The 144,179-nt window shown below is 39.9% G+C and overlaps 3 protein-coding genes, 1 long non-coding RNA gene and 1 pseudogene across 4 annotated transcripts; all 5 read left to right on the forward strand.

Annotated features, from left to right (window-relative positions):
• Positions 1-40,904: 40,904 nt before the first annotated feature.
• LOC115606377 lies at positions 40,905-78,834 on the forward strand. The gene is made up of 10 exons (XM_030482216.1): positions 40,905-41,039; positions 49,865-49,932; positions 52,018-52,663; positions 55,960-56,230; positions 58,955-59,102; positions 60,276-60,461; positions 75,144-75,801; positions 76,675-76,945; positions 77,583-77,730; positions 78,513-78,834. Exons 3-10 carry the CDS (start codon positions 52,030-52,032, stop codon positions 78,705-78,707), a joined length of 2,511 nt encoding a protein of 836 aa, XP_030338076.1. The 5' UTR covers positions 40,905-41,039; positions 49,865-49,932; positions 52,018-52,029; the 3' UTR covers positions 78,708-78,834.
• A 1,080-nt stretch (positions 78,835-79,914) lies between these two features.
• Positions 79,915-82,286, forward strand: LOC115606123. Its single transcript, XR_003990820.1, has 2 exons — positions 79,915-80,163; positions 80,206-82,286. It is a non-coding gene; the product is annotated as an uncharacterized LOC115606123 (long non-coding RNA).
• A 10,825-nt stretch (positions 82,287-93,111) lies between these two features.
• LOC115606124 (alpha-1-antitrypsin-like) lies at positions 93,112-99,603 on the forward strand. The gene is made up of 5 exons (XM_030481504.1): positions 93,112-93,931; positions 94,667-95,356; positions 95,861-96,131; positions 96,847-96,994; positions 97,729-99,603. The coding sequence occupies exons 2-5, from the start codon at positions 94,684-94,686 to the stop codon at positions 97,933-97,935; spliced, it is 1,299 nt and encodes a 432-aa protein (XP_030337364.1). The 5' UTR covers positions 93,112-93,931; positions 94,667-94,683; the 3' UTR covers positions 97,936-99,603.
• An 11,807-nt stretch (positions 99,604-111,410) lies between these two features.
• LOC115606125 lies at positions 111,411-118,039 on the forward strand (annotated as a pseudogene).
• An 8,171-nt stretch (positions 118,040-126,210) lies between these two features.
• On the forward strand, positions 126,211-131,560 carry LOC115606127 (alpha-1-antitrypsin-like). The gene is made up of 4 exons (XM_030481505.1): positions 126,211-126,862; positions 127,542-127,812; positions 128,386-128,537; positions 130,344-131,560. The coding sequence occupies exons 1-4, from the start codon at positions 126,211-126,213 to the stop codon at positions 130,544-130,546; spliced, it is 1,278 nt and encodes a 425-aa protein (XP_030337365.1). The 3' UTR covers positions 130,547-131,560.
• Positions 131,561-144,179: the final 12,619 nt, after the last annotated feature.

Below are 144,179 nucleotides of genomic sequence, written 5' to 3' on the forward strand. Positions count from 1 at the left end.
ATACCGTTAATCCTTAAAGCATGGAACCAGGAAACCCTTATTCGTACTGGTATTTGAAACCTGTAAGCAATCTCATGTTTCTAATGCTGATTTTCTTTTTATTCCACAAAGAAAACAGTATCAAGGCCTTTCTCCTGGAATATTACTTGAGGCTATTCAGAAAAAAAACCACAACAGGAAATTTAGCTCTTTAGCCCTAATAATGGTCTCTTTATTGAATGGAGACTTGCTTTTTTTGTTAAACAGATTTTCTTATGAAAGGGTTAGAAGTGAACAAACGACAAGTTCAAGCTCATCTGATTTCTTTTGATTTATGTTGACCTTGAAAGAGAGAGAGGTCATGCTGTTGGCAGGCAATAAGAACTAATCTGTTACTAAGTGAGTAATTAAAAGTGAGGCCTTATATATTTTTGTAATGAGTTGACAGCAATTCCACCCCCATGTCATACAGTTGCTCTAATCAACATGGTCATTGCATTTAGTGCCAAATGAGAAGTTTACAAGAAGTCAGATGACAAACTCCAAAATGTGCAGTTCTTTCAGATGTGCAGATGAATAGACTGACTATGTTGTAGATGAGGAAAAACACCAATAAAAATCAATGTCAAGCTGATGTGTGCAATTAGGAATTTTACATTTTTCTAATGAATTGGAGTGGATGCCTATTAGTATGTTCAGCTGAAAGATGTAAAATTATGCTCAACAAAAAAAATAATCTGAGTTTTGGCAGCTTAGGCGTTGTAGGCTTCTACTGTTTAACTGGCATGACTTAAGACTGTTCTGACATCAGACATGGCAGTATTGACTTCCATATCACCAAATAACCTAAAGAACATTCAGTTTTTCAGGACACATTAAGAAGTCTGGTTTTTTGTGTTCAGAGTAATTTCCTAAATTAATTCAGGTCCTGGATATTCCTGCAAAGTACTGAATGTCTTGGTGCCAGTCCAACAAAATGCAGCAGCTACATCTTCGCTGTGTTTGAAGAGTGGCCTGAAGGCTGGGCTTGAGGCCTAATTCACTGATTGCCCATACGTTTCACTGAAGTCAGGCTTGGAGACGACTGGGAGAAGAACCTCAAATTTGTTCTTTGTGTTTCCCATCTGGTCCTGCGAAGACATTACAGAAGTCATGTTGGACAGGCAGGGTGTCCTAGGGAGTGGATAGGGCAAAGTCATGGATGAGATGTCCCATGGAAAGATTCTACCATTGCCTGCTGTTGGGACAGGTAGGATTTACAGGCAGTTGAGATTGCTGTAAGAACAAAATACACTGATAGAGCATCTTGAGTCTCTGGACTTTGTCAGAATCAGTTATCTGAGTGTAGTTGCTACCTTGAACACCTGCTTAACTATTTTCTTTTTCTTTTTTAGACAGTAGGACTTCCGCACATAATGTGCTCTGATTTTTCAGACATATGCCAAAATACTTTTCCAAATTTGGACAACTGTGGTGAGAACGAGCTTCCAGAATCGCAGGTGTCTGTAAAAGAGAGCTAGTGTAACCTCAGTTGGTGACTATCAGCCTGTGCTACAGGCAGATAATGAAAGTACTCAGCAGTCGTGCTGAAAGCATATCTACTTTTTCCAGCTATACCACTTGGTTTCCTTAAGGTATTACTTTACAATAGCTTTGCCTTACCAAAACTAGGGAAGAATGATGTATCCTAGAGAAATGATAAAAAAATCTTTCACTTTTTTTCCTGTGGAAGAGTCTATTTTATGTTTATCAGACACCTGTCCTCTCTTGCTTAAGAAACCACTTTAACGGAAAACTTCATAGTGAAGACATAAATGTTAACTATGAGGAGGTTTTTAACATTGCTGTCAAATTTGGAGTTAGATGTGCCTGTCTTTCAAAGTAATGGAAACACTAGTCCTGTTCACAGATTTGTCATTGAGTTTGATTAAAACATAATTGTGGGTCTCGCTTGGGTCATTTAGTTTTGATTTGTGTTTCCTACACCTGTATTAACAAGGTTCCATCCTGTGTTTGTATGCAAATCCTATTTTAAGGTCTTATATACGCAATCACACAGCTGACAGCTTTTTCTCATGTTGCTTCTAGCCATGTGAGACCAAAATACTTGAATTTAAAATCTAATGTTGCTCAAGGTGGGATTAGCTGAGTATCATTGTCCATCCATCAGCAAAAGTCAGGACCAGTTCTTTGCCTAATTTCCTTAGATTACTAAGCAACTTCTACTACAAAACACCAGATCTGCAAGTGACTATAAAGCACTTTTCCCATTATCCACTCATTGCTCATTTTGGCTGTAAGTTCTGTTATGTGTGATAAAATCTACAGAAATATGTGAGATCAGTGCAATTGGCATTACAGTCAGGCAAAAGATATTTCCTGCGAGTGGCAACAGCGCAATCGCATATCTCAGCCAGCATTAGCTTGGGTTCGAAACTATTGTGCAACAGGCTGGAACTGTTTGTGAATGGGTGATTCTGCTTAACAGATGGTTATATGTAAAGGCAGCCAAGAGGCCATGTTTGAGCATTGTGTGTTTGTGGGGGCATGAGTTGTTGCCAGAAATGTCTATAAAGAATCTGCCCTAAGCTTTCTAGTCTAAGATTAAGCAGATATGTCATTTCTAATCCAGTTTTGGGGTAAACTTCTGAAGTATTAAAAAAAAAAAACAATTCTGCAGCTGTTTCTGCACCCAAAAAAAAAAAAAAAAAAAAAAAAATGTCCAAAAGAAGAACCCAGCAATGTGGATCAGGGAGCTTGCAAAGGTTGATTTCTTAGAACTAAATTTTTGTATTTCCTAGTTAAGCCTTTGGACAACAGCCAGCTTTCTGCTGAATAGGTTGGCAGGGCACAGGAGTCAGATAAACAACAGTCTGCTGCCTTCTATGCCCCCCCTCCATGTGTAGTGTTCCTGCTGCATAAAGCCATTAGTGACTAGATTACAGAAAACATAGGGTTTTGTTTCATAGCTTTTATTTGTTGTTCCATTTCCTGTTCCATTCCTGTTTAACCTCTACTCTTTCTAGTTCAGACATAGTATCAAAGTGAATTTGGAAATGAACTTCATATGGATGTGAATGAATTGTAAACTATACATGCTATATTCAATATCACTTTTTTAAAATAAACCTTATAATTATTTTTTAATAAACAGAACGTTTTTTATTAATCTACTAAGTTTTAATAACAGTACGTTTCCCTCTCCCTCTTCCAATATTTTTATCCCATCAAAACCATCCTGAAAATTAATCAAGAGCTGCATGTTTTGTTGCAAAGCCTTTTGGGGACAAGTTGCCTTTGAATCACATAGGTAGAGCCTGTAGTGGATTGGGGAACTCAATGTTTTGATCTTCACTTACAGTGTTTTCCCAGCATAAATATATATATAAATAATATATCTCAGTGTTTGGATGAGTGTTTACAGTATCAGAAATTCACCATTGAGTTGCAATATGAAGAGAAATACATAGGAGGATACTCTCTGAACAGGATCAGAAGGACATGCAGCTACATTTCACAACTAAAATCTTCTTGAGGTGTTCTTTTTTTGCAAAGCTGAATTAAATGTGTTTGTAACTTGGTGTTTTCTGAATATCTGTTCATGATTTTAGGAGCTGTCATACTGGCTCAGACTTTAAGTCCAGGAGGATGGATCTGAGAGCACTGAGTTCCAGATGTTTCAGAGAACAAGGGGAACACTCTGCAGTGGGCAGAAATGGCACCGTCTACAGTGTCACTAGGCTTTACCTTATCTGACCTTACCACCTCAGAGATTGCTTAAGGCCCAATACACATTGTCTGATATGCTCTCCACACAATTTTTTATTGCTATGTTTGGGAACTGTTGCTACCTACATAAATACCTAGCTGCTTTTTCATCTAACTCCTCAGTCTCATTGCCCTTCTGTAGGAAAGAATTCCCGAATTAGTCATTGTATGCACATGCATTTCATTTAACTGTGTTTAAATGTCCCAACTGTCAAGTTTGTTGTTTGTTGTTTGTTTTTTGTTTATTTTATTGAAATACTTTTTCTTGTGTTGCAAAACATGACACAAAGACCCCAGACATCTGATACTTTATTATGTTTTCATTTGTTCATCTCTTTTTGAAGATAAAGAAATCCCAGTCTTTTCTAGCTCTCTTCATAGGTTTTCCAGGACCAAGATTATTGCTCATTAGTACTCTTTGCCCTCTACTTTTAAATTTTCAGGCCTGAATCTCTGTCCTTTTCCTTTTCACCTACTTATTCTGCAGGACCCTATGAGCTGAATGTTCAACGTATTTAGGATGCAACCTTGCTGTACTTTCCTATAAAGACTGTCTACTTTGTCCCATTCCTTTTGCAAAATAGCATCTTTGTTACTTCTTGTTTGCAATTTAGTTGAATTACGTACAGTGAGTCAAAGTCCCTTTCTCAGAGTCACTTTGAATTTATAAACCTGTAAATACAAAAAATTCAAATACGAAGAATCTATGTTTCTATTTCAGAGCATATTATATGTGCATATTGAAACTGAAATAACTTTTCTTTCATGTTGTTAGAAAGTTTAGTATTTTCAAGGTAAAAGATGAAGACTGAACTTTGGTGCGGTGAACTAATGTAGCCAGTGAAGGGATGGGAGGATGGGTGTGATGTTGTTATGGCAGATTGCTCTGTTCATAGGATGTCCTGCAGCATGTTGTGCAGTTGGGGCTTCTAAATAAACCTATAGTCTCATACCAAATATTGAGTACTGGAAAGACAGTCAGCTTATGCGACCTTGGAAGAGATGGCTCTATATGGTGAATTCACTGCTTACTGATATCTACCATTAGCTCTCTGCAGACTGAAGAAGTCCATTCACTCTAAGAGGACTACCTCGACTGCTAGTCTTTCTCAGGTATTTGAGTAGTATTTTAAGTTGAGCTATATATCCTGAATCCTGTGGAACTTTCATAGGAAGAGATAAAACCTCATTGCCACTAAACCATCATTTACAGTTCCTGGCCTTGCATCCAGATTGTGCTCTATGTGAGATCTAATATCACTTAAGTGATTCTGAATACGGTCCAGGCCTAACTTTCCTAAAAGCTTGCTTAGAAATGAAAGGTTTGGACTATCACATGAAGGAATGTTTCCTTCTGCTCTTCTTTGTCTGTTGTACAATTGAAGGATGAAGGACATCAGTATTTTCTGACAGACTTGTTGGCTGTTTCAAGACCTGACTATAACTAGACTCCTTACTCCGTATTTTTAGGTGAGGAAGGGGACGGGTTGGATTCACAGTGCTTGCATCAGGACTTTGTCATACTGCTGCATGCAACTGCATAAACAATTGAGATCTGTTAGGTGCTATCTTCTTGTGAGTGTTGTGGGAAGAGTGCTTAACAGCTTCATTGGAGGCTGATGGGATGTTTTCTTCAGCTTGTGCTGCAAACTGAATTACACATTCTGAGGAATTAATTGTATTTTTTTGTGTCTGTCTCAGCTCTTGTTCTCTCCCATTAGCACTTGAATATAATCCTTTGTCTTCAGCTGGCAAATACTTTTGTGGCTGATGCGGAGAAAGGGAGCATTTGGAAGCCAGTTCGTGTAGCTGATACAGAATAATGATGATTCACCAAATAATCAACTTTTTGGTACATGGATTCTGTATTTCTGAACTTTAAGTTGACTTCAGAGTGAGTGTCCTGAACTCTTTGTCATGTCTGTAACATGTTACCTTCCTTTAAATGATTTTTTAAAAGTGACAGAGTCCATAAATCTTTATTTGAATTAGGTTCTTGAATGTTTCTTGCTGAACAAGAGATGATATCTTAGCGACATCTATTAATGCAGCCTCTTCCTAAAATTGCAAGAAAAATTGGAGTTTATGGGTTTGGATTTCACCAGGATGAGACTGATGACAGAAAAAATCTAGGAGAAAGCAATATTCTAATGCCAAATAATTCTCATCATTTAAGGAAACAGCTTGAAAGTGAGATGGTAAAACTGAGAACAGTGCAGAATCTTACATTTAGGACAGAAAATCCAACACAGAGATATAATAGGAAGCCTAACAGAATAGGCCACAGTAGAACAGGAGGGAGTTTGGGATTCTTGGTTCACAGCTTAAGTTTAAGTCAAGTGTGTGATGTCTTTGCAAAACCACCGAAAGCAATCCTGGAATAAATTTAGCAGAAAAATTAGCATATATAAGAATAGGAAATAGTTGTTTTTCCTAATTTGGCATTGGTGACACCTCATCTGAAGTACTGTCCAGTCTGAAGCATTATTCTTCGACAATGACTAGAAAAAATTTAGGGTGTTCAGAGGTACAATTACAAGAATTTAAAGATCTAACCTTAAATCTTACCCTACGCAAGTCTGAGAAAGAGAACAAATATGAAAATTACAGTTATGTAATTCTTAAATATTATGACAAAAAAGCCAACAGTAAAATGTTACCAGTGTTGGCTGAGATAAGACCAGGGGTAATCAGTTGAAATGGACAAAGGATATCCAGATTAAATATCAGAAAAGTCTTTTTGTGGGATATTTTAACAGTGGGACTGGTGCGATTTTGTGGGTTGTGGAATCCCCATCATAATTTTTAAGAACAGATGAATGTCAAGGATATTCTAAGTTTACTCATTCCCTTTTCATAACTAGGATTTAAAATAGATCTCCTGTGGTCCCTTCTCATCTGACATCTCATCCCATCTCATCTGTGGTTTGGTCTCTCTCTCTTCAATGTTTTAAAGGCCTGTGAAAGACTGTGCTTGAGATGCAGCACTGGCAAAAGACACAGATGTGAAAGTCTTCATGAGCTGGATTAGAGGTGGCTTTTGAAGGTAAGAGGGAGAGAAGTGAACTCTGGAGTTTAGACATCTGTCTTTGATAATGTGTGTGTTGAACATGCCCAGAATGTCAGATCTTTCTTGAGTATCCTCATTAAAGTACCACTGATCTCACTTTTAGATTATTTATTTTATGTGATTTTATATTGGATTTGTTTCTGTTGTGAAATAAATGAATTCAGAGGCATTAGTCTTTCATAAGAGACCTATCTTTTCAAATATGATGCTTGTGGAGAAGACAGATAGTGTGTTGGGAGATGGCTTGACCTGCCTGTGTGGGGTGGAGCATAAGTTGGTTAGCACAGGACTTGAAATGTCATCTAGCTGGATTTCAGTGATGCAAGCTAATGACTCAGATGTTGTTTGTTGTTGGCAGATCTTCCCCTGATCATCATCTACTTTTTTTTTTCTTTTTCATATCTAGTTCTCTTCTGGATTTGTTTCCCTTTTTGTTCAGAATTGTACAGGAATTTGATCTGCATTTTCTGGGCTTTTTGTCTAACTGTTTACCAAACCCTTCCCTTTGGAATAGTGCTAATCCTTTTTTATGTTATCTCTTTAGTGTTGATGTACATAAAATTATGATTTCTTCTACTTAGGGGCTCAGGTCTTACATGAACTGTAAGTAATATGTATTAAATAACTTAGGAAAACCCAACCTTAAAACCAGCTGTTCCAAACTACAATAGCTTTGTCTCTGAGGTGAGAGCCTTTCTCAGCAGAAGGTGAGATTTGTTGTGAATGTCTCCTTAGAAACTAATTCCTGCTTGACCTTACATAAGTAGTACTTTACTAATGATTTTGCAAGGCTGTGTGAAGAAATGAAAATCAGGGCAGGTAGAGCAGGGAGGTGTCTTATATAAGGACATCAGCGGGACTTCAAGGACCCTGCTCTTGTGTAAAGCAATCAAATGCTTGAACACTTTGACTCAGTTCCAAAACTACTATGATATAGTAATAGGCAAACACTTATCAATATTTCAGTGGCATAAAATATATTTACTCGGAAACTATTAAGATCAATTAAGACTAATTTTGAATTGATCTTCCTGATTTCACATCTGTCTGTCCTTTCATTGTAGATGCATTGATTTCATATCCTCACAGGGTTTCATAAATAGCTTTGGCTGATGCAAGGCCATGCTGCCTGCAATGTCCATGCCCACCTTTGCCCTGGCCACATGCTCCTGCCACTTCCTTTCCATCAGTTCTAACACTCACAAGGCCATGGAAGAAGCCACTCACCCAGCTGAAATTTACCTGAAAATTACGAAGTGTTTTAAATCAGTTCAGTGATATGATCTGATGTGCAACAAAACTGGGTAATTGTTAGGGCTGAAAAAAAGTATGGGCCAGGACTGCAATAGGACCTGAAGGGTGGGACTGACCCTTTTGCAGTTGCCTGCAAGTAGATCAATTTAAGGCAGATGTGAATTTATTATGCGTATAGTGTGCTTAGCAGTTTGCATAATATAAATGGTAAATAGCAAAAATTATGTTTGGATTTCCTTTTCAGGTGGGTGATTTAATTGTAGAATTCCTCTGAAGGGTTTAGCATATTTTTATAATATTAATCTTGCAATTTGTAAATAATCTTGTCAGTTTGTTTTTTATCATCAGATAGGTACTTCTCTTACCATACTCACTCTGCTACATGGATTTGCTTAATTCTATTTTGTTTTGAATATCACTCTCCTCTTTTTTCCTCCACTACTTCTGTTTAATAAAGCATATTGTTTGGGTTAACATTGTTATTTACAGTTACAATGATACTTAAGAGTTTTCATTGAAAAATTGCCCCAAATCATCACAAAATAAGTGGGAGCCCAGTCCACCACTGTTTCTTCTCTTTTCCATTGTGCCAAGTAGGATTCATTGCTTGGCATAGAAAGAAAATGTATCATAGCTTGTTTATTATATTTTCCTACTGTTCTAACTACCTGTAGTGCAAACAAGCACCAAAACAAAGGGTACTAAATAACAAGTGCTGGGTAGGGTCTTGTAAGCTCCTGAATTCTACTCATAGTTTGCCAAAGTAACTTAGTGACTCAAATTACTTTCAGCTCTTTCTTTCTACATTAAGTATTGAACATCAGTGATATTGTTTACTTGTCTGCTGTAGCTGATGTTTCAGCAGCTAAAAATGTTGGCACTATGATATGCTTTAAATATGAAAAATGCAGTTATTACCACTCTTATTTTTTGCTTTTTAAAGATTCAATGATCTATAATCATTGATGCAAAGATTTCTTTTTCGAAGTTCCATTCTCGTGCTTCAAAATCTTTTTTCTAGCTTAGACCAAGGGCAAAGTATTATCAGAAAGCCAAGTCCTACTAGTATTGGTAATACTAGAGCAGGTCTGTGACTGCTTGACTCAGAAGGGTCTTTGCTTGATTTCTGCAATTTAGCCATAGAAGTGCTTATAGGGTGGAAAGTCCCTTTGCATGGGTCTGGGAAATATCACACTAAATTCCACAGCCAGGCAATTAAGTCAGCCTAGAATGCTCCAGATGAGAATAGTGTGTTTAACAGAATGCAAAGTTGCATTTCATAGATCTGGTTATTTTAAATTAAGAGTGAGGTCATCAGTGTGAGTGTTTCCTTCAGCATGGAGATAACTAGAAGCCATTGCCTATTGTACTGTGACTGGCCTTTACCTTTTGTGGGTTTAACCAGATTCCACTGTTTCTGGTATATGTGTTCTCCTTTATAATAAATATTACAGCTGAAATAGTTTAGTGTTAATATCTGCTCAGTTAGAAGAAAGGCCCTGGAAACTTTGAAGAGAAATGGACTCATTTTTATATCTGCTTTCCAACCTTCAGCAAGCTGAGTAAAGCGTGCGGATTATTAGGTATGTAATTGTACTACAGCATCTCCTGGTATCCATTTGGCACCTCATTTCATGGTAATCATTTAAAATAACTGGTAATAGAAATCATCTGAAATGAGACTAGTTATTAAAGACATCCAAGCTTAAGGCCAGGCACCCCCTGAATCTTGATTGTTACGCTGGTCTTTAAGTGAGAGCATGAGTAAAGACGAATAGCAATAACTTCATTATTTGGAAGTACTATAATGTACTTGGATTTGTGCTCATACGGTTCCTGGAACAGTTGCTTATGGCCTTCTTTGAGAGTGTTCTTTAGCAATTTCTGAGTGAAGACTTGGCACTCGTTGTGAGTACAGTCTAAAGAACCAGGAAACATTCAGGACTCTCTTGAGACGATTTCCAGAACCTACTAATCTATTCTGAAGCAATTTCTTTCCAAAAGGTAGAAGAGACTTCAGCTTTTCCCAGCAGGAAGAGGGTAGCTGGGACCTGGAAGTCATGTCTGGAATGTTCTGCAAGAAAAATGGGTACTGCTGATTGAATGGCATTCATGAATAATTTGTTTTGGAGAAAGGTTTTGGAGATTGATGTTCTTGAGATGAGAACCTGAAATGACTGTTTCCTCTTAGAAATAGTGGAAGTTGTTCTGTCTAGGCAGAGAAATTACTGTATTCTAGTCTTTCAGTGTGCAAAGTATCATGACAAATGTAAGAAATAGAATATCCTGTTACAGTTTCAATTTGCTTTGCTTGTGAGACAGCCAAAAAGATTTTTCCTATTAAGTTCATTTGAAAATGTTGTATATACACCTCATATAGGTGGTCTTTGCTTTGTCTTGGTTTTTTCGGGTTTTTTTCCCAGTGATCTAATCTACAGTCTTCTGTTCCATTTAAATGACCTATGATTCACTACGTGTATGTCAAGGATTTTAAGTCTAGAGCAATATCCATATCATGTGATTCCCATTAAACCTCTGTACCTAGGGAACAGGTTACAAGTCTTCATTATAGCTGAAGCTGTTGTGTTGCTTACTTGAAAAGTATTTTGGATATGCTTATTTCCATCCATGTTAGGGAATGTTCACAGTGTAACTGCTACAGGAATATCACCTGTCAGCTGTGGAGACAGTTCTTTCATGTAGTACCAAAGGAATAAAACTGAGTGATGTAGAATGTTCTCGGTATTTCAGACATTTAAAAACGGGTTGTTTCAAACTATTGCATAGTTCAGGGGATTCAACTGCCTAGAAGTAACTCTTCATTCCAATTTCATATGATGAAAAAAACCCATTTTTCTGCCCATGGCTGGAACCTTTGATGACATCTATACTCTGTGTGACCCTTAACTAAGAACAAGGCTTAGGTTGGCCCTTGGATGATGGCCAACATGTGCCCACTTCTGAAAACATGCCTGCGTCTGTGGGAGCCCATGATGGCCAGAGGCCTCAAGTCTGAGTTGTCAGTCAATGTCCTTTCTGGATACCTGCAGAGAAAATGTTCTGTTTTCACACAGCAAGGTCCTTATCACTATTTGCCAGTTCCCAGCTGAAACACAAGACCACATGTTTCTCAAAAGAAGGAGGCTGGGAATCTGGCACTGTCGTGCCACCTAACTTGTTGGTGTGAGTTCTAGTTTGCTGTGTATATCTCAGTTCATTTCCTTGGGTGTTACCTGACAGTGCTTGAACTACAGACAGAGGTGTGTACAGACGAAGTGCAGAGCTGCTGGTAGCTTGCATTCACATTCCTAATTTTAAGTGCATTCATACTAATTGTGGTCAATGAAAAGTGTGCAGTTTCGCTAGTCTCTCTTGCTCCCTGGCAGTCCCAGACATACGTGCCAAGCTCAGTTGTGAAAGATTTTTTCCAGCAACATGTGGCTTTCTGGCAAACTCCCACCAACCATTTTGTTGGCAGCTACTAAGCAGCCTCTGGATCTCTAATGCAGGAAGGCTGCTGATGGGCTTCTGATCTATGTATTTCCCTGACAGCAATTTCTTTTGACCTACCTTTCAGTTCTGCAAAATTTGCTTTATATTTACCTATTTGGTTCCAAACCTCACAAGTCTCAATGCATATAGATCCATTTACAGTTAAAAGAAAAATTTTATGTGCCAGAAATCCATACTGTCCTTTGCCCCTCCATTTTTCACTTGTACAGCATCTTTTCATTGTGCATCTGTAAAAGCTCTGTTATCCAGAATTCAGGTCCTGTGCCTCTTTCTTGCTTGGTTAGTGTATATGAAAATGATGGGCTAGATGCTGGCTGCCTTCAGATACTGGCTTGAGACCTCAGTACGGTCCATCAGCTTTTCTTGTACTTCTATGGCGGCAAGCCAGAAGCATAGCTAGCAATGACTAGAGGAGGTGTACCAGGCATGCAAAGAGATAGTCTTCCTGTCTGGCCAGTGCTGACAGAATTGAGCCTGATGGCACTGCACCTGTGTAGCAAGATGTGAGTAGTTGCATTTCCCACCCTTTCTTAGGAGACACTTTTCTCTCATCTTGGCACAAGGAATGCAAATGCAAAACTAACTGCCCGCTTCTTTTAAGTGCTGCCATTTGTAGAAGCCTGTCAACTTGCATTTCCTGCTGGCAGTCACTGCTCCACTCTGTGCTGTTATTTGTCATTACACAAAACAGTCTCTCCACGGCTCTCTGCTCCGTAGAAACACATGTGAATTAAACCTCAAAACATTTACGTGACTTAATGGAAATAACCCTGAGTTACACATAAGGGAAGGTGGAAATGCTATAGAGGCACAAAATCTATGTTAGGCAGGAGTTCCTGATTGCTGCAATAAACGTCTCTCTGGGCAGGGCAGTGTTCTTTCTCTTTTCTGGCACGAGATTTTTAAAAATGAAGAAAATGAGGGTGACAGGTAACAAATTTTGCATGGTCTTTGTTGACCATAGCATACTGAAAAATGCACCAAAAACTTGCTATACTGTGTCTTCCACCATGGCAGGTACTTTCTGTGACATTTGTCTAACAACTGTACAATGCAAGTTCTTCCAGAAACCATAAGGAGGTCTTGAATGCTGAGGAAAGGACTCCCCTAAATGGAGTCTCACTGCTAACCGGTGGCTGAAGTTTGCTCTGAGTTATGCCTCCATAATTTCTCTGAAGGTAAAAGTAGCTTCTTGAGTTAAACTGTGCGTGAAATTTTGCCCCAAAGCCCTGTTGTCAGATTTTACATATCTATAGCAATAGGTGGAAGTGTTTCTACCTTCTTTCCATTTTGTCCATATGCTGAAAAAAGGCACTATGCGTGATCTCAAAATGCATGTATGTATGGGAGAAAATGGGAAATCAATGGAAAAAACCGCCTTTCCTTAAAATCAGGTCTTTGGATGGACATTAATGCATCTTTCGAACATAGGTTTCAAGGTGAGTGAAAGCAAATAATACCATGCCAGCATTTCATATATTCATGTTGTTGACTTTTCACATGCACTTAGTAGAAACAAAGACAGTTCTCCACTGGCTTTTTGTGAGTTTTAGACTTGTTGATAGGCAGAAAGCAGATCTGTCATATTTTCCATCCATCAGTGTATAGATTCAAGAAAGTCATTGTGTAATGTGATGTTTAACATGATGCTGTCAATTAAATTCCTCCATTTGGAACAGTTAGTCTCCTAGGTAAGCTTTGGACTCCCATTCTGTTTTCCTCACCACTGATTTTTTTTGCTGGCCTGAATGAAGATACCTGTATTATCACTGAAGTATTTTTACTCAAATAGGGTATGCTTTAGTGAAGTGCTAAGTTTCACTCCTTACCGTGCAGAACTGTGCAGCCGCAGGATTTCTCCAGTGGTGAAACCCACTGAAGAGAACCCAGCCATCAAGCTCCCAGCTGTATCTGTTTTTGCAGCCTGTCTAGCTGAGAGTGCTGTGTGCCCTATGTGCTTTGAACTGGTGATTGCAAACACTGTGCAGATACTGCGGCTGCAGGGGGAGGTGGCTGCAGCTCAGCACACCCGTCTAAGTAGCGCACTACAGTATGAGTGCTTTCTACTTTAGTGCTGACTGAACATTATGTAAATCTGCAATTCTGGAACAAAAGCACTTTCTCTGCCTAATTAGGAATCTTCACCTCTCCCCCTCAACCCCTGAAGAATTGCTGCTGCTCATGTATTTGGCTGGAGATCAGCTGTGCCTGCCAAACAGAATTACCGGAAATTAATTATCTGGAGCCTGATCCGGAAGTTTTGACTCACCTCTTCAGTAGGTCCATTCAAATCAAGATGATTATTACAATATGTAATATGGACTTGGAAGTGGGACCCTTGCTTTGTCAAGTTTTGCTGCTCCATGTGGCGAACAGCCTCACCACATCTTTGCATTCCAGCTGGATTTCTGCCCATTTAAATCATGGCCTTACATGTTCCCATGTAAGGCCACAGCATGTAGTTAACTTTCAGGTCCATATTAAATGGATGGAAGGTACCATCAAGCAAACCTCTCACTGACAGGAATCCACTGACTTCCATGCATTCACAGTCACTGTTGCTTCACGTACATAAAACAGCTGCTTCATATACTTCCAAGTACAGACTGTCCCTGATAGACAGAATACGTTCAAGGAAATTTTTAACCTGTATCTATGGAGCTGTTATTTAGAGGGTTTTTCTGCTCTGCATGCATACTGTCTAAACTAAGAAAATGCTAAAAGAGGGGATTGCCCGTGAAACTATCTCCAATATAACCTGCTCCCATCAGAAGCACTGATATTATGCAGCCAATATTTCATAACGTTCATAAGTACCTTAGCATCTTCACTGTGCTTGGTCTTGGAGCACCATCTTTCTGAAACAAGATTGTGGATGCACTCAACAACTATGGTGGCAAAGGGGCAGAATACGTATCATGTGGAATGGATGCTTCCTTTGTGTTAGGAAGTTTGTGTCTCCTGGAAGGAAGTGGGTACTCTCTGTAGGCATACCCCTACTGTATTGGCTGCTACTGAGCAGTTTGCCTGTTTTATAATTGCATCATTCTCTTTATATTTTCTCCTCCCATTTTGTGATTTTCCAGAATCTGTGTTTTGTTTTTAAGATGAAGAGCTGCAAAAGCAAGTTTCCAGAATTGCTGTTGATAAGATTTAAGGTACCATATTTTTCCTAACATATGCAAAGGGTTAGGAGAACAAGATCAGGTAGCGTAGCTAAGTGGTAAGTTGTTAAACTGGGATAACCCAATAGCTTTTGATCCTTCATCTGTGCCCCAAAATTACAGGATCTTAATATCTGAAGTGCAAAGAAATGTTATTGAATTAGTGGTAAAATCTGAGTTAGTAGTGGAATAAAGAAATGTGAAGTTAACATCTGACACATCAGAAAACTATCTATGAAATGCAACTTCTTGAGTTTCACAACCAAAAAGAAAAAAACCAACATGCACTTTGGCCAGTTTTTGCAATTCCATGGAAGAAAAAAAAACGAGCAAGCTATAAAATGGGAAGTTGCTGTTACTGTGATCGTAGCATGGGAGTGAAACTAATGGTTTAAATATGTATTAACTAGCAATTACCCTAGCTTAAGTTAAAATTACTGCATTCAAAATATAGGGAGATCACAGCTGTATGTTTCTTCTACTGATTTTGCAAATCATGAGATCTACAGATGTGCAAGCATTTCTGTCACAACCCATTTTGCAAATGGCACAATCTAGGTTACTGTAGTACTAAATACCAAGAAAACCACCCAGTATCAGCAACATCTAAGCTGTGGAAGAAAAATCAAATGAAGCTGAGAATGACATCATAAAATGTTTGGATATTAGGGTCACAAAATCCAATATGTAAATCCAAAATGAAATAGGTGAAGTATTTTCCAGAATCTCATCACTGAAGGTATTTTCAATTAAAAAAATATGCTACAGAATGTTTAGTAGAGAAGGAAACAATTCCTGAAGGGGGAAAAAAGAGGAGAATCAGTGGTCCGGCAAAGAAGAAAAGGTGCAGAGTATAGCACTGAGAAGACATCTTATATTTGAAATTATGAAGATGATCAAGGAATTGGCATAGCTCCTGCTGCCATCAGAAAGACCAGAATCCTAACCACATGGCTCATTCAGCTCAGTCTTGAAATAGTTTCATACATGTTAGTATTTAAATTTGAACATGCTGCAGTGTGGTCTTGTTTCCCCACTTGGTTGTTGTTTGTTAATTTTTTAAGGGTGAGAAGTAGGGAGCAATCTGGAGAGAAGATTTTGTTAATTCCTAAGTAATGACTTAAAAAACCCCAAGCAGTAGTTGAGATTGTTGCCATCTAAAATATGAGTTAACAATACAAACTAGTAACAGTAAGATCTGATTTTTCTGGGGAGGCCATCTGAAGAAGCAGTACATCAGTAGAAATTGTTATGTGTGATTTAAATAATGATATAGCCCAATGTGAAAAGTTTAGAGCCTGCTTCAGGACATACTGTATGTAATCAATGGCTATACAGTAATGGCATACTGTATGCCTTCATTGATGGAGGGAAACAGGCAAAGTTACAGAACCTTTTTGAAAACCCATTTGGGAGCACTCTTACAGCCTGGTTGTTGCCTACATTGTATTTCCCAGCGGCACCTCCTTTGTTGAGTCTGAAGGGCTGGAAGTAGAAACCCAGAAGGAAGGAATGTTGAGATTTTTAAGCTTGTTGCAGTTTGAGTACTGGAGGGAAGAACTAACTAATCAAAAAGCGAAAGATGTATCTGTATTGTTTCTCATGAGTGTTCCCCAGAGGCTAAGAACCGCTTAGCATTAATGTGTTCATTCCTTTTATTGCCTGGGGATGGCTTCACCTTTGGGCAAAGAGGAAACGTTAGGGTCCAAATTCTGCTTGCAGTAATTTTTCCACTAAGCTCAGTGGGCCTTTCTTGGCCCCACTCACTTTACTCAGGTAAACAGTAAATTTACATACCTGTGTGATAGTTACTGGCAGACGACCTCCTCTAGAGCCAGTTTTCTTCTTTCCCAAATAATTCCATTCTGTATGGAAAATACAGCTGGACACACCAGAGGAATGTTTTTGTGAAACGTCTGATAGATTGTCCTTTCTATGTTTTCTGGCTGTCGAATAGAGTCCAGCCAGGCTAAATGTTTCCAAACAGCAAATCCTTCCAAAAAGGGGAAGATCAGCTAAATATAATTTGAAAGTGTATTAGGCTGGCTTTCTTGTATTTCCACTTTTTCAGATTTAAATATGATTCACTTGGACATCTGAACAAACTAGTTCAAGAACTTCGACATTTTCCTACTTCAGGAAAACAAAATGAAATGGTTCTCAGAGGATCCTTGTAAAAACCTTTTGCTGTGCGCTTAATCGCAGGCAGCAGGAGGTGCAGAATTCCAGCAAGGTGCCTGGGGAGCTGCACGTGTCACATTTCCTCTGCCCTTTGTACACGGACTCACAGGCACGCACACTTCCATATCACTTCCTGAGCACTGTACTGCTACTTTATTATACTCAAATTGTCTCTGCAGCAGCTGGGGAGGGTGTAATGGTAACCAGAAAGAGAAAGGCAGAGGGTTGTTCTTAATGGTATCAGCTGATAGACTTAATTGTATGTTTACTTCAGAACTGAGTTTTCAAAAAGGATTTACAATTTTAAGTGCTCAGTTTGAGAGACTTTGGGCTTTTTTCTTTTATTCATAGGTCAGCAAGCGCTTGCTGCTTCTGTGAATTACAGCTAGAAGTTTGAGGGCTCAGAAAAGTCCCTCCCCTCCCCCCAACAGCATGTCTTTGGCAGTTAACAGCAGCTCTCTAATGGCTGCAGACACTGGGTTATGCCTCCAACCCATTAGCCTTTTTAGTGTCTCATTTATATTGAAGCATACCCCAAATTAAAAGCACCATGAGGTCATTTAGAAATAAATCATCTTCTTTTACTAAGTTACTTACATTGCAAATTGTACTTACAGTGACTTCCCCACTCCCTTTTTTTCTGTTGCGGTGATTTTGTTAAATATGACAGATAATTACATCTTAGTTGATCCCTTGGCTATTGTACTTAAAAATGGCTGTTTTTGCTTAGTTCACTTTTAATTCACCAGTCGCCTGCAGCCTACAATAAAAATGAATGCAAACTATGTTTAAAAGCTTTAGAAGGCAGATCTGACAAATGCAACATAGGATTTAGAGACAAAATACAACTGGCCACTCCTACCAAATCACATCCCAACTAATGAGAGGGTTTGGGATTGACAGAACTATTTGGCAATTTGGAGCCTCCTGACAGGCAGCTAAATCTACTGCTGTCAGAAGTTGGGCACCATGTTGAAGTCAAAGGAACATTCTGGGAAACGTGAGAACACAGGACTAGAAGGTATTGCCTGGGTCATCAAGTCCAGCTTTCTACTGCTGTAGGCATCCATGTTTCATAATCCCTTTCATTAAGTTACCAAGATCTATCTTAAAACTAGTTAGATCGTTTGCCCCCACCATTCCCCTTGGCTGGCTGTCACAGAACCTCTTTCTTCTGATGGTTAGAAGCCTTCTAATTTCCAACCTAAATATGTTCATGGCCAGCTGACGCCCATTTGTTCTTTTGCCAACACTGTCCTGAAGCTGAAAAAAAAAAATGTTCTTTCTCCTTAACTTCAGTCCCTTAATGCAGGAGACAGACTGTCCATTTATTCATTCTGCTACATGATTAAAGCTAGGTCCTTTGGGTTTTTCTCCTATGAAGATGTCTCCATTCTCCAGGGATTCCCTTCTCTGAGCAAGCTGGTCACGGTTTGACTTCAGCCTTCTTGACTATGTATAGCAAGGTTTGACTGCAGTATGCCAGTGTGAAATCATACTAGTGCCTTAACTCTACTGTGAACACCTTGGTTCAGAATAGTGGTTCCAAGTTTAACTGGTAACTCAGATGTGAAAAAGTGTATCTGCAATTGTCACAATATGAACACTGCAGTTCATAAGCAGAAAGATAGCGTAAACTAAAAAATAGCTCTTAACCCACTATGCAAAATTACTAAATGAAAGTTTTAGTTTAAAACTATGCCTTTGAGATTTTTTAATAAAATCATAATAATGCCATTCTCACTAAAGCTGCTCATGAATTAATTTGTCCTATGTGATGCTGTTGATCATCCTCAGAAAATGTGAACGTTCTTCTTTATCAGACAGGGCATAGATGAGATTGCTTGCAATGAACTAATACATTTGCATAGGGTGAATAATAAACTGAAACAGATTTAAAATAAACTGAAACAGATTTAAAATAAACTAGCTCTGTAGTAGATTTAAAGTACTTAGGATTTGGAAAGCCTTGGTCTACCAGTAGATGGCACAAATTAGCTTGATTTGGTTTCAGAACATGTATAAAGAATACATTAAAGAAATAATGTATTGAAGTTTTAATGAAGTTCTATTTATGGTAACTAGATGACAGCAGAAATTGTGAACAGGAGAGTAACATTCATATTTTGCATTATATTGCCCGGGTGGGCTTTTTGGTTAAAATAATTTGTCTGCCAATGCACTAAACTCTGTATCTTAAGGGATTTTGACCTGATTTTGGCCAATTCAGATCTAAGTAGAAATGCCAATGCAGTCAGAGGGTTTGGATCTGGTCCTGATTTCATGAGTACAATTCCTCTTGTTCTCTCTAGACATTTTGCCTTGCATAGTGTGCAGATTTGAGTTTATTTATTTCATTGGTAGGGTAATTTGTTTTTAACTCCAAGAGAGAATACACTCTCACACTAAATCTTTCATTCCAGCTGTTTAAATACCAGTTGGCAAAGAGTTTCATCCATTAAATTGCCAACTCTTTTTAATTGGGCTGATTCTAGCTCAGGGCATTTGGTACTTTGGAGAACGGCTCTGTATCTTGGAAGACTCATCCCACACTGAGATGTGGAGGAGTGATTCTGACAAAACTCTTGCCTCATCCTCCACCCCTCCCTTGCCAACCATGTGGCCACATTTTTCATGGGGAATCCCAGCCCTGGTGACTGGACGGATTGGCTCCTTACTGTACAAAACAGGGCCATATTACAGAGCAACAAGGCAGTCCCAGATCAGCCAGCTACCTCCCTGTCCTCTCATGTGTTGCCTCCACCCTGCTGGCAACCCGGGAATCATGGCCCATTTTCTCTCCATCTCTCTCTGTCCCCCACTTTTTCTCTGTCAGATTTCTTCACTGCAGGTTCCTTTCAGGTATCATCACAGCACGTTTGCTTCAGAGTTTGTAAGGATGGTAGATTTTTCCTTACAAGACCACAGCCTTTCTATGACGTAGTTGAAGACATTTTTTGCAACAGGCAATAATGCAATGAAGAAAGAAAAAAAAAAGAAAGATATGTTATCTGGCCTTGTTTGAAAGATGATTTTGTCAGCCTGATAGGATTAATGTGATTCTGCTCTCCAGCATAAAAGGAATTCCAGTTCAGCTTAGCTATTCTGTAAAAGGTCATCAGTAATTGGATGAAAAAAGCTGGTTTGGTAGAGGGACTTGGAACAACAACACAGGATCTTGAAACAATTTTATATTTTGTTAACTGAAGGGCTGATCAATAGCTAATCCTTGTTGGGATAAAAAGACCCCTCTTAGCTACTTTCTTCCCTCATAAATATAATAAAAAAAAAATCTCCTTTGTACTGTAGTGAGTCAATGTAACGTGGACAGACATTTACTCAGTTGTGAGCTGAGGTTTCCTTACCAGGGAAAACGGCACATCATGTTGTATAATAGAAAAAAACCCTTCAAAATAATTGCCTTTTTCCCATTTCATTTAACTTCTCTGCATGTAATGAACATATTACAACTTGGCCAAGGAAAGTGGGGAAAGCAGGATTTAGCCAACGGCATGTGAAAGTCAGGTTTGAGTTATACACTAGCTTGAAAGCTCTTTTAAGTACTGGAGAAAGCTATGTTAGGAACTCTGCCAGTTGTGTGTCACTGCCAAACACTGTCCTAGAGGAGCTTAGATGCCAAAGGAGAGATGCTCAGGAGCTGTGTTCGTCCCTGAGTGACTCAAAAATCCCCAAAAGAGGCAACACAGAGGTGAGGATGCTACTAATGACAACAGCCTGCAGCTGATGACTTGATACTTCACAGCTCTTGGAAGATGACCCCTACATGTCTTGGGTGCGGAGGATTGGACCTTGGATTGAAAAAGAGATTTGAAATAAAAGAAGGAGGAAGATAAGATATGTTTTAGGAGCTGCAAAAGCAAGGAGGCAAAAAAAACCTGTCTTTGCTGGTGTGGCTCTCTTGAGTGGCTGCTAGATGGCACTAGCGTACGCTCATGCTGCAGAGAGAATTTGCATTAGGGCAGGCAGATTTCTTCTGGGACTCCTGCCTGGATCGTTCTGAAAGCACAATGAGATGGTTGCTGCATATATCCCGAGACAGCCCCCCGCCCTCGTCGCTACTTTTATGACTGGATTTTAAGGATGGGGTAATGATTTTTCATTCATGTAAACAGGAGCCTGTATTTCAGTTCTTTTAAACTTTAAAGGCACTTTGTGACTCTTCGAGGATGAAGGGTTTTATGCAAATTTAATTACTGTTGTGACACTGCATAAAGTCTGAATGGCATAAAATTCTGCATAGGCAAGACTGGGCTTAAATATGAGAGCAGCCCTTCTTTGGATATTTTTATTGATGAGATATTTTAAATGCTTGTAGCAAGCAGAGAAAATTAAATTCAGTCTTATGAGACTTACTGTGTAAATGGAGAGAGAAAACACATAAAAACCATCCTGGATGATCATCAAAGCTTGATAATTATTTTTACTGGTTGTGTAGCACCATTTCTGATTGCATTGGCAAGCTCAGTAAAAGGCGGTGTGTGTTTTATGAGGGATCAGGATGAAAAGAGGGTGTCTGCCTTTCCCTGTTCATGAGCTGGAAGGAGTTTCGTGCACATGGAGCAGGCAGGAAGTGGAGGCACAGGGAGTTACTGAGGAAGCAATGGTGCCAGAGGCACTGGCATAATAATGGAAATGAAGAATAGGAGGAATTAAGAGCGGGGGTGTAGGCAGGGATGGACTTGTGCAGGGTCTGGAAGATTCCCTCTTGCCTCTGGTGTTTTCCAGGCAAATGCATACTCATCTAATCTTTGCTATGGAGTGTGAATATCCCTCTTAAAATTTCTGACTGTATCTAAACGTACCGCCTTCATTCTCCTTCTGCATGACTGAAACCTCAGACTGGGTGATCCAGACTACATATTGACTTCCTTTTAAATGTACTGCTGAGCCCTCACATCATTTTTACACAGTACTCATGCGTATGCACACATGAAAGGCGAACTCATGATATGCATGGCACCGTTGGCTCTAATGTTGTGCTCACAGCACCCCTTTGTGCAGAGTTATGTTCATGAGGTTAATCCAGATATTAGCAGTCAAGTTATTACAAGGATATATATTTACAAGAAGTGCCTGGAGTTACAGTGATGATGAACTTAACCTTGTCTTCCCAGATACTGATATGGCAACCATTTCTGGAGGGTGTTATGAGATTGGTACTAAGACACCCTTTGGGGAGTTTTCACCTTTGACACTTCAGTCAAAAGAAAAAATTAAAAATGGAACCTCCTGGGAGTCCAAATACCGTTTAGAAAACTCTTAGGAGTAACTAAAGAGTTTGCCTTTCAAGGTAAAGCTGTCTCAGGTGTACTTTAATGCCTCTGAATACTTGCTGTCTAGGCTTCTGCCACAGGGTAAATCTGGAGAAGCAGGTTATCTTATAGCACTGCTAGACTTGTAGCTCAAGGCTGTCTGCGAGTTTTTGGGTCAGGTTTATGGTAGTTGTAAATAGCAACCTTGGTAAAGATGCTTTAGGGATCAAGGTGAGGGTTATCTGATCATGATAGGATGGATTTCTATCCTGTTACAGACCAGATACTTTTAACAGAACTGGTCTGGCACTTTTCAGTGAAGTTATTTTGTTGCTGTTATAGTTTGAATATACATCAAAGAGTAAATACCTATTTCTCCAGCCAAGATGGAATAGCTGGTCTGAAATTCCCCACACCTGAGTAGCCACCCAGCTAATACCAGCTCCACCAGAACCCTTCTTAGAAACAGAGGGAGAGATATGTAACTTGTTAAATGACATTCCAGGACCTCCTGGTAGCAATCATTCTACACTTGTTTGTTCGTGGTCATTTGTTTCAAATTCAGGTTGTATCAGGGCCTGTTACATTCGACTACTGTTTTCTACACATTTTCTCTCTATAAGAATGAGAGTTTTACATGAACCCTGCACTTGGTAAAGAGTTATCTCCATTTATCTTGTAAGAGATGGGGAACAAAGGACACAGAGTTTTGAGACACTGGCAGGAGGTATTTATTTATAAATGTGATCAAAACATTGGAGGGGAAAACAAATATAAATTTAGAAGTTGTTTCTCTTCTAAAATGATAGATAATGGACAGTTTGTAAGTTTGTTTCACAAAATATTTTTCAAATATTTTGAATTTTCTACATTTAGATATCTTGTTTCCTTTATATTTTGCTTTGTGTCACTTAGTGTAATAAGGCGAATATTGTCAAAAGTATGTGAGCTTGTTTTCCTTCCTTTCCCTTCATCCCTTCTCCTTTTTTTTCCTGTGTTACTCTCTTCACTCTAGTTTTCTTCTTCTGAAACTTTCTAGAATGTTCAAGATTTTTTTAAAAGCTTTTCTGATTTAAGAAAGGCTACAAGGTCGTAAGAGTGAGTAGTAATTTTATAATGTTTATTCTGCAACTTCTTGCAGTTTTAAAATTAGTCTCTACTCTCCCTTAGTTTAGTTGGGGTTTTTTTTAATGCTTTCAAACTGAGAAAATATGCAGAATCTGTTGGCCTAAAAACACTAAAAGAAAGGATGAATTCCAAAAATACATTTGTTGCATCAGTGAGCAAAAAGCAAACAAGGGGGATGGATAGACAAAAAATTAAGGCGACGGCCTTTCTGAAAGAAATCTGAAGACTCTGGTGAAAGTGAAGTGGTTTCACAGGTGCAATATGTTTTTGAATTTTTTGTTTTAGACAGTTAGGTTATTTGTATGATCTCTACTTCTCTAATGTTTAATCTGTATAGAGTATTTTTAGGGCTATGCTAGTTATAGGTATATTTTAAGATAAATAAGTAATGGTAAAATTTGTAATGGCAGATTCCAAGTCAAAAGTTGCTTACAGCAGAACAAAAAATATACTTCATCTGTACAGCCTCTTACACAATTGTGCCTCATTTAGGTGCATTGAAAGACTCTACTGATACATTCAAAACTACACAACTTTATGTTGTGAAACAAATCTTGTGTTAGACATGCGCTCAATGTTCCCATATTGTGAGCTCACAAAATGCTTCTATGTAGCTTAGATGTTAGATACACAATTGGTCTGCTATTGATGTCTAATCTATATAGTTTTGTCTAATTATGATCTAATCTTAATCTATCTAATCATAAATGATATTTGATATATTTAACCCATTTTTCTATTTATTATTTATTTATTATTTTAAAACTCTGTTTCTTTTATCATAGTCTTTCTTTAGAAGACCTGTGAATTAATCAGAGTGGAGAACTGCCAGCATACGGTAGTGACTCTAGCTTTAAATGCTATGGATTTATGCTTAAATATCACTATACTTAACCAACTGAGATTAATAATACAATTCTTTCAATGTTCAATACTTTTTAATTAATGAAGGTACTTTACACATTGCTACAGCTGTTTTACACAGAACGAAATTAGTATATGATACTTTTTAAGGTAGTTTGCTAGTCCAAAAATATGTGCTAAGACTAAGCAATTGATACACTCTGCCTGGTACTAACAGCAGCACTACTGACATGTTGTCTTACTGCTTATTATTTGTCTTCTCTACCTGTCATCTCTCACAGTCTTGTTTCTAAGGTTTTTTGGTATGGACTTCTGTTTTTTCATTGCCTGTATTTGGCATAAGGACCCTTCTGGGTGCTACTGCAGTGATAGTACAGTAATAACTAGAGTGTATAATTATTTGGAAATAGTATGCATATCACCTCCCAATATTCATTAGAAATCAGTCAAATGCATCTAATTTTAGTTATCACCTGTAGAAGTGGACGTCTGTAATGCATAACTTGGTGTTCTGGATATACTGGTAAAGACATAGCTGTTGTTATATGTATGCATCTTTGAGACAAAAAAAAGTGTTTGTTAAAGTGCTTAGATTGCATCATCATTGTTACCTATTTGTTTGTTTGGTAAAGCCAAGGAAGAAGAACTTAGGAAAAGGAGAAGTTGTTAATGATGTTAAAAAGTCTGTTGGGATTATGATTTTGTTCCTGGTTGGTTTTACTGACAATTGTGATGAAGGGTCAGAAAAAGTGTTGCATATGAAATTCTTGTGTCTGATAGGTGACAAGGTTTGTGAAGAATTTACAAAGTTTAAAAAGCATGGCAGTTGTTCTACAGCATACTAGTTCTACAAATGTCTTTAAGGATTTAAATAGACACAAAGATAATGAGAGAAAGATGGACCATAGAGGAGGGACTGTGCGGGACAGGGAAGGAGAGAGAGACAAAAAGCAGGTCAAGGGAGGTGATCATTCCCTTCTATTGAGCACTGGTGAGGCCACACCTGGAGAAGGACACCACAGTGTCCATTTCTGGGCTCCCCAGTACAAGAGAAATGTGGACTTACTGAACAGTGCCCAGTAAAGGGCCACAAAGATGTTTAAGGGACTAAAACATCTCTCACGTGAGGAAAGGCTGAGAGAGACGGGACTGTTCAGCCTGGAGAAGAGATGGCTCTGAGGGGAATCTCATCAATGCACATAAATACCTGAAGGGTAGCTGTAAAGAAGATATTTGTGATAACTTGTTGATACTCAAAAGCCACCCGGGCATAGTCCTGGGCAACCTGCTCTAGGTGACTGTGCTTGAGCAGGGGGGATGGACATGATGATCTGCAGAGGTCCCTTCTAACCTCAATCATTCTGCAATTCAGAGTAGAAGAAAAGCGCATGAAGGTGGGAGGAGGGCTTGCTGAAGAAGCCTGAGAAATGGAGAACACCAGGCACAGAGCAAGCTAACAGACAGTCCTGGAGAGAAAGATCATGCAAAATCAGAAGTGCAAAAAGCTTCATTGAGATTTTCTGATCACCTCAGCCCCTCAAGCACCAGCAACAGGCATGCCTGTGGCTGTGCCTATCAGATAGTTTCTGTATCCCAGAAGCTGTCCTCTCCCCAGCGTTCTTCTTTCCCCCAGCCTGTATATCTAGGGAGTGGGGGAGCAATACACTGATTCTTAGTGTCCCTAAAGTGGTGAAGTAAGGTCAAACTGTGCCTGACTTTCTGGTTAGAAGGGTTGTGCAGCAGGACACCAAGGAGCCAGCAGTGGCATGTATGTAAGTCATCTGCAGATGAGCAATGCCAGAGTTTAGGAATAGCAGTGATAAAGACTTGTAGATAATCAGAGATGGGACTACGCCTAAAGGAGGAGAGAAAACAGAAGGCACTGCTGCCAACAGTGTTGCTCCACCCAAAGGTTCCAGTTGAACAGGATATCTGCAAGTCCTTCTGTGCTGTGTGCAACGAAAGGGTTTGCAGAAGGGACTAATAAGGGGAATGACACAAAAAGAATCAGCAAAACTCATAGAAAGTGTAGTAGGAAGTGTGTGTGTGTATACATGTATACAGGTTCATATGCATGCCTACATACTGTATGGCAGATACTAAGAGATCTTAAGCAAAACTGAGCAATATGGGTGTGCCTGTGCACAAGCATTTGTTGCAAGATGCAGGAGAGCAGAGCATCCAGAACATAATTTTCATTGTGAGCACCATAAGGCAAGATACTGTAGTGATAACAGGTGCATAGATGTTCTACAGTGGCCTGCATATCGCTTCCCTGGACTTCAGAAACAGTAAATGTGCAGCTATCTGACAATGGTACCACATATTAATTTTTTCCAGTAGGCTGGTAGGACACCTGTTGGTGACAAGCAAGATTCCTCATGTACAGCCCAGCTCTGGTTAGTTCATTCATACTATGATAGTGTGGTTATCAAAATGGCAATCAAACCACACGTGTGTGATCAGCATCTTCATTATTGTCTCTGTAATTGTGTTGTGGTCTAAACTGTCATGCCAGACCAGATAGAGGTTTCGCAAAAAACTGTGTCTCACACATGGAATGAGTGGTGAGAGAGGAGTGTACATCTTGACCTTCAGCATTTCTTTAAAAGTCTACTTTTTGGTGGAATTACTTGTGACGCTTCTGTTTGTTAAGGTCAGTTTATTCACCAGGCCACTGCTGTACTTCTTTATCACCTATAGTTTGATGTTCATAACTCAAATTATTATAAGAAACCTCTTTTTAACTAAAGACGACTGATGTAGCTCTGTTCTTCTTATCATAGTAGTATTTAGCTGCCAGTGCTGGAGCCTAGTACCATCCTTTTACCTGAGAATGGCTGAGTATCAGGTATCAGGTGGCTGAGTTGCATCTCCTTTCACCTTCTAGGAAGCAAAAGGGACCTTCAGAACATGGTAAAATGTTGGAAAGTGGCCAGATACCTTCCCCTACTGAAGGAAAGAACTGAGAGCAAGGAAAAAGGCAAGTGTTCCCACTGAAACTGCCTTGAAGATCATATTTAGATTAGATCATATTTAGATTAGATATAAGCAAGAAGTTCTTTACAGTGAGGGTGGTGAAGCACTGGAATGGGTTGCCCAGGGGGGTTGTGGATGCTCCATCCCTGGCAGTGTTCAAGGCCAGGTTGGACAGAGCCTTGGGCAACATGGTTTAGTGCGAGGTGTCCCTGCCCATGGCAGGGGGGTTGGAACTAGATGATCTTAAGGTCCTTTCTAACCCATACTATGTTATGATTCTATGATTTCCTCCTCCTGTCTTCCAATATAGTGCTCTCACACAGACTGCCACCAAGATACGTTGAATTTCTATTATCCCTACAGCTAGAGGAGTGGTGAAGCAGTATGATAGAGTGAACGAGCAGAGAAGGACGAGAATAAATTATGAACTGCAAAAAGATTAATCTTCAGCTGTTTTCATGCACAAATGAACCACTGCTGCATAGTGTTTATATTCAGTTAGTTAATTTTCTTTGGTAGACAAGGGATATTTAGTATATTTTTATTTTTCTCCAGTAGGTGGGTACAAAATACATAACTTAATTTTGTTCATGGTGGTTAGCTCAGAAGGTCTGGTTGCTTAGGTAGCTTTGGTGTGCCCAGGATAAACATCAGTTGGTGATGGCAGTGATTTGGTGTTTTGATAACTGTATGATGCTTCACTGGTGACAGGCATAGCATTTATCACCAGACTTAACTTGTTTCATGGCTTTTGATGATAATATCAGCAATGGGGATGCTGAGAATTGCAAGCTTTTCCAAGTGGTATTGCCTGATGCACTTAATACAAGATTCCAACCTACATAAAAACAGACTCCAATTTCCTAACTGGCTTTTTTCCCATATCATGTCATTCTGCAGCGAGTTGGTAAAGCGCTATACAAATAGGTTCAATTTTTCAAACCTATTTATTTTGAATAGGTCAGTGACAGCAAGGCTTTGACTCTGAATGTTTTTGGTATTTGAAACACCAGAATGAAAGACCAAACTACTGAACTACAGGCCACATGTCAGGCACCTGAAAAATTGCACCCCTGGGGATATTTCTTAGTATTAGTAGCAGCCTGGAGAAGGCACACGTTGCTTTCTTGCAGCTTCCAGCTCGCTGTTCTCTGGGAGGAGAGAAAAGCAAATATTAAAAAAAAAACCAAACCAAAACCAAAATCAGAGGCAGGTGGATTGTGAGATATTAGGTTGATAACTTATCTGATGCTATATGATAAATGAGAAAACCCTCAGGACTCTTAATTATCCTAGAGGATCACTGCCTGCAAGAGATACTCAGCTGTTATAATGGCTTTAGGTCATTTTTTCCTTAAACTCCAACAGTCTAAGGCATAGCACAGAATTTAGCCCTCTGCTCATAGCCATAATATCTCTTGGGATTCAACAGGTTAGCATGTGTATTCCTGTGATGGATGAATTCGGAAATGGGGCATGTCAGCCATTGGTGCACACAATTACATTCACCAGGCAGATAAACAGCTTCTATGCCCACCACATCAAAGTTTTTGAGCAAAGTTAGTGTGACTGGGAGGTTTGCACACAGCTGACAGTGCATGAGCAGTCCTGTGTTAGTTTGTCTGTGACACTGAAAACAAATCTCAGGAGAGGAAACCTTTTTTGCAATAGCATAGTAGCATGACCTTCCTTGGCACCTGTGTAATCATGCACATACTGAACACGAGGATCAGCACAACTGATAGTGTTATTCCATAGCGCAGACTGTGTCATTTGTATTGATGAGAAAGCAGGAACTGAATCACTCCTGCTCTCTCTGATCTTTGCAGTATTCCTGATTTGCAGTTGTTGTGTCCCACATAAGACTGGCACAGACTCACTTCAAGAGGTAGCATAGTGTCAGTAGACACACATTCTTGACATGGAGTGTATTGCTTCTAGAGACCATGGTGCTCTAAGTAGCTGATTAATTTAATTTCTATTTGATACAGCCCAATCAGCTATATGCAGCTGATTGGATGCAATCAGCTTTGTCGCTAAAGAGCCTGGTTTCTTAAAAGTTATTAGACTCATCAGCTTGTTGGTTGTTTAGCCTTTAACTGCCTAAGAGAATAGGTACATGAAAAAGAAAGGACTTCCCTGGAATAGATAGTCATGGTAGTCTGTGGTTAATAATATGGGAAAAACTTGTCTATTTTCTGTAAATTTCCAAGGGTTAGTGTATATCCTGAATGATGTATGGTTCCTTAATGACTATAACTCTCTATCCCTATGATGTGTGCTACATACAATAGTCGGTCCCTGTGTGTTGTCCCTTATGAAAGCCTAAACCAACTGAACCTTCCTGTGTTGTTCAGACACTGTTTCTATAGATCACATGTAGTGGTTGCCAGCTGCTTAGTGAAGAAGCAAGCTCTTTCTGTTCATTTCCTGTGTTCCTTACAATGCATGGACTTGGTGCCATCATAAGACCAATCGTTCTGTGTATAAGCAATCTTTTAATTCTATCCAGGGAAATGGCAATGGGTACTTCCTTGGAATCATGAATGCCTTCATTACAGAGGTAGCCCCATTGCTGTTAAGAGCAGCCTAGGCTTGGCTAATTATGGCATTGTCATTCAGCCTTAATTAATTAGCTAATGTATTTACAGCCCTGGGGGCAGGGGAGGGGGGTAAGTCCTACATAAATACTGTCTGTTACTATTCTGAGGGAATAGGTCCTGGAGCAGCATTTCATTTGCATTTATTAGTATTATGGTGATGATTGATGTTTACTGTTTCCCTAGAATTTGCACAGAGCACTTGGCAGAAAAGGCAAAAAATACCTGCCACAGTGATTTAGAAAAACAAGAACTGAAAGGAATACAAAGATGAAGCTCAATGTAATAAGATCATGTATTAAACAAGATTTGACATGTGTACTTCTTATTCCTTCTCTCAGTTTACTTTCTTTAATAGCATGGAAAATGTGGGGCTGTAGGAAAGATCTAAATGAGCAGATAGTGCTGTGTTGAACAGGCTTATGATGACATCTTATCTACATGCACAATGTGAAAAACAGTAAAAATGCAATGTAGGAAGCAACAAAGTATGTGGCAAACCACGGAGAAGGAGAAAGTACACCGAAGTCAGGGTCCTTTTGGTGGTCCTCTGCAGCAGTGTAACAACTTGTTATTTTCATGTTTCCTTTGACTGTCCTTCTCTTGCTGTCAAGGTGAGGATGGAATTCTTACTTACTGACATTTGGCAAAGAAGGTGATAATCACAATAGCTGCCTGTAATATTCTTTATCAACAGGCAGGTAGGAATGAATCACAAAGATGCTTGCTCATCTGGATGTTGTTACTGCTTTCGAGTGTTTAAGGATGCCATTTTGTAATATTGATATCAGTAATTTCCCTTTCTATCTTCAGTGAAATCAGGCATGTTTTTTGTGTCATATGTATTTAACATACTTGCTCAAATTAGCTGTTCCTCAGGCCTTGCATTTTTTACTGTTAGTGGTATTTCATCATTATCGTGGTTTTGACTTTGCTAATCACAAATACATACACACGAAAGACTGTGCCTAGGAATTTCCATTTTAATTAGACAAGAGAGGAAAGATGAAAAGCAGCAGTGGCAGCAATGACTACTGGCGAGTGTGATTTACAGTGTTCAAACTGAGTGAACATGACAACTTTAAGAATAGCATAGTTGCTCTTCTCTACCGTAGAAGCACCATAACAAAGGAAAGTAAGAGGAAGATTTTAAAAAGAACAACTAAACAATAGAATCATCTAGGTTGGAAAAGACCTGTAAGATCATCAAGTCCAACCTTTAACTCGGCACTGCCAAGTCCACCACTAAACCATGTCCTTAAGCACCACATCTACACATCTTTTAAATACCTTCAGGATGGCGATTCAACCTCTCCCCTGGGCAGCCAGTTCCAACAGGCTGGACAACCCTTTCAGTGGAGAAATTTTTCCTAATACCCAGTCTAAGCCTTCCCTGGTGCTACTTGAGACTCTTTCCTCTTGTCCTATTACTTGTTGGAAAAAGAAACCAATCCACCTCACTACAACCTCCTTTCAGATAGTTGTAAAGAGCAATAAGGTCCCACCTCAGCATCCTTTGCTCCAGGCTAAACAACCAAGGTCCTTCAGCCACTCCTCATAAGACTTGTACAGGGGGACAGATGGTCACTTCCCTAGTCCTGCTGGCCACACTATTTCTGATACAGCCAGGATGCTGTTGGCCTTCTTGGCCACCTGGGCACAAGCTGGCTCATCTTCATCCAGCTCTTGACCAACACCCCCAGGTCTTTTTCCACCAAGCAGCTTTCCAGCCACTCTTCCCCAAGCCTGTAGCATTGCATGGGGTTGTTGTCACCGAAGTGCAGAACCTGGCACATCGCCTTGTTGAACCTCATACAGTTGGCCTTGGCCCATCGATCCAGCCTGTTCCGATCCCTCTGCAAAGCCTTTCTACCCTCCAGCAGATCAACACTCCCACCCAGCTTGGTGTCGTCTGCAAACTGACTGAGGGTGCACTCGATCCCCTTGTCCAGACCATTGATAAAGATATTAAAGAAAGCTGTCCCCAGTAGTGAGCCCAGGGGAACAACACTTGTGACCGGCCACCAACTGGATTTAACTCCATTCACCACCATGCTTTGTGCCTGGCCATCCAGCCAGTTGTTTACCCAGTGAAGAGGATGCCTGTCCAAGCCATGAGCAGCCAGTTTCTCCAGGAGAATGCTGTGGGAAACGGTGTCAAAGGCTTTACTGAAGTCCAGGTAGACAACTTCCACAGCCTTTCCCTCATCCACTAAGCGGGTCACCTTGTCATAGAAGGAGATCAGGTTAGTCAAGCAGGACCTGCCTTTCATAAACCCATGCTGACTGAGCCTGATCACCTGCTTGTCCTGTACGTGCCGTGTGATGGCACTCAAGGTGATCTGCTCCATAACCTTTACAGCGCTAAGGTCAGACTGACAGGTCTGTAGTACCGATGTCTTTCTTTTGGCCCTTCTTGTAGATGGGCATCACATTTGGTAACCTCCAGTCAACTGGGACCTCCTTGGTTAGCCGGAACTGTTGATAAATGATTGAAAGTGGCTGGTGAGCACTCCTGCCAGCTCCCTTAGACCTTTGGGTGGATCCAATTGGGCCCCACAGGCTTGCGTGTGTCTAAGCGGTGTAGCAAGCACTGACCATTTCCCTTGGATTATGAGGACTTCATTCCAATCTCTGTCATTGAGCTTACTGGTTTGGGTACCACGAGTACCACTGGTCTTACTGTTCAAGGCTGAGACAAAGAAAGCATTAAGTTCCTCATCCTTTTCCTCATCCTTTGTCACTATGTATCCACCTGCATCGAATAAAGGAGGAAGATTCTCCTTAGCCGTCTTTTTGTTACTAATGTCTGTATAGAAAACTTTTTGTTGTCTTTATTGCTAAATGGCTGTGTCAGTATTTATAGAGAACTCCCACAAAATATCAGTGTCAAGATGGGAGAATATATGAAAATGTTTTCTTGAAAATGTACTATGGGAATGATGAGGAGAGTCATAAGCTGTAAGAGTCGTCGTTTGGCACTCAGTGAGAGATTTAGGGCATAGAAAGACTAGAAAAGGTTCTGTAAAGAAGATAAGGAGTTCATATTTGATATAACTAAAAGACAATGAAGAGATGCATGGGGAAGGACAGTGTCACATTTTTCAAAAATCCTTGCTGAAGTACATTTGTCAGGAATAGGAAAGGACTTAGTGCTACGCCTGGGTAAAATTTTTGCTGTGCACATGCACAGCAGTGGCAATATATAGACATGCTACAGTAAAAGAAAAAGTGCAGGACTTCAACCAGACTGCTTGTGGAAACCTTAAGGAGATCTGAGGAAAAGATGCAGGTTATGAGTCTTTCAAGCAAATAAGATTGTAGTGGTGTCCAGGCACATAACTCCTCAGAGGAAAGACTCAGGCAGTTTTAATCTCTGCATTAGTGGTGTGTGTGCTCTGCTGGTGTGTGTGCTTCCATGTCTTCCAGGAGTGTCATATCTTTGTGGCTGTGCAGACATTTCAGACTTCAACTGCCCCTGCTTTACATGCATAGTAGTCACTAGTGAAAATTCATTTTAAGAAATATTGAAGCGTTTCTTTTTTGCTGCACTGAGCTCAATGTGGAGTCTAGGCAACAAAGTGATGACAGAGACAGGCTAAGATACCAGCTTTGTTAAAAGAGGCAGACCTGAGACTCAGTAATAGTGTAGCTGCTTTTGTTTGTGAATGAAATATCCAACAAAGAGGCACAGAGGAGAAGGAAAACCAAAGCCAGTATTCTATAGAACTTGGAAGTTCTATAGAATCAGAACTTGGAAGGGTGGTCATATAAGGTCACACACAAGCTCCTCAAGATAAAGTATTTTCTTTACATCATGAACTCTCTATATTTATATCTGAGATTACAAGCTTTATTTTTAGCTTAGAGGTGATCATGACCTTCCTGTAGTTTCCCTGGATTCCTATGGGGCTGAGGTTTCTAAGGGTGGTGGCACAAACGCAGTAACAGAGGATGGTTAGACAGAGTTAATATTGACATATGTCCCGTACAGTGAAACAGATCCTCTGAAGGAGAGTAGGAGAATTGATTTCTCAAGAGAGCAATCTTCCTGAAAAGAAATATTTTAGATGGCTGAGTTATCTGGAAGATGTAGCAAAAATGGGAAAAATAAACAGGAACATCACCACACCTTCATCCAAAGTGATCCTAGATTTCTTTAAAGGGTTTTGGATATGGGAGGATCCAGGGAACTGTGCACCATGAAGTACAAATTTTATACCAAGCAAGTTATTAGGAACTATAATAAAGGATAAAATTAGTGGACATAGAAATAATTATGATGTATGGTGGAAGAACTGGCATGGTTTATTTATTAGTGAATCATGTTTCCCAGATTAATAAATCTGGTTGACATACTCTGTTTGAACTTCTAAAAATTATATGACAGAATCTCTCAAGAAAGACATTCAATTTCTTTAACCTGTTGTGAGGGAAGAGGTATGGACAATGTCTTGCATGGGTCAAGTCTTTCACGGGGAAGATCTGAGTGGGTAAGAGGGCAGGCAGGAGTGTGAAAGCCACCCCAGTCCCTCCACTCAACCCATGTTTCTCAGAATCACTTTCCCTTTGTATTTTCTCTAGTGCAAGAACTGAGTGGAAAGAGCCCAAGTAAATTACTAGGTGCCAGGTTTACAATAAGCAAAAGGAAGTAGTTCCTCATACATCATGGAATTAAGCAGTGAAACATAAATGTGACAGGATGCCAGAAGAACACATGGGTTCAGAAACCAAAAAAATCATATGCTTTTCTTCTGTTAAGAGCTGGCCAACTCTGGAGGCAACCTCTGGCTCAGGAACCCTCTAAAATACTGATTGCCTCAAGGTGGGAGGGAAGTTTCAGCCTTTAGCTGACGCATTCTTATATTGTATCCCTAAAGAACCAGTGCTAATCATAGTTAAAGACAGAACAGTGTGTTGCCTTTGACCTTGCAAAGTGTCAGTCACACATTCTTAAGAGAAAGCAAATTCAAGGTTAATACGAAGAAAAGAAGAATTTAAGGAAAAAAAAAAATGGAGCCATTTGCTTTCTTTGGCCATTTCCCCCCCCCCCCCCCCCCAAAAAAAAAATTCTGACTAGGGGAGGAACTGCTCAGGTGCTCAATGCAGAAGGATGAAACAGCTTTACTGAGCACAGATGGACTCCCTGGGTTTCCCAAAGAAAGCAAGAATTAGCAGAAGAGGCATTATATTTTTGAAGTTTATATTAGGATTTGTGATCTCTGGGTTTTTCCTGTTAAGCAAAACACAAGCTCAGTAAACCACTTCTGTCTTGTTTATCTTGTGCCTTTGGAATGCGACTAAATACAAATGCATGTACAAACCCTTAGGGTCTGGAAAATGGTATCCTTCAGTCATAGAAGAATTTTAAAGGTGTGTGTGTTTGGGACAGGTTAGTGAACTGTGGGGACGACCTGCATTGCACAAGTTTGACTGAAAACCCAAAACTGAGATTGGTGCATTGATTAGATTCCTCAAAGATTTGTTTAGCCAAAGACCAAGTGTTTGTGACTTCAGCTATCAGCTCAGTGAGTAGCCCAAAAGCTGATGTTCACCTTGACTTTTTGCAGGATGTCATCTTTGAGGGACATATTGAAGGAATACTTACGGAGGTCAGAAGAGAACTAGATGAAATTGTAGAAGTCCAAAGAGAACAAGACTGTCTTTTGCCCTCAGGCTTTTGGATGCCCTGTCCCTCACATTTTGCTTAGTTTGCATTCATTTAGGGCTAAGTTACTTCAGCTACGCAGAACCCATCACTCCTGCCCAGGTTTCCTGTTCATTACTAATGCCACTCTATCCAGCCTCTGAATCTGATTTCCTTCCTTGAAGGCCTGGTTTCCTTTGTTTTGCTCCGCACTTCATGCAGAGTAGTTATTCAGCTAGTTTCTTTAGAACTACTGCTTCATCAAACTCTTTGTGCCAGAGCTCTTTGAATAGGTTATCATTAAAGTTATACCAAACCCATTATTGTGCTTTGTCTGGGAGGAATGTGTTGCAGCCTTTATAAAAAAATGGTGGATTCCCAGCATAATGAGACCTTCCATGATTCAAGAGTTTTATAACAACTGCATAAAATCAACTAGAATGTATAAATTGTACACAGGTTCCCCTTCTCCCTTCCCATAAATCACAGGTTACTGATGTACCTTTTGGCTACAGAAGAATTATTAAATATTTTGGTAAAAACAGCTTCAGTTGCAGAAGAAAGGAACCACACAAGGAGAGGAGCCCCAAGCAGAAATTGTAAGGGTTGTGTTCAAAGAGCCTCAGAATGAAAAGAAGATGAAGTGATAAATGGAGTGATACTGGTGAAACAAGTTGGCTCAGGGTGGGATGTTTTTATAATGGGAGTGGTCAAAGCAAACTCATGTGAGGGAATAATCTCAGGGAGAGTGAGAAGTTGCGTGTGGTAAAAGGGAAGTGATGACGAAGTATATGATAGAGAACAGGAAAGACCATACTATAAAGCAGGTGGAGATTGGAGCATCTGGGAAGAGGGAGCACTTCTTCCTCAGCTGTTCATTTGTTATGAACTGACCTGATCAGTCTTGCTTTCTGTGCTTTCGGAGTAGCACCCCTGTCTCTCCAGCTGTACATTGGTCTCCACCAGTGTCCCATTGGTCTGGAGTTTATCACTTGTGAGAACCTTGTAGTCCTGTGTTCCTGTGTTAGGAAGCATGTAGCATGCTTTTGCTGTTACCATAATGCCAACAGGCAGGTTATGGGAATTTGTTACATCAGATGATATCTTTGGGCCTGATGTTGTTTGTGCCTTACGTTGTTTTTTCTCCTTTGAAGTTGCTATTGGCATGTATTTCTACCATTTGTTTCTGTTGCGGGCTTTAGCTTGTGACTTGACCTCTTTTTATGCTCCTTGGGCTGTGCCTTCCCCCATGACAAGGGTGTAGGCCGGCCTGTTAACTTGTGCCATAAACACATTCCTTCCTTCAGGGTGGTACTGAGGATGAGGCAAGAGGTTAATAGGAACTTCTTCAAATAGCTATGGAGTTTTGTCTGGCGGGATGCATGCTGTGCTGTTGTATCCTATCCTGCTGTACTGGCCCTGCATGCCTCACTTAAGTAAATCTGTCTCCAGTCATTGATATGGGTGTGTCTGCCAGTCCTGTATCAGGAGGGAGTTAGAGCGGAGTCCTTCATCTATATGTAGGGATTGCCTGTCTAACTGTTGAGCTTGAACTTGTCTCTGTGCTTGTTGCTTTATGTCCTTGTATTGATACAAAGCAGATGATTGTAGCTTTGTTGAGGTCATGGCAGATTTTGTTCTCTTTGGCCTTCTATACTACAGATCTCCATGTAGTTCAAAGTGATTATTGTGTTCAACATTGGTGCATCATGAAATTTCCTGAATGACCAGATATTTTCCTGCTTTTCCAGCTCAAAAGGAGAGAGTTCTTGGGAACATACAAAACTAATCTGCATGGAAAAAAAGTTAAGTTACCAAGTGAATGCAGTGATGCAGTTAGTCAGCCAGTTCAAGACCGTGTGGGCTGGAAGATTCAGGCATTCAAATAAACAATCTTTTACTTTTCTGCTAATCCCTCTCTGCTCCCTCTTACTTTTTTTTTTTCTCCCCTGACTTCTTCCCCCTGTTAACTACTAGTTGGTACAATACTATACAGGGTATGTCTTTGATCTGAGATATATATTGAGTAAGAAGAGTATGTAAAAAATAGTAACACATCATAGAATCATAGAACGATTTCGGTTGGAAGGGAGCTTAAAGATCATCTAGGTCCACCCCCCTGCCATGGTCAGGGACATATTCCTCTAGACTAGATTGCTCAAAGCCCTGTGCAACCTGGCCTTGAACACTTCCAGAGATGGGCCAGCCACAACTTTTCTGTGCAACCTGTTTCTTTCTGTGTTTCTATTCTCTTTTGTAGCTGAAAATATCCTTTAAAATTTAGGATGATTCCTGAACTCTTATTTAGCTGAGTTAGTTTCTGTCTCAAGGGTAAAAACCATCTAAATAGGAACTACACACTGTAAAAAGGTTGCCACAGGATTTTGATCTTTAATTTTGATCTGCTTTTAGAACTAAACATCAACTGAACAAAACTCAAGCTGTGGTTATTAACCAAAATATGGCTGCATATAATTTCAACTGCAAAGTGAGTGTATTACACAGGTAAATGAACATCTATGCTGATAAACATGCTCATTTTGTGCATGACTTAATTTGGTAATGCTGCACTTGAAAATACAAGAATATTTGAAAAATAGAGCCTTTTTTAGAATCATGAACTTTAGTAAAAAAACCCAAAACCAAAACTCCAAATCCTTAGCAAATAAAAATGCCCTCTCAGTATTTTGTCTTTGGCTCGTTTATGTGATAAAATAAATATACGAATCATAAGAAAAATGAAACATTATATCATTTGCCTAGTTAGCAGAGTTCCAGAATTATAAACTGGGTTTACTACAGACGGTAGTGCTAGATTATCCAGGGTATAACTTTGTTTCATTTTTTGGGGAGTCAGCACCATGGACCTTGAACGTCTCAGATCTTTTTCATGCTAGGGACTTCTGAGTTCACAGAAGTTTCAAAATCAAACATTTACTTTTGAAAATCAGACAACAGATTTCTATTAGAAGAATTTACATCAGTTTTTAATTTTACCGGAACAGAAGATAATACCTTGTTTCAAATAACTCTGTTTAGAGCTATATTTTCACATACGGCTTGTAACTTTTCAGTTATTTGCAACAGTTAAATATTTCACACTTTATATAAACATTTCATTTTGTCTTTCATCAGGTACAGTTTCCTTGTTTTCTTTGAAGAGTGAAAGAATATCCATCTCCAGGCAACCCGAGGGATACCTTCATGGACAAAATACCATGAAGCAAGTTGGGGTGTGGATTTGCAGCATGTTACCTACTCCACCCAATGGCTTCTCTTTACCATACATGTAAGGTCTTTGCCACCCATCCACTGAGGTGCAAAGTACATTGCACTCAATGGGGATAAGATTACATGAGCATCAGAGCAGTTGATGCTAATGTACTGTAATTTCACAATGTGTTATCTCTTAGCAACTTATTTGTGTGATATACATTTACCATAGCAAAAGGTTGTACACAAACAGAAAGGGAGTTTAGAAGAGTATTACTTGCAGCCCCGAACTCGGTATCGTCTTAGTAAGAGGCAAAGTGTATTGTATTTGTGTGTAGTATAGTGCATTTGTTATTGTGAAACTAATTTGTGGGCTGAAATGTCTATCAGGATTATTTTGGGAAGACATTTTAGCCAAATGGTATTTTATGTTTACTTTTCACTGAAATGTTTTCCTATGCATTAGTTAGAGTCATTTATTCAGTTATTGCAAGAAGACAAAGAAAGTATTTAATATTATACTTCATTCATTAACAAGAGATTTGGAGGGACTTCTGCCTCTAAAACAGAGACAGATTTTTTATCTCCCATTACAAAGTTCTGCATTAGAATTTTAAAAAGAAAATAACAGGGCTGACTATGAACAGTTTTGTTTTATTTTGTATAGATATAAAGCTGAGTCTATGAAATGTGGCTAACATATTTAACCTCATTTCAAAAGGCCCTTGCCTTCTTTTTGCCTCCCCTCTTTCTAATTTTTTCCTGGTCTCTGTGTTATTCACTGTAACTTGCTGTGACTCATGTTTTCAGTGGTTCCATTTAGTTTTCACTTAAAATGTGTTCATACCACTTGCCCCTTGTTGTTTGCTTCATTAAGCAGGGGAGCAGAAATTATATAACATAGTAAAAGAAATCCAATTAAATCCATACCTATAGCTGTTAGTGCTGAAATAGCTGTATCTATGGCTTAATTATTAAACCCTAATATCTGTGAATATGTAATTGCTAGAACTGTATTTGTAATTGCAGATTTCCTTTCTCTTTTTATGTATTTGTTCTCATTTACTTCTGAAAAATACAAAAAAAATCTCACTAAAAATATTCTAATATTTGAGAATCCAATTCTTTAAAGCAGTGGAATTACAGTTTTCAAGGAATGGATTTTTGAAAATGTTTTTGCGCTTAAAAATAACTGCCCTTTTCTTCTAGAGGGCTCAAATTGGTCACAAGCCTGTATATAAGCTGATGAAAACTCAAATTTCTTTGTATACTAAATACCTTTGAAAATCTGACTTCTTAGAACTTCATTCACATTTGAAAATGGGACATAGGCTCTCAAAACGTTATGGCATTTCTGAAAATATTACCTTATGCTTCCCATCAATGTTTATCATGTTGAGCCAAACTGCAGAGACTGCTGGCAATGGTTACTCTATTTGGAGAATGTGTACTTTGGCAAGCACAGGTTTTCTTTTAGAAAAGTGCAAAACCTCGAATGATATTTTTAGAGGAGCTATGAAGGGAATCCCATGAAGCCTCCAAACCCATTGGATAAGTACCTTAAAACTGGCAGGAGTGAAGAACAAAATGTGTCTTTTAGTGCTCAGAGTTATTTAGAAATAGAAATTAATCATGACTCGATGAGAAAAAAAATAACACAGCTATACTTTTTTATGTGTAATATACAGCCTATTTTTCTCCAGGAGTCAGTAAAAACTAAGCCAGTAATCCTGGAACTGATCTCACAAAAGCAGGAGATGCTGCCTACTTTTTTTTGTGTTGTATTGTTTGCACTGGAGTACAAGGAGCCGCCTCGTTGGACACTGTCCTACATATATTTGCTTGAGTGACCACTGTTACTTTCCAGTAAATGAAAGGTAGCTTGATCCTACATGAAAGAAAAGTAAATTTCTTGCTTTATCTTGCAGTAACCTGGTTTAATTCCTACAGGTTTATGAAACTATTGCAGTGGGCAAAATGATAAATAAAGCTTGTGATATATATGAATGAAACTCTAAGAGATTGAAACTTGATTCCCTTGAAAAGCCTTGAAAAAACATCAGCAGTTGGCATTTTCCCTGCTGACTTCAGTTGGGTTCGGATTAGGCAAAAGCAGGCTGCTGCAATCTTGCAGGAGTTCAGAGATAATGTCTTGAGATTGCACCAGGCTGTGAACTGCTGAGACAAAACATAAAGTCTTGACATCATGTTGCCACCGCATGAGCTGTTTGTGAGCCTGCAGTTTGCCCTGCAGTCAGTCGGGAAGCCAGGTGGAGCACAGCAGGTGCTGCAGCACCGACCTGATCCAGACCCTGCTGGTCTGGGGAGGAGGGCTTCTGTTGTCATTAGCTTGCTTGGTGAGGCCCTCTCCAGGAAGCAGTAGCCAACACCAGATGAGCCCAAAATGTGAGTTCCTTTATATTTTTTCTGTCCTACACTTGCCAATGCACCTCCTGCTTTAGTAGCTGTCACAGCGTCTCTTCACTTAACAGCTCTTGAGCAACTGTTGCTTTTTTCTTTCCTTTCATGCCACAATCCATTATTAAGCAACTTTTAAAACACATACATACATAGATCTATAATATACACATTCTTGTACATTGATTGAAGAGGCAGAAGGGACACATGTCTGGGGGAGGTTTCGGTCTTGTAATGGCCTGAGGAAAACAAAGTTACTTGATTTTCTTTTTGTTTTCTTTCTCTAGAAGGTATGTCTTTCCTGTTGTGATACTTTGGAATTTTCCTAACAAATTCACATTACTGGTATCCACATGTGGTATTCTTTTCTATGGAGAGAGAGAAAGTTTGTCCCAAATGCCACTCCATCAGAGAGATTCTTGCTGGGCTACCCAGGCACATGCTTGGTAGATAGATGAGATGACAGAGAAAGAAGTCCAGCATGCTGAGGTGGTGCCTGTGCATGCAGGATCTAAAAAGGGGCGTGCTGTTTGAGGAGCAATGGATATGCCCAGAGTTAGGGATACTGATCTGCCATCATGTGTCTACAGAACATCCTAAGTCAACCAGCTTTCACATGCCCACTCTCAATGCAGTTATAATCTGTCTGCTTCCAAACAGGTTTAAGGGCATATTTAGCTTTTGAAGATTTTCATAGATTGCTGCCAAAAAAAAGCATTTGTGGAACAATTGAGCTGAATCATTTGGGGCATACATCATCTGGTGCATGTTACATGGCAATTACGTCGAAGGCAATTCCCTCTTCATTTAGTGCCACAGATGTAACTCACACTGCTTCTTCAGTCATACATCCCACATTTTCTGTGTCCATTGAATTAAACCATTATAGGTACGATTTTCATCACTAGAACTTTTCTCCCCACCTCAGACATATTAACCATACGATGACGTTGCAAACAGTTCAAGCCACCCAGAAACAGTTTATTGGTTACCTTGACTGACCAAGTTCAGTATATCCCTGAAGTCCTCTGCCTTCTGGACAAGTAGCTCACTCTTCCAATATCATTCCTGTTTGTTCCCTTTGCTTATTGTACTAGAGCTCATTTTCTCTGGGCTATTGTCAACAGTGCCTAACAGAAGCCTTTTCAGGAAGAGCAGCAAATCCTATGACCTTTGTCTGCCTTTGAAAATTTGGACGTATTGTTTAATCTTCAGCATATATGTCTGCCCTTGGATGATGACCTCCATAGACCACCGAACATGTGCTCATTATGATGATTAATTTCTTTTGTAAGTGTGATTTTCATCATGATCATGAAGTGATGGCACATCTAGCATCCGAAATATACAATTTAATTCTTTTGGAGTTGTGCAGACCTGCAGTTCCCTTGGCTGTAGTTTAAAGACATTAAAGGCATTCAGAATATTTGTTTTCTGCTAAATTAAATATCTGCCACTTGACAAAGCCCATTTTACTCATTTGTCTTCTTGTTGTTAAACCGTGCAAAGTCCAGATCAGAATTTAACTTTTCAGCCTGTCAGAGTTGAGATAATGGAGTTTAGCTCCTGAATACAACTGCAAGTGATTGCAATAACATATCTGGAAACAACGTTATCTCTTGAACAATGGGTTGGTGCAATGGATTAGTAGAACAACCACATGTGCAGCTGTAATATTTCACCCTAAGGCTATTTCTCAGGAGCAAAAATAATAATTTGAAAAAAATACATATTATTTTTCCAACCAGTGTGAATAAATCTTCACCTCCAGCTTCCCAGAAGGGAAGAAGCTGCTTCTTGCTGAAGTATGAAGTGTGCCCTTTTAAGAAGTATGTTCAGTTAAGTCTGAAATATGCCCCACTGAGAAGTCACCTCTCAGATATAAGCTGCATTCCAGGGAGCGCTTTGCTCAAGGACATGTGCTCCAGTTTTTTCTGAGTTGCTTTGTTTCATTTCACTTTCATTGACTTGACACCAGAACGCGAAGATGTAGTACAGTTTTACAGACCCTGCTTTCAGGAAGGAGTACACTCTTCTTCCCTCCATTTATATATTCATACTTGTAATTCACACATTTCCTCAGTGTGCATCAGCTCGTTGCTGCAAACTTTGAATTTCACTTGTGTGATTTCCGCTACTTTAAGATTTTTTTGTAATTCCAGAATTTTAATCACCACATGGGTCTGTGTACCAGCATCCAATTCACAACGAGCAATGACCTCTCTGTTTTCTAATTATCAGTAATTCATCTCTTGGTGTGATGTTTTCTAGTGTTTCTATGAAAAAGTCCTTCGGCTCAGCAGTCAGAAAGGGCAAGGACTTTATTATGCAACGCAACTGCTGTGGCTTGTAAATCCTCTCAAAGTAGTATAGTAAATTAGATTTTTGTTCCATTTTTTCTTATTGTACCATCTGTATTACCTTGGGCTGGTTGTCACAGGAGGTATCGTGAGCTAGTCTTGCCAGGTTTGCATACTTCCCAAAGTACGTCTACTCTGCACAAAGCATCTGCAGAGATGTCTAAGGGAGCCCTAAGTGAGGTAGGTCAGGTATCAGAAGCAGTGAAGTCATTGAGTCATCAGTGTGGCACCCTGATACAGGGTGCGTCTTTCTGACTGGAATTCCTATTCTGTTAGTACTCTGGATTCTCATGTGTATCTGAGAGCATGCAAGATACTGTCTACAAGATTAATTCTGGACCATACAACTTCCCTTAGGGCAATGTTGGAACTGCTACCTAGGGCTAATTCTTAGTTCAGTCAGCAGTCTGTCTCTGAGCTTTTCTGTGTTGAACTCCATTTGGAAATATTTTTTGAATGAGAGAGTCGGTATTTGTGTTCAATTTGTGCAATGTGATGTCATGCTAGACACCTAGGTTTGTTCTAATTTAGCTGGTATGTGTATATGGCAAGCTACATGCTGTGCAGAATTCAATTTTCACATCTGAATATTAGCACAGCCGCATCAGCATAACCAGCATGACGTCTAGAGGCATGTACAGTTTCAGCGTCATGTCACTGCCTCAGTTTTCTTGCTTTCAGTTCTGGGGCCACCAAGTGAGTTGCAAAGCATAGCAATCTCTAGGGCTAGCTCCAAAAATGGAAAAGTTTGCTTTTCAGCCCTACTTTCTCACAGCTCTTTTCCTGGTTTTATTTCCCCTTTGATCCCGCAGTGAAAAGTCTCCTCTCCATGTTTCAGTTCTACATGGAGAACAGTACTTCTCACTTTCTGAGACACAGCTTCTTACTTGCCCTCCTCAGTTCATAATCTCTGGTGTACCACTGCACGTCTAGCAGAATTAGTTTGACAAAGTATTATGCTGCAGTTTAGGTTAGACTGTCCTGTTTCCCCCCTCACCCATGAGAAGTTATAATGAATAAAACAACTTCAAATACACCAAATGAGCAATAGTTGGTAACTAAATTCTTACATCTGTTTCCAGAGTATTTAGATAATTGGTACTCCACTGTATACAGATAAGTCAGCATTTAACCAAATGCATAAGAACTTGATCTTGTCCAAAAAAAAAAAAAGTATCTCATGATGGCTGTCATCCTCTTCCCTAGTTTCTGTTGTTTGTGCTGACAGAGTAAGCTGCTGTCTGCATGTTTTCTACAAAATGGCTGTTGATATTTCTTTGATGGTATGAAGCACCTTGAGACTTATTGATGAAAAATGTGCTAGTGTCTCGCGTGTTTCTACTGTGATGGAAGAGTACTCTAGTTTGGGATTGCTGCTAGCCTGACTATTTGTGCAGGACACAAAATTCTTTAGTTTTGCTTGTTTTGAGAAAGCCATTCAGAAGGGAAGTCAAACCTCGAGGAAAGAAGTAAGAAAAAGGCATCAAAATATTCTTGGGATGGTTGTCTCTGTGTGGTTTAGTAATTTAATACTGAGAATTTTCTTTTTGTGGCCAGCTATGAATCTCAATTTGAACATAGGGGGGATTTTCTTTTCTGCAGTGTTTTTGCCTTTTGTTGAAACTAAGAGGAAAAGAGTATTATATGGATTTTCTCAGCAGACGGAGTCCTAAAGCTGTAAAATTTCACCGAAAGCAGATCAAAGAAAATTTGCAAAGGCAAGCTGTTAAAATTGCAAAACATAGGAAGTGTGGGATAGTGATTCACGGACTGCTTGGGAAGAGAAAAAGGAGTTTTCTTTTGTAGCAGGAAAGACATGTTTAACTGAAGGACGTGTTGAGGAGGAAGGGAGATAATTTAATGGGAAAAACAATTCCCTGGCTTTGAGAAGAAGCCATGAGGAGTAAACCAATACCAGTTCTTCAGTGTGGTGGTTCTTCAGCTTTCTTGAGGCAAACTGCTACCTACTTCTTGTCCTCACTTCTCCCTCTCCCCTTTGTGTAATACTGAAGGAGATGCTGGAGGTGAGGGCAAAAGATGTCAGTGGAGCTGACAAGTGTCAAGGGACTTGGTGATGGGTTATTTGAGAAGGTGGTGACTGGAATGGTATTGGTGCTTGGAGGGCTTGTGGTACTGTGTGGGGGAACTAAAGGGGCACAAGAAGAAAGGGGTGGAAGAACTCTGAATTTCAGGGGACGGCTGCAGGTGAGGGAGTGACATTTTGTCTCGGACTCAATAGGAGGGGTATTTTACAGAGGAGGCCTGTCCTAGGTAACATTTCTTCCTTACTCTTCCTGCCTCCTTTTCTGGCACCCTTATTCTGGCTAGGAAAGTAAGAATGGCCAAAGAGGAGAGAGGACTTGGGGATACTCTATGGCTCTGTTAAAACCTCTGCAGAAGGGATGTCAGGAGATGGCTGGGATACTTCCCTACCTCCTCTCCAGGGAAAAAAAGGTGGGAAGCTGGGCAGGAGAGTGAAGAGCTGCCAAACCATAGCCACTTCTGCCCTTTTCCTGAAAGGTGCTCTCATTCTGACAAAACACTGCTGGATTTGAGAATAGTGACCTAATTCAAGAAAAGCTTGTAGTGATGTTACAAGACAGTTGCTTGTCTTTACCTACTGCGATGCGTTTCCGGTGATAGGTAAAGTATCACTAAGAGTATCTAGGAAATGAGAAAAAGGTGTGTTTATTTGCTTGTGACTAGCACAGGTCCTTGAAGTGGACTTTGAATCTGGGGGGTCTGGAGAAGAAGGAGATTGAAAGTTAAGGGAATCATCGAAAGAGATGCTAGGGACATAAATGTGTGGGCTGCTGTCTTTTCCATTGAGTGATGAGAAAAGATTGAGAGATTGAGAAAGATCTTTGGAAATAAAAATGAAACATTGAAGGAAGAGAACAGTTCAGCCTTTGGGGGGTGGTGGTGTTCGTTTGTCAATCGTTTGTTTTTTTTGTTTCCCTATAATTTTTTTAAGGGAGCTTAATATAGGCAAATCTATTCTATTTGACTCAAACACTGCATGCCAGTGAGATTCTACCTCAAATGAGGCTGCCAGGGTGATGTTCCCAGGTAGAGAAATGCTTCAGATAGATAGTTTTAGGACCATAAAGAGTATAGCTGTATGTTTTCTGGATGTGCCAGTCCACTCCAAGCTATCCCAATCATTAATAGTTTGCTGAATTCTTCAACCTGTTTTTTGTGTGGTGAAAAGGATTTACTGGTAGGAAATCCTGGGACTAAAGGGATTGTGAAAAGTCCCATAACTAAACAGAGATGCCTTGGGGTGCTTTCTGTCTTTGTAGGTCATCTCTAATAGTGCCCTACCTACTGAGCAATAATTTTTGAGAAATCCTTCAAGATTTGAACCATTTATAAAAGGCTGCATTTTTGTTATTGCAGGGAAATAGATGTCCTAAGTCAGATGGATCACACCTCACAGGCTACACAGGCTGAACACTCTCCCCTATAATATTTTCAGGAGAAAGTACTGCCAGCTACGGAAAAGTACAACTTAATATAAATTTGTTTTCCAGTCCCCGTTGCCTCCCTTTTTAATTATAGTTATGAGGAAGTGCTTTAGTTTCAATGGGACAACAAATTAAGAGATTCTTCCATCTCTTTGAAGGTATACACACACCTGGTACCTGTGGTTTAGCACAGGCTAAGGAGAGGCTCTGGGCCCTTGTTTATGCAGTAGAATTCTCTGCTCGTGCCACCAGTGGTTACTGGATATAGCAAAAAGGGGAACCTTGCATAAACAAACCTTTTTAAACCGCTTTGCTCAAAGCAGATGTATTTACACTAAATTTTGCCAGCTGGGGATTAAGCACATACAAACAATTCAGTGCTAGCTCTGTTACAAGCTTTCTCTGTTTTAGAAAAGTCCTCAGTGTATGTGGGGGAATTTCCTGTTCACTATCCATGTCATATATTCAACACATGCAATATTACTCTGGAATATCCCAATCTTCAAAACCAAACAAAATGGCTGAAATCTTTGTAAATCAGTATTCTGCTTATAGTTATAGATTGTTTATAACTACTGAAACTTTTTCATCACATACAGAAATTATGCAGTTGGGTCAGGAAATCTTACCTTTTCCTATACATTCCTTCCTTCCTCTCATAGCTCGACACTGGAAACACATGAAAAACAAATTTGGACTTGCTTTGATACTAATGTCCAGAGATTCACATTATTCAGATAAATTGATCCTGTATTGATTTTCTCTGCTTTCTTTCCAATCGCAGGGCAGGCTTTTCCATGTTCAGTAGGAGGCTTTCTCCTGCAAGTGTCCTGAGGTGTGGTCTAGGTGTGTTCAAATCTAGCTTAGTCATTCATCCATCACCTTGTCATTAGTATGGCGTCTGTATTTAATTGGGCTTTCTTCCTTCCTTCATCAGAAATCAGTTTTTATGTACTATGAAAACTGCAGCCCATTATTAAAAGTTAGCTCTAAGTGAGATTCTTGGCTCTTATAGAAGAAACAGTGAAAATAGTGTCTCAAATACTCTTTCAGGTGAGGCTATGTGTGAAGAACTTATGGTGTGCGAGTCCAGCATACTGCCTCAAAGCCCTCTATTCCTCAAGATTTAGTTCATAAGCAACTTGTTTAAGAGGGTTTTCTTGCAATCTATTGAGTCGCTTGATAGGTCGTAATCATCAACAACTTTCACTGGTTACAACTTTGCCTCCCAGAAAATGTTGCTGAGTTATTGTTGTGGTTAGTATTTCAACTGGGGTTATAAACAGCATTGAGATCAACATTCCATCTAGTTTGTGTATAGGAAGGGTTGGTCCCTTCCCAAGAATCCTTGCAATTTGAAGAGAAAATGAGAGAAATTATCCTAGTTTTAGAAATGGAGACATGAAACGCTGCACTTGGGAGTCTGGGGCTCCTGCTCAACAGGAAGTTACCCATGACCCAGCAGTAAGCTTTTGCAGGAAACGCAGCGAACATCTTGAGCTGCATTAAGAAGAGTATCACCAGCAGGTCAAGGCAAGTGATCCTTCCTCTCTACTCATCCCTGGTGTATGCGTCTGAAGTGCTGCATCTAGTGCTGGGCTTCTAAGAGCAAGAAGGGCTGGGGCATAGTGGATTGACTCCAGTAAAGTGCCACAAAGGTGATTGAGGGTTTGCAGCAGCTAGCATATTGAGAAGAGGCTGAGAAAGCTGGAACTGGTTAGGCCAGAGAAGAAAAGGCCTGTGGGTATCTTACCGATGTGTATAAATACCTGATTTCTGATGGAAGGAGGAAAGAAAGAGATTGCTTCTTCTCAATGGCATTCATTAACAGTACAAGAGGCAATGAGTACAAATTAAAATACAAGAAATTCCATTTAAATGTAGAGAAAAAAACTATTTTAGTGAAGTGTCATCAAACACTGAATCAGGTTGCCCAGACAGATTGCGGAGTCTCCATCTACTGTGGAGGAAGTCAAACCCCAGCTGGACGCTATTGTGAGCAACTTGCTGTAACTGGCTCTGCTTTGAACAAGGAGTTGGTCTATATGGTCTCCAGAGTTACCTTCTTCAATGTTTCTGTCATGCTGTGCCCATCAGCTTGTCCCTGGAGTTGCAGGATTTTACTGTAGTGGGTAGAGTGGAGCACAGGATACCAGGCTGTCGGATCTGACCCAGCTGAACTTGGCACATGATCAGAGGGGCCTGCTCCCTATGTCCCAGGTCACAAGATAGTAAGCTGATCTAAAGACTTGCTCTATTTTACACTCATGTTCTTAGGCTTCCGCCCCCTGTCCTCAGGCCATGCTTGTAACTGGGATCACTTGTGTGCAATGGCATCCCAGCCACATTCCTTCTTCCCAGGCACAGGGTCATGGAAATGGCCCAGGAGCTGCTATCACAGCTCTTGTTGCCAGCAGCTTCCCTGTGTGGGAGGGGATAGTCAGGCACATTTACAGCAGCATTTTTTGGAGTAGCAAAACGTTGTTTTAAGCCCTGCACCTATTAGAATCATCATTGGCTTCATCTGGAGGCAATCAAGCCCAGGCATGGATATGCAGAAGCCAAGAAGACTATATCACAAAAATTCAGATTGTCCCAGTGCATCAAGCCTTGTCCTCCTGCCTCAGTGACAGCAATGCTATAGTTACTGGAAATTATGTTCAAGATATTTCTTTGTAGTTACTAACTCTGATGACTCTTTTGTTCATAAAATAGTAGATTTGGGCAACTAAGATGTGTATGAATGTTTGCTATTAAGAAACAGTAGGTTCATTTTGAGGAAAAATGGTTTGAATCTAACCAGGGCAATCAGATAGTCATGAATAATAAGAAGTCACGTGTGAAACATATATTCAGCAAAGTTAGGTGTCCAGTAAAACTAGTTTCAACATTGTTTGCACTACCTAATCTCTAAAATTATAATGTGTGAGTCACAGCCCTTAGATGATCTTAACCTTTACTAGAGGATACCCTGCTTTGTGTTCAGCAGCATAAACAACTGAGCAAGGACCTGTGCAGACCTGGTGAATACAACAGGACCCCTTTGACTTCATCGTAAGTAATGCATTTTTTTTCTGTGGAAAAATTATCAAACATTATATGCAGGAAAACAGTTTTGAGTAATCAGTCAAGAAATTACCACGTTCATATTCAAGCTGCAATTTAAAGGTTTTTTATGGTTTTGTTATGCTTTTGGGTTTTTTTAAATAAAAAGGTAAGTCCTCTGTGAGATAGGCATGTTTATATAGTATAACTCTCTTTAGGAAAACTGCATCTCTGAATGATTTAGAGAGTTAAATGAAGTAAATGGATGATAATAACAAATAGACGGCATGAAATTAAATGGAAATAGGGACTTAAGGATTGCTCTCTAAAGCTTCTAGAGAGTTTGGAAAAAAAGAAACTGTGAATAGAGGTAAAGGCTAAAAGAAATAAAGTATGAGTGTTGGTGGAGCAAATCACAAATCAAAGAGGCCAAATTTAAATGTGTTCTAGATATGAAAGTGAACTGTCTGAAAGTGGTTTGTCATGGGGCTTAGGCCCCCCCAAGAGATAGTAGTATTGCTATAACTATACTATTAATGAGGTGTGAATTAAAGAATATTTATAGCATATATATAAAAAGCATAAATTGTGAAATCAGAGATCAGCATTCTGAGTTCAATGGATTTTGGAGAACCAAAACACTGGAAAGTGAACACAAACATGGGGTCATGGTGGGAGCTGGTAAGGATTCAATGATTTTACAGGGCAGAGTCTGAATACCATTTCCCATTGCAAGTCAGAAACACAAAGTATTTTTCCCCTTTGAAAATCCTTGCATTTTCCTCTAGAGAGTACTTTATTTTATAAAAGATTCTGTAGATAAAGTGATTATGTACCACAGGAGGATGTTCTGGATTTCCAGATATTCCGTATCTTTTCTTCTGTCTGTTGACAAAAGTTGTTGAACCAAGTGTGGTACAATGTTAATTTATAGAGTTAAAAGTATTGCCACAGATGTGAAATGAATGGTTTCCATGCTGCCCTAGAAAAGGCTTTCCTGTTCTATCCACGTCTTTTAGTATCTTTGTTCCTCCAGAATTCACTCATCCGTCTTCATATTTTAACATGGCAGCTTTTTCTGCCAAAACCACCCTTTGCTATCTTTCTGATGATAAACACCATGATTGTTCCAAAGTCTCCTCTATTTTTTTTTTTTATTATTATTTTTATGTTATTTGGTTCAGCCACTGAGCTGGACATGCCTTTGCATGCAACAGGCACGCTTGTTTCCATTTGCTGTTCTACATACATGCTGATTTTCCCTTACTTAATGACTAACACTGTACTTCCAGGGTCTTGATACCTTCCTAATTGCTCAAAGCATATTTCTCTCTTCTATTAGGTATGTGGAAGTTTGTTTGATTTTCTTTGGTTGGTTTTTAGTTTTGTTTTGTTTTGTTTTGTTCTGCTTCGGAGTTTTTTGTTGTTTTTTGGGTTTTTTTTTTTGTTGTTGTTCATTTGTTTTGTGGTGGGTTTTTTTTGTTTCTTTGCTTTTTTCTTTTAATGGTGCTCAATTGTTCAAACTTTATGGAATCACCGTAAAAGTTCATCACTTCCTCATTAACAAATGTATTTACTTTCTCTCTGGTCCCTGCCTATACATTTACACACAGCTCATTCAAAAACGTGTAATATTTTACTTCTCACAAAAGAGGAATATTATGCCTTTCTTCTGTTTTGATTTTTCATCTTCCTAAATATAACTGACTAGTCTTGACTAGCTCTCTTACTTTCTGCTCTATAGACCTGTACTTTTTACTTACAGCTTTTTATCACTTAAAGCCACACTGAGAACAGAACACTGGATACAGAACATTTTCAAAGGAATTGTAGCCTAACCTTAATGAGGGCGTCTTTGGTATTACTTCATCACTCTTTGACTTTAATTTTTATTCTTTCATAACTTCTTCGGTAGGTTGAGTAATTTTCCAGAGTCTGCTTCCTTGAAATAGAAAGCTGATATTCCTGAATTCAAATGGCTTGAAATCATTGGTACCAAGCTAGCTCTGTACAGTGAACAGATTGACTTACTGCTAAGAACAAGGTGAAAAGATCTTTTTAGCCAAATGTCATTTTTCTTTTCTTCTTTTACAGAGTCGTAGAAACATGAAGATGTTATTTTTCCTATGTCTTTTAATTGTTTGGATTCATTCCAACAGTTATTGCTATGAGACAAATCACCAAGGTGTAAGAAACCAAAATCAAAGAGGCCAAGAAAACCGAAACATGCCACAGCTCATTGTAGGGAACAGTGTTTGTCAGTTTGCATGTTGTTTCTACAAAGAGATTTCTTCTCGACAAAACAGTGGGAATGTTTTCTTCTCTCCTTTGAGCATCTCTACCGCCTTTGCAATGATGACTCTGGGTGCCAGATCAGACACTCTGTCACAGATTCTTAGGGTCCTTAGCTTTAACCCACGTGAAATTTCTGAAAATGAAATACATGAAGGTTATCGTCAACTCATGCAAATGGTAAACAGAAAGAATGAGGGGTTACAGCTGAATATGGGAAATGTCCTGTTTGTGCTTGACCGACTGAAGCCACAAGATAAATTTTTAAGTAATCTCAGAAACTTCTACGAAGGAGAAGCTTATCCTATGAACTTCAAGAGGGCTGATCAAGCCCAGATAAAGATCAATGAATATGTAGCAGGAAGAACCAATGGAAAAATCAGGGATCTCATAAATAACCTCGATCCACTTACTGAAATTCTCCTTATTAGCTATATTTATTTTAACGGTAAGATATACATATCATATTCTCCTGCTTAATATACTATTTCCTGAGGTCAGTCTTGGACTTCATCACCTTTTTTTGCAACACGGTTTTGCAGAGGATTCATATCTTGTTTTCCTTTTGGTCCTCTCTTACACTTAATTATAAACAAAGCTATGGGAAATTATGTTCTGCTTGATGGTGATGATAATTCCTAGCAAAATTTAGGGCAAATTTTCCTATATATTCCAATACACGTATTTCTTTCATGATGAGGATTAAGTGAAATTTACTTTGAAGAAGGCATTTTTAAGTAAAACATCTAGTCCTAGTTCGGAATTAAATTAAATTAGAACAACAGTGTTAAAGTAAAACTTAGCATCCTACCTGAAAGAAAATATGTTTACTCAATAGTTTTGCTGTTACTGAGTATGTTCGTGTATCCAAAGCTAAACATGCAACAGTAGCTTTATTTTCACACTCGTGTTATCCTTGTTTTCTTTTTTGCTAACTATGCCCTTACTGATAGTATGGTCCTGGTTTTCAACCTTTCAACCTTTTTTTTCTTTTTATTCACATATTTTAATATTTTCCAGTGAAGAGATGGACTCACCAGTATCAGTTACAAGCCTAGTGACAATAAGGTTGTTTTTCTAAACTAACTTGTGCAGTCAGCTTAGATACAGTCAACAGATCCTCTCTGAGCTTTTCAGATCGCTGATCTAATAAGAAGAGGAGAAACAAGGCTGCAAGGCTCAATCAGATGTGATCAGATATTATGTCTTCTTTCAAACCTTCTCTCTTTCATTTTATTGTATTATAAAAGCAAAAAATTGTAGTCAGAAAAATAATATTCTGTAATTTATCTGATAAAAATATCATTAAGCTTTTTAACTGAAACAGAGGTGACGTAGTAGAAATGCTACTCTTTTAAAAGAAATACTATTTTTTTAAAACTGTTAACCTGGATGCTTCCACTGTCTTCCCCAGTATGAGGCTTTCCCCAAACGTAATTCACAAAGGTATTTTTGTTTTGTTTTGCTTTTTATATGTGTCTATGCACCTTGCATTAAGTTCTCAAGATTTGGCCACAGCTAAATTAAACTGTTTCAAATACAGATTGATTGATGTTTCTTAATTCTTTGGAATACATATCTGTTTGTCTCAAATAGTGTTTGCAAGTAGGTTTTTATTTAGCATCAGGCACATCTTTCAAAACAGGCAAAAAAGCTATTGATTTTTCTTTGATTGAAACATGTTTGAAGAAGCAGCAATACGTTCAGTAGCACAATGGGGTCAGAAGCCTGAGAAACCTTGTATTAAAGATAACTTTGCATTACAATTAACTTTTACACATTCTAAAGATAAGGGGGTTTTATTACTGAAATTATTTCCCAGCTGCTCCAAAAGATGGTGGAGATTCAGTTTTAGCTCTTCAATTTAAAAAAAAATAGAATAAAGAATAACATTAATAGAAGTAATATAATAAGAATTTTTATCTTGATATTGAGCGTAAGTTAACATTACTTGATCTAGAGGCTGGGATTAATCTGGAGAGGATTCTTAAAGTTCAAATACCTCTATAACCAGCCTATACTTCTAGGTTCTTGTCCACTCTCTGTGCATTACAACCTTCCTTGCACAGTACTGGTGACTCTCCTCCCCCTTTTTTGTGGTGTATCTTAGTGTAGAAGTACTTCCCTAAGGGCAAAATTTTGGCAATATTTTCCCGTCCAACAGCTAGTGCGCATGCTATTCCACTGTGGTACACGCCAGTTCCTTATCATGCCCTAGCCAACCTGGTCACCGGAAAGTATCATACTTTGAGGGTCATTTTTTCCACTTAAACACTGTGAAGCATTTGAGAAAGGTGCCATCCCTAGAAGGCAGTCTGCTAAGAGATAGGAGAGCAAAGAAATAAGATTTCTTTTGAAACGGGAGGAAAGTATTAAGGAATATCATCTCTGTCTAATCTGTGTGCTAAATCCTAACATCCTATTCAGTTTTCAATCATGCAAAGTTCTTTCTGAACTGAGTTGAGCACTAGATCAAGGTTGTTTGAGTGTTTCAGGTCTTGTGTCCTTCATGTTTCTGTGATTCATTGTGCCTTTTTTTTTTTTCCCTTAAGCATATCAAGTCAGAAGTCTTGCCTATTATATATCTGATGATTGAAGACATCACTATTAATGAAGAAACATAAAACTAGCATTTTTTCCCATCTCCAAGTTATTGGCAGTTGTTAATTTACATTTTCAGAGCCCTAGACATGCACTATCTAAGTCTCATTTCACTCTTTCCAAATACCAAATAAGTGCTGCTTATGTCTATTTCACAAATGGTGGAAACAGCAGATGATATTTATTCCATCTGTACCAAGCTGCCTAGTAATCATTGTTCAAATAGAAATCCAAAGTCAAAAGATGTTGCATCTTGTTTCATGGTTTTCTTGGTAGCACTTATTTTACTTAGCATTATGGCTCTACTTTTACCTACTACATTTGATGACAAATTAGGTTTGTTCTAGAAGGCAAAATTTATTACAGAGCAACACCGCTTTCTTAAAAACAAAAAAACCCCACCCCATCCCCAAAGTTTTCCTCCTTTTTTAATCTTCTCGGCCTTCGAAACCAATGAGGTTGATGGCTAGAATTTGGCTTAGAAATCACTCTCTGCTGAGGTTAAGAATCTTTCAGATTTTCAGTGTAGACAGTTTGTTTCACTATGACTATCAAGGAGCCTTTGGAAATTTAATATTGTAAACACGACAGTTCAAAAGGTTTCTGTTGTTGTTTTGGTTTGGTTTCTAAACCAGCAATCTGGTAGAATTATTTACCATGAATTAAAGAGAGATATAAACCCCTTCGGTCTGCAAGTAACATGAATTCCTTCATTTCTCTGGATAATTTATCCCTCATGTCACCCTTCGCAAGTCTATTTTGGTGTGGGAATAAAGAAAGGAGATAATCTTCTTCTGAGCTCTCATTTAAAGGCTGCATCATATGAGGGCCTTATAGGCTCCTTAAAATGGTTGTCATGAAGGAACAGAGCATGCTAGAACACTTGGTTTCTCATCTAAATGAAAACTGCTGCAGCCTGCTGTAAGTTCTGAGAGATCGTTTTACATCACAGTCTACCTACTGTGTGTTGTTATTGAATTATTCTGAGTATTCAGTAAGTCAAGTGTTCATTGCAAACTGGTTTGTCTTTGAAGATGGTCCAGCTTTACCAGTTTCTGTCATCTATGAATGTGTCCTATGGTGATAAGTCATATGGTTTCGTGTCCTCAAAATATCCTGTAACTCTGTTTCTTATATTTCAAGCTCAATGGGAAAAACCTTTTGATACAAAATACACTAAGAAGAACAAATTCTATGTGGATGGGAACAAGGCTGTTGAAGTCCCAATGATGTTTGGAATGGGCCAGTTCAAGCATGGCTATGATGAACAGCTGTCTTCCACTGTGGTGCAAATGGATTACAAAGGTGGTGCTTCGGCATTTTTTGTTCTGCCTGATCAAGGAAAAATGAAGAAGCTGGAGAAAAGGTTGTCTTGTGAACGTATGTCAAGGTGGAGGACGTTAGTCTCAAAAAGGTAAAATTCTGCAGTTCTTGTTTCAGATGGTAGGCAAGGAGACACATCAGTTCCAGTGTGCTGGGCTATGACACAGATTCAGGATACTATTTTTAATTCCTTTTTAATCTACAGAATTCCCACCAACCAAAGTTGAAAGCTGGCTCTCTAGTGTCCCTCTGTTTTCACATTCAGTGCTACAAGTGAAAACGTTCATAGCTTTAGGACTTCTGCTGTTTCCACGTTTTGTTTTCCATCTTCAACCCTCCATAGCTTTCAGGTTTCTGTCTTAAGACTTCTTACATTTTTGGGAAGACATCTTCTGCCTTTTCCTGTTTGTAAGTAAATTCCTACCACTTTCCTTTAGCCTTTTTTGTTGTTTCTTGCTTCCTTTCTGCCTATGGGAGTTACCAATAATTGCACATTTAATGCTGAAATAACAACTTTTCGCAATTGTGAGGACAAAGCTCAACGATATGGGTATAAAGGTGTGTATATATATATAAGGCTGACACATAACAGAGCCACTGTATTCAGCTCTCTGAAGACTTAGGCAAAATTGGAATAAGCTACACTTGCTTCAAGGTAACTTTGAGATTAGAAGGTGAAAGGTTATATGCTTTATAAAAGCAACTTTAGACTCTTTCTATTCAGTGTCATGTGTAGTGGTAGCATTTGATGGGACAAAATATGTGTAAAAGCATAGGCAAAACATGTTTACAAAATCAACTCCTTGTGTTCATTCATGAATTTTATGTGTCATGTTAAAGACCTTCCTACATACATATTCGAAAATCATATTTTAGATGATGAATTCTCAAGACAAAAATTACATCCTTATACAGATAGTTTGTGTCATGCTCTTAACTCTGATTCACTGCTAAATCTTATAAAAATGATCTATTTTTTTCTCATTAAATAAGACAGAAAAAAGTATGTAATTCTCTATGCACCTTCCTAGTTTTGAAACTTCTGGGAGCAGCTACATGGTTTGTAACTAAAATCACTGTAGGACAAATAAGATGGTGATTGGAGGGATTTCTATTTATTTCCTCTCTCCATACTCTCCCCCTTTCCCAAACTGGAATAATCTACCTGAAAGCCATGAATGGGAGATGTAAATCTTATATTATATACAGGTATCACTGTCAAAGACAGGCTTGTTTCATGCAGCTCCCTATTTTTCATCATGGCAGTTCTCTCCTGCAAACTAATGACACAAACTCCTCCTTTTCCCTGTAGTTTTCAGGGCAAGTGGTTGCCTTTGCCATTATTTGGAGTCTCTGGGAGGTCTTAATGCATGGGTTTGATGTAGGATATGGAATTATTTAAGGACTGTGAGCAAGCTGTGCTGTCCCTGTTTCTCTGCAAACTGAAATTGACACAGTCGCAGAGGCATTGAGACGAACATTTTTATGACTGCTGGTTGCTGAACATGGGATACTGTAGAAGTATTGCCAGTACAGGCAGCTGAGATCTATTTAATAGCTGAACTCTGGAGAAAGCATTACTTTCTTTTCTGAAAAGCGTATCCCAGTGCTTCCTGCACTGTTGCGTTCTCATTGTTGCTATGTGCCCATAGCTTTCCCTTTCCTGCATGTTGAAAGCAAGTGGGGGCTTGTGAATGAGTGTCTTTGTGTAATACCAAGACAGATGATTCAATGCATCCTCCTTGAGGCAGCAATCAGCACAGTCAGAAATTAAACAGAAGTGAGAGATCAGCAACCTGTTATCAATCCACTAGTGCTTTCATTTTTTGGTACCAGCCAGATTTGGCATTTGATGCTGTGCTACACTGAAAGTATGGGGCCTTGCCTTCCCTCTTGTCCACTAGATGACTTGCTCTTTGGACTGCTTAATTAAGTTGTCCTGTTTTCTTACCAGAAAACAGTACCTTCTGTCAGCATTATCACTAACCTTTGTCTTATTATACTGCTTCTACTTGTAGATGTTAATTTTAACCTTCAAAAAGGAATTGTTAGATCCTTATTGAAAGAGCAAGCGAGAAATGAGTCAGAAATATAGAACTTTGATTAATTTTATGGAAAGCAACAAACTAGTCACTTTCTCCCACCCTCCAAAAAAATTAATAAATCAGACATTGGACTTGACATAGAAAAGGAATTATCTATTGACTAACTATATTCTGTGTTCTGTCAATGTGATTTTGTTTTCTACTTTGTCACCATACATCTCTGTCCAGATTTATATGATAAATACACAAGGCCAACTTCTTTTCTTTTTTTTTTTTTTCTTTCAAAAGTAGCCAGTGAACTTGGATGTGTTGGAGTTTTTGTGCCCAGCCTGAGACACCTAAGAGAATCCCTTTTTCAAAAGACGATTCCTCTGCATCCTCAATAATGGGGCATGATGAAGGTGCTTCCTGCAGAATGCACAAAATATCACTAACTTCTGAAAATGTCAGATGAAGATCCTTAGGGAGGTACAGCTGTTCTGTTGTGCTGAATGATCACTAGGTCAATCTCACTCTTCATGCATTGGCTTACTGCGGACTGTGAGCCAGCAACCTATAGCCCATCCTCTCAACCAGCTTGCCAACATATAAGCCTTCTTGTCTTCTCCACAAATTAATGTCACTATGTATCTCCCACGTAGGCTAGAGACAACCTGCAAGCAAAATGTCTTTGGGGAGAAAGCAAAATGAGTTTGAATCTTCGGTGTCTGTGTTATACCATGGTAACTGATCAGAAGTTTCACCATATTCTTCTGCTTCTTTTCTGGCAGCTCAGCAAACGTGTATCTTCCGAAATTCACTCTTTATGGGACATATAACCTAAAAGATATCTTATATAAAATGGGTATCATGGATGTATTCACTGATAAGGCTGACCTGTCTGGGATCACTGGGCAGCCCCAGCACAGAATTTCCCAGGTAAGTCATACTGCTTTTTGTTTTATGAACCCATTGTTATTGATACTTATACCACTTTCTTTACAACTATTCATGATGCAAAACTCATGTAAAGAGGCTTTGAGTCATGTGAAAAAGCAGCTGTTGGCATACAGACTATTTTGCCCATGTTACTTGCTCTGTCGGTGCAATTGAGCTGGAGCAGGTTTCAAGTCTGTAATTTTATAATCTAGGAGGCCTTTTTGATCTGCATGGGGCAACCTTATAAAAAAGACATGACCAAATCATAGCATATCCACACCTTGGTACCCTCCTGCAGAGCGGTGCTACAATCATTATACTGCTGCTTCTGTTTGTGTCTACGTTCTTTAGCCTGCCTGTGGGCAAGTAGGGAACTGTAGGATGTATGACTACTTGTGTTTTATGGAGGGGAGGGGAGAGGAAAAATACTGCTTTTAAACTCTTCGGGGGGAAAAGAAAATGTGGTTATTAAAAACATTTGGCTTCTAGCCTATGAGCAAAGTCTCATTAGTGCCAGGCCCAGACAAAAGCTACAGATAAGTCACACTTCAATAAACCTAGAGTTTAAAGCTGACAGTCAGTGCAAATTTCATTATCTAATATGAGCAAAACAACTACCCTTACGACCTTAGGTGGAAGTTAATTAATTAGGGTCTATGAATGTCTTGATTTTGCCAGGTAAAACGTATGTTTCTCTGCTCTAGCCTTCCATTTCTCACCCTTCTCCTTTGCTTCCACGTTTTCAAGACATTAAAGAACACAGAAAACATAATTTCAGGATGCTATTCATTGTGCTAATCTGCATGTTAATTCTTCAACTATATGAACTTTTAATAGACAATTAAATACTATCATGCTCTCTTAACCTTTAGTTTAGCTCCCCAAGTCTGCACCAGAGCGGGAGCAGAGAATAAGAAAAGAAACAAAGCAAAAGTTTTTACTAGCAGGGACATGCCCCTCCACCAAGCGTGAACTTTTCATCTCTGATGCTAGGAAAGCTATGCTGCAGGTAGCTTGCTGATTTTTTTTTCCCATTTTGCTGTCTTTCTGCAGTGGACTCTCATCTGGTTCTTGCCTCTTACCAGTAACTTCTTCAGGTACTTTTAGCACAGGTCATATTTAGCTGACTAGTTTCGTACCCCCTTGACCTGTAACATGTCTGTTTCTTCACAGGCTATTCATAAGGCTGTGGTAAAGGTGGATGAGACTGGCACTGAAGCGGCAGCGGCCACAGGCATGGAAATAGTGCCTATGTCTGTTCCGGCTACCATTACATTCAACAGGCCCTTCCTAATGGTCATAACTTTGGAAAGCAACATACTCTTCATGGGAAAAATTGTGAACCCTCTGAAAAAAGATTAAGTTGATGTATATATTAGGTATGCGGTGATCACCACTGTTAAATCAAATGTTTGACCTGATGAGTATGGCATGGCTACAGAGGGCTCTCCATCTCTTAACTGATGTTATTCACTGTTTTTTGTAGATGAGACTCTTCATCAGTTTAAGTTGTCGTTAGTTGCATGTTTGTTTGGGCCCTGTTTTTTTTTTTTAATTTTTTTTTTTTTTTAAAGAAGGTTGCATTCAGGCAGAACTGTCATTAGATCTGGGACAAAATAGGCCTGTGTGATACTGACAGCATAGATACATCTTCTATCTGGGAAGATGAGGAGCATGTGGGCGGAGAGGGTTGTGTAAGCCTGCTTCTTCCCTCGTGGCTGCCTTCTCACCTTTTTTTTGAGTTGACTGACAAATGAGTACAAGTTACGGCACTCTACTGCTTGTGCCTATTTTCCTACCAACATGAAGTTTATATCTATCATAGATCTTAACATGCATTATGCTTACTACCTTGCATAGTACCATTGTTGTCCAGTGAGTCTATACCATCCTTGCCTTTCAGTTGTCGTCCCAGTTAGGCTGCTGCAAAGGGGTCACAAAGAAGGTGTGTTTTTCCCCTGCAGATGTATACTGGCCTGCCCACTGTTTCTATGAGGGTTTATAGACCAGACTCATTCCAGGAGAGATGTTAGCCCGTCAAAGAATTGGGTCTAAGAAAAGAAGAGGTAGATGATATCTCTGCAATTCAATGAAGTGCCCTGGAGCCAACCTTTGTGAATCACATAGAGAGTACAGAGCAGCCAGAAGACTACTTCTAGCCTATGCCTGCACCGAAACCAGCTTCTAGAAGCCCCCAAGCAGCAGGAAATATAAACCATATCCCCCCTGGTGCCAGTGCCTGTACCATCACCATCTGGCCCTGGGAGATTACCCATGGTAGTCAGCACCATTCCGGTATTGTCTGTAGGATCAAGCACCCTACCAGTAAGACCTATACTGCATCAGTGGCACCCGTGTCTCTTGATGTAACCCCTTCTGTTCCCAGACTGTCCAGTAATACAACATTGGTACTCTGTTTCTCATCCGCTTCATGGTTAGTATAGCCACAATATTATAAAGATCTGTTTTTACTATTAAGATACACAATACTAAGTCACATCCATAATGCACATGCTTATTTATTTTTTCTTGTTTACTTTCCTATCGTTTTTTCTTCTATTTTCACAACTTCTATCATTATTTTATTTCTTTGCTCATGTTCATGGTATATATCTGATCTCTGGTTGCAGGAGGGGTAAATTATTGACTAAAATGGGTTAGTCTGTTAATAGGTATTAAGCATTAACACCAGTCTTTGTACAGCCTTGAAACATGCAGATAAATGTACTACGGTAGAAGAACAACAATGAATAAACATGACATTAAAAAGTTTCTAATATTGCTATTTATTTCTGTAATTCAGAGTTAAAACTTGAGTATGGTTCAAGCAGGTATTTTTCACAGCCGTGAACAAACAGTTATTAGTATACTGCTCACATACATAACATCAGTGCAGTAATGCCTGTAAGCTTCAGAAAGCCCTCTGCCTTTGGCCTGAGTAAATCCTTGTTAAGCATATAGTAGGTTATTCCTGTTAGGAGGAGAACTTTCTGGGAAAGTTGGGCATTTCTTTAATGCAGAAAGGTTTATTTCGAAGGCTATAGACAACGTGCTACTCCTACTGTATTAAGTGTGTAGCTTCATGTGTGTGTCTCATCTCTCTTTTAAAAAACTCTCTCTTGACTCTCTGTAATAGCTATGTTACCAGTCCCAGCATGTGTGGCTGCTGTCATTCCAGAAACAAAATATGGACCATCTAGATCATACTTTTAAAATAGATTATGAGAGGAAAACAAGAAAAGTGCTTAGAAGGTGTCAGCTTTTTGTACAGGAACACACTTCCAAGTTAAAATTGCTGAAGACTCATCTGTGTGGCATTCAAATTGGGCAATAAGGAAGAAACTTAGTATTTCCCAAACTGAAAACTAGATATGGTCAATTTGTTTTCATTTGACTTTGATTACATCACTGGATCCACAGTAAACCTTGACAGAGGGTACTTTTTTACTAGTTCTTACAAATCTTCCTAATTTATGTTGATCTAGAGGCAGTTGGATGTAAATCTAAAAAAACTAACTTAAGAAGAAAAAAGAAATTGGCGTATTTATGCAGAACAACCCCACAATATTAAATCTAAAACTGTAATAAGAAAGGACAAGGACAACTTTGAGGAAAAAGCCCTTTACCGCGTAATAGCGTATAATAATATATTCTTCTTCAGATAGATACCTCAGAGAGGTATTTGCCAGACAGCCTGAGGGAATAGTAGATGTTCAAAGTGTAAAAGAAGTGCTCAAGGAGGATATTGGCAAAACAGAAAAGCTCAATCCATGTGTACTTCTGCAGTGGTTGATCCTGAGCAGCTATTTCAAGTTGAGGTAACAGTAGAAGACTTTCTTAAAAAAACCCCAAAAACCAAAACCAATAAAACAAAGAAAAAGTAACAACAAATTTCCAGGACTGTTTAGATTTATGCAAGAGCTCTTAGCTGTCTCAAGAAGAAAAATGTTAAGCTTTCAACTGTGATGCATCAGTTACACAGGTCTCTGTACCAGAGAAATAAGAAGTGACAAACGTGACATAAGATTTTAAAAAAAGACACAGATGAGCATGCAGTGAATTGCAGAACAGTTAGTCCAGCTTTGGTATTTTGGAAACTGATGGTATTTTGAAAACTGTAGAATTTGTAGTTATATGGGTAAGTATGAAAAATACCAAAAGACCAACATGACTTTCATAGAATCATAGAATCGTTGACATTGTAAAAGACCTTAAAGATCATCAAGTCCCACCACTAAACTGTATCTCAAAGTGCCACATCTACAAGTCTTCTAAATACTTCTAGGATGGTGACTCAGCCACTTCCCTGGGAAGCCTGTTCCAATGCTCGATATCCCTTTTGGTGAAGAAATTTTTCCACTAATCCCACCTAAACCTCCCCTAGTGCTGCTTAAGGCCCTTTCCTCTTGTCCTATTGCTTGTTAGCTGGGAGAAGAGACCAACACCTCCCTTGCTGCAATCTCCTCTCAAGTAGTTGTAGAGAGCAATAAGGTCCCCCCTTAGCCTCCTCTTCTCCAGACTAAACAACCCCAGTTCCCTCAGCCACTCCTCATAGTACTTGTGCTCTAGACCCTTCAGTAGCTTTGCTGACCTTGTTTGGACACTCTGCAGCACCTCAATGTCTCTCTTGCAGTGAGCGGCCCAGAAGTGAACACAGGATTCGAGGTGCGGCCTCACCAGTGCCAAGTACAGGGAGACAATCATTGTCCTGGCCCTGCTGGCCACACTATTTCTGATACAGCCAGGATGCTGTTGGCCTTCTTGGCCACCTGGGCACAAGCTGGCTCATCTTCATCCAGCTCTTGACCAACACCCCCAGGTCTTTTTCCACCAAGCAGCTTTCCAGCCACTCTTCCCCAAGCCTGTAGCATTGCATGGGGTTGTTGTCACCGAAGTGCAGAACCTGGCACATCGCCTTGTTGAACCTCATACAGTTGGCCTTGGCCCACCGATCCAGCCTGTTCCGATCCCTCTGCAAAGCCTTTCTACCCTCCAGCAGATCAACACTCCCACCCAGCTTGATGTCGTCTGCAAACTGACTGAGGGTGCACTCGATCCCCTTGTCCAGACCATTGATAAAGATATTAAAGAAAGCTGTCCCCAGTAGTGAGCCCAGGGGAACAGCACTTGTGACCGGCCACCAACTGGATTTAACTCCATTCACCACCATGCTTTGTGCCTGGCCATCCAGCCAGTTGTTTACCCAGTGAAGAGGATGCCTGTCCAAGCCATGGGCAGCCAGTTTCTCCAGGAGAATGCTGTGGGAAACGGTGTCAAAGGCTTTACTGAAGTCCAGGTAGACAACTTCCACAGCCTTTCCCTCATCCACTAAGCGGGTCACCTTGTCATAGAAGGAGATCAGGTTAGTCAAGCAGGACCTGCCTTTCATAAACCCATGCTGACTGAGCCTGATCACCTGCTTGTCCTGTACGTGCCGTGTGATGGCACTCAAGGTGATCTGCTCCATAACCTTTACAGCGCTAAGGTCAGACTGACAGGTCTGTAGTACCGATGTCTTTCTTTTGGCCCTTCTTGTAGATGGGCATCACATTTGGTAACCTCCAGTCAACTGGGACCTCCTTGGTTAGCCGGGACTGTTGATAAATGATTGAAAGTGGCTGGTGAGCACTCCTGCCAGCTCCCTTAGACCTTTGGGTGGATCCAATTGGGCCCCACAGGCTTGCGTGTGTCTAAGCGGTGTAGCAAGCACTGACCATTTCCCTTGGATTATGAGGACTTCATTCCAATCTCCGTCATTGAGCTTACTGGTTTGGGTACCACGAGTACCACTGGTCTTACTGCTAAAGGCTGAGGCAAAGAAAGCATTAAATTCCTCATCCTTTTCCTAATCCTTTGGCAGTATGTTTCCTTAGCCCTCCTTTTGTTGTTAAAATATAGAGGCAGGCATTTTTTATTTTTTTTTTGCAGCTGTAGCCAGCATCCTTTACCAAATGATTCTTTTAAAGAGTTAGTATGTGTGAAGATTCCCATGGTTTGATTGATATATGTCATATAGTTCATAAAAAAGATAAGATTCCTCAAAGAAGGATCTCAAAAACCCCTAAATGAGTATGGAGAGAAGACCTTTTATAAGCAATAAGTTCATGCATGTGTTATTCAGAGAAAGAGATTAGGTGGGACTTTAATGAACCGTGACATGACACATTTTTCTGGTGGTTCCATTTTGTTCATGGGTAAGGATCTCATGGTACTCAGTGACTGTCTGATAAAATGGCAAAAGAAAATCGCTGCCAATAACCATAAAGGAAAGCATAGGACAAATGAAGCCCTAGCTTTATATATGTTATTGTGGTGTCTTAAGTTTGGCATTGCTACTCAGGATATAGATTTTGCAATGATGCTGGATAGGCCACTGAATATGTCATCTCCATGCTCAGTACTGGTGAAAAAAGAAACTAAGCAGTGGAAGATACAAAGAGAAGAAGAGAAAGAAAGGAAACGTCAGTGTACCCCCGTACCATGGTATGCCCACACTGTATACACTATGTGCAGCTCTGGATACTGAACTAGATGAATCTTTACTTTAAGCTAAGTGTGTCCATCTTATATGGCTTATAGGATAATGTTATCTCTACATTTACTGTGAATCTATGGGCCCAACTCAGAGGCAAAGCCGAAGTGTTTATTTCCTTTTGCTATGCCTGAGGGTGTCTAAAACAACAGTATGGGACTGGCAGTTAAGAGCATTTTTATTTCCTCAATTAACAGCAACACTTCTATCAGCTCAGTGGTTCAGTGGGAAGTATCTAAAAAATCAGAGTCAACCTACATGACTCAGTAGTTTAGAAGCATTCGTTATAAAAAAAGAATTATGTTCTTTTGGTTGGTTTACAAGGGTCTTTAATCATGCTTTGAATGATTAAAGTAGGTGAATTTACATTTGTATGTTTATTTGCAGTTTTGGTCTTTTTACAATCATTGATCATGTTTTTTACAATCACATGAGTGCCTAGCTATTTAACAGTGAACCTTCATGAAGACTCTAACCATGTCTATCGTAGCTCTTATTTAATGTTTGTAGCATGTTTTTTTTTATTTCTCTATTGAATATATTTTTCTTTTTTAATGGAGATATCTCATTACTAGCCAGTTTTTCCCATGAGATTCATACCAAACTTTCCTGTTTAATTTTTTTTTTTTTTTTAATGTGAATTAGCTCTCAGTGTACCAATTCTAAGCTATTCTTCCTCTACATTTGTGACCTCACGGTATATGACAAATCTGGGTTTAGTCCATGAAAAAAGGCAACTTAAAATAAAATTTTGAGTAGCAAAATAATGACTTCCTCATTGTTCAGGTCCCCTACAACTGATGTAGAAGTTTTTTCCATCATGAATTGAAGAAACAGGTGCTTGATCTAAACATTACTGTAAACAATTACTTTCTTTCCAGTTAGTCTTTTTCTACAATAGCTTTTAGATAATGTCCATAGTACCATATTGGTATTATCTTCCCATCCATTAAATGATATTCCCCTCCCAAGAGAAATTTCAAGACACTGAATTTTCTGAAGTTGTGACAAAAATTTAAAATCTGGACAATTTTCTGGAAAGTGGTTTTGAAATTTTCTTCCATTTTATGGATAAATGGTGGGAAAGTTTATCACTTGATAGCATCTTTTAAAATAAAAGTTTATGCGGAATATTTTCATTATTTCTATTTGAAAATGAAGCAAACCTTTGTAAAGTAGTTAGTAAGTAATGCAACGCTGAAGTTGTCATTCAGCTGTAAGCCTGCTAACATCAAAGATGAAGCAGGGACCCCCAGGCCAAAGGATTCATGGACTTTGTAGCTTTGGCTCTACACTGAGTGCTCATGGAACAGTAGCAGAAAGAACTGGGTTTACAGTAAAATATGAAGGGAAATGTGTGTAGAATGTGCTGGTAAAAAAATGCCTCCTTTGGAGACTGATTCGTCTCAGATTCAGTCCTGGCTTGAAGGATTTTCTTTCTGGTGAGAGTCATTGTGCTTCACAGTTTACCTCGGGAAGGATCTCAATAGTTCAGAGTTCCAAAGAGCATGGGATGCTAAATGTCATCTGTGCTGTAATATTTGGGTGTTGGGTTTGGAGTTATAGTAATTATGAGTGTGGAGGCGAATTAGAAAAACAAACGCGTTTGTTAAGAGATTAATTCAATCATTATTAGGATGAGAGTTGGAGCATTCACAAAGGCTGGAGACCAGTTCAAACCGGTTTTCTTAATCTCCACCCACCTGAGTTCTACCAAAGGCATTAATTTAAAAACATTGCATCATCAAAGAAAAAAAACCCCAACTCTCACTGGCAGATCAATGAACCTGAGATCAGGACATTGCCACCTAGAAGGTCCTGTGACCTGATTAACCTTTTTGCTCTCTACGGCTGACCCCAGCCCTAGAGTACCATAATGTTTTGCTGCCCTGTGGAAGAAGACACCTGGGTATTCTGTGAAAATCAGCCTGGGCTTTCCCCAGTCCCGAGAGGTTGACTTTTGATGAAGGATCTTGCTGTGACTCCTTAAAGAATGCCTTTCTCCATGATCCTTCAACAGGCTGTACCTGCCATTGCTCTCCAAACTGATGGAGGGAGTAGGGGGTAGAGGCATGGTGTGCCAAGGAGATGAGAGTGGTCTGCATGTGACTGTGGATGGTGTGAAGAAAGGCAGGAAAAGAATGTCAGAGCAGTTATCACTATGTAGGAGGTACTAGACAGAGTATTGCCCAGTTTGGGATAGGGAAGTTTAGATGTGTACTGAAATAGTCAGAAATCCAACAGTTTTCTTTTAAAACTAACAAATTTGAGATGCTTGTGTAATGGCTGATTACAGAGGAAAATGGCTTTTTTACTTGTCTGCATGTTGATCTAGGATAGGACTTTTAAAAGTCATGCAATGTTGGCCTAAATCTTCTCCCAGCATAGTTAAAAGTAGTGGCCAGAACAAAGCTTAATCTACACTATGTCCATTCAAAATAAAATTGGGACCTGCTTCCCTTCTGTATTTGTTCCCTGGTGGACTCCTGTGTTTGTACCCTCATTTTCAACAGAGCTGTTCTCTGTAAAGGAGAGAGTCTGACAAGGACTAATAATGTAAATTGCCTTCGTGGCTTGCAAGACCACTTTCTGGGTCCTTCCTTTGAGCATTAGCCAAAATCTATATCGTGTGCTTGGGCAGCTGAGCTTCTGAGTCACAGAATAATGTCACTACTGTTTACTTCAATCCACTTTGATCAGCCTTACTGGATCAGATGTGTGATTAAAGGTAGGCACTCGATTCGGTATCGCTCAGTACAGAGGAGGTAAAGGAAGCAATACACGGGATGGTCCCAGATAGTAGGGTCAGTGGACCAAATGGGAAGGTGAAGAAGAACTTTTTAATGAAGGCTTTCAAAATAATGTTAGTTGCTTAAGTCTTGAATTACTCATTGGGATGATTCTTGTTAACTATATTTTCATGTTGTATAGACACACATTTATTACAATTTTAAGTACTATATTGCTGCAGGAAACCCATAATTAATTGATTAATTTATTTCTTTCTTTCTTTAATGCAAGAACATTATTAAGAAAGAAGGATGGGCCAGTAGTTACACAGCATTGGGCTGGGACTTGGGAGTTTCTGCTTCCCTTCCCAGCTCAGTCACAGGTTCACTTTGTATAAAGTTAGCTTCCTGTCTGCTTATAGCTATCCACTGAGGATGATCATCCTTCCTTTCTTTATTTAAACAGTCAGAGCAGGATTCAGATGCCTTCCTTTTGGTAAACAGTATGATTTCAAAAGCACAAGACAAGGACTGGCAGTAGATGAAGAGGGTCAGGTGAAATGACAACTGCTGGCATGGTGCTTGGGTGAAACTGGAGGGTGAAGAAGAACTTTCTAGTGAGCACAATGATCTTATCCTTCTCTGTTTTCCTGTTCAAGATTCTTGTGTTGAATTACTGGCAACAGATGTTTGCATTTGCTAGTCATGAAAGCAAAAAATTCTGGTAAAACTGTTGGCTTGGGCAGTGTCATGTGGAGCATGCCGATTATTAATACTTGCAATATATGTGTGCTTACTCACCTCTCCCCATGCCGTAATGTACCTATGTAGCTAGCACCTCTTGGATACAGGAGCTAAGCACACCAGGAAAGAAGACACTTTCTGCAAAGTCCAGAGGACTTTTTGTGGAGGCTTGCAACTGAGGAACATTTCCAATTTCACTTTGAAGTGGTGTAAAGCTGCATCCTGCAGACCACAGATTTTCAAATTGTGTGTCAGTATTACTGAGGGAGTTGCTATGGTATCAAATTGATAAAAAATAATCCTGTCTTCATTAAACTCAATAAAGAACTAAAATGATGCTCGAGGCCATTGAAAGTAACTTTTCATTTTCACATCATCTTATCTCAATGAGGAAGTTAGACGTGTCCTACAGATGAAAAAACTGAAGCCCATCAGACAGTGTTAGTGATGTTCCCAAAGTCAAAGCTGAGGTACTCAACAGAGCTATCCTGAATTTTCAACCCAGTGGTTCTCTCATCAGGCAGTCCACCCCATCCTGAAGTCATTCCAGTATCCTGCTCAGGATTTGGGCAATGGAAAATATTCTTGGAGGTCTTTGTAGTCAATAAGATTGCAACATAGTTATTTTGTCAACTATCTAGAGGGTTAGAAGGAAAAGGAGATGGAACGCGTACTGTTCTTTCACAAGATCTCTACTGGAAATCATTGATATAAAAATCTCCAAAAGCTATTTTGTTACTAATATTAGTATTGCAGAAATACTCAAGTCTGAAAAGAAACTCAGTGGTGAAGCTGTTACATGAAGACATGATGAAAAATATGCCTTTTGAAATATTCTGGGTGGTAAATAAAGGTTTATTTTATTTACCACCTGCCTACCTGCCTAAAAGACAACCTGCCTACTGTCCTGCCCCTTTTTCAGGAGGGCTCAAGTCTGCTGTAGGTCCTGTGTCTTACCTGCCAACCTGCACTCTTCTGAAGCGGCAGTAGAAGTTTTAGTTGTTATTGGTGCACCTTACATGTAAACCATCTGCTATATTTTAGTAGGTAATTTGTAACTGGCACTGGTTTTCCAACCAAAAAATGGCGATGAGTGTTTACTATTGGTCATTGCCATTAGTGTAGCATATTTTTTTTTTTTTTTACTTTAGTCCTTGCTCCCTGCTTAGTTCATACTAGTGATGCTATTTCAAATGAAAAACAGTTCTGTGAACAGAACTTTCCTCTCTTTGTGAATGTTCTCGTCGCTAGATAAGTATCGGGGAGGAAGGGAGAGGAAGACAATATCCATTTGCTTCCTAATTCCACACTCCATTTCCTTCATATTCCTGCTATGTCAATGTATTTGTGGTCTATGTCTTTTATACTTACAAATGTTTGTGTTACTTATAATATAATAGGTCTATAGGGATAAAGATTTTTTTATATTTGAAGTAACCTGTGTGCCTGTGAGCCATAATCCCAGAACAGCTATTGTTGTTGCTAAATTGACATGAAAACAACAATTCCTTACCTGAGGTGTGGAAGCACAATAAAAACACTGAAAAAGTTGAATGGTTCTGTTGTCATTGAATATACCAGCCACTGGTTAATCAAGATCTTTTTAAACATGCTTCAGAATAATTTGTTTAAAACAAAACAAACTAGCAGGAAGCTGTTTGCAAGATGTTGGTAAAGGTGTGAAATATTATACAGGTCTATTCTAAATAAGTAAAAATGTGAATTGGGGTGTGGCATAGATACCGACCCACATGAAGCACACAGCAATAACATAGACTTGGGTAATGTAGACCCGTTTCATTATTTCAATATTCTGGACTTTTATTAAAAATAAGTAGTAGAGAAGCAAGATCTCGTTCAGTAGATGAATGATCAGTACGAATTTAGTTAATGTGGTTTCATAACATAGTTTTAGAGTTTAAATTGTAGTCAGTAGAGAGGTGGGACTGTAAGTGGCTTGTGGCAATGTGTGGTACGCATGGCACGCATGCATCTGTTCACTGTTTTAGTTTAAAAGCTGGCGTAGCACCTTATTGCTGCTGCTATAATGAAATGCTAGGGAAATGCCTTGTTAAAGTGTAGCTTAACATTATTAAAAACAAAACAGTAATTAAAAGGCCTCACAAATGGGAAAGAAAACAAGAGGCTTATAACCATTTTGTAACACAGTTCGTCCTTGACCATCATGACCTGTCATTTGCCTAGGCTTTAGTTAGTAAAATAATCTCTGTGTTTGTGACCTTTTATAGCCAGAATTAGAAGGAACAAGTAAAAAGGAAAGGAAAAAAAAACCCAGAGGAAAACAAAGAAGGGGAGTGTCAAGACAAGGTTTATCTATGCTCTGTCTCCATGTTTATCTGTTTGTAATGACAAAATTACACATGTGAGTAAACAAGTACGAAGGAAGAAGAATCGTCACATATGAGGAAATGTATTTCAAGTCATCACTCAATCATGGTCTTTGCTGTTACCTGGAAAAATTCAGTCAGCTTGATCCACCAGCATTCTATTTCTAATGCAAAAGTTAATAGAAACAGGTAGTAATCTTCTCATTCCAACAGTTTAATTACGTGTCAGACAGACAAGAAGAAGTGTGTGTACACATGTGGTATGTGCATGTGTGGAGGCAGAGAAAACACCTTGCTACTGGTATTCCTACCACCTGCCCAAGGCAGTAACTCAGATGTACACAGAACTGAGATATATGAAGGGACCACATCAGAGTAGGAAACCTGTCAGGGAAGCATGTCTATTACATATCCTTTCAATGGCATGCAATTACAGTCAGATAGAGAAGGTACAGACAAATTAGTTCAGAGTCCCTATTCAAGCTGAGGATCAGGCTCTGGTCAGACTTTGACAGAGTGCTTAGCCGCTCTCATGTGTGGTTGTCAGCTCCATGTGTGTTTCAGCACAGCACAGAAAGTCTGACTTCTGGCACCAAGAGTTAACATCTGTTTCCACTGGTTCCAAGCACAACCTCCTGGTTTAGAGTAGGGTCCTAATTACACAACGGTTTGCATTGAGCTCCTCCACATGGTCGTTGGCAATAGACAGAAAGTCACAGCTACTGTTCAAAAGGCTGAAAATTGTCAGCTACATTGGCTGAATTGCAGAGATGATCCTCAGAAACCCTATTTCATCAATATTTGCTCTGTTTCCTCCTTTTTTTTTTTTAATTTTTATCAGGCCTGTTTAATGTTTAACAATGTAAATTAAGCAGAAGATGATGTAGCAGTATAAGTAACAGTTTGGAGAAGAGCATGGTCAGCTGAAGGTCAGCAGCAGGGCTTCTGATTTTGTAAGTAAGTACTACACATGCATTTTTCTTTGAGACTAGTAAATGATGCTTTCTGCTGCCAGTAGAATTTTCATGTTAGGTTAATTTCATTTGTCTGCTCATGACTGGTTGTGTGCAGATGTTGCAATGAAATATTAATCAAGCAAGCATGCAAGGGACCAGCGGGACCTGCTGTTCAAGGGGAGTATGCTTAGCCTGAAATTAGAATAAAATAACCTTTGAAGTCACGGGAACTTATTAAGTAGTTGTTAAAGCAGAATACTGATGAAATCACCTTTTAGGTTGGAAACAGCCTTCACAGTGACTCAAAATTAGCATAATCCCACTAGTGACTGAACAACTAGAGCCAATTTATAAACTCTTCTGATGACTTAATGTATAAAACTATTGAATTGCTAAGGCCAGGCTCTCTAATTAGGGCTGGGCTGAGTGCAGGGGGTGGGTGGAAGGTCACAATTTAAATTTAATTACCCCTTTTATTCCCATAGAAAAACTAATCTGTCATTCTGCAGAGAATTATTTTCTAAATTTCCAATTTTCATATAAAAAATATAGCCCAGATTCAATAAAGCCTTTCTAGTTTCTTCCACTTTGAAATGGTAACAAAAAAAAAAAAAAAATTTGTGGTTGAAATTGTCTAGTTTTGAAATGTTGAAATTAATGTGATTAACATTACTTTAGAGAATGGGAAAAATATGTAGGGAAAACTTAATGACAATATTCAGTGTTCTCCAGCTTCTGGTAGAAGTACTTCTTCAATATTTCTGTAGAGAGCTGTGATAATAAGAGAAATTTTTAACTGATCTGTTATTGTAGAAGTTAAAAACAAAGCCAGGCCTAATGTAAGCTTGCTGCAGAAAATCCATATTCTCTGCTTCAGAAATTCTTTGAAATTCAGGCTTAGCTCTGTTTGGACACAGGAAGTGGTCATGGACAGACAAAAATTATCTGCTTTTTCACTTAAGTGTGTAATATCTCAGATAACTAGAGAAAAACAGTCTATGAAATGTTGAACAGGAAGTACTTTTTAAACTGTACTGTACTACATGGTACATGGTTACTTCATTTGTTCACAGTACGTAAGGTTTTGGGGATTTTAGCTGGAAGGAACAGGGAGAGTTCTGCTTAAAAGAGATGCAAATAGCTGAATTAAATTCTCACCTAGGGCCATACTATGTCTTTTGGTTTAAAGAAATTAAAATTTAGCATTACCACACTCAACATACTCAAATCCTAGCAAATATGAGAACACACAGCTAATGTATACATTTGCTATAAAAACAAGACCACCATGCCAATAAAAAAATTAAGCAACTGGTTAATCACCAAGAATCCTGGAACTTGGGCTGCCCTCAGAAACTCTACCTAAATCTTGTTTAGATAGTAGGTACAGTCATCTTTCACATCTGGAAAGGAATATGAGACCGTGAGAACTTCCCCTTGGCAAGACATGGGAAAATGCATTCCTGGAAGAGAAGGATACAAACAGGTTGCATTGGTTGGAAACCATAAAAATAGGAGCCATAACAGTAGGAAAGTTCTAGAAATGTTTTCATGCAGAAGCTGCAGGGGCAAAAAACTTATTTTCATAGATAGCTTGGTACATTTCTGAAGAGGGTTTGTATGAGAAACTTCCCCAGAATAGCAGGGAACTGAATTGAGTAAACCAGAGACTTGTTCCAGCTCCCGTGGAGGGCAGGTGGCTTTTATGTGAACTACATCATGTTAACATTAGGAAAACTAGCATAATGAAGAAACTTGTCATCTCCAAGAGGATTAATGTGAGCGTCCATTGATTTCCAGATGGGATCTGTGCTTCTCTTTTCCTCGTGCACCCAGGTCCTTCCTGTATGTCTAGAGGAAGCCACACATCCCACACAGGTTAATCCATGGTGAGAGGCAAAACACCACTTAACAAGTTACAAACACTTGTTGAGTTTCCCCAAAAGGAGGGTCCCTTTATTCCACACATGCACCTCATTACCTGGTGCAAACTGGTGCTTCCCACGTGTCTTTATGCTCACTTCTGAGTGCCATGCTGCCACGGCACAGGGTGCTCCACATTTTGCCTCAAATTTTTTCATGAAGTTTATATAGATGACTTTCATCTATCATCTATAAGCAGTGGCCAATGACTGGCCATGTGAGTAAGTAACCATGAAATAAACAGGGGTGTGAATTTAACAAGCACTGGGTAGTCCATGACAGTCCATGTGCTGCTGTCTTGATGAAAGTGAGGGAATTTATCCCACTTCCAGAGAGAAATGTGCTCCTCACATTTCCTCACATTTACCAAATTGTATTTGGGCAGGTGCTGTGGAGTATTTGGTGTCTTTGAAACCCACACCTCTCTTACCTTGTGTTTTGACTTTACTTGTTTTGATGTACCCTATAGAAGACAGTAATCCAGGAAGAAAATGTCATTGTTAATAGAGAATAATATGGATTTTGGCTCTATAATTTCATTGCTAATGAAGACAAGATTTGCCTTTTCAGGGCAGTTAGAATGGAATATTACGGTTTTATCATGTCTGACATTATAATTTATAATTTGTTTGAATTTATCAATGACATTTGACATTGTGTCCATGGAAACTTTAACTATCGCATATGCATTAGATCTTTACAGTTGCACTGTATGATATTTATGCTAGCAAACTATTCATTATTTCTTACTACCAAGCTCATCATTACCATCTGCTCATCTAATGACTGTTTATTTTGTGACAGAATAATTTGAAAAGAAGATGAAGTATCTCCAGTGCCTGTGTTTACTCCTTGCTGTTCTTTGTGCTGTAACCCATTGCCACTGTGAAGACATTTGCCATGAAGTCAATAATACTAATCTGAATGATGGAACAGAAAATTTGTTAATACATAACTGTGACAAGAAAAGCTCTAACTATGCAGATTTTGTATTTAGATTTTACAAGCAGGCTATATCAAAAGAAGCTGATAAAAATATTTTCTTTTCTCCCATGAGCATCTCCACTGCTTTTGCCATGCTGGCTGTTGGTGCTCAGTCAACTACCCTGTCCCAGATTTTTGAAGGCCTGGGCTTTGATGATCTGACTGAGACTGGCATACATAATATACATGAAAGTTTTTGCAAAGTTTTGGCAGTACTGAACTGTACCGATGTTAACATTACATTAAATATAGGGAATGCCCTTTTTACAGCTACTGGTTATGAACCACAGGAGACATTTTTACAAAATACCAAACAATTTTATGATGCAGAATTTTTTTCTAGCAATTTCCATAAACCAGAAGAAGCTAAGAAACACATCAATAAATATGTAAAGGAGCAGACCAAGGGGAAAATTCCTGAATTAATTGGTCATCTTGATCCAAGTACTGTATTGGTTCTTGTAAACTACATTTATTTTAAAGGTAAAATGTTTAACATAATATTCCAATAGAAGATTTTGATGCAAAACAAAAATTGTAGGGAACTCTTGATGGTTTATTAGCAGAGTGACTATTTAGGAAACAGTTAAACTTTGCAGGACCTTCAAAGTGAAGATTAGACCTAGCCAAAAGCAGGGTATCTGTTGAGAAATATTGGTTGCTTGATTTTGGCCCAGTTTGCCTGAAAGCTGTGGACAAAGAAGTCCTCTCTAGTGGACTGCCTCAAAGACAGGGATCCACTGCATGCAGTCTTGCTGGCCTGAGGACAAAATGACTAGAGATGTTTCAAAGATCTCTGTGCTGACTGTATGTGCCAATTGCACTTCGTGGACTGACATTCTTGCACTTCCAGGGTCCCCAGTATTATGGTGGATTTACTAGGTAAACTGCATGAAAACTTGGGACACAGCCCCGCTTGAATGTTAGGATCCTTTATTCCGCTGATGAATTCCTCACCAAGCTGAGTGCAGTCAGCTTGCATGGGGTACAGCCTAACAGGAAAGGCATAACAAGATCCTGTGGGTGGATGTTTAAGTGGTTGAATTTGAATAACATAAAAGGCATAAGTGATGGAAACATATGGCTACAGTGGAAGCAGGACTCTCCCAATTGGTCCTCATCAACCTTTGGCTGTTTTTCAGCAAGACAGGATATACTCACACTAAATAGGCTGAACATAGTGCAGAGCTAAAATGCTTTATTGTTTGTTATGCAGGAGATTGAAGTGATTTAGCAATCCTGTTCTCCCATAAACAGCCCCCCAGCATCCTACATTTAAGTTGGTCTGATTCATATCAGCCATTCTTTATGATCTTCATGTGTTTGAGTCCAACATCTTCTCTTTTCCCCCATTAGCTGCCTGGACAAAGTATTTTGATCCTTTGCGTACACATGAGGATGATTTTTTTGTGAACACAAATGCATCTGTTAGAGTCAACATGATGCAGCGTGACAGTAACTATGACAGTTACTATGACAAGGAGCTCTCTTGTGAGGTGGTAGAGCTGCCTTACCAAGGTACTACACGAGCATTGCTTATTCTGCCTGATGATGGAAAGATGAAGCAAGTGGAAGATGCTCTGTCCAAGGAAACTGTTTGTAAATGGGATAACAAACTCGTGACCAGGTAACTCTAGATGGATAGGTTACTATATTTGAGGACACATCATTATTTTTAAGAGAAAGTGTTAATTTGAGATTGCTTCCTCCTGGATATAAAGTCCTGATTTCATAAAGCAGGGCTTTAAGTGATTCCTAAGATGAGTCAGAGCAGAGCATAATTGATAAGAAACTGCAGGCTCTCCGACCTGACACAAGGGGACACAACATTGCAACAACTGCCTGAAGTCTTGCTTGGCTACCTTTTGGCTACCATACCTCTTCTTTCATGGTGATGACATAGTTTGTTTGCTTCACTGGGTCTTAGATTTTATCCTCCTTTTCCCTTCACTTAGCCTTTCCACAGTTGGTCTGCTTATTCTGTATAGCCCTCTAGCCACAACACTCTGCTAGCTGTGTATATGGCACCGGAATGAAAGAATGAAATTAGTTTCTCTTTCCAAAATCAAAGACAGAATGTAGGTACAAGAAGATGGCACATCTCTCTGGATGCCAAAATTGCTCAGGGAGTACAAATGTTACCATCAAACAAATTAGCAATCAAGAGAATGCTTTCAAGTGTCACTGTATTGCATACTATCCACCCTGGTGCCTGAAACAATGCTGTAACGCTTCACTGCTGTTTTGTTTTCTTTGTTCAACAGGAGATTAGATCTGCAGTTACCAAAGATTTCTATTAGTGGATCTTATGATCTTAAAAACCTGTTCAAGGAAATGGGCATTACTGAAGTATTCTCTAGTAATGCTGATCTGTCTGGAATTAGTGGCAGCCATAATCTTCAGGTTTCAGAAGTAAGTCAACAGAGCTGGTGATGGAGCCGTGGTTGGTTGCTCTGGATCTGGGGTTTTTAAAGCCTTGCTTTCCCTCCTTGTCCTACGGAAGTTATAAGTAAAACTCACAAGGGTGTGTTGGGGCTTGCTTAGTAATTGTGCTTTTCTACAGAGAGGGCCTGCTGTCCCACCTTTATATTAGTTAATATTGCTATTAAAAGGCTTGATATTGAGTACATGGAAAAGTTGGGCAAGATTTTAAATTTTTTCTTGGCACTGGAATATGATTGTTTACATGAGATTGTGTCAAGAAAATTATAAATGAGGAGTATATCATGATATTTGTATTGATTTATACCTAATTTTTTAATATTCTCAGAGTTTCCAGGAAACTTTCACTTTGCAGTAGCAGAATTTCACCATGTCAGTTTAAGTTACGATTAAGTTAATGTGGCAAAGATGACAAATATTGCCCCTGTATCAGCATTTAAATAGCAGTCTTCCATTAACCTTGTTGGAATAACAGAGAAATGGACTGTTATTAGACCCTTCTATATAGCACTCGTGAGGCTGCATTTACAGTATGTGTGGTTTTATTTTTGTACCTCCCCATTCAGTCCTGACATGGGAAACACTCCTGTTGCAGGCTGTTGGAGACTGCCTATCTCCAAACTATACAAGAAAGTTTGGTCCACTGGATTTTAGCACTCTTCTCCTAAATATTCCATAAAAAGAGAGTTTATCTTCACTTCCTGCTTGCTGTCCCATACATACAACACAGTGTTTGCTCCTTTTTCTTGCAGGCAGTTCACAAAGCCCTGCTGGAAGTTGACGAGGCTGGAACTGGGGCTGCAGGAGCCACATCAGTAATCCTTACCAGAGTTCTCCATCCTTCTGTTACCATCAAATTTAACAGGCCTTTTATTATCTTGATTTCTGACAAAGAAACCCACACCACACTTTTCCTGGGGAAAATTGTCGATCCTACTAAGAAATAATTGCTGAATTATTTGTCATACTGTGATTTGGCATGAGTTATAATGGCTACAGGGTTTGCACATGCAGGCTAGTTAGTGCTACTAACTACTCTCTGATTGAGGGATATTCAGAGTAAATGAGGAATTACCTTATCAAATCGATAAGAAAAAAAAAAAAAGTGGAAAAAACTCTCAGCAATTGGCAGTTTTTAAATGTAACATTTTCCCCAATGGAGTAATTCAAGTTATTAATATGTTTTCCATATTTTCCTAGGAAGACTTTTTTTTTGTAAAGTATGCTTGTTATTTTTAAAAGCAGTTTTGTCCAAATTGCTTTCAATTTCGGGTTATTCACAAAGAGCTTTATCACAACCAGAATAAGTTCCTTGCAATTCTAGTATGTCTTTTCCAGGCCTTGTTGATGATCAATATTCATCTGAGCTGGTCCTTTCAGAGTCCTTTCTTCCTTACACAGCTCTTTGCTGCCTAGGCTGTTGCTGTTTACCCTTAACCAACCTATCCTTTCTCACATGTTCCAAACCTTTGCCTAGGACATCTTAAAAAAATATTGACAAAAAAAAAATAATTCCTGAGACAGTAGACTTATTTTGCTATAGCAGTCACTGTAAGTGTCTTTTTGCAGTTCATAGGGTCAGCAAAAAACTTTGAGAGACAGTGACATTAGGCATAAACTGTCAAAGAATTGTGCGATCATGTTACCCATGAATTATTGCTATGCCTGATGAATAAAATAAACATTGTTATTTAAATCCATCACTTAAGGACTGACTCCAGTCTTTTGCTGTCATTCTATATATCTCTTAAAATCAACAAAAACTTTAATTCAGTCTTATTAACATAGCAGGGTGCCTGTAAAATATGTTTCAAAGGCAGTTAAATCAGTTCAACTTTTCTTATATGCAGATGGTGATTCTTTGCATGCTCTCCTTTTGTGCCTACTTAGGTAAAACCTGTTTTCAAGAAATACATAAACACTCTCTTGCAGATGTGGGTCTGCAGATCACCCACTCTTACTGCACTGGAGCACTGAGGCACACTGCTCAGCCTTGCTGAACTCTATTGTGCAGCTGCTGTCTCAAGAAGAGGGTGACTCCTGCTTTGACAGTTGCTCTCTCACTACACCGCTTGGACTTTTGTCATTGCATATTGATCCTGGATGAATTTTTTTACAAGTGGAGTTTAGTGTCTGGGAAGATGGTAGTCCTGAATGTACCTTGCTCATTTCTACAGTGGTCCTGGCAACGTGCTACAAGCACTGCAAGAGGGATGCAAGCCCCAAATGAAGAAACAAGCTCCCCATCCCTGACATCTCTCCATCTCTGACTTTTCCTTTCAAACTTGGTCCATCATGCACAGATGTGCTTTATTGAGATCCATTAGTGCTTGTAGCACAGGTTTGGTTTACAGGGGGTATGCTTCCGACTCAAGGAAACTCAGAGACTACTGCTTTATATGAGTCCCGACTCAAGGAAACTCAGAGATTACTGCTTTATATGAGTCCCTTTGCTCCAAGCAGCAAGAACTCAGCGGAAGCCCTGAGCTATTGCTTCTGCTGGGACAAGATACCATCACTCAGTGGACTGGGAGATACCACGCCTTTGTGCAAAGCAGCGGCTTTTACAGAGTTGAGATAAATGATAACTTGCTGTGGTGTGAGACAGCCTGCTCTGCGGTGGTTGTACAAACTCAACAAAAGCTGGGAACAGCTCCAGTGAGATCGCACCCTGATGAATCTGTGTAGCACTGATTAGAAGGTAGCATGGTGAGATTTTAATCAGAATGGGGTGGCAGAAAAACAAGTTCTCAGCCTGTTGCTAAAGGGAAAGAGGTTAAGAAAAATCTTACAGTTGCTAGGGCAGAGTGGAGTCTTTGGGAAATAACACATGAAACAATTTCCTGCCCCATCCTCTTCTCAAGCCTTTGCTTTTGAGGGTGGAGGCAAGGAACTGCAGCAGGAGAGCTGCACTGGGAGTTTCACACTGGAGTGTGAGGGGTGACTGCTCCTGATAAAAGTATCAAACAGGGCATCTTTGAATGCTGGATGGGTTTGGGAGGTATCTACCAAGATTAGGGTATCTCCACAGTTGTCCTCCAGCTGAGCAACTTCATGCTCCATACCAACAGGTTGGCCTGCGGTATGGCAGGGACCTGGAGAGGGAAGATGGATTGTTTCAAATCTCTCTAGAAGAGGAGGATGTGGGGAGGACAAGAAATAAATTAGTCTTGTACCATACATACATGAAAGGCACAAAAATGCCTATAGTTTACAATATAGAGATCCATAGAGCCTGGGGACTGAACATACCTGGCTGATGCTACTTTCAGCATAGCCCTGATGATATTCTTTAGGAACTGGACAATTCTGCAAAGATTTTGTGAGGAGCCAGGGTATTTTGGTTTAATTCCAAGAAAATCTAATTGTGTTGGTCTGCCGTGCATCATTTGTTCTTGTTCTTTTTGCCTGTCTTAATGTGTGATAGGGAACATTCCTCTTCATGCTGTCTAGTTGTATTCATGATAGAGAAGGAAAGGAAGGATATGATAGACGTAAGCAAAAATTTTCATTTAGGGACTGTGTATTCATCCTATCTGTGGTAAACACATGTCTTTTACATGTCTTTCATTCATCTTTAGGCGATTTTATTAACATCCTTTAACCTCTCACTACAACAAAATCAGACCTGATTAGGACAACTTAATCCCACACATGCATTCTCTCAGTCTATGGGACAGCTGGATTCAAACTAGCCCTGAAAGATAAATAGAGCTTCTGTATACCCTACCAAGTGCTATCCACCTCACTTTCCTGCAGTGACAGTCAGTAGAAGGCAATAATACAGCTTACAATGGTGTATGTGTCCCGCTATCATAAACATCCATAAACATCATGACCTGCTGTGGGCCATGACCTGACATGCTTACAGGAAGCTATTAGGAAAAGAACTTCTGTAAAGAGAGCATATTTCAGCTGAGAACCCCTGTGAGGGAAAATGGATGCACTGGACTCGGTCCCTGAAAGTCAGCCTAGCTGTGCCCTAGCAGAGCCAAGTGCCAGACTTTTCCTGGCAGCCTCTCAGCCATGTGGAAGACAGTAAGGTTGTTCTATCTAACCTTGTTTATGGTCCACTGGGACACTGTTTGCTGATGGGATATCTTCTGTCAGTAAAGCTCTGTTTGCTTTGCCTCATGGCAGTGTCCATGCACTATGTTGTCACAAGCCATGAGGCAGTGGGATCGCAGTACATGTTCACTGCATTTTACCTTTCGTCAGTAAGGAAAGGATCTGACTATATGCCAAAAGGCACAAAGCAATCAGATAATCACAGAAACACCAGATGCTCACATAAGCCATGCTATTCTGATGCCACCAGTACTGTGGACTTCCTTATTCTCAGCTATGCAATTTCAGCCTCAACCCTGGTATCTGGACAACTTGCCCTTAAATAGGCACAGCCTTCTACCCACAGCTGTGTCATTTGTTCAGCCCTTGATTGCTGCTACTATTTCAAGGAAATAGGAATTCACTCAGATGTAAGCCAACTCTATTCTAACTGTTTCAGTAAAATCAGTACAACAAAAGTAGCAGATTCTTCTTCCTCTACTGACTCTCGTTTCAACCATAGAATCACTAAGCTCTTAAAAAACAGATGATTTGGAGAGTTCCTGGCAGGGTGCTTTTTGTCTGTGGGTTCTGAGAACCAGTAGTGCCTGTATGGTATCTACAAGGCAGTCTCAGTGCCTCACAACCCAGCTCATTTTTAAATGCAAATGTTTCTCCAAAAGCTAAATATTCACTGTGGTGGGAACTAGAATGAGTGCAAGTTCTCAAGAGGGTAAGGAGTATAAAGACCACCATGGGCTGTGTATCTCCAAGTCCTGCAACACATCCTCTGAATCTTACCCATCCATCTAATATTCCCCGTTGAGTAGTGCACCTCTGTTCTTACCCATATGGGGTTGCTTTGATTAGATTTAAACTGAGCACATGTGTGATATCATCCCTTCCTTATAAACTATTCGCCAGCAAAGACTCATCTGGAAATAGCTTTTACTAAGTTCCCAGTCCTAGATATAATAGAGAACCTATTTTTAAATAACTTGGTAATTGTGCGTTCCTCAGACTAACAGTTTTAAAGAAAACTGTAATTCATTCTTTTCATGTAAATGTCCTTATGATTAATGCCCCGGTTATACAAAGTCAGCTCAGCACTGATGTTGCTGCAAATGACTTTGCTAGCTTCTTGCGAAAGACAATTTCCATGACAAAAGTAGCTTTTTAGTTCAATCCTATCCTTGCAAATGAATTAATTACAAGCAAATTAGCCTGACTTATACAAATGGGTCTTTACTTCTCTTATTTTTGATTGCGTTCAGTTTCTTTTCATAAGACATCTGGAAACAAAATACTTATGATTTAATACTTAGCAAGAAAGTATTCTTTGTGGTTGGAAAACTTCTGCTAACAGCAATGTGATGCTTATATGGAATGTCTGAAGAAGACTTGTGCAAATACGTTATTAAGGAAAAGTTGCTATATTGTTTACTATGTCTCATGTAGGAAACACAGACCACATGGAAGATGTGGTCCTCTATGGAAGGAAAATATTTGAAAGGAAAAAACAACATAAAATAAGATAATTCACTAAGTGTTGTAGTCATCATAGAGACTTTGATTGCAGCCAGGAAAGAATCTTGGAGCAAGAGAAAATGTCTGTGCACAGGGGAGATGAAAGATATAATGAAAAGCGGGTCCTAAAATGCATATGAATGTGAAAGTGGGCATATGCCTAGACTTCATTTAGGTATGCTGTTCACACAGATGCAGATACTTCAGCCATCAAAAAAGCCATACCATACCTCACGTATTCAAGGGACAGATACTAGAATGCGCAACTTGAATTCATTTTCTGTTCTTGTACCTTCTAAGTCTGAGCTATATCCCTCTGGTAAATCTTATAGGTTAAATTTTAAGACATTTTGGGCCTCAGTTGCCCCAGCCAAAGATTACTACCTCATGCCCATGCCTGTCATTGTGCTGCGTGTCATAGTCTTGACATATTCACAGGTGTGGCAAGGGTGGCTGAGAAGAGTCATCAAATAGAACTAAATATGCTCCAGCACTTCTAGCTGTATCTAGGCTGTCAAGATGGTACAGATGGTGCAGCAATCATGACAGAAAGCTTGTGTATGTACAGCCTCGATACTGAAGTGTCCATGGAGGCATGCTACTGTAAGCCATTGATAGAAATGGGATTGTGTTGACCTGCCAGAATGTGAGCTTCAGAGGCTAAGGGCAACCACACATTCTCTTCTTTTGCCTCCATTGAAACGGGGAAGAGAAATGTTGCATTAAACCATCTTGGAGACCTATCAGAATCCTCAACATCCCAAAGGCTTACAATGTCAAAGACTTTGAGAAAATGGATACAAGCAATGGAATCATATCATAAATTTAATTTTATTTAATATATTCATTCAGCTAGCTGACTTGCCTTCTGCTTCTTCACTGTAGCAAACAGTATTAATCTATTAAATACTAACAAATTATAACACTTTGCAAATTTTAGCCCTAATACTTTCTATCCAGCTTTGGAGCACAAAACTTTGTAACTCCAAAGTATCTGTATAAGGGATTTTCTTTGTGCCTGTTTAAGGCCATGTCTGCAACAGAAAGATAATGTAAGGCATCAATTTAAATTTAAATAGTAATGCCAAGTGGTTTCTCTGTGTAAGCAACTTCATTTTAAAATGAGAACTTTTATTCTCCAGCTAACTTATCACCTTAAAAGTTGTTTGCATAAGAAGGGATCCTTTACACCAAGAGATAAAAGTCTGTAGAGCAAATTCTGCTAGTAAAATGTTATTGTTTCAGTATACCAGTTATGAGTAGTAAGATCATTGCAAGAAGCCAAGCTTTTAGTGTGTTTCTGTTACACTGTTTTCTGCAGGTAGAACTGTAAGTATGGAGCCTCAAGTTATGGGGATTATGAGAAAAGGTGCCCTGTGCCACCATCTTCTGGTAAAATCAAGGAATGGACATGACAAATTCTGTCTTATTTTGAAACCAGAAAGAACAGCAGCTTTCTGGCTTGCTATTACTGTGCCAGTGGGCATTTTGATTTTCTCGTTAAGTTTTAGCCACAGGTTTGGTGAAATGCTGTACTTGAAAGGGTTTGGTGTTATGGCAGATAGTTCATGTACAGATCAACTCAGTAGTGGGGAAGGAGGCAAATTGAATCTTAGAAGTTATTGGGAAAGGAAAAAAAACCACAAACCAGATAGGAACATTGTGCCACTGTCTAAATCTCTGGATCATCCACAGGTGGATTCGAGCATGTGGTTTTGGTCCTATAATAATGGAAAGGATAAATGAGAACTGGACAATCTTTACAAACAGGTGGTAAGGTTAATCAAAGGTCTGGAACAGCTCCTGTTTGAGGTCACAGATCTTCAGCCTGGAAAAGGGGCAACTTAGAAGGCATAGAGGAGGCAAAAATTATTTGTGGCACAGACTGAGTTAATGGACACAATGTTCACCATTACGACATCTAATGCCAGAGCTACAGAACATCACATGAAGCATGTAAGAGTCAGATTTGAAGCCAATTAAAAGAGCTGGTTCTGCACACAGCAGACAGTGTATGTGGAGGGGAACACTGCAGGGTGATTCTGCAGCCCCACAGGTGTACCAGCCCAGAACTTGTTCCTCGTGTTCCTGATACACATACATTCCAGATGATTGAGAAGGCATGTTTTTAAAGGCATATCTTCACTCACAATGCAGCCTATAAACCATAAGCTTGCTGGGTAGACACTCAGTATTTTGTTTTTCCATTTCATGTTGCATCTGTTACACAGGAGTGTATTTCACAGGAGTAATTGCTGCTAAGGAATTCTTCTTTCTGGAAGCCCAGATCACCGATGGAGTGAGGAATGGCAGGACCTGGGTGAGAAGGCAGGGTGTCTAGCTGGGGGCAGATGGGGCAGTAGGGAAGAGTCTGAGAATGGAAACTTACAGGAGAGAGTAAAGGGCTTCCTTCACCCTATGTGCATCTTTCAGTGGACTGTAGATGCTCTTTTTTTCACACAGGGAAGAAGGGATTGAGTTCTGTGTTTACACAGCTGTGAGGATGATGGAGGGTAAGGAACTTGTACTTGCTCTTCATTTTTGTCCTAGAGTTTCCCCTGCGAGGCAGACCTGGGTGAGAGCACTTTCTGTGGAGAGTGTTTAGCCCCAAGGAGACTGAATAAAAGTTCTTGAGTTCTCAACCACTTCTTGCACTGCCAACCTCAAGCTCTTCTTATTAAGGGAAGGTGTGAGCTAATATAATAGGAAAGGTCAGAAAAAACTTCATTTACTCAGGTACAATGGACAGACTCCCTACTATGGGCTGCAGAAAGCAATGTGTTGTGTCCTTCTTCCATTACAGAGGCACTGGCACGAGATAAATCTAACCTATAAATAGGTGTCTTCTATATTAGAAATGTATTTCTGCACTGGCAAAGTTAATGCTTAGTGCTATCTATCCATAACTGTAGTTTTTGTACTGAGTGTAAAGCAGTGGAAACTTAGGTCAGCTGCATTTCTTTGGTAAGCAAACCACTTTCAGTCCAAAGCATACAATGAACAACAGGTCAAAGATGCATTATTTCATCATTTTCCAGTTCTGTAATTCATTGCCCACATTTGGAAAAGCCTTTCCAAAGTGCTTCTGCAGGATTCTAGTTTAATACTTAAAGAATCTCACTCAGAATCAGACAATAATTTAAGTTTGAAGGACTGCTGAGCTGGTCTGTTCAGTATCGATCACATACAGAGGTATAGCCTGTTTGCTTTCCCAGTCGCTATTACTTCATCTAAGCAAATATCTTTTATATCCCATGTTTTCATATACACTTGCTGGATTTGCTAACTGAATATTCACCCAAACCAATTTTATCATAGTTCTTCAGTAGGTTTTATAATGTAACTACAGTAAAGCTTGGATTTAGGAGCATTATGCTTTTAGTAATTGATTTTTAAATTCTGTCCTCCAATGGTACCTGTTAATGAATGACAGAACCTCAACTGAAATATATGGTGATCTGGAACATCCAGTCTGGTTATAAAATGTTATGAAACAGTTGTAATGTTTACAGAACCTACTCTTCATTCGTCCTGTACTGCTAAATCACTCCACTGAGTTTTGGACTGCCTACAAGCTCACCTGAAGAGGATGCACAAGAAAAGCTAATGGTGCTAAAAATGGAGATACATCATTATTAAAAGGTAATATATAATAAATTGTTGGGGTTTTTTTCTCAAGGAAATGTAAGGATGATGAAAAGATTCATGGTAGTTAATGAGAAATGGAGTCCAATGAACTCTGAGAACTTAGAAAATGTGACTCATATAACCTCAAGCACAAAGAAAATAAAGCAACCAACTTGGTTTCCAAAGGAAACAACATCACATTTTCATGTTTGTAGCCTTCTCTTAGCTACCTTCCATAACACTGCAGCTTATTGTCAAATTTTGGTCACACTTAACAGAAAGGTAGGAGATTGAAAAACCATTCTGCTATGCTGTGAAAATCAGCGAAATACAGCTTTGTGATCCCTGCTGTGGAGAAGGCAGGCAGGACTCAGCTGCTTTAAATTTCACTGCAGCAAGCAATGAGCACATGTCAGGGAGTCCAAGCCCCTGCCCTCGCTTTAGTCCTAGCCCCAGTCCTGTTATCCTGCCTGGTTGGAGTCATCCTGGAGGCTGGGGAGTACAGCTGTGGTTATTGTGGTGAGGAAAGCCATAAATCCTTAGTAAACTAGGCTTTGTCAACTTCATTTCTTACAGAACAGTTTGGTTTTTATTGTCTGTATTAGAGTGTAGTGAGTGCCACCATGTTTCCTCTGAGTCAGTTTTAGGGGTCTTTTATTTTTTAATAGGAGTGCCATTTGGGGGGGGAAAGTTCATGAATGTTTCTACTATGAAAATTTCATGTGTTGACGATAGGACAGTTTGCCTATAAGGGAGCTGAATACTAAATCATTGTATTTCAACATCACCTAAAGACAGGAGTTTCTACCTCATCACAACTTGCTGGAAGGAGTTTACATCTAACTAAAAATTAAATAATAAAATCATGATAACTAATGGCATATTCTTTTCCAATCACAGATTCTCTGAAAGAGTTCACATCACTCTACCTGGGTATTTACAGCCTAATCAACTTATTTCATTGACTTACTTTTAATATACTTTTTTTTTTCTCCCTTTCATTTACATTTGAAAGTGATTTTTTTCAGGGTTTTTTTCAACAAAATCTCAGTAAATAAACTTAAAATATTTTTACATCACTTCATATCAGGGTGGGAAAAAGCTAATTTTTTTTACCTTTTAGCAAAAAGTGTTTTAAAACAATAGCATGTACAATCTAGTAACTATATAGTTCTTGAAAGCTCTTAAAAGGTCTTTTGAAGTTATTGTTATGTTATCAAAACATTATAATTAATTTGAGACAGCATTTCTTCAGGTTTTTTTCAATTCAAATCATAATGCATTAATTATTGCCACAGGTCCTGATTTAGCACAGATAATGATTATCTTTAGCGGAACTACTCACACACTGCTCATATGACTAGAACTAATGACACTTGCGCACTTGTGCAATCAGGTATCATATTCAAAAACAATTCCTAGGGCCTTTGTTTCTTATTCTACTTGAATTGTCCTCGGAGGGAAGCCTAAGTTTCCTATCTCACAGGCTTTTGCTTGCATTTATTAGATTAACACATCAGACTAGTTGATCTTTGTCCAGTACTCTGAATACCTATAGGGGTGTGTGTGCTTATGTATATAAATGTCTTTCGCACATAGATGAAAACGCACACAATTATTCACACACAATTATCTGCACATCTCACCTAAGTAGTTTTTATATATTATTTGAGCAGAAAATCCTCAGAAGGAAGGCTGGGAATTGCCTATCCCTTCATTTTCTCATCAGTCTCTTGCAACATGAATTAATTCCTCTGCCAAGTGGATGATTTGGGTCTGATTCTCTCCGGTAGAATAGTTTGTAAGGCTTGAGGGTCTTGTATCTGGATCAAATGATACAGTGCTCTAGTCATTTGGTTAGCAAACAGAAGATTAGTACTGCTGAATTCAAAAAGAAAATGGTGTGTCCCGCCCTGCTTTACTGCAAGACTATATAGCCATATGAGACAAACATGGGGCAATAGCCTTGGTTTGAGCTTGAGGGGAAGAAGGCACAGTTCCCTTTCCAGTATTGCCTTCAGACTCCTGAATGCAGCTCCCCATCAGTGTGCTCCCATTCAGAGGTGTTGAACATCTCATGTGGGGCAGTTTGACACCTGACCTAGCTTGGGGCTCCTGCTCAGGAGTCAAATGCTTGGGAGCTTGCAGAGAGGAGCATGTGTGTCACTTGGGCCACTGCTATTTGCTATGTATTACCATAGTTCTCCCTTCTGGCAGAGGTTCTCATCTATGTTAATGCTCTTTTCTGAGAAGATGGTGAAATTCTTCACTAGTACAGTCTGAAAATAATTATTATATTCATAATTCACATTGTATTCCTTTTGAAGTTTGCATTTAATAAGCACATCTGCCATACGTCACTCTCCTGTGTATGGTTCAGCAGTAAATAACAAATCAAACACGTGAGCAGGCCATATCCGCATGACAAAATCCTTCTGACTTACAATACATCTTGTGCACTTTTCCTCTATTTTTATATTTAAAATAAAATTATCAAGAGTTGTACATGAAGAATTAATTTCTTGAAGACAGATGAAGCAAAACCTATATGAAGGAATGAGCTTGTCTGGGTTCCCTGATGGAAAAATGCAAGTTCAAATGGAAGCTAGAGTTGATGGAAAATGAGAAGTGTTGTCTAGGTCACCCCTTGTTTTTGGCTGTTAATTTTCTTCATAGTGGCTACTGTAGGTCTATGTTTTGGATTTGTGCTGAAAACACAGATGATCATGCACAGAAACACGGTTGATAATGCAGAGATTTTTTGTTATCGTTGAGCAGGACTTACGCAGAGTCAAGGTCTTTTCTTCCTCTCACAGCACCCCACCAGCAATTGAGCTAGGGGTGCACAAGCAGTTTGGAGGGGACAGAGCTGGAATAGCTGAACACAGCTGACCCAAGGGATATTCCATAATATACAGTGTCATGCTCAGCATATAAAGCTGTGGGAAGAAGAAAGATGAGGACATTTGGAATGATGGCATTCATTTGTCTTCCCAAGTAACACATGATGGAGCACATTCCTGGAGATGGCTGAATACCTGCCTGCCCATGGGAAGCAGTGAATGAATTTCTTGGTTTGCTTTGCTTGCAAATGCAGCTCTTGCTTTACCTGTTAAACTGTCTTTATCTCAACCCAGGAGTTTTCTCACTTTCAATCTTCTGATTCTCTTCCCTTCCTCACCTGGGGGAGTGAATGAGCAGCTGTGTGGGGCTTGGTTCCCGGCTGGGGTTGAATCATTACAGTCCTTTAGAACTTACTGTTAATATGACCAGTTGATGTCATTCTACAAAAATGTATACTAATTGTCAATATTAAAAAACTAAAGTTTAACATTGCTGAGAAAGCGTGTTCCATTTTTCCAGTGCGCTGAAATTTTTTGTTAGTGGGGGATTTTTTATTTATGTATTCTCTCCCTCTGATACCTTGGCAAAGTAGAAAACTGTATTACAAAAGGAAACAAAACGTAAGGCTGTAAAAGCAAGAAACCCCAGAAAACAGAAAAGAATACGCATTTGCTGGTTTTGAGGGTAAGGAAGGAATTATGTGTATTATCTTTTATATACATATTTTTCTTTGGCATAATGGAACCTGGAAAAGGAAGTCCTCTTGGTGGATTAGCTACTTCCTGGGCAACACAACATCACTGAACTGCTATCTTGTGATGTAGTAAAGCTGTAAGTCATAGTCCCATAAGACTCTCCAAGATACAGACAGAAATAAACGTGTTCTTGCTATTGCAAGCAACATAAAAATTTCCTCCTTATATGGTTTTAGACAGCATAGGAAGGTAGCTTGAAACAGTTCCACTTCCAGAATCTCTGAGGCTGATAAATATACTTTTGGTTAGAGAGTGAAGAAAATAACAAGTAATTGCTAGTAAAGTAGAAAGAACTTTGATTCTCAGCAGAGGTTATGTATATCGCTGGAGGGAAGGGATGCCATCCAAAGGGACTTTTACATGCTTGTGTGGTGGGCTGATGCCAACCTCGTGAAGTTCAACCAAGCCAACTGCAAGGTCCTACACCTGGGTCGGGGCAATCCCAGGCACAGCTACAGGTTGGGTGGAGACAAGATTCAGAGCAGCCCTGCGGAGAAGGACTTGGGGGTGTTGGTTGATGAGAAACAGAACATAAACCAGCAGTGTGTGCTCACAGCCCAGAAAGCCAATCGTATCCTGGGCTGCATCAAAAGGAGTGTGACCAACAGGTTGGAGGAGGTGATCCTGTCCCTCTACTCTGTTCTCGTGAGACCTCACTTGGAGTACTGTGTGCACTTCTGGTGTCCTCAACATAAAAAGGACATGGAGCTGTTGGAGCAAGCCCAGAGGAGGGCCACGAGGATGATAAGGGGGCTGGAGCACCTCCAGTATGAAGACAGGCTGAGAAAGTTGGGGCTGTTCAGCCTGGAGAAGAGAAGGCTGAGTGGAGACCTCATAGCAGCTTTCCAGTATATGAAGGGGGCCTACAAGGATGCTGGGGAGGGACTCTTAATCAGGGACTGTAGTGATAGGACAAGGGGTAATGGGTTCAAACTTAAACAGGGGAAGTTTAGGTTAGAAATACGGAAGAAGTTCTTTACTGTGAGGGTGGTGAGGCACTGGAATGGGTTGCCCAAGGAAGTTGTGGATGGTCCATCCCTGGCGGTGTTCAAGGCCAGGTTGGACAGAGCCTTGGGCAACATGGTTTAGTGCGATGTGCCCCTGCCCATTGCAGGGGGGTTGGAACTAGATGATCTTAAGGTCCTTTCCAATCCTAACTATTCTATGATTCTACCATTCTATATCTATGTTTTTCTTTGAAGGTAAGATATACTAAAGCATTTCATTGTGAGTGTAAGGTTCTGGTAACAGATTGAGACTGAGGGTAAAACGTTGTATATTATATCCCAAAGAAGGATATTATCAGAGTATTGTGGTTGTGAAGCGAAATGTTCAGTCTTTAGGAAATACCAGAATTAATATTGTCCAGCCCTGCTGTAATAAAAATGCTTGTTATAATGGGAATAGGCATGACATGTTTTGCCAGTGATTTAATGACACAGTTGTAGAGACACTCAGGTCTCGTGTCGCTCTTCTGGGGCTGGATACATTCTAATGGCTCATTTGTTTCTGTCTTCTACTAGCGTCTGCCCTCTCTTTCCTCCTCATTTTCTTCTACAGGCACTTACCCACCAGCTTTCATCCAACTTACCCATCCAACTTCCCTTCTTCCACTCTGCAAGATGGTTGCTTAATCCTCAGAGCTGCAACCATTTCTTCTCTGCAGCTTTGGTTATGGCAGGGGAGCATTTCCAGCAGGTCTTGAATATTCCCTGTCAGTTGCAGTGCCTTCCCAATGACCTTTTTCTTCATGGAAATTTACGTATGGGTAAATATCAACTGCATACAAAGTTTATAGATCCTCCTTGAACTGTGACTCTCAACAGCATGCAGTGTTACAGGGACAGCTTTGTTTTGGTGCTCCAAGGACAAATGCAGTGGTGGAAGGAAGGAATGCAAGGAGATGTATGCTGGCTTGTGTTTCTTGATTGCCTTTCAGACTTCCCCTACAGGTCCTGAACTTGGACCATAGGTTGAAAATCTCTACGTTATTGCAGTGCCAGTATGAGCTAAGAAATCTGTATTAGTATTTGTGTGCTTGCATGCATGCCCAATCAAAAATGAGTCATCCTTCAGGCCATCCTTCCATTTATCTCCTTTCTGCCTCACTGCTAATAAACAATCTGATCTCTATTAATGAAGATTTAGGATTATTGGTATGAGTTCACAGAGCTTGCTGAACTGAAAATACTCAAGTTCCTGTTTTTGATCTTGTAAATCTTATCCACTGGTTTATAAGCTATAATAGTCCAGCGGCCACATGCATTGGTGGCTACTTTTCGACAGTTCGTAATCCACTTGCAGTTACTGGGTAATGGTTCAGTGATTTACAGATTATGGATACTACTCTTACTTCAAAATCTGCTGGTTGCCATCAGCCTCTTTGGTTATTCCAACAAAGTGAAATCAACGGGATGGAGATTGCATATTTCACACCTACATTTTGGGAATGGTACTGTAACTGCTAAGTGGAATGAGAAAACCACCCTACACGATGGAGAGGAGTACTGTAGCGGCAACCAGATCTGTTAAAAAATTCATTTCCTGCCGTAGTTTGTCCTTGAGTAATCTGTGCATACATGACATTCAACCCTGAATATTCATCCAGTGATGCCAGCATGTCTGCTTTAGCACTGGCTGAATGGTGGATTGGCAGCCTGGTCTGTGTGCTGCTGGGGTCCCTTTCAGTTGCATATGATACAGAAGACTAATCTGAGGAAACAAGACATTCACTGACCACATGTCTCTCTTTGCAGCCAGTCTCTGGAACTGACCAATGTAAGTGTGGTTTCTTAGCAGTGGTGTTTGTGTATTTTGTAAAAAGCCATGGGAAAACTCTTCACCAATTCCCTAAATACTCAGCCATGAGTGATGGCCAACAGCAATGAGTGAATAGCTCTATTGACTGGAAATGTCTCACTAGAGTGGTAATCTCACATGATAGTCTCTAAAGAAACCTAGAGACTGTTCACCAATCACATATAGTCTGCTCCTCTTAAAAAAAGACCCAAAACCACTAAATGTGGTACCAAAAATTGTGACTTGGTAGGTATAAAGTAGAAGATTTCTAAATCCAAACCTTCTTTTGAAATCCTGACAGAGAGGTTACAACTATGGAGGAGATACAGCTCCTGTTCTGCTCCCTCTCATCTGCAGCCCAACACCCAGCACTGTTAGCTTGTGGCTGGGTTGGACAAACTGTCCAGAGTATCTAGTGTCATTACTGCTTGTTGTGCATCCTCTCTGGCAATTTTTATTTGAACTAATTAATGATTACCTGGGGTGCTTTGCTTAATCCTGTTCAATGGTACTGAAGAGAAGAAAGAACAGACAAGACCAGATGGGCACAGCAAGATCCTTTTTGTAGCAGTGTAAGTACCCTTTTAGTTTGCCCTTGGACTGTTTGCACATTACATGTGGGGGGAATTATGCTGTTGCATGGGAAGGACACTTTTTATATGTAAACAAAGAGATATACTTCATATGCAAAAAACCAAAACATGCCAAAAGCCAGCAAAAACTGGCTGGTAGTGAAGGAGATACATCACATAATTACATAAAGATTTGTTTTGGAAACAATAAAGATGCCTATAGACTTTGCTACCACAGTGATCCAATATTTTATCTTTTAAGGAACTGTAAGTACTTTGAAATTTTGGTCCTCGACAGTAAGATATGTGTTTATACCACGTTTTTGTTTAACACACATTTAATTCTCTCATTATTTGATGAATCGAGGAAGACTAACGGGGCTGCGGTAGCCATCCTACAACACTGAGTGAAAAACCAACTTCCTCCGCTTACTCTGGGGAAAAGGTTATAATCTTCCAGTTATTTGCAAATTTTTAAAAATTCAGTCCTACCCTATTTTTTAAAAGTCAATATAATCTAAATGACTGCTTTTGAGAGAGTACTTGGTTATACAAGTAGTGTATCAGGAGGCATATTTTTTCTGGGGATCACTGGCGTGTATTAGGAATGTGAAATATAAAAGTGTGGGATTTTAGAGAACAGATATGTTCTGAGAGCCTCATTTTACTTGGCTGGACACACAGAATGAATAAATTAATTTCCATGCCATGTTTCTATGTTTGTCTCTTTTCCAGAAACAGTTAAAAGGAAAATGAAGCCCACCTTCTCCTTGTGTTTATTGCTGGCTGGTTTGTATACTGTTGCCCAGTGTCATCAGCATCCTCGCTACCCCATTAAGCAGGATGATCCTAAAGGGACATATTACCCAGGACTCAGTTCTCGTGGGGAAGGAGTTTACCCAGTTAAGAACAAAACTTTTGGCAAACTAGTTTCCAGCAATGCTGACTTTGCGTTTTCATTTTACAAACTGATTGCATCTGAAGCAACTGATCAAAATATTTTCTTTTCACCCATAAGCATTTCTGCTTCCTTTGCAATGCTGGCACTTGGTGCCAAGTCAGCAACACTCACGCAGATTCTGGAAGGGCTTGCCTTTAACCTGGAAAAGACTCAGGAACAGGAAATACATGAAGGTTTTAGCCAACTCCTCCACATGCTGAACCGCTCAGACAGTGAACTCCAGCTGAGCCTGGGCAATGCCCTTTTTATAGAAAAGACACTAAAACCACTACAGAAGTTCCTGGATGATGTCAAAAGCTTTTATGAATCTGAAGTCTTTTCTACTGACTTTAACAATTCCTCTGGTGCAGAGAATCAGATCAACAGTTATATTGAGGAAAAGACACATGGAAGAATTGCTAAACTAGTGGAAAATCTTGATCCTTTCACCACAGTGGTTCTTGTTAACTATGTCTTCTTTAAAGGTAAGAAATATCAAAGCATGTGAAGGTTATAACTTTAATGCTTACTGATTATTACAGGGAATGAAAACAAGAGAAAGAAACTGTAGATTAAGTATTTTAAATGGAAAAAAACATGTTCAGTAGCTGGAAAATGCTGCATGTTGCTATAAAACCACGTATATTTCTTGTCAGTATGAATGTGTCCTCACCTGATTGAATGAAAAACTAGTGGGTTTTGGGGTTTTTTTAAACAATTATCTTTGTTGAGTTTGGTAAATTCTTTAATGTGTTTACAGACTCATGCTCTATTGAAAGATGGTGCTTTCAATATTATTTTTCTGTAATTGTCTTTAAGCACCTGAAATAGGAACCAAAAGGGCTGCATTGCTGTAACGCCTGGGGATGCAGTAGCTTGAAAAAGATATTTGCTCTAATTAAAGGAAGGCTGTGGGACTAGATCCTGTTTTATTCACCATGACCATTCCTCTTTGTATTCCACTGAATTGTTTTTCTTTTTGTCATAAGCCCAGTGGGAGAAACCCTTCAGTACTTCATATACAAAACAAGAGGATTTTTTTGTGGATCAGGAAACATCTGTAAAAGTTGACATGATGTATCGAAAGGGTTACTACAGAACTTACTTTGACGAAGAACTGTCCTGTTGGCTGGTTCAGATACCTTACAATGGAAATGCTGCAGCATTATTTGTTTTGCCTGACAAAGGGAAGATGAAACAAGTGGAAGATGCTCTCTTGAAAAGGACTGTATCTAAATGGGGAAAGTTAATCCGAGACAGGTGAGTGTTTTTGCTGAGGTGAGAGGTGACCATATTATAGATTAGCAGAGTTTATCTCACCAAGACAAAACATCAAAGGCCACGTTATTCTGCTGAACTCTGGTCACTTAATGGTACGTCTCTGTGCAGGATTTCTTTCTTAGTAGGAAAGTGAAAAAGAACTGTGGGTAGTGAGCATATAGGGCATTGAACTTGTGATCCATCTTGGGTTAAGTTCCTGCCTCAACCAGAAGTTGCTTGGCACCATGATGAGGATAGCAGGCCCTTGTTTCATATGGGCATTGTGAAACTACAATGGAGTAGCTATTGGGGGTTCAGGTGCTGAGGGCATTGTATGTAAAAGCAGAAATTTTACTCATTCGCCATTACTGCAGCTGCTTCTGTGGTGGCCCAAGCTCTGGTGTATATTCAAAAAACCTTGGGACAACTAGCTATGATTTCTTGAAAAAATCCTGATACCTAGCAGTAGTAGATCTGCTTGCCAGAGTTGGTACAGTTGTGTAGTGTTCACCCCACTGTGGAGGCAGAGCATAACATGGGCGCATTCTGCTCCAACCCTCCCCATTAGATAGCTAACCTGATCAGAAGTGCTACCTGAACCCTGAGAGCAGACTTCCAACATTTGGAAAAATAAATGTGAAGTGTCATTATACTGAAGCCATTGAGGAGTGTTACCTAGATGACAACTTGTCCCTATTTGTGTGATTTTTTGCAGGAAAATACATCTGCACATTCCAAAACTTTGTATTTCTGGTACATATGATGTGAAAAGGATAGTCAAACAAGTGGGGATGATTGATCTGTTCACTGAACAAGCTGATCTGTCAGGGATTACTGAGGAGCCTGGACTAATGGTTGCAAAAGTAAGTCAGGACATGAAACACAGTGACCACAGGATTTGTCTATTCCAAGGAACCTGACATTAATATCCCATTAAAAGCTTATCCCCGTCTCTCTGAAACATCTCTCAATCATCAACAGCTGCCTGACTGGAGGAAAAGCATTCCCTATGTTTCCTAAATCTGAAGCCAAACATGCTTACAAGGTTATACATACACGGTTGGAGGACAAGGAAGAAGGCATATATATAATTAGTGTTCTTTTAACTACTAAAGAAAATTATCCAGAGGTAGCACACTATCTTTGGTAAAATTTCCCCTAATTCTGCCTACAGAGGGCAAAAGGCTGTTATTCCTGCCATTCTAGTGCTCTAAAAAAGTTAGTTTTTTCAGCTAGATGATAGGGTAAATTCACAAAAATACATGACGCTGTCAAAGACAAAAATAAGTCTAGGCTAAATTACCAGGTTTCTTTGCTACTGGAGTTTCTTGCCATCAGTCATCTTGAGCACTCTTTGGCTGTCTGCTGTTTGAGGGTTACTCTCTGTGCACGTAGTGAAGGAGGCTAGCAGGAATGGTCTGATGGCTGATTGCATTGCCATGGGAAGGGGAATGGCTGGTGATGACCTTCCTAGAGGCCGGTGTTGCTGGGTCTTGTTCCAGGCAGGGCTCCCTTTGGCAAGAGCAAGGAGGGTGGCAGGCTGCTCTTTTCTCGCCAGGTTGTCATGTGGAGGCTGTTTCACTTTGTGTCTTTGCAGGTGATCCACAGAGCCATATTCAATGTTCACGAGAATGGCACTGAAGCAGCTGGAGCCACGGTTAAGGAGATTACCTGGAGATCTGGTGATTTTCCTCATCCACCTAGAATCAGATTCAACAGGCCCTTTCTCCTGATGATTCTGGATAAATACACCCGCACCATCCTCTTCATAGGGAAAATCATAAACCCTCTGAAAAATCACTGACTGACTAGAGAGCATGCGCTTATGCACATTGCTGGCTAAATTCCTGTGATCCAGGGAAACATCTGTGCATGCACACCACTATGTACTAGTGCTCATCTTTCACCCATTATCCTTATATACATTATTAATCCCTTAAAAAACAAACCCTATTTTTCCTTGTCCAGAAGTCACTGGTACTTCCGCCAGTCTATAGCTGGGGATAGCTTGCAGTGACAAGTCACTTTTCACCAGATTTTTAAAAATCTCTTCCTGACATGCTCCTGTGGGGTATTTGAGATGGTTCAAAGTCTTTGGATGATGTAGCTACTGCTGTACACTCATGGTGTGTGTACTGGACATCAGGCAAACGGAATCAGGGACAAGAAGGTGTAAGGTATAAACCTTGTCTGTTTAATACACTAACATTTGATGACTAGTGTTAAATACAGATTCCCTTAATATTGAAGTGGATTTCCATTAATTTATTTGGTTTTTAACCAAGTATGGTGTGAAGCTGCAGGATCAGTGACTGGGACACTGGAAGACACACGAACTTAAAGGGTTGATGATTGCGGCTGGTTTAGCTCGCCTCCCATTTTCCTCCTCGGAGGAAGCCCTCCTCATGAAGACAAGAACATTGTTTTTGCTTTACGAATAATATTTATTTTACTAAGGAAGGAAGCCACGGCAGCAAAAAGACTCTGTTTTTTTCTGCTAATATAGCTATTATTGCCAATGCAGAGATAAAAGTATGGTGGACCAGTACCTGGCATAGCACCAGTTTCCTTTTTATGGATTTATTGTCACTGTCATTTCTCTTTTCTCCTACTGATGCCACTATTACACTTTCCAGCTAGACATGTCAGACTGCAGTAGAAAAGAGGAGGAATAAAAAATTTTAACTCTATAGAGTTTGTATTTCCTCAGGAGGAACAGCAGAGCTTTCCTAGGGACTGTTAACATGCTTTAAACTACCATAGACACGCATAGATATTGCAGGTAAGATTTGAGAAGTCAACTTCCTAAATGGTAGGAGTGGATTGCTGGTATGGAGTAAAAATATACTGTGAATTGACATTTGTACCTTTTCACTTTTAAGGTTTCTTGAGTCTAACTTATTGCTATTATGTTGTTTTATAGTGAGACAACTGAGAGGATTTTAACATACCAGCTACATTAGATAGTTGTATAGTTGTGAAAGGAAAGAAACACAAATCAGTCAGTAAATATTGTATTTTTTTCTTTAATTTTTTTAAATCAACATGTCTCATTAAATATAGAAAGCCAATGAAAGTGCTTAAATTACAGATTGGTAAAATATTTTGCAATAGGATATCTCAAACTGGTAGGAAAAAACTGAAACATAAATGGCAACTTTTTAGACTTTAGTGTCTTAAAATATCTGTGAAAAATATAACTTAAAAGTTATGGTGAATATTTCTAAAATATAATTATTTTGATTTGTTTGGGGATCTTTACTTTTTTTGAAATTAAATTATTGATATCAACATTAGTAAATTGTAGCTGTAAGTATACTAATAAGGAACATAAGAACCTTTCTACATCTTTCTGCCAGCCATGTAACGCTTCACATTCACTCTGAAAGGCCTCCTCAGAATCAAGTAAATTATTAACAAAAGTTTCTTAATCATAACTGTGTTTAATCTGTTCAATATTTAGTAAAAAACAGCTGTCTTCATACCTCTAAACATAAAAGGGCTTGGTCTTAGTGTAATATAGATAAACAGATTCTACAGAAAATAATTTAAAAATTTTTGGCAAATCTCAGGGCTAATTCAGGACAGTGTGCCAAAGTCCAGCTTTGAAATGACAAACAACTCTGTAGGCAAATACCAAAAGACTTTGTGTTTGTTGTACCTCATGGACCTCAGATCAATAGTCTCCATTTGTTAGTAGGAAAAAAACCCCAAACCAAAACTAAATGACATTTTGCCAATCAGATCTCACTGAGAGGTAACCTTGTTGCTTAATTAATTTGAAAGTAGGTGGAGAAAAAACAAGCTGATTTAAAAACTGGATAAATAAAAAATATCACGTTGGTAGGGAATCATCTTCAAGTGGAAGTAGGAACCATATACATGTGTCTTGCCTTGGTTTTCTTTCTATTTTGACTAAAATCAGGGAATGTCCTGATTTGCTGCATCACTAGAAGTGCGCAGCAAATTTGCGTGGTAAATAACAAGTACAGAAGGATTGCACAACAGTCCAAAACTGTCAGCCTTAAGGTTATCGCAAATCCAGTCCAGTCATGGTTTGTGCAGGACAGTGTTTCTCATCAAACAGGAGATATCATAGGATCATACCATAATTTAGATCATAGAATCATAGAATAGTTAGGATTGGAAAGGACCTGTCCTGGGTTCAGCTATAGCAGTCATTTTTCTCCTGCTTAGTAGCTGGTGCAGTGCTGTGTTTTTTAACTTTCAGCCTGGGAACAACGCTGATAACACCGATGTTTTTAGTTGTTGCTAAGTAATGTTTATTCCAACCAAGGACTTTCTCAGTCTCATGCTTTGCCAGGGAGGAGGGGAAGCCGGGAGGAAGCAGAGACAGGACACCTGACCCAAACTAGCCAAAGGGGTATTCCATACCACAGCACGTCATGCCCAGTATATAAACCGGGGGGAGTTACCCGGAAGGCCCTGATCACTGCTCGGGTCGGGCTGGGTATCGGTCGGCGGGTGGTGAGCAATTGTATCCTCTCCCCTTGTTATTTCACTAATCGTTATTATCATTGGTGGTAGCAGTAGTGGTTTTGTGTTATACCTTAGTTGCGGGACTGCTCTTATCTCAACCCGTGGGAGTTACATTCTTCCCATTCTCCTCCCCATCCCTCCGGGAGCGGGGGGAGGAAGAAGTGGGGGGGGGGAGTGAGCGAGCGGCTGTGTGGTTCTGAGTTACCGGCTGGGCTCAAACCACGACAGGACCTTAAGATCATCTAGTTCCAACCCCCTTGCAATGGGCAGGGACACATCGCACTAAACCATGTTGCCCAAGGCTTTGTCCAACCTGGCCTTGAACACCGCCAGGGATGGACCATCCACAACTTCCTTGGGCAACCCATTCCAGTGCCTCACCACCCTCACAGTAAAGAACTTCTTCCGTATATCTAACCTAAACTTCCCCTGTTTAAGTTTGAACCCATTACCCCTTGTCCTATCACTACAGTCCCTGATTAAGAGTCCCTCCCCAGCATCCTTGTAGGCCCCCTTCATATACTGGAAAGCTGCTATGAGGTCTCCACTCAGCCTTCTCTTCTCCAGGCTGAACAGCCCCAACTTTCTCAGCCTGTCTTCATACTGGAGGTGCTCCAGCCCCCTTATCATCCTCGTGGCCCTCCTCTGGGCTTGCTCCAACAGCTCCATGTCCTTTTTATGTTGAGGACACCAGAAGTGCACACAGTACTCCAAGTGAGGTCTCACGAGAACAGAGTAGAGGGACAGGATCACTTCCTTTTTATTTGTTTTCTAATATATAACAAGTAAATAGCCACATCCTGTTAGCATTGTCTTGATACTGAATAACCTATTATGTTCTTGTACTGCATGATATTGTTCTTTCTGCATGTCACTTTTAGGACATAATGACAAAGAAAATGTTAGGAAGGTTTATAGAGTTCTGGTGGGGATTGATACCATGATATTTCAGGGACGGTGAGGTAAGAGTGTCTCCTTAATGACAGCATGCTTTTCCTGGTGTTCATCATTGATCAGCACATTCCATTAATTGGAAAATAGTTATCCCATGGGAAAATAGTGCCATTCATGTCACATATCCATGACTTGGGGGTATCTGATTTCTGAAAATCAGATATCATGTATTTCATTATGTATCCAAACTGTCTAGCAATTCTCACACAATTAGTAATTAACAGATATTTCTGGGCAATAGTATGTGAATTTCTCAGCTCTTGAAGAACTTGGTGATTACTCATGGCTAAAAACCTGGCTTCTATGGCCACCAGTAACTTGGCAGCTATGAAGGTGCTGTGGCTGAGATCCACACAGACGGTGTCCATTGCATGCTAGTCACACTAATATCTAGGTTCAGGAAGCCCTTGTGAAAGATGTATTGCTTAAGGCAGTGCTTTCCTGCAGCCTACACAGAGCCTTGGTAACCCCAAATACTTCATGAATATCCCTGGCATATGTCAGATGGAGTTACCACCAATGTAATCGCTTATGTGAGGTATGGGCTCAGAATGGCGGGTCTGAAATCATCAACAGTTTCATTGTTGGAAAGGATCTAGAAAATGTTTTCTGGAAGGGGGTCTGTTCAATCATACCACTGGCTGCTAAGAGACTGCAAAAACCAGACCAAAACGAATGCACTTCACACAAAAATTTCCAAGCCTTTTAAACGGAGATCCATAACGTTAACTCAGTAGTTCTTCTCTATATTAGATTCCTGGCTTGTGCTCTGTAATTTGGCTAGGAGAAAAAATATCTGTGGGGAAGAATGGAAGGTCTGTGGTTATTTGATTCCTGCAAAGTCTTGGCAAAGAGTTGTATTTTTCTTCTTCAAACAAAATATGGTTTGGTCACTTCTGTCTTACATCTAGCTTGAAATTTCTTTCCTATTAGGAAAATACATATGAAGACAGGACAGTATTATTATAATTAGATGTAGATACAACACAGGCAAGTCAATCACTAGAAGTATTGATGCTTTTTACTCCTTTACTTTCTTGTTTGAATCTTCCCTCTTGTGCATGCTGAAGTTTACCTGGTTCCAGACTTTGGCTGCAGCTTTCTTCCAGATAAAGGTTCACAGGATGCTTTTCCTGAAGACCTGTTTGATTTCTGAGAACTGCTTCTAGATTATGGCCTCAGAAGTTGAAGGTATAGAACTGTCAGAACATCTCACTAGCTCTTCCTACTTCAGCTTTCCAGGAATAGCCACATGCTTCAACATCCAGAAATCTATGATTGCCATAAACCAGAAACAATTTCATAAGTCAGAAACAATTTCAGTCATAAACAATTTCAGTCTGGGGAAAAGGGCTGGAAAACAAGAAGGGTTACACTGTTCATCAGAAATGGGTGGCTCCATAAGCAAACCATGTTCTAGCACAGCTGTTGGCTTTCCACTCTATTCTTCATATCTCGTTCCTTCTGGGTAGCTGACTTTGACATTTCTTATGAGATTTGTCGGTTTAAATGGACCTGCAAGTGTTTGTTATGGGTTAATTGAAAAATGCATCTCAAACTTTTATCACAACACGTTCTAAAGCACCTGAACTGCTATATGCCTGCACTGAAAAAAAGACAAAAAGGAAGAAACCTTCCTCAGAAGCTAATTTATAGTCTCCAGGGTTGTTTTTACTTCTTATCTGGTTGCATTATGCTGTGTGGAGTGCAAGCAATAGAAAAAAGAGCAGAAGAGAACACCTTGGCTAAGGGGACATCTTCCAAGTGGTGTGAACATGAGAAAACACTTGTATTAGAGACCACGTTACCTGTGTTATTTATGGTATAGTTTCTTATTTTGCCTGTGTAAAAGGACTGGGTTTGGCAGTGGTGATAAAGGGAATCACTTCTCTGCAAAGCAAGGACTGGGGAAATAGCTGTTCTTGTGAAATGGTGAGAAAATAACAGTGTTCTCTGAGGTTCTGTGAAGAAACATGTCACGTCTTAAGATCACTGGTCTTCCTTGAAAAAAGGCAGAAGTCTATGAGAGCAGGTGACAGGGAGAGGGCAATTGCCAGGGTGGCCAAGATGTCCCCATTGTGTTGTGAGAGGCAGAGGTAACAGCTGAGGTCCTTCTTGAAGCCCCCATGAGACAGGGAAGCAGGGAAGTGAGAGCAGCCTAGCTGTACCCTGGGGCTAATTAGCTTATCTGTCTGGGCAGGCCACCATGCAATTGTAGATTTCAAGTCTTTCTAAGGCTTGACTGGAACTTAACTAGCAGATGTTAAAGCTTTTGGTGTAAATAAGCCAGAATGTGATGTCAATGGAAAGAGAATCAAAGGAAATTATTGCAGGGGCACAGGCTCAGACCCATGCAAGTGCAAGTGCACTAGTGCTTCTTGGAGTCCAAAGGTTGGCTTGGGGTGAACTTACATTTGCATTGTCATTTGTTATGTTTATGGCATAGATAAAGTTTTTGGTTTAAGCTTTTGTCTAGTTTTTGGAGATCCTTGAGTCCTTGGAGCAGGCTTCCTGAACTCCTTTCTCCAAAGAAAGCTCATGTGTAGGAGCTGGCAGCTGATGTGATGCAATCACTTCTTGCTCTTTCTTCCTTATTTCAGAAGTACATGGGGCTCTCCCTGCCCCAAGCCATGCAGCATTTTTAGAGCACTGCAGCAAAAGGAGTTTCTCTTCTGAGACATATTATATCTATTCTAACTGCCAGCAATTTCCACCTCAGTATCTGTTCAAAGACTGCTCCCTGCCAAGCTCAATGAGGTGATGCTTAGCTCTCTCTTTTTGATTTCATAGATCTGGTACAGTGAAGTTAAACCCAGTGTTTAGTTTAGACCCATTTGCATCCAACTCGTTCAATGAAGTCCTATGAAACGTAAAAGAAACTCAGAGCTATTCCAATCTGAGGTGTCTCACTTTTGTGCCAGTTTTTGGATAGCGTAAAATGTGGAGGCTCCTGAAAGAAATAATTCAATTTCTGTACTAAAAAGAAATTAAGAAAAAGAGGAAGACAATCACAGCTGGGATAAGCACATGTCATTTTAATTCATGCTTCTTTAAAAAAATTCTTTTCTGTAGTTGTGTAGCTGTACAAATGAAGGCATCACAGATATACATCTTCATTTTCTCAGCACAGCAAAATTAAAAGAGTAAATTAGTTTAGAGGCAGAAAGAGGGGTCTGATATGTCCCATCTTTCTATTTTTTAACAGTAAAGGCAATGTTTATCTCTTATTTCTTTTTTGCTGACATTTATCCCCAAGTGTTCTTCCATGATCCCCCAAGAAATCAGCTCTATTTTCTTTCCAAAGCAGCCAATTGAATGTGACATGTGTGCTTTGGATGGAGGTGAAATTTGGGTGGTGGAAGATGATGAAAGGTCAAGAGAAGTTTAAGGGGAAAACAGCCTCTCTAAACACTTCAGTATTCATGGAGTTTGGCAACACTGAGCTAACCACTGAGACCTAAGCCTTGTATCTCATTTCTGTGGGCAACTAAGAGGAATTTTCTTTGGCACTCTGTGGATTTAATGGGTATCCCAGTCTTTCTTTAGAAACTACTTCAAAGACATTAATTAAAACCCTTTTTTCTCATTGCTTGCATGCTGGTCTTTGAGTTCAGTCATAGATCTGAACCAGCATAAAATGAACCTCTGTAACAAATATTGATGGCGTTCTGTGGAGAGACAAGTAATTTTCATGATGCTTTCTTACTCAGATGTGAACTCTATTCCTCAGTATCATTCAAATGACAGCCAGCAATCAAGTCCACCAAGTGATTAGGTTTCACTCCCACCTACTAACTGGCCACCCCCATAAATAGTACAGCTTGAGAGCTGGAAATTATCTAAACATCTCCTGGAAAGCAGCAATGTAATTGAAATCTGGCTCATTTTAAGGTAGCCACCAGCAGTGTTGACTTCATGTTTAGGTTTTACAAGCAGGTCATGGCAGAGGAAGGTGACAAGGACATTTTATTCTCTCCTTTGAGCCTTTCTAGTGCCTTTGCAATGCTCTCCTGGGGGAGAAAAGCATTCAGTTCCATGATGTGGAACTGAATACACAAAGACCTCACCTGAGAGAGACAGAAGAGCAGGAGGTCCATGGAGGTTTTCTTTCATTTACTGCCGAGCAAGGTCTAGTTGAGCAAATGCAATGCCCTGTCTGTAAATGACAGGCCAGAAGTTTCTGGACAATGACAGAGATTCATGATGCTGAAGCTGGCAGAAACTGAAGAGAAGATCAATGAAAAGTTTGAATGTAGACAATTCTAACTAAGAACTTATTTTTACCATGCGATGGTTAAATACTGGAAAAGGATGCCCAGAGAGGTCGTGAAATCCCCCTACTTGGAGGCATGTCCCTGAGGAACCTGATCTAAGTAAGCATATTTTGAGCAGAGGGTTGGACTAGGTGACCTCTGGAGGTTCCTTCCGACCTAGACTTTTATTCTAAGATTCTGTTGTACAGGGGTAAGAACCTGTGAGGAAAACACACTGGCACACTTGTTTACTATGTTTTCTATAACAGTAAAATATGTGGTACAGAAGGGCAGTTTCAGAAATATATTTTGTCTGATTATAACCTCCAAGTTTTAATATTTCTCTTCCATATTGGTTGACTACAAGGTTGCTGCAAGAAACCATTGGACAACACAGCTGGACAGAATTTGGACAAGGTTTTATTACTGAATGGATGCAGGATGTTCACAAAACCCTGCTGAATTTTGCTGGGAAGCACAAGAAGGCTGCCAAGAGCCGGGTTTGCTGAATACAGGTTTAGTTTTTGTACTTTCACTTTTCAGTGGTCATCATTGATTGTGACTGTGGGTCAAACTGAATCTGGCAAAAATTAAGGAAAACTTTGCGTACAGTTGTGGGTTTGGAAATCCATGTAAGGCAATTTCTCAATCTTGCACTTTTACTGTGAACACCAACATATGAATAAAAGGTGTCTTTTTGAAAGTATAAATGAAGATGCTTTAAACTTAAATATGTGACTATCTCTGTGCATGCCTAATACTACTTTGAGAAGCCTAGCTCTTCACTGTACTCAAGGATTTTGCACCCTGACACAGTGGTACATGCTGGAGATGTTACTGGCTTAGGTCTTGGCCACACCTAGACTGTGGTTTCTTGGGTGATCTGAACTTCTGACGTGTTCAAACACATAAACCATGAATTTTGTATAGGCATTGCCAGTGTTTAGCTTAAAACCAGCCTCTATCAAAATTCAAAATTAAGAATATGCTAATATTATTAACTGAGACCTGTTTCTAAATTGGATGGGGTGAAGCAAAGTTTGTATGGGAAGACAACTTGAAATTGCAAGAATTCAACCATGCAATACTTGAAAAGCAAAGAAAACTTGTAAGGAGTGATCTTTATCTCATATGCATACATGCATCACTAGCCAGCTGTACTAACAAATAATGTGTCAGCAGCAAGTTGTCAGATTAGGTTGGGCTAATTAAACCTTATTACTTTGTTAGGCACAGCTCATTGAACAACCACTGCGTAACTGTTCACAGAAGTTCACTAATTCTTACATCCCTAACCAAGTAAAAATATGAGACTAGAGTTTTCTTTAATATCAATTACAAAAATCGACATGGTTATCTCCCATAAAAGCATAAACACAATACACCAGATCAGAATAACCATGCACATGAACTGTGTTTAAATTAGAGCTAAAGACAAAATTGTTTCTTTAGGAAATGTGCCAATGAGAAAAATGAAGCAAGTCGGTGAGAGACGTTTTAATGCATCCAGAATCTGTGTTTGTCTGCCCAATGTAAGATTTTGGGCTGCTATTTTAAGCAGCCTCTTTAAAGCCGATCATTACTACTCAGAAAAAAAGGTTAAATAACAGCTAGTTAGGATCAGTAACACTTTTCCATGGACAAACTTTCCACTAGCATAACTAGAGTTTTCAAAGCTGGAGTTTTAAACTCACATTATGTAAGTCCCAGCAGGGCTTATGCATAGAAACATGACTTGGCCAACAAATATCAAGTACATTAACATTTCTTTCAAACATCTGCCAAATGAAAGCACGAAGTACAGATTATTATTAAGACAATTTGGTTTTGGTTCATAAACATGGATTTAGAAAATCTGTTTCCAGCCATTCTGGTGTAAGAAGTTTGCTTTCCACATGACACAGAAAACTCTATAAAATACATAAATTCTGTAGTTTTTCTCCAAATCAATAAACACTATACATTGGCAGGAAACTTTTGAAGATTTAGTGAATGAAAAATGGGATCATATCCTTTCTTTACTGAGGCTTTAGAGCTGAAACAATATCTTCAAGGCTTTGGAATATGAAAAAGGTAACATTTTGCACATCTCTTTTTAACTGAGTGGTGTTTCTCACACACTTCTCTAGTTGAAAGTTCTTTTTACATATGTAACCATTAGAAGAAAACTAAGGTTAATCTTCAATACTCTTTTTAAAACAATGAAATATGAAATTTGTTATCCTAAAGTTATTATTTTAATGGCAGTCAGGAACTGAACTCCTGCTGTATTATGTTTGTCTGACATATGAATCCCAGTTCTATTTTGATTCAGTAAGAATCATGGATCTACGTTCCTTCTGGATTATTTGACAATACTATTAATCATCTGTATCTTCCATAGTCACTGTCTGAAATGGATATGTTTACCTCTCAAATTATTAAAGACTCACTAGAGTAACAAGCTCCTGACTTAGAGGTCTCATTAATCTCCATCTACAGTATAAATGAGCATGTGGGATCTATCAAATGGGCTAACAGAGCTCAGATAAAAATTCTTGGAAGAAATGCAGGAAAGATTCTCACATGAACCACTACCAGGCTGAGGGTGGCTTATCTTCCATGCATCCTCCTTCTCTACTGACTTGAACACCGGGGCAGGCAGACCTCTTAGTCCTGTTGTAAGAATGGAAATGCATGGAAAAAATCTGACTACAACCATGTATGCCTTCAAGACATACTCTAGGTAGGTTCTTCAACCTAATGCTGATTACCGCTCTAGAGCTTCCTTCTGACTCCCATACAATGGCATCCTTTCCTCTAGAGTTTGGTGCTGGAGCAAGAAATAGTGAATTTTGGCAATGTGTATACTATCTGTGTGGATGAAGCATGAAGATAACCTTGGGCCAGCTGATACAGAGTGGCTTACGTCCATACCAGATCTGTGACACATAATGTGGAGTCGAGTGGCTGCGTCTGCTCTGGAAGCACTTGGTCCAAGTCTTCCCTCAGCTAAGACAGACATTCTGCTGCCTTGAGACATTGTCATTGTTTGTTTTACTTTGCTTTTCTTTCCAAGCGTCAAAAATAACATGACAGTTACGTGACAGCCTAAGAGAATGTTCGTATCGGCTTTGCATTCAGCAGGGCACAGCTGGGGCTGGGTTGCAAGGTTGGCTGAACATTTGCTGATGAAAGCAGCTAGACAGCTCAGACCAAAGACACTTAGAGTAAAATAGTATGGTGCAGTCACATGTTTAGGAATGAACTACAGTGTAAATCAAAGTAGCAGTGTAGGCACATTTTGCAGGTTATGGTCTCCAGAAACAGGCCCTGTGGTGGACCAGCTGTTGGCTTGTAGAACCTCTGCTGACCTCCCTCATAGGATGATGGACCTCTTAAAGCCACCATCTCATGAGAACACTGATAATTGAAGTAAAGAGAGGCAGGTTCTGAAAGAGCTTCAAAAATCAGAGTGGGACTGTTTCTGATCTAACACCAAGTTTATTGCGGGGGGGAAGATAAGTTGCATGTTAATTACCCCTTCTGCTCTGTTTTTCATAGAGCAGAAAGTTAGCTTGGTTTAGCAAGTTGTAGCAGGTGTCCAAGCTGCATGGTCAGGAAACTAAAGCCCCAAGGCAGGCCATAACATGCCTCAGGAGATGTTTTAGCACTTGTGTCTTTAGCTGGCAATAAGCTAAGGAGGTATATCTGGTAGAACAGCTGCTCATGGCCATGGACTTCTCTCTAAAGTGTATTTTGCCTATGGCAATTAAGCATGTTCAGGAACAGCAAACATTAAAGCCAGCTGGCCCTGCAGTCACTGACTTCTACCTGTTCTGCACGGCCATAACAGCATTTATCTGCATCCTCAGATAATTTTGTTTTGATCAATGTAATGTCTAACAGAAGCTTAAGTGCTTAACAACACTCAGCTATATGAATAAAGGAGTGGAACAGAACAGCCAACAGCCTAACTGTCTTGTTAGAATTTAATTTTTTCCTGAAAGACTGCATTTGTGCAATCAAGCATTCTAGCTTATACATTCACATAATTCAAATGCAGTGGTTTTATGGCTGGCAAAAGAGAACAGTCTGCTCCATCAAGCTGCACCTACCTACACAAGTTTTCCAGCGGACAGCAACAAGTGGTACTTTAGTAAGAGAAAACCCACAAATTCAAACTCAAAGTACTTAACTGCGAACTTTAGCTATATCCCAACAGAGGATGCAGAGTTCTGTTATGAAGAAAAAAGTGCTAAGGCTATAGATAATCTGCAGGGAACCTAGATCATGACCAAGGCCATGGATCCTGGTAGATAAAGTAGTACCTCTTAAACCAGCACAGTGAGGGACTGAGAACAGGCATGCTTACACTGTTTTACATGCACAGCTCCTTGGCTCTGCAGGATCCAGGGAATTACACCACGCCTTCCTGAGTGGACGGTAACAAGTCCTGCAAGGTGCAGCAGAGGCATAGAGGGACTGAGCAGGCATTTTCCCACCTGGCTGATCAAATCACGCACCTAAACAGCTCATCCAGCCATGAATGCTGGTCAGCCAGCTTTACATTATTCCTGGAATAATCCTAGGAAATTGAAACACATCTTTACAAAAAGGCTGAGACTTACTGTTTGAGACTGCCTTGGTTAATGTTACTGGGTTGCTCTCTTCTGTTATTTGCTATTCTTTGAGAGATTTGTGACTGTACCTTGGTTACTGTTTATGTATGTTACAACAGTTACCTTTGTTCAGTGGCACTTCTGGACACTCAGTGATGGCACACATTTTATACAGCTTTTTCAAGTGTGAAATACTACATTAAGCACTTCGCAGAACTTGATAATTAGGTGGTCCTTGACAGAGAGAATTGTTAGGTTGCGAGAAGACACTGTGTCTAAAAGAATACATGACTACAGCTAAAATGCACCATTCTTACACAAATGAATGAGGTAGTCTCCTTATTGATGAGTCCAAGAGGGCTCATTGGCTTCTAAATAGTGACCAGTGGGGTCTCTACTGCGTAGAAATAAAAGATGAGATGTTTACACTTCAGTGGAGTTCAGTAGGCTGGGTAACATAGCTAAGCACAAGCTGCAACTCCCTCACTCTGACCTTCAGAACTTAGCACTGGGCTAAATTGTGTGTCTCCAGATGAATTATTATCTATTTCAGGTAGCGTATAGGGCAAAGTAGCTACCCTTGGTACAAAAAAAACCAAAAAACAAAAAAACACAAAAAACCAAACAACAACAACAACAAAAAACCCCCTGCAACAAAAGCGAACAACAACAAAAAAAAAAAAAACAAAAACAAACACAAAAATCCCCACAAAACCAAACAAAAATCTGATTTCCAACAAATATTTGCTTAGGAGTTGCATACCTTGGCATGTAATATAACCAGCTAGTCCCAATGGACTTTGCTTTCTGTTTAGAGTGGAGAGATGTGGACATACACATAATGATGTCCAAGAAAACCAGCTTCATCAGCATCCAGCTTTTCCCTTCTCGGTAATAGGTATTTGAAGCCACGTAATATTTAACAGAGGAAAACAGCAGTATGGCTAAAGCAGGAAGAAACAACACAACCCATGAGAGAGCAAGACCCTTCTGAATGTAATGTAACTACCCAGTTATCTTTACATTCACAATTTTGATGCAGCTGTATGGCATTTAGGTCATGAGTCATGAAGCACATCCACTTTCAAGGGTGAAACCTGGTTTCTAAGCACTCTTATGACAGCTGAATTAATGTCAAGAAATACTGAATAGCAAATTCTGGGGATACATTATTGCAGATCCAGAGCATAACTCTGATCTGAAGATTTATCTCAAATGGCTCTTTCACATCTAGAAATCTGTTTCATTAACAAGGGGGAAGTATTCTTACTACCAACTGTCAATCTTGTGTTTTATCTATTACTAATTTTCCCTAAAGCTTACAACTGAAACTGAGGTGAATGAGCTATCTTATTTACATCAACATGGTCCAGACAGGATTCACAAGTTGATTTTGTTGTGCCAACCTCCCTCATAAGCCCCGATTTACCCAGATCTCAGAGAGCAAAGCTGCGGAAGGCAAGCTGGCTGCTTTCCACCCAAATCTTGGTGATCAGAGTGCTGACATAGAGTGGAGGAAATCGCAATAAACATCTCATCTGCTCTGCTAAACCAGCATCTCTCAGTGCCTTTGCCACTGACTAGGGAGTAAGCAGGTAACTCATGCAATTGTCTTCTCCGAAGCTTTTCTGCTTCAATAGGACATTAGGTGAATGCTATTTGGAGTTGATTTTCTAGCCATTAGTACATTTTTTAAGTCGTAATAGCTCTTACCTGTTTTCTGACAGGTTAGACATCTTAGTACAAATCACCCAAGTATGTTCTTGGTCTAACCAGTAAAAGAGAAATCAATAAAGAAAGAAATGGTCACAGTTATCAGAAATCATAGAATCATAGAATCATAGAATAGTTAGGGTTGGAAAGGACCTTAAGATCATCTAGTTCCAACCCCCCTGCCATGGGCAGGGACACCTTGCCCTAAACCACGTGGTCCAAGGCTCTGTCCAACCTGGCCTTGAACACTGCCAGGGATGGAGCATTCACAACTTCCTTGAGCAAGCCATTCCAGTGCCTCACCACCCTCACTGTAAGAACTCCTTCCTTATATCTAACCTAAACTTCCTCTGTTTAAGTTTGAAGCCATTACCCCTTGTCCTACCACTACAGTCCCTAAGGAAGAGTCCCTCCCCAGCATCCTTATAGACCCCCTTCAGATACTGGAAGGATATGAGGTCTCCACTTAGCCTTCTCTTCTCCAGGCTGAACAGCCCCAACTCTCTCAGCCTGTCTTCATACTGGAGGTGCTCCAGCCCCCTCATCATCCTCGTGGCCCTCCTCTGGACTTGCTGCAACTGCTCCATGTCCTTCTTACGTTGAGGACACCAGAACTGTACGCAGTACTCCAAGTGAGGTCTCACAAGAGCAGAGTAGAGGGGCAGGATCACCTCCTTTGTCCTGCTGGTCACACTTCTTTTGACGCAGCCCAGGATACGGTTGGCTTTCTGGGCTGCAAGTGCACGCTGCCGGCTCATGTTAAGCTTCTCATCAACCAACACCCCCAAGTCCTTCTCTGCAGGGCTTCTCTGAATCACTTCTCCTCCCAACCTGTAGCAGTGCCTTGGATTGCCCCGACCCAGGTGTAGGACCTTGCACTTGGCTTGATTAAACTTCAATAGCCAAGGTGCCACGATCCAGGCTCATTGCTGAGTGCTACTCTGGCTTATTTGCCTTATGAAAGTAGGCTTTCTTGCTGATACAAAGTTTGAAAAGGGAGGAGAGGCCAAGCCCTTACCTGTGACCTCACCAGGATAGGGGATGTACACACAGAGACGAATCTATCTAGAAGACATGTGTCACATAAGCAGTCATTTAAAATAAATCAGCATGTTCTGATCTAATCTGGTATTGAAGCAGAAAATTTTTACAAGTTCTCTTATGGTTAGTCACTTGCATATGTTGAAATGAGTCAGGAATTAGAGAAAGACTACTGCTTTTGAGTGCTGCAATCTCATACTGCTTTCCATTGACATAGCACTTAAGCCTCATTCAATTACTAATAACATAGTAATCCTGAGAGATCTTAGAGATAAACATAAAAGAATTAAGATTTGCTCCTGATGAGCTGCCTCACTGTAAAACAGATTTACACAGAGACAGAAAATAAAAAAATATAAGCCTTTTCACTTGTTCCCTCTCTGGGACTCTTATTTTTCTTTAATACTCACGTTTCTTTCTCCATATGTTTCTTCCTGCAATAACCAGGGACTTTTGTAGCTGGAGTAAAACAGAACTCAAGTAGGCAACAGTGGATAGAAATTATAAACTCAAAAGCACAAAGATTTAAAAACCACTTCCCTTATAAAGGAGCAAGTCAGGAGATAAGAGTGATTATCAGATAGCTGTTGAAGGTAGTAGCAGACAGAAAAAAAGAGATGTTGACAGAGCTGATCTCCAGCATCCCACACCATTTCATCCTTTTTCCATACAGTAGCTGCAGAGGACGATAAAGGCCACCCTTCCGCTGTGCTTGCTGGCAGCCATGTTTCACATCACTGTCCACAGCCTGACCCAGGCCCCCCACCACAATGAAGAGACCAAGGCAACTGACCACCAGGAACAGCATCCTCGTGAGGGAGATTCTTTTGAGTCCTGCCAACAGATAGTCCCCAGCAACACAGACTTTGCCTTCCAGTTTTACAAGCAAGCAGCCATCCAGAAACCTGGCAAGAACATTTTCTTCTCCCCAGTCAGCATCTCCACTGCCTTTGCCTTGCTGGCCCTGGGCTCCAGAGCCACCAGCCAAGCTCAGGTACTGGAAGGGCTAGCCTTTAACCTCAACAACACCCAAGAGGAGGAGATACACAAGGGCTTTCATCATCTCCTCCTCTTTCTGGACCGCCCTGCCAGCCAAGTGCAGCTGAGTATGTGGAACACCCTGTTCATGGACAAACACCTGAAGCCACTAAAAACATTTCTGAAGGATGTGAAAAAACTGTACAAAGGAGAAGTGGTTTCTTGTAACTTCCAGGATTCCACTGAAGCTAAAAAAGAGATCAATGGTCATGTAAAGAACAAAACCCATGGGAATATAATCCAAATACTTAAAGACCTTGATCCAAGCACTCTACTGGTAATTGTTAACTACATTTATTTCAAAGGTAAGTTACATAGATATTACTTTCAGCAATACCTCAGTTTCAGCTGTACTAAAACAAATCATAGAATCATAGAATAGTTAGGGTTGGAAAGGACCTTAAGATCATCTAGTTCCAAAATACTCCAGATTATTTCTGAATTATTTTTAGAAGTGATAAGAAACATTGAGAGTTCTCATGCTATGAAACCTCTTCTACACCTATGTTTTCTCACCATATGTTTATGCTCCTCCACATAAAATTTCATTTATTTGTAACCTTCAAGTTTTAGGGAATTGCTAGAGCACAACACAACTTGCAAATGCATTGCTGTGGCAATGGTTAACCTCCTCTTACACATTATATCTATTAGTAGCAGCATGCAGGACATACCTGGAATTTACCACCCAGAAAAACATGTTTGGAAATAGACGAACTTTCAGTAAAACGGATTTTATTTCAAGTACTTTGTTAAATTGGGTGCCCTAGTCTCAGATGCCCTAGTCTGAGGCATTTCTTTATGATACTGGAGTATATATTTTTACAGGGCAAGCAGGGAGGAAAGCTCAAACTTATAAAGTAAGCGGAGTACTGTGGAATTTATTCCATTATTTATTTTTCAATTTTATTTTATTTCTATTCAACATTAAAAAAAAGGAGAACACACAGAATGGCAGGCAGTGATCCCTGTGTATTTATTCAGTGAACAAACTGCTTAATACGAAAAAAACCCCATAGAAAATTCAGTTGAACAAACATCAAGGGAAAACCATTTTGAAGATTAACGCCCTTGAAGCCTTATTCCATTTAACATAATGCAGTTATGATCAGTTATGAACCCAAAAGTTCAGGTTGTTGCATGTAAGCTTTTCCTTAGTGCTACAAGGTTAAGAACATATGAAAAAGCATATAAGGAGCTTAACATGCTACTTTTTAAAAGGCAGACATCTGCTGTGGAACTTGCTTTACAAGCAATATTCTGAAACCAGAAAGGAACTCATTGGATCCTGATCAGCCTTCATTTTCTTCAAATAAAACATAAGGTAATATGATGAAGTTACTTCATTTAATTTATCTGGCTTAGAAAGGTGGTGTACAAGTCCATACGTAATTTAACCTAGGATATTTAGTTTTTACTGAACACAGTACAGCAAAAATGAGAGAGAACAAGATCCTTAATAAATATGGAATACTTTTGATCTTCAAATATGAGTGTGAATCTTCAAATATGTGTTTATCTATATGGGTTTATCTTGTGTACATCGGTCTGTACTATATTAATATATCCTCCTTGAAATAAGCATTCAATTGTATTCTTTCTCTTTTGGTTTTAAGCCTACTGGGAAAATCCTTTCAATATTAAGGGGACTCACAAGGATTATTTCCATGTGAATGAGAAGACCTGAGTTGAAGTGAAGATGATGACTCGAGATGGATTTTATAAAGCATACTCAGACAGGAAGCTGTCTTGAGAGGTGGTGCAGATTCCTTACAAGGGAGATGTTACAGCATTGTTTATCCTGCCTGATGAAGGAAAAATGAAACAGTTGGAAGATGCCCTGACAAAAGACACTGTGTCTAAATGGAAAAAATCACTTGCAAGATGGTAAATATAGAATTCTGGTTTGATGATTCAAGGTAGACAGAATCTGAATTCTGAATACTATGATCAGATTTTACAGTTACTAGCCTTTGCTTATATTGGAGATTTAAGCAATGGAATAGATATGTAGGGACAGACCAAAAGACTTCATAATTTGATACTTTTAGCAAAAATTAGAATCAGCATCGACTTTTGATGAAAGAACAGATCTGTGAGCTGGGAAATGTAATCTTTTTCCCCACACATTTTCTAAGTTGATGTTAAGTGTCTCCATTTCCCTTGTCTCAAACACAATGTGTTAAAAGTGGTAATATTGTGAGATAGCAATCAGATGCCTCAAAGGGGTGTGAATTCCAAAAGAAAAACTTTCAAGGCTAGAAAAAAAAATGCAAACTTAGTTCCAGAAATGCTGGCACCACTGCTGCTTGCTGTCACATCGAGTGATGATGTTGCAGAATCATACAAGAAAGCCCAGCTGATGTCTTTCTCTGTCCATACTTTTCCCATCATCTTTCAATGTTATGTTTGTTGCCATCTTTTTCAGATAAGATGACTAACATTTTAGCACAGAAGAACCACAGCAAGCTGGGAGTCTTCAGTCCAAGGCACACTTTGATTGCAATAACTACCGTAATTTTTTATTTTTTTTTTAATCCACAGGAGGATAGAAGCGTATATTCCAAAACTATCAATTTCCACTACCTATGACTTAAAGAAGATGTTAATGAATTTAGGTGTAACTGATGTGTTTTCTGACTGGGCTGATCTGTCTGGAATTATAGGAAAGCCTGATTTGAAGGTTTCAAAAGTAAGTTTGCCAGCAGAAACAATGGTCCGTGGATTCCTCAATGCCCAACTGTCTTGCCCTAAACTAAGTTGTGAGATTTTACTTGTTGCTAGAGCTAACTGGTACTCTAAACTAGAACATTTAGCTGATAAAGAAACTTTAAACTCTATTAGACTTCTCCAAGATCTGGAGATAAGGATACTGTATTCTGTCTGAGGCAAAGGCTAGGAGGGGTTTAGCATTTGTCCCAGAAACCAAACACAGCCCAGTTTCTGTGTGTGAAATAAGTGCCCATGGATATCTCTGCTGGGGATGCCTTGCATCAGCATATCTAGCAGAAAATGTGGCCTTTTTCTAAGATATGCATTCTATAATTTTAAAGGATTTAAAATCTTCTTCTGCCATTGAAGGCTCTGATGAGTGCTAATTATGTAAGATGACCAGACTTGAGGGAAACATCCCATTTACTGAAAATAATGTGAGGAGAAACAGATAAAAATGCCCGACAATGACTTAACAAAAAAAAAAAAGGTATCAAGGTGGAATTTCTACTGGCTAAACTCTAATGCATGTGCTATTTAGGGATACATACAGAGCAGTTCTGGAGCCCAACGTCCTTTCCCTCTGAAATTGTCATTCTTTGTAAATTTGCTTGAATATTCTACTTTCAATTAATTCCACAAGGTATACATTACTTCCAATTAATTCCACAGTAAAAGGTCTGTGTTGTGTACACTTGTGGTGAGGAACACTGAATGTGAAAACACTTGCTTACTGAGACAACATTGCTTAAAAAAACACCACAGGCTATAGCCTCCTTCTTCTTGGTTCCTGGCCTACCAGCAATTTTTGTGAAAGGCAGTAGCTGAAATAACTTAGTGCTAATTTGAATAATTTCACACCCTGTCCTCCACATACATTAATTATTGCTCTATTTCATTGTAGGCTGCTCACAAGGCCCTGCTGAATATTCATGAGAATGGCACAGAGGCTGCAGCAGTCACTGACACAGATTTTCTTCCTCATTCTGTTCCTCCTGTCATTAAATTCAACCATCCGTTTTTGCTGTTGATTGTTGATCAATATACTCAAAGCACCCTCTGCATGGGAAAAATTGTAAACCCAACTGAAAAATGACGGATCAGTAGCTGGTCTTACTGAATTGAATTGTATTCTTCATGCAATTATAGTTCAATGTGATTAAAATGATATCAAAACAGTTGTAACAATTTTCTTTTTGCAAAGAAATGAGGCAAGAGTGTGGTCATTCTTAAAATACTGTTCTTGCTCCCTCCTCCAGTAGAAGGTATCCACTGAGATACAGCTATTAGTGAATTAGGAAGAATTTTATAAATCCGCCTTTTGATGACCAGTCTATGCCATCTTCGAATAACAAGGCAAGTACCCAGCTGAGAGAATCTGTTTAAAACATTTTAACTAAATAAAGGTTGAACAAAGAGGCCACTTCTGACTTGTGGGTAGAAAGGAAAGAAAATGCTCCAGCTGCTGCCACCTCTCACCAGGTCCTGGTGCTGGAGGGCTGACATGTAAATTCAAAATATGAATGCAGTCCACTAAGGGATATATCAGTTCTTCTCTTCCACATGGATGTCACTGGTAGAGACGGGTTGTATTTCCATGAGAAAATGACTGCTCACCTCTTGGAGGATGTCTGTGCCAATCTGACATCTCTCTTTTAATGCAGCCTTGTGGATCCAAGGCAGTGTCAAAATCCAGAGTCAAGGTTTGGCACTTGAGAGGATATGGAGCACCAAGAAAAGGGATGCATGCCAACAGAAACACAGCCAGTCTGGTGTGGTGTCAACCTGACACCCTCCCTCTTCCGTCTTGTGGGATCAACAGATGTTTAACCGTGATAAATGTATTTAACACTGCTCAGGGGTACAGCAGCATAGACTTAGGTTAAAAAAAACAGACTCTTCTCAGTGTATTGAACCTCATTCAACTTCTTTAAGTACACCAGTTTAGGTGATCAGGCGTTTAATGTTTAAAAATTTTAAAAATCAGAAATTTGAGTCTATAGAGTCACAAGGTCAATTTGACAATTGAGCAAGCTCCAAGTAGCTACTCTGTAGAGTAAAACCTCTCCAAGGCAACTGTTACCTGCCCACACCAGCCTATGCAGTTAGACCAGTATGCCTTGAATACAGGATATTCAGGAATATTAATGTTCAGACCCCTCCCTTTCTTGAAGGTAGTCAATTTCACACCTCCAGCATCCCAAACTCCAGACTGGTCAGGTTGACCCTTGTGGAAGGAGACCTGGAATGCTGATAAGGATATTTGCCTGGAAGATGGAAATCCAGGTCTGCCATCCTCTGGATGGAGAATGTGTTTGGCAGATATAGCCTAATGAATTCTCTGCAAACTACACTGTTGGGTGGGTGGTGGCTGAAGCAATGATATCTTGTGCCACTGGTAGAGCTTCTAGGAAAAGGAAGGCACAGCTTCAAATCACACATTGAAGGAAATCAGTCACTTCTAGAGCAGGCCTAGGAACTTTCTTTGAAGGTCAAGTCTTTTGCCATGCTCTCCTTTACAATATTCACAGCTAATGGCATCCACCCACATCACGTTGGCTTCGAGTCCTCCTTTAAGGTAACAAACTCTCCACAATTACCCCATGTGGAAGCAGTGGCTAAATAAGAGCTGGAGAATATTTTAGTTGGCTAGACACACAAAAGGTGCTACTGGCATTGCTTTATAGACTTATTCTTGTGTTTCACCAACAAATAGAAGTTCAGAAGGTGTAGGTTATGAATACCTGGAAGGAATAAAACAAAAATTGAGATGAATTTTATCACCAGAGTTTACATCTATGCTAGTAAATGTTGCTTTACTGACTCTGCAAGACATCCAGGCTGCTTTTTGGAAATACATGCTTAGCACTTGTTTGGAAGAATCGTATATAGACTGAGTGATACCTGTATTTGAAACTGTACTAAAAATGTAAGTGTATGAGTGATTGCAGTGTATGAGTGATGGACAGGCCTGTGCTCCAGCACTGCTCAATGTATTAGTACAAATGGAGCCAGACGGAGGGGAAACTGTCCCTCTGTCATTCAGTCTCTTCTGGCAATCTGCCTCTTTTGAATGAGTTCCAGGTCATGTTGATAGGCCTTCACTAGCTGCTTCCCAAAAATGAGGGAACTGGAGATCTTTTCCCATTCTGTGGAATATGATCAGGCAGTTCAGGAAACACACTTCAAAATTACCGCAAGTCACAAACTGAGACTCCCATGTACTTCCCATATATTTGTTTTGGTGGTCTCTTCTGGTCAGTCCTGTGCATTTGCTGTCACAGTACTCGTGCATGCTTATTTTCAAAAGGCTGCTCCTCATTATGGATTTGTGCCAGTCCTCAGATGATACAGCAATGTTTTGATGGTGCAGATACCTGAAACACTTCACAGCTGAGCACATAGAAACTGTCATGAAGCATAAGATATGCAAGTTTAATTCTATTACATTACTTTGTAATGTAAATGAACTTCAATACTGTTTAAAATGCAATAGATCTTACTATGGAGGCATATCCACTATATATCTTCCATCTCCCCTTTCCTCCTTAAAAACATTAAAACCAAGATTTTTGTCATGAACCAGAAAGTCTGTCACTAGTTCAGAGACCTGGTAGGTTTTTGACAGTTGTGCAAGGTGCTTGCTAGGTGCTGCCCTGACTCTGCAAACTGGAATGAGCTGGCAGAAAAAGTCCACTGGAGTCTCCCTCGGCAGCTGGATCCTGCCGTTGAGAAAGGCTCAGCACCCAAGGCCAATGTCATCCAGCTCTCCTTCCAATGACTGCGCAGAGGCAGGCAGAGATGGAGGTGGTGAAGTGCACAGCCCCCCACTCCTTGAATCTGACAGTTACGTTAAATAAAGCAGACCATGACTGCAGTAATACCACTGCCAAACTAGTATTGAATCAGAGAGATGTAACCAGATCCCCTGTGATCAATTCACTCTCATAGACAGTGCCAGACCAAAGGGAAACTTGTATTTTTTGACTGCTAAAAATTTTTAGAAATGGTCTTACTGACAGCTCAGAAAGACAAATGTTGCTATAACCTGATAAAGTAATAACTATAGTTCTCAGAGGGCCAGAAGGATGAATTTAGGAGTTGTTTCTGGCATGGTACCCAATACGAAATCTATTTACAATTAAATCAAGAAACCTTGAAATGACTTTACATTTTCTTTATCAATGATGCATGCAATGCTCCTTTGCTGCACTTGACCCTGTTGTCCCTGGCTGTCAGCAGTCCCGTGGCCACAAGCAGAATAAGAAAACTAAGTGCTTCAGGTGCAGCAGCCCCACAATGGCAATCCTTACCAAGGGACAGTTCCCAGCAACACGGACTTTTCCTTCCAGTTGTACAGGCAAGTGACTGCCCAAGAACCTGGCAAGAGCATTTTCTTCTCCCTGGTCAGCATCTCTGCTGCCTTTGCCCTGCTGGCCCTGAGCTGCAGAGCCACCAGCCAGGTTCAGGTGCTGGAAGGACTGGACTTTAACCTCACTAACAGTCAGGAGGACCCACCACCTTCCTTTACTGTCATTTATTTTAATTCTGAGTGTTATACATGCCATCTCTAAGTTCTTGTACCACTAATTAATGAAGAGGTTTGGTCCATTATCTTAACTACTGGACTTTGCTGTATCTTCTGGGTAAAGAAATCAAGTTACAGTTCAATTTGAGAGAAAAATTTTGGTCTTGCAGTTTATCTACTATTACTTCCTCATTCCCCCCATTTTATTCTAGTGAGTAAAAAAATAAAATAAAAAACCAAACCCAAAACCCCAAAACCAACTCCGAAACAACAACAGAAAAAAAAAATCCCAAACAAAAAAAAAACCCAAAACAAACAAACCAACAAAAAAAACCCCAACCAAAAAAAACCCCTTACAACAACTAGTTTTAAAAGCCTTGGCAGTGTCAAGCAGGTCTACAATTCCAATGTCTCTATCTGGGAACTTTATGGAAAATGTATCAGTAAAACCTGAGATGAGCCCTCAGTGAGAGATTACCCATCTTGAACATTAAAATGCTGGCTGACTGATTCCAGCGGAATTCACATTAGGCCTTAAATGCTTGTATGCTCTTGGAAACACATTTTCTTTCAGTGCTAGAAGATCAGGTACAGACAAAGCAGAAAACTTCAAATGTTGTTTTCTGCAAACTGACGAAAATGATCTGAGGTGAAACGTCAGTTATGAGAAATGTCAGTTATGACTGTGAGTTTATTACCACACCCTGGTAACAAAAGAACTTCATTTCCTTCTGAGACATAGCACAGAAGAAAAAAATAACAAGATTATTTGATTGTTTATACAACTTTCATCTAGCAAACTATGAGTACATATGAAATTTTAGTTCAGAGATTCCTATTGCATTAGTGAAAGAAGCTGAAAACAAAGCAGAAAAGGTGTAGTTTATATTCCCAGTTCTGTCACAGGCTTTTTGCTTAGCCTTCAGCTTTTTTCCTTCTATTAGTCATGCTGGTTTTTAAAATGGAGCCAGAAGTACTTTCCTTATCCAAGGAGAAAAGGATGAATATTTGTAAGACATGAAAAGCATATTTGGGATGCCCTCTACAGGAACAGATCAAATAAATACAGATAGGACTTAATTTTTACACTAGTTACGGTGATTTTGCAATGATGCCAATCTCCTGATTTGAATGGAGTTATTTATATCAAGAGGTTTATTTATATGAACTTTTGTAGACAGCCCTTGAGTATTACATCTTTATATCAGGCAACAAGAAATGGCTACATAAAAAATTATCACGCAAAGTGCACATTTCTCTTGCTCAGTCCTTATCATCCTGCTGAAGTTTCATTTCCACAGCCAGAAATCCTTTGTCCCAGAAAACCCAGAAATACAACTTGCAAAGTTAGCATATAATAATCTGACAACCAAGCAGCAGCAGGAGTATATTAACGATATGGGATGAAACTGCTCCTGTAAGGAGGAATCAAGATATATTGCATAACTGAGCAGAGCCACTGGCAGACAGTAGGGAAAGAAGTAATGAAGTTATTTCTTTATTCCTTACATATAGACCATTATCAGGCCAATGGGAAAAGCATGTCTGTCAGTCCTTTATATGATTACCCTGGCTCCTGGAGCAAGAGTCCCTCTGTCCCAGCCACTGCTTATCTAGAAGCATCCAGGAGCTCCATACCCTCCTCTGTGAAATTCCCTTGGATGGATCTCCTTCCTGAAGAACTCTGCATGCATTTTCCAGTTTAGCCTCATGGTTCACAGTGACGTCTGTTCTGGGGACACAGCCATTTGCACCAACAGGAATGTGTAGAGAAATAACAAACTGCCTTCCGCTCCCTGGACTCTCACAGATGCTGCCATCTGTCAGGTATGCTGGTGATATCCATGTGTGGTGATTCACCCTCATTTTCCATTGCATTCAACCAAGAGTCTCTATTTCTGGCACCTATGACCTAAGGGAGATTTTCAAAGGACTAGGTGTGACTTATGGACTCATTAACCATGCTGATGCATCTGCTGAGAGCTGATTCCCTTGAAAATGGTCATTTGTGGGTCTGATGTAACTGCTGCTCCTAACCTTGCCTAGGGTGAGACTTGGGCCAGGGTGACTGGAGCCGTTTCATGGGAGTGGTGAGCAGGGACAGGAGCAACTTTCTACACTCTGCCTGACACACTGAGTGCTGCTGCATGTCCTGGAAGAAACCAGAAGAATCACTGCAGAAGCTCTGCTCTTCCCAGCAGTTCCTTCCTGAAAACAGTAGCCAAGCATTAGGACTGGATTGAAACATTCATGATATCCATGTAGGCAGGCCCAGACTTGAGAAAAATAGCTTGTATTTGCTAGAGACAAGCAACAGCATATATATATAACACTGCATATATATAACATATACATGACATATATAACACTGCAATAAACTGAGTACTTGAACACATCATGAAAAAAACCCCTTTTTGCAGAAATATGTTCTGAACAACTCTGCCTCTATCTTGTAAGAGCTAGTAGTTACATAGCAATAACTATGGTGGGTAGATTCCAATATGTAGATAAATTGCAGATTTACTCCAGATGAAATCATGAACATTCAATGGAAATAATGAATCATTGCTAATTAGGCCAAGTGCCGTGCATCTCATTCTTAAACAACTTTCTAAATAGCTAAATTGTGCCTGTTTCTCTCCCCTCAGAGCCCCAGGCACTGGCATCATCCTGCCTGTATGCCGGGAAGATAGACTTTTCATGTTTGATGTCCAGAAAAAAATTGCTTACTCAGTCTTTGCTTTGCAAATAAATTTTATTTGCTCTGTTTAACATTTACCAATGGACATTAACTTAATACTACCCAGCAAAATGAAAAATAGGCAAGAAGCACTGTGGAAGAGAGGCCCAGCACTGTAAGTAACATATTATACTCTCTTAGAAGCCTGAATTCGTGTTGTCTGTAATCTCTGCTATTTATTGCACAATATTTAATTCTGAGATTAATGTATTTTCTACAGTAATTGGAAATTATTTTAGCTTCTGGAATCATGTTCTAAATGTTGGAAGCAGGATTCAGTCAGTGATCCAGCTCCTAGATATCGTGCCAGGATGGCTCGGAGATGGAGTCCAAAATGAGTACTCAACAGTAAATATCAATGTGAAGAACAAAACCTTGTCTCTGCTCCAAGAGGAGTAAATTTAGTTGTGATTTCAATGTACTAACTACTCCAGGCTGATGCAGGGTTAATGGGAGCAGCATCCCTGTACTTCCAGTGTGCTTAAAGACCAGGCTACCTTCAGCCAAGTGGCCTGGAAGAGAAATTAGTCTCTCTCAAAAGCAGATTTGAGGATTATGAAAAGAGTACTTACCAGACCAAAATGAATGACCTCCAATTAGAATGCTTTCTTTTTTTCAGCGTCAGTGTTTTCATCCAGCATTTTAGACGTGCTGAGCACAGCTCCTGTACTCAGCACTTCCGCAGCTTATATCTCCAGTGTTTTATACTGGGCAGCCAGAAAAGAGGGAAACCAGAATTAACAACTCCCCATGAAAATTTGCTGTAAGACCTAAACCTGGCATTAGACACACAGCTTGAGGCAGACCTTGGGGCACAATCCCACACTCTGGAATAAGTATACAGCTGCTATGAACAACATTCAGATCATCTCTATTTTACTGCAGCCCAAATTGCCTACTTCATGTTTTTGAGTATTTGTCATTTGAGATAATTTAGGTGAGGCATCCTAGGGATAATGCTCTTCTCCAGTATGGTTCTTCACTTGAAAAGGGCAGAAAACAGACTGGGATTACATAAAATATGCTTATGTCAGTTAAAGGAAAAGGAAAGGTCTTTGAATAGCACATATACAGCAAGGCAGATTCCACTAGAGCTTTTCCTAAGCTCTTGAGTTTTGGGCTTTACAACCTTATGGATATTTGATGTGCAGCAGGAGGATTTGATAAACCTTGATTTGTCCTCAATTTGCTAAAATATTTAAGGTAATGTTTTGAAATAATATGCTGCTTGATTTCAGAGCTGCTACACAAGAGGCAGAAAGAGATAAATAGTTTAAGAGGTGAGGATTTAGATGCATTTTATTTACAGCTATAACTGACATTATATCTGTATCACTGCTTGAAAACCCAAGTAATAACAAGACCATGGGTACTTGTCCTGGATTTAGCTGTAACAGTTATTTTTCTCCTTCCTAGTAGCTGGTGCAGTCCTGTGTTTCAGCTTTAGTCTGAGAACAACGCTGATTGATAACACACCGATGTTTTAGTTGTTGCTAAGAAATGCTTACTCTGAGCGAGCAAACGGTTCCGGTGAGCAAACGGCTGCGTGGTTCTGAGTTACTGGCTGGGCTTAAACCACAACAGTACCACATAAACATATCAGCAAAAGTTGGTCCCTCTGACAAAGTGCTTACCAAATACATGGGGGTCAATAGGCGAACTCAACCATGCACCCCAAGGCTCTTAGGAGTGCAATGAGGCCACGCTGGTCAGAAGCAAGTACTATTTCAGTCATAATGCCTCATGAAAGCCTAAACATCAATTCTTCGCTGGTAATGCCACATTAATATCTTCCTTCTTTTGCTTATTGGTCAAATATGAAAAGAACTGACTAGAAATACTTTCCAGGAGGCCAAGTAGAAGAGTAATCCTAAAGACTGACATCTGAAAATCAGTATCTAGAATACAGAAATTATTTTTATGCAGGAAAGATGAAGATAAAATTCTCTAGATCTAAAAGTTGCTCTATTATTTCTTAACAGAACTATTCAGAAGGAAGATGAAGTCTGCATTGAATTTATGTTTGTTGCTTCTTGCACTTCAAGTCCAGGGTCAATATATCTTTGACCTCAGTGACAAACAGCGAAAACAAAAAATACCCTATTCCCCAGACCACTCCCAGGCTGAAGATGAAAACCTGGCTCACGTGAAGATAGCCCCCAGCAATGCTGACTTTGCATTTAGCTTTTACAAGCAGGCCAGAGAGGAGGCAGGCAACAAGAACATTTTCTTCTCTCCTTTGAGCATCTCCACGGCCTTTGCAATGCTCTCCCTGGGGGCCAGATCAAACACACTGAATCAGCTGCACAAAGGTCTCGCCTTCAACCTGACAGATATGGAGGAGCCAGAGATCCATAAGGGATTTCAGCATGTCCTCCAGCTGCTGAATGACCCTCGCCGAGAAGTCCAGTTGAACATGGGCAATACCCTGTTCATAAGCGACCAACTGAAATTGCTCCCAAAATTTTTGGATGACGTCACATATTTTTATTATTCTGAAGCTATTTCTAGTAACTTCCAGAATTCTCTGGAGGCTATAAAGGAAATCAATAAGTACATAGACACAAAAACCCATGGGAAAATTGTTGATTTACTCAAGAGTCTTGATTCAGACACTGTAATGGTTCTGGTTAACTACATTTTCTTTAAAGGTGAGTGGCAAACATGGGTAGCAGTTATACACATAATGTCTGCATGTCTTATCCAGATCTAAGAAACATAACTGTTTTCACACTGTGAACCTATGCTATATGTGTTCCCACTTATAAATGACAGAAGGAAAAATTTGAAAGCCAGGTATGAAGACTCATTTTCTATATAATTAAAAAGAAAAAAAGAATAATAATTAAAAAAAAAAAAAAGAGCCCATAGAAGTACTGATCAATACCACATCAATTTTAAGCCAGGTTCAGAGCTGAAAACAATAAGAAAGGAAGGATGAGCTTGAGAATTTATGACCATTTGTTGAAAGGCACAGGTGTTTAGCTGTGCAGGACATGGGCAAACAAGGATGACGCTTACATGAAAGGAATAAGGTTGAAGCCTGTTATACTGGGAGTCTGTGGAAGTTTTACCATTGACTTAGCAGGAAAAGGCTCAGATCTTTTCCATGGCAACCCTCAGCCTGTATTTTTCTTGTGTGATTTTTAGTAGAGCTATTGGAATGACATAAAGCTTCTTTCCATGGCAAGGGAACAAGCATCCTTAAACAAGATAGGCTTTTTGCCTTTACATTTCAAATACAGTATTTTAAGCATCAACTCATGTGACATGCTTTTATTAGTCCCTTTCTCAGTTTATTCAATTCTATATTCATTCTTTCGTCAAAAGGCTACTGGGAAAAACCTTTCAACAATTTGTACACCAGAGATGATGACTTCTTGTTGGATGCCAATAATTCCGTTAAGGTCAAAATGATGCATCAAAACAAAGGCTTTAATATCCACAGGGATGAGAATTTGTCTTGCTGGGTAGTAGAAATCCCATACAAAGGAAGTGCTACTTCATTGTTCATTCTGCCTGATGAAGGGACAATGCAGCAAGTGGAGGATGCTCTACTAAAAGAAACAGTGTATAACTGGATGCAATCACTTAAAAAAAGGTAATCTTTTAACTGCTGCTTTTTTAAAATATTGAACAAGCCATAACTACTCATCCAGGTGAGGTAAAGCTTAGGATGCCACAATGAGTTACTAAACACAATTCTGAGGAACAAGCACTGCATGGTTTCTTTAACTCAAACAAAGTATTGGATGATTTTGCACCTAGGGGCAACCCTCTCCTCAGCCTCCCCAGTCACAGCAGTGGAAGTACTACCAGCTGTAAGGATTCCCCACCCTATACACAGGTACATTGTCCTTGGGAGCCTGTCTCGAATAGGAAGGATCCAGTTAAAAAGAAAATAATTTTTTTTCTCTGTAGTCTGGATGATACTTTCCAGCTAGTCAATTTCATAAACCAGCACTCTCTCCCTGCACCCCTGATCAGACTGCAGCTGGTGGGACACGCACCTCAATTTCTGTTTCTGTAACATAGAATTTATCACTGTCTTAGAAAGCCAAACCTTAGCTCCCTAGGTATTTGGAATGGGTGTATACTTGCAACAGCTGTTGAAGGGACAGCACCGAAGGATCTTGCAATAATAAACTGACATTTTTTGTTTATTTTTGAAAAGAAAAATCTACCTGGACCTTCCAAAGTTTTCCATCTCCAGTGCCTATGATGTCAAGAGCCTGTTTGAGAAAATGGGTGTGACAGAATTGTTCAGTGACCAGGCTGATCTCTCTGGAGCGGCAGTAAAAACTCTTCTGAAGGTTTCCAAAGTAAGTATGCAAACAGAGATGGTAATCAAGAGATTTATCTGCCTTGCTTACATGCGGTTTTATCTCCACAAATAGGCTAATCCCTCTTCTGGAGTGTAGTCATGGCTTATTGATGTTAATAAAGGAAGGAAAAGGTTAGGCATTAAATGGCTGTTGTTCCCACAGCTTAATTAATGTTAAATTGTTTGCTGCACAGCAATCCTGCAAATTCACTTGAAAGTCGCTGAAGAAGAAAACAGGTCTGGAAAAGAAAACAGAATAATTTCACAAAAAGATGGTGTAAAGTAATTAATGCATGACACAAGTCATAGTTATGGCATAAGTGTGGGAATAGTCATTCTTATCCTATGTATACAACTTTCATTACTACGTTATTACTACCAGGTTGGATGGGGCTTTGAGCAACCTGATCTAGTGGAAGATATCCCAGACTGTGCCAGGGGGGTGGAACTAGACGATCTTTAAGGTCCCTTCCAACCCGAACCATTCTATGATTATTGAAACGCCTTGGAATTTATATGGACAACAGACTTGTGGGTCAGGGATAGCCTCATTTCACAAACAAGAAATTGACACACGGATAAGCAAAGTGATTTTCCTAGTGTCTCTGGGAATATACACCTTGTGTCATGAGGGAATTGAGCCTTCCCCTCCATTCCACAGTTGTGAAATCACCTCTGGAGTACTGCAAATCCAGTTTGGGGTTCCCCAATGCAAGGGAGATGTGGACATACTAAAGTACAGCAAATGCAGTGGAAGGTGAGCAGAGTGGCTGTGTGGCTGGAGCGTGGGATATATGTGGACAGGCTGAGTGGCCTGAAGTTGTTCAGCCAGGAGAAGGGCAGGCGAAACAGGGTTCTTAGTGCTGGCTACAGATACCTATTAGGAGGGTGTAGAGAAGATGGACCCAGGCTTTTCTTTCAGGGCACAGGGATAGGACGAGAGACAACACATACACACGATAGAAAATGAGAAATTCTCATAGAATCATAGAATAGTTAGGGTTAGAAAGGACCTTAAGATCATCTAGTTCCAATCCCCCTGCCATGGGCAGGGACACATTACACTAGAATATCATCAGATATATGTAAAAAAAACCCTATGAGGGTGATAAAAAACTAGGATGGGTTACTTAGAGAGGCTATGAAATTTCATCTTTGGAAATACTCAGACCCTGACTGGATAAGACCCTGAGCAACCTTATCTAGTGTCAGAGCTGACACAGTGTAGGGTGGTTGGTGTCATTGGATGACCTCTAGAGGTCCTTCCAACATATATTATTCAATGTTTTTGTGATTCCTCATACTGAAGAATACCTTATTGCATCTCTAAACACCTGGATTATAGATATAGGACAAGTAAATAAAGGAAAGATAGAAGGACCTCGGGAGAGGAAATCTCAGATGCATTATTGGCAATGAATTAAAACCATAAAGCACAGACTAAAGACAATGAAATCAAACCACGTGAAATCAGAAATCTGTATCTGCTATACCTGTAAAGTCATATCATGTCAGTGGGCTCTGTTACAGAAAGACACTTATAAAGCTTGTCTCTAATGCATCTTTGCAGGAAGAATTTTTTGCATATGTATAAATTGATGCAATATGAAAACTTTTTTCTCCTGTGTTAAATACTAAGGACGCAATCTTATTCTGACAAACAACAGAACAATAAATACTATCTACGCTGCTCAGTCTCTGCAAGCATCCAAAATACCTTCTCGGAGTGTTAAAGAAAACAAGTTTGTCCCCAGCTGCTTCTCACTCTTCTGTACCTAGATTTTAATTTTTGCTTCTCTTGCAGGCGGTTCACAAGGCCGTGGTGGATGTTAGTGAGAATGGCACAGAGGCTGCTGCAGTGACCTTGATAGAAGTGGTACCATTGTCTGCGGAGTTTCCTCCTCCTCCTCACATCAGATTCAACAGGCCCTTCCTGATGATGATTATTGACAAAATCACCCATGGCATCCTTTTCATGGGGAAAATTGTGAACCCAGCTAAGGAAGACTAGGCCAGAGCACTTGTACCCCCCAGTGCAGAGAAGAGAGCTTGCGCACATCTCAGGGACTTCTTTGCAAAAAGGGACTAGAATTGATCCATAATTAACAAATAAATAAATATTACATGAAGTTACTCTTCACTTACAAACAGACAGTTGGGGAAAAGCATGAGTGGGACATGTTTATAAAATGACCCAGGCCAAACAGGCAGCAGTGGGATCTTCAACAGACAAACATTTCCTTACCTCACTCATCTCTGGTGCCACAGTCCCTCGCATGCAGATAAACCTTCCTCCTCCTGGCTGAGAAACTCCCTATGTCTTCCATTTTCTCCATATCAAGTCCTCAGTTCAGAAACCACAGATCTATCCCCTTCAGCTGAGAAACCATCTTTTCACTTCCTCTCGTTCCACTGTGAATCTCAGAAGTGTCTTTTATTTCTGAAGTCCTTGCAGGGCTCAGTGGCTAAGAAAGGAAACAGAAACACAGACCTTTAGTCAACCTATTCACACACCTATAACACACCTAAAGGTTTGCTTAATGCAAAATATTTTCTCTATAGTCATCCCCTTGTCTCCAGATTCTAAAGAAAGAAAACCAGCAATGCTTGAAAAGTGCTAATGGAAAATCTTAGTCAGCTATACCTGTCTAACTCCTTTTCCCTCTCAGGAAAAGAAAATCAATTGTTTCAGCAGTGCTTGAAGGGGCAAACCTCAGCTGCTGGAGCCAAGCCAAGGATTTCAGCTCTGCACAGAGCTGCCAAATTGCAAGTCTGTTTATCCACAACTACTAATACAGCTTGCACAGTCATTGCTCCCCTGCTTTTGGAGTGGTGAGGTTTAGGTGAGCAGTTAACTGTGCACTATTTGGGAGATGTTAGAAGAAAGGCACAAATGAGAGTAAATAGGAAACTCTTTATTTACATAATTTCTTCCCTCCCCACCTGTCCACTTCTGGAAAATGAAAATCAGGAACAATCCCAGTCTTTTTTATTAGTAGTAAATATTCGATATCTGAAACAGAAACCTCTGTAAAAATGATTATTTTCTTATCCGAACTGTGGGATTTTATTATGGGAAAAAGTGCAAGTCCACTTGGTGCCCTATGGCTTAAAAGCAGTTATTTGAAGGTGAAAAAACTACTTCAGCTAAGACGATAGTTCCAAGCTATGCTTTTCTGTCTTCCCTACAACTGCAAATAAAAACCACTCAAAAAAGTTTTAAAAGGCAGGCCAGTGATTTCTCAAATAGGCAGCTAAGTTCAAAGACTTTCTTGAAGATTTATATGGAGTTTGGAAAGGGCCTTAAAATGTTGGAAGCGAGCAGGAGTGTTGAGCTGATTTGCTCAGGAATTTTAGCTCCATGGTGAAATTAGGGGGATTATAGCAAGAACATGATGATTTAACAGAAAAAGTGAAAACTTTACAGATGTTCAGAAAGCCTGCCATAAAACTAAGGCAACACAGTGGCCCAGATGTAGATACCCTGAATTAGCTCTGCCTGAAACTGAAATTCTACCAATTAGAAAACATACCACCTTGGGCCAAGATAACACCAGCGAACTGCAGAGCCTTCTCATTTTTGGGAGCATCATGGAAAGAAGAGGGGTGGGAGAGTAAAATCTCTCTGAAGAGGACAAAGAACCCTTGGCCACACTTCAACATCCACATGCTCCTCACACTTAAGACATACCGACCCAAGGGAGACAAAACTTGGAGCCAGCACATAGACTGGGCTGCCAATGTGCCATGCCCCTGTGTTGTCAGGGTACAACTAGCCTCAACTTCATCCTCCACCAGCTAACTGCAGGCAGTTAGCTAAAAAACAAGGACATGGTTTTTGATCCTAGATAACTTCCGTTGTTAACAAAAACTGCAGCATCTCCCCCTACCATGAGAAATACTGAGCATGCAGGATTTGTAAGCACAATGAGGATTAAAACTAGACTGCATTAACTCTACAATGTGTTACCTCCATTTTGCATAGATTTCAACAGACATGTCTCTCTGTGCCTTCATTAATCACCTGTCTCTGCCACTTTTGGTGTCAATGTCCTATCTTGGAAAACAGGCATTACTGAAGTGCTCAGAGACAGCTATGCTGTTGCTGGAGTCACAGGGAGCCTGACCTGGCACTGCCTGCAGTCAGCCCTAAGTGAGGATGGAGATTACCTCAGCAGTGATTATGTTTCATATTTCCAAACAGTACGACCTGGCATCCAGCAAAATTAATGTTAATGAGCAGCAGTAGGGAATGTCGTAGGCAACACATTGGCATATTTGAAAACCAACACGTTGCATTTCAAATTTACTGTGAACTCTCTTGATTTCTCTGAAATGCACCTATTGAAATAATAACCATAAATAGCCACCAAATTAGAAAGTGTCAGAAATAAAACTCAACATGATTTGCCCTTGGCTAACATAAAATTGTATATTAGAAATGTACTACAACATCCTGTTACATTGGAGTCTTTTTCTGTTTTAGTTTTTTCCAAGTCCCCCTTTTCTGTGGGGTTATGTAACTCTGTTTCCTTTACAACTGCCTTGAGAGGTCAGGAATGCATCTGGGTATCTCAGGTCCATGTGGGCTAAAGGAATTGACTAAGACTGTGGAGAACTCTTACATACTCAACTTCCTTGCTTAGAGAACCAGGCAGTGGGAGCCCACTTGATAGCGTTATTTCTAACAACACCTGGAGCTCTTTGTTGGTTGAGGAAGAACTCCTTATGAGCCCTTGGGAAAACTGCTGGGTTAGCCAATAGCTTTTATATGCACAGTCAAGTGGATTTTCTTGCCAGCTATTTTTCTTTAAAGATGTGGCAGTGCAGGCAGTGCTGGGGCAGCTTGGAACAAAGGGGCACCATCAGGTTTTCAGTCCTTTGAAACTGTAACTATTGCTAGCTCAGTCAATGTTTTCCATGAAATTTCTTAGTCCTCATTTGTGTATCTGGGATTCTTTAGGCAAGTATATCACATTTACATTAAAATTTTGCATGTCTACATGCCGTGTGGAAGTCAGTGGGAACTGTAGATACATGTCAACTGCCGGTACTGCAGGTGGGATTGATTTTAGCATTTAAATATCCACAAATTCTTTCTAATTCAGGAATACAGCCATTCTTTCCAAACCTCTGCAGGGTCTGTGGATTTCACTGCATACACAATGCCTTTACACTGCTCTTTGTTCAACTGCCATTCAAGAAGAAAGTGCCCCAACCTGAGCATTATCTATTGTGTTCTGTGAGGGACAGTCTGCAACCCTGAACATTCACCTTAAGACCTAAACATAATCAACAGCTGAAGTGTCATGACTGTTCAGAAAGTGGTGAGCTGACCATGAAGCAGTTCACATGGGAAACACAGGTCCTTCTCCAAAATAGTAGATGGCATTAGACTAAGCTTGACATGAGAGTACCCAAATGTCCCTTCTTCCCCACCTGCAGCCCTGCTGAGGCCCACATGTGCACATGAGTGGGAACTGGAGAAAGCAGCATGAGGATTCATTCCCCCTGGCAGGATCAATTTTGAACAATTTGATTTCCCATCTTGCAGGCTGCTTGGTGTAAGGATTTTTGGTAGTCCATAAGGGTTGTAGGTGGGGAATGAGTTGTCCTCTTGTAACTTTGAAATTAGTTGGATGACATCAACAATTCCAAAACAAAAAAAATGTATCTTTAATAAAAACTTTGAATGCCTGTCACTTTCCCACATAGGTCCCCATCTCTTGCATTCCCTATGTTATTACAGAAGGAAAGTAAATTAGGTACAAGCTAAACATGACCCAGCTCTCTAGCTCAGTCACTGAACCACATGTTCTAAGGGTTCAGGGGAAGAATTCTCAGTTGCGCCAAGGAAATAGAGGGTTTATTCATTTCTCTACACTTCTAAAAATGAGACAGTTTGATCTGGAGCTGATCTGAAACACATGCAAGGGCCTCAGCATAACAACAGAAACAACTTACAAAAACAGTTTAGAAAACTAGCTTTCCTAAAACTTCAGAATTAAAGAAAATCAGTTTCTGTTCATTTCTCATATTTGCCTTTCACCAGGAATATTACTAGCTAATAAAATTTTCAGAGCACCAAGTAATTATGGGTGAATCTAGCCATCTGGTTCCAGGGTATATATGCTATTGCAGAAATTGGATTTCTGTGGTCAAAAAAAATTAAATAACTATCTAAACAGTGATTCATTGGATATTTTCTGATTATTTATCTTTTGCTTCTTTTAGCTTCTTTTAGTTTCATTTTCCACTGTTTCTCTAAAGCCTCATGAACAAAGAATTTCACTATAAAATGAATGATCATGTTTGGTTTTGCCTCATGGCAAAAGATCAGTTAAAGTCCAAATGAGGAACAAACTGAGTAAAAATTACAGTGGGTTTCATGAGCACTGGGTGGCTGCTTGCCTGGGTGGTGAAATCCCATAGACAGGGTAAATCTCCTGTTGTTTGTTTTACAGAAATGAAAATGAAAGAGGCATAGAAGACCCATTGGAATGAAATGCTATATAAATAGAGAAAACAATTCATTGGAGTACAAATTTGTATCAGTTTCTATGTTTATATACACTTGAGGCCAGAACAGGCCAGAAACCTATGCCTCAGCAATACAAGTGTAGTCTAGTCTCTTCCTTTTCATACAATACTAAGGGAGCAATGCTTTCTCACTCTCCTTGGAAAAAGTCCTTTTGCCTCTACAAGTCCACTGTGCAAGGGAGGATGAGGCTTTCACTGCTGTGAAGATGATTTTTGAATGAAACTTTTAAAGAAACAGACTCCACATTATACTTCTACTGCAGTAATAATTACCTGCACTTGGACCCAGAGCCCCTCACTCTGAGGTGATCACCTTTGCCTAAAGAAGCTCCTATTCATGATACCTGTGCAATGGTGTGCTAACCGGTCAAAACATGCATGGAAGATCCGAGTAGCTGATGTGCAAATACTAAGGAACAAAGAGAGCCCTCACTGGCGTCATAACATGATGGAACAAACACATGGAAATTCCTGCTGGAGCTCCAGGCAAAAGAGTTGACTTTGTAATGTCCTCGATACTTGTAATTGGCACTAGTAGGATGCATTTAGCAACTATTCCTTACATCTTAAGCTTCTCGCAGGGGATAGTCAGGGTGAGCAAATAGCACCTACAGAAGGAAGAGGGTTTTGTAGCAGAGGCAGCGCTGTGACCCCAAGGCAGTGCTCCTCAGAGAAACAAACTCTTCTCTTAGAACCAGGAATGAAAGGAAATCAGATCTTCCCAACAGATTTTAGGGCAGGTTTTCAGGCTTTCTGGGGAAATCCTGAAGACCAAAAACCTAGGAAGCTATAGAGGGATTTGAAGGGACAGTTCATTTCCTTATCTCAAAAGCTTATTAATAATTTCAGACAACACTTACTTCAGAGTCCACGAAGGACATCCCTGTCCAGTGTTGATGAGCTTGAACTCTGAATAACAGCTCACTAAAAGCACCTTCTTTCAATTCTGAAACCTTTGTGTCCCACTGCCCCTGATTTAAGAGAAAAATAAAAAACAACAAAAGAACCCCATATGCTGTGCTCAGCCTTTGACTGCACTGTCTGCCTGTGCTACTAAAATTGGATTTTCCCATTTCCTTTCAGTGGAAAAGATCTGCCAGCCACTGCCCAACACTTCCCTCATCTTTCTTCCTGATGCTGCATGGACTGCAGGTGCAGCAGCACAGGGAATAGAGATGCACAGCAGCCACTGCAAGTGTCCATCCACTAAGATGCTCTAGGCAATATTACTGACTGTAACTCAGTCCCTGCCCCTTGTGGTTTCCTTTATGCATAGGCAGAGATAGAAAACAGTATAGGATGGCTAAATAGCATCACCAATAGACATCCATGCTTCTATCTGTAGTGATCATGATAAGTGCTAAGAAGTCACCAGGGGTTCAACATGCTTTTACTACAAAGGTAAGGCAGCATGGCATGAACTACAGTCCCACTGCTTCTTCCCTCTCTCTGTTGCTCACAACTCACCAACTGCAGAAACACTAACAGCTGGTCATTACTAGGGAGGAGTTGGGATCTTTAGCGAAGTGTTATGTTTCAAGTCTACGGACAAAAGAGGCTATAAATTATGTGCCTTAGACACCTGCGGATTTTACACTGCAGTTCATCATCTCATAGGCTATCTGTGGTTTCTTGTTGGTTTTCTTCCAGTTCTAATTTACTGAAAATTACCATTCTTGATCCTGGCCAGAGCCACAGCCTTCTTCCCGCACTGTTTTTGCAAATGCAAATTAAATTTTTTGAGCAAATAACTGCATATTTTGCCTTGCTAGATCACCCTCCTCTGCTTATACTACTTGAGTTCAAAAGATACAGGGCCTCCTCTGACTGAGGTAGTTGATTTTCATCTCAGACTTTGGACAAGCTGCTGTCTCACACCCATCAATACTGTTCTCCTCAAACACACCTGAAGAAAATAGGAAAAAAGCAAAACTCAAACAGGTTCCTTAAAAGGCAACACTTTTAATAATATTTCATTGATTACCAGAATTTTCCATGTATCATGTGTAATCTGTTTCTTCTGCTTTCATGGCATTCAGGAGTTTCAGTCGCCAGCAGCTGCTGCTGAAGTGAGTGTGCGTGGCAAGGGAGCCTTTCCCCTTGGAGGCAGGTTGATGCCTGTTCATAGTCCTCCACACCCTTCACTAATCCCCACCAGTCTCATCCCCAGATCTGCCCCCAAGTTAATGAAACACCATGCGGTGCTAGCATCCAGTTTCAGATTTTCACTTTGAATGAAAAACATCCTCAGAAAACCACGTATCATTTTCTCAGTAAATGAGCTGAAAGCTTCTCCAAGTGATCATGCTTTGCCTGACCTCAGCTGAAAAGTTGTGCGTTACTGAGCTGGTGGAGGTATTATAAAAGTCAGAGAAAATTTGAAAGAATCTTTGTTAAATACTTTTCAAGTTCAGAAACTGTAAATGTAATTTTCTATCTAAAAAATAGTTGGGGAGAAACTATTCAGTAGATTCAGCAAAAGCTTCAGGAGCTGCTCTGGGCAACCTGACACAACATGTTTGGATAAAGACGAGTTTTGACAGGAGGATTCCAGCCTGTCTCCGGCTCTTTCCTCTTTACCATGAAGCAGACCTCCCTCTAAGTAGGAAGTCTCTCAGCACTGGTGAAAAAAGAAACACAAGCAATATCTACATTATTTGCTGTTCCTCAGGAATGATTATCTGTCTCTGATCTATTTAATATTTGTGGCATAGGTTGGCTTAATGACACTGTTCCACAGCTGAGGGAATACGAAGAACAGGAAGACCCAAAGAGCTCTGTTGCTCTGACCTTTCCCCATGCATTAGAAATAACCAGCTAGAGCACGAATAAATGTCTCTAACAAATGGCCAGATTTAGAAACAGCTAAAAAGATCTGAGCACCAGATCTTTCACAAACTGAACCCAACGGGACCACTTGGTAGTGACTTCCAGATGTGCCTTTTAGCTTGCTGTCTCCCGTCACCACCATATCACCATCTCCAGAAAGCTGGGTGTGTAAGTTGGGACCTTGACAGACTTGAGAGGTGGGCCAGCATGAACCTCATGAAGTTCAACAAGGCCAAATGCAAGGTCCTACACCTGGGTTTAGACAATCCCAAACACAAATACAGGCTGGGTGGAGGATGGATTGAGAGCAGCCCTGAAGAGAAGGGCTTGGGTGTGTTGGTTGTTGAGAAGCTCAACATCACCTGGCAATGTGAACTTGCAGCCCAAAAATCCAACTGTACATTGGACTACATCAAAAGGACCGTGACCAGCAGGTCAAGGGAGGTGATTCTCCCTCTCTACTCTGCTCTCGTAAGACCCCATCTGCAGTACTGCATTCAGCTCTGAGGCCCCCAATCTCTCCTACAAAGACAGGCTGAGAGCTGGTCTTGTTCAGCCTGGAGAAGAGAAGCCTCTGGGGAGACCTTATAGCAGCCTTCCAGTATCCAAAGGGGGCCTACAAGAAATCTGGAGAGGGACTTATTACAAGGGCATGTAGAGATAGGACAAGGGGGAACGGCTTAAAGCTGAAAGAGGGCAGATTTCATCTTAAAACAATTTAGCGCAAACAACGTTGTAACTTCTGAAGACATAATTATACTGTTTTAAAATTATTGAGAAATTCATTGAAGAGCTATTGAAGAATGCATGGGCATTTCACTGTCATATACTTGCACAACAAGACCCAGCAGGGGATTATCACCAGGGACTTCCCAAAAGAATTCATAATTCATGGTCACCATGGAGATTTTAGAGCTGTATTGCACTCATCCGATAGAATTAGAATTATATTGTTATATAACACGCATGTAGCTGAATACAGTATTTAAAATGTACCACAAATAACTACAAATGTTCCAGACAGTATTTCTGTTCAGAAGGAAGAATGTAGAACAAATACAAAGGTAATGGCAAAATATTGTTTAAATATGATAAAGATGATTATGAACTGTACCTGCTTAATTTTTTATTTTTTTGTAAAATGCCCCAGTGTTTCTGACCCTGCAGAAAACATGCCACAATGAAGAAGCATTCAAACTTGTGTAATCCTCCCAAATACAAAAATGAAAACTCTAAATGTAGTCCAAATGCTGATAAAAATACCAGGGGACAAGTGAAAAAGTTTTAGGTTGAAGCAATCTTATCAGCAAAATCAATATATTTACATCAAAATGTATATTTTTAGTGGCTACAGGTATAAGCTGGCAGAGATTTCACTCAGGAAAATCAAACGTTCTGCATCCATGTGATCGAGTGCAGTGCATCCTTTGAGCTGTGGTAACCAGATGAGCTCTTGCATTGCTCACACTCTGCTGCCAGGGCACAGCAGCTTCCCTGAGCCTTTCCTTAGGATGGGTTATCTCTGGGCATTAGAAATCACCACAGACTAGCTGAAACATAGACAGGGAGTCATAGCTCCCCAGAAAGCCATGAACAGTTCACACTGAAGACTTTTGCTTGGTCTGTGCAAAAAAACCCCTCAATTTCCTATTCTGGCAAAGATTAAATGGCTTTTTCAGTACACACTGCTGACACAAAATACACTTTTCCTGACTCTCAGTTTTCATTCTGGAGAGAAAGCATGTAAAGCTGACACTTTTGGAGATTAAGACAAATATCTGAACACTGAAAACATGAGCTTTTCTATCTTCAATTGCTAGAAGCCAACTGGAGAAAAGCCTTGGTGAGCTCCCTGAGGAGGTGGATATTCCTGTAGATCACCAAACAAGTGTACTATCTGTGGGGGGGACAATGTATTATGATCACCCTGGGTGAGGGTGAGCAGCTGCTGGGCCTTCCTCTGTGGTTATCTTCCCTGGGAAATGCCAGCAGGTGTTTCACCCCACCTGATAAAGCAAAAATGAAGAAAGGGGATGGAAGATAACCTGCCAGAAGAAATTCTGAGCCATGGGGAAAAACTATTTCACAAGTAACCCTTCATACACTCCTTTGTCTGTGGATATTTTAGGTGGGGACAAAGCACTGATTTATGTACCATAGTTTACTTTTCCCTTGACTGGAGGACTAAGCAATAAATAAAACAAAACCAATCAGAAAAGTGGGATGCCTTTAAGTCAGGAATAACAGGCCACATAGACACTAGTTTACCATTGATTGATTACAGTGGGTCAGTAAATCATGTTCACATCAACAACAGAAGGTGGCTGTTATGGTGTATTTCCACAGTGGTTAATCTGTTACTAATTAAAAGCTTTCAGTTGGAGGGGTTAACACTGCCAGCATTGATTATAATGAGTTCTACATAAACAGACACTACTTTGTCTTTAAGCTTGTGTGTAATTCCTACTCAAGCAGTAGTTTGGGGAAGCGAAGAGAAAAAGTCTGTATGCGGGGGTCACCATTACATGCATTTCCTTCCATTTACAGCTTTCCCCAGCACCCTGTAGGCCCTCTGAGCTCCTCAGGTCTCTCCCAGCTCCTGCAAAAGGGCAGACATGACTGTGTGCTTCTAAGTGAAAACAAGCTAAACTTACACAAAAACCATCCAAAACCAAACAATACATTTTCAGATCACTGAAAAAAGATTAAAAGTTTGGTTGGTTGGGTGGGTGGAGGTTTTTTTTTTAGGAGAAAACAGAAAGTTAGGGAATTATAGGCCACTCAGCCCAACTCCAGTTCTTGGAAAAATGTTGGAAATATTAGTAAAGCATCTAGAAAACAACAAGAATATAAATAACAAGAAAAAAAAAGCAGGATAACAAAATGAAAATGGTTTTGTCAAAAACAAACTGCTTCAGACCAATCTAATCCCCTCCAATGACAGAGTAATGAACCTTGTCATTAGGAAATAGTCAAGCTAAAGTACAGCTTAGCTAAGCAATAGCTAGGTTATATTTAGGTTTAGCAAGGCGTTATTGTCTTACATGACGTTCTTACATAAGGTACAGCAATATTCTTTAGAAGACTGGTGCAAGATAAGAAACCATTTTCAGAGGTTTTAGTGATCCAGCATTAGGGAGAAATTGGGCTTTCTCAGGGGTGTGCTCTGGGTGTAGGCTGATTCAGTATTTTCATTATCACTGGTATAAAGACAGCAGGTATGACAGGAGAGGAAGGCAGAATGCAGCCCTGGGGCAGGACGCATCAGCAAGGTACAGGAACAGGGAGGCTCCACTTTTGCCTCTGGAGAAACGTAATGTCAAATCAGTGTCAGCAGATCAGGACTCCAGCTTCCTCGCCAAAAAGCTCAGCACAGCCACCTTCAATCTGGCATTTCCTAGCTGCAGGAGGAGTTGGCAGTTAATGTGTTCCTCGGAGGTACCTGGCATGTGAATGCCCATCCAAGAGTCCCAGATTTTATCACCCGCAGTATCCCATAATACCTGTTTCTGAGATGTCTAAGTACATAATAATCACTACAGATGGTGGATGGGACAAAGAATGAGATTCTGGGCGAAGAGAAAATAACACAAATGGTGGAGCAATCAGCAATCACAGGTGATGGTAGACTTAAGACTTAACAGTTTAAAATCAAGCTAAATTATAAGCTGGTTTTCAGTCTGCTGAGTATTTCAGTAAGTGGCCAGTCTCCAATTTCCTAGCCATTTCAGAGAGTTCTAAATGCATCTTGGCAGGGGTGATGTGCTTTTTAAGGAGGGATTTGAAAGAAGAAAATGTTTCCACAGGGCATGTGCAGAAGTTGGCACCCCCTAGGCAGCTTCCAAGGTTTGAATCTCTTACGGATCATCTGTCTCACAGCAGAGGGCAAGAGGCGTGCAGACATTTTAAACCTGCAGAAACCTAAGGCTTTTCTTTGGTGAAAGAACCAACCATTATAAAAATAAAGATCTAACACTGAGTACATTCAGACCGCATAATTTTAGAGCATAGAAGCAACAGCTTCATTGAATCTTCCTCTCCCCTATGGCTCTTCACAGGGAACAATTGCAAATAGACACAAAGACGACTAAAATTTTCCCAGATAAAAGGCAGAGAACTGTCAAAATTTGTTCTCAGACCCACTCACATATATTGTTTATTCATGGCACAAGAAAGCAGAACATCGGTCTATTCAGATAATAAAAAAATGTAAATGTACAAAACAAATTAGCACGCATTTGAACATTTTCCAAACTCTCTTCTTTTGTGCGAAAGGATTTTGTCAATAATCAGACAGTTCTTCTCACCGCAATCACGCAAGTTCACCTTTGGAGATGCTTTATATTGTCCTGAGGCTAGACAGCAGAGAATCAGACCTGTTGAGACACCTGCAGTCATGCTTCTTGCATCTCTAAGGAAGCAAACGGAGTTAAACTCAACTGCTTGAATGGTCCACTAAGGACACATCTGAAAACTTACCATCTTAATAGAGATATATGAAGGAAAATGACACTATTAAGTGTTTCTTTAGCAGCAACTTACTTCTAATTTTAAAATAGCCTATTCGCGTTTGCCTGTTCCAAGGTTCACCATTTTCCTTCTCCCCTCCCACACAGGTTTTTAAAAGCATGTCGTTGTCAGGTATAATTGCAGGCAGGTTAGAGGAATCAAGGCAGCTATGTGGATCCCTGCTGAGATCACAACCAGTGCTGGAAACTCCGGAAGTCTCTGGGGAGAAGAGCACAGTCCCGTGCCGTGCTGCAAGCCTGAGCCCAGGCGGCATCCCGCAGGGGTGCGTGACGCCTGCTGCAGCTCTGAAATGACTGGAGCTCAGCAGATGGACCACCAGATTTGTTTGTTCCCAGCGCGCACACTCTGTGCTGCGCTCTGGCAGAGCCTGCGCCTGGGCAGCTGGGAGAGAGGCTGTCTGCTTGCCTCATGCTGGCTCCACTGGGGCATGCCAGAGGATGGGGGAGATGACACCTTCCCAGGGAGGCTGTTTCGGGGAAAAGCCTCTGGAGTCATGCAATGAGAAGCAGAGAGAGGTTTCACTGACGGGTGAGGTGCAAACCTGCAGTGTGAGTGGAGGCAGGGACTCCTGAAAGCGTGGTTTCACAGCCATTTTTGTTAGAAAAGGAGAATCATTTTGGTTGGAAAGCACCTCTGGAGATCATCCAATCCTACCACCTGCTCGCAGCAGCACCAGCCCAGGAGCTAGCTCAGGTTGCTCAGGGCCATGTCCAGCCAGGTTTTGTACAGTTCCAAGGACAGCAATTTCACAGCCTCATATGGTGACCTGCCCTTGTGTTTCACCTCCCTGTGAACATTACTTTTATTATATCTCATTTGCTTTTACCTTGCTGCAGCTCGCATCCCCTGCCTTGCACACTACGACTGTGCACCTCTGGCTCCATCTTTTCTTTGATTTAGCCCGTTATGCAGGGGAGGACAGCAGGTACAGCCTCCACCTTTGCCTTCTCTTCTCCAAGCTGAACAAGCCCTGTTCTGCTGACAGGCAGGGTATGCAACAAAATGACCATTCACTAGCTGTGTAACATGCACAGTTTATTAAACAAGCACACTAAAACAAATAAGCACACTAAAGCAAGCAAGCACACTAATGTGAATTAGATATATATCTCTCTATATATAGTAAATAAATACAATAAGGCAAATCAGAGATCTATATATATATAAAGTACAGTGGAAAATTAGCAATGCATCAAATCATTACTGCATAGAGAGAACATAGATTAAGAAGAAATACATCACCAATTACCACTGAATCATCATCCAGGCCCACACTTCAAGCTGGGAAGCCCCATTGCAGCCAATACCAGGAGTTTCAGGTAATTGGGAAAGTTCCTACGCAGTGCGTTCACCCATGGGTGAAGTTTCGGTTTCAGCCACAAGATGGTCTCACTTTTATACCCTTATTAAAACAACTGGCTTTATATCAGGTCTGTAATTGTTTACTCGTGGGGCCATGCAGTTTCTCATAATCTCACTGTTGTCCATGCTGAGAGCATTGGCACCTGGTGCCAACCTGGTGTGGCCAAGTATGAAGGTCATAGAACAGCTGCACACCTATGCTTTCCTGCCTCTTTCCAACAACCATAACATATGATGAACCATAAACATATATACTCCACAGAATACACTTTGACAGAAACATGCTCTGTTATGTATCTCAGTCATGAGTGGGAATTAACTCTCAGCTAGATTCCCATCCATCACAAGCCCAGGTGTCACAGCCTCTCTCCACTTGTCCTGGG

The sequence above is a fragment of the Strigops habroptila genome, chromosome 4, assembly GCF_004027225.2.
Source record: "Strigops habroptila isolate Jane chromosome 4, bStrHab1.2.pri, whole genome shotgun sequence".
Classification (NCBI taxonomy): domain Eukaryota; kingdom Metazoa; phylum Chordata; class Aves; order Psittaciformes; family Psittacidae; genus Strigops; species Strigops habroptila.

What these genes read in the sequence shown, in the direction of transcription:
- LOC115606127 (XM_030481505.1), top strand. Translation starts at nt 126,211, where the DNA reads ATGAAGTCTGCATTGAATTTATGTTTGTTGCTTCTTGCACTTCAAGTC. An exon ending in TAACTACATTTTCTTTAAAG is followed by an intron (nt 126,863 to 127,541) that starts GTGAGTGGCAAA and finishes TTTCGTCAAAAG; the next exon opens with GCTACTGGGAAAAACCTTTC. An exon ending in ATGCAATCACTTAAAAAAAG is followed by an intron (nt 127,813 to 128,385) that starts GTAATCTTTTAA and finishes ATTTTTGAAAAG; the next exon opens with AAAAATCTACCTGGACCTTC.
- LOC115606377 (XM_030482216.1), top strand. Translation starts at nt 52,030, where the DNA reads ATGAAGATGTTATTTTTCCTATGTCTTTTAATTGTTTGGATTCATTCC. An exon ending in CCCAGCACAGAATTTCCCAG is followed by an intron (nt 59,103 to 60,275) that starts GTAAGTCATACT and finishes GTTTCTTCACAG; the next exon opens with GCTATTCATAAGGCTGTGGT. An exon ending in AAACTACATTTATTTTAAAG is followed by an intron (nt 75,802 to 76,674) that starts GTAAAATGTTTA and finishes TTCCCCCATTAG; the next exon opens with CTGCCTGGACAAAGTATTTT.
- LOC115606124 (XM_030481504.1), top strand. Translation starts at nt 94,684, where the DNA reads ATGAAGCCCACCTTCTCCTTGTGTTTATTGCTGGCTGGTTTGTATACT. An exon ending in TAACTATGTCTTCTTTAAAG is followed by an intron (nt 95,357 to 95,860) that starts GTAAGAAATATC and finishes TTTTGTCATAAG; the next exon opens with CCCAGTGGGAGAAACCCTTC. An exon ending in CTGGACTAATGGTTGCAAAA is followed by an intron (nt 96,995 to 97,728) that starts GTAAGTCAGGAC and finishes GTGTCTTTGCAG; the next exon opens with GTGATCCACAGAGCCATATT.